This window comes from Condylostylus longicornis, unplaced genomic scaffold (genome assembly GCF_029603195.1).
Source record: "Condylostylus longicornis isolate FDR11 unplaced genomic scaffold, ASM2960319v2 ptg000001l, whole genome shotgun sequence".
Classification (NCBI taxonomy): Eukaryota; Metazoa; Arthropoda; class Insecta; order Diptera; family Dolichopodidae; genus Condylostylus; species Condylostylus longicornis.
The window spans coordinates 8,203,055-8,347,233 of record NW_026577970.1 but is presented as its reverse complement, the minus strand read 5'-3'; the positions used below and the strand labels follow the sequence as shown (position 1 = coordinate 8,347,233).

At 25.1% G+C, this 144,179-nt stretch overlaps 7 protein-coding genes across 9 annotated transcripts; 2 read left to right on the top strand and 5 right to left on the bottom strand.

The window, feature by feature from the left end:
- Positions 1 to 11,363: 11,363 nt before the first annotated feature.
- On the bottom strand, positions 11,364 to 16,443 carry LOC129618106 (shematrin-like protein 2). Of its 2 annotated transcripts, none has more exons than XM_055532991.1 (3): positions 16,297 to 16,443; positions 12,083 to 12,575; positions 11,364 to 11,841 (listed from the first exon to the last, which is right to left on the bottom strand). In XM_055532991.1, exons 1-3 carry the CDS (start codon positions 16,306 to 16,308, stop codon positions 11,717 to 11,719), a joined length of 630 nt encoding a protein of 209 aa, XP_055388966.1. In that variant the 5' UTR covers positions 16,309 to 16,443; the 3' UTR covers positions 11,364 to 11,716. The 2 variants fall into 2 exon arrangements, with proteins under 2 accessions (XP_055388966.1, XP_055389009.1); XM_055533034.1 differs by having other exon boundaries at positions 12,116 to 12,575.
- A 22,316-nt stretch (positions 16,444 to 38,759) lies between these two features.
- Positions 38,760 to 39,350, top strand: LOC129616355 (cytochrome c oxidase assembly factor 6 homolog). Its single transcript, XM_055532001.1, has 2 exons — positions 38,760 to 38,977; positions 39,070 to 39,350. Exons 1-2 carry the CDS (start codon positions 38,867 to 38,869, stop codon positions 39,214 to 39,216), a joined length of 258 nt encoding a protein of 85 aa, XP_055387976.1. The 5' UTR covers positions 38,760 to 38,866; the 3' UTR covers positions 39,217 to 39,350.
- LOC129616261 (N-alpha-acetyltransferase 38, NatC auxiliary subunit) lies at positions 39,269 to 40,101 on the bottom strand. 2 transcript variants are annotated; one of them, XM_055531857.1, is made up of 3 exons: positions 40,003 to 40,101; positions 39,755 to 39,864; positions 39,269 to 39,562 (listed from the first exon to the last, which is right to left on the bottom strand). In XM_055531857.1, exons 1-3 carry the CDS (start codon positions 40,060 to 40,062, stop codon positions 39,397 to 39,399), a joined length of 336 nt encoding a protein of 111 aa, XP_055387832.1. In that variant the 5' UTR covers positions 40,063 to 40,101; the 3' UTR covers positions 39,269 to 39,396. The 2 variants fall into 2 exon arrangements, with proteins under 2 accessions (XP_055387832.1, XP_055387903.1); XM_055531928.1 differs by having other exon boundaries at positions 39,274 to 39,562; positions 39,755 to 39,861.
- A 1,336-nt stretch (positions 40,102 to 41,437) lies between these two features.
- Positions 41,438 to 43,646, bottom strand: LOC129619232 (SET domain-containing protein DDB_G0283443-like). The gene is made up of 3 exons (XM_055534380.1): positions 43,240 to 43,646; positions 41,929 to 42,558; positions 41,438 to 41,804 (listed from the first exon to the last, which is right to left on the bottom strand). Exons 1-3 carry the CDS (start codon positions 43,401 to 43,403, stop codon positions 41,438 to 41,440), a joined length of 1,161 nt encoding a protein of 386 aa, XP_055390355.1. The 5' UTR covers positions 43,404 to 43,646.
- A 2,104-nt stretch (positions 43,647 to 45,750) lies between these two features.
- LOC129613085 (molybdenum cofactor synthesis protein cinnamon) lies at positions 45,751 to 48,188 on the bottom strand. Its single transcript, XM_055527042.1, has 5 exons — positions 48,046 to 48,188; positions 46,997 to 47,972; positions 46,494 to 46,922; positions 46,159 to 46,423; positions 45,751 to 46,092 (listed from the first exon to the last, which is right to left on the bottom strand). The coding sequence occupies exons 1-5, from the start codon at positions 48,074 to 48,076 to the stop codon at positions 45,949 to 45,951; spliced, it is 1,845 nt and encodes a 614-aa protein (XP_055383017.1). The 5' UTR covers positions 48,077 to 48,188; the 3' UTR covers positions 45,751 to 45,948.
- A 1,239-nt stretch (positions 48,189 to 49,427) lies between these two features.
- LOC129616706 (uncharacterized oxidoreductase SSP0419) lies at positions 49,428 to 112,274 on the bottom strand. The gene is made up of 3 exons (XM_055532496.1): positions 112,137 to 112,274; positions 50,440 to 51,201; positions 49,428 to 50,336 (listed from the first exon to the last, which is right to left on the bottom strand). The coding sequence occupies exons 2-3, from the start codon at positions 51,179 to 51,181 to the stop codon at positions 50,125 to 50,127; spliced, it is 954 nt and encodes a 317-aa protein (XP_055388471.1). The 5' UTR covers positions 51,182 to 51,201; positions 112,137 to 112,274; the 3' UTR covers positions 49,428 to 50,124.
- Positions 112,275 to 124,621: 12,347 nt separating this feature from the next.
- Positions 124,622 to 125,379, top strand: LOC129619214 (uncharacterized). Its single transcript, XM_055534358.1, has 4 exons — positions 124,622 to 124,744; positions 124,815 to 124,979; positions 125,067 to 125,206; positions 125,331 to 125,379. Exons 1-4 carry the CDS (start codon positions 124,622 to 124,624, stop codon positions 125,377 to 125,379), a joined length of 477 nt encoding a protein of 158 aa, XP_055390333.1.
- The last annotated feature ends 18,800 nt before the right edge of the window (positions 125,380 to 144,179 follow it).

The window sequence follows — 144,179 nt, the reverse complement described above, 5'->3', positions numbered from 1 at the left end:
AAAATTTTACTGAATTTTTTAAAATCAAAAATTTCTGAGACATTTAAGTTTATTTTTAAATTAAATTAAAACTTTTAAATTTAATAATTAATTTACAAAAATCTATTTTATAAGAAATGATTTGAAAATAAAATTTTATGTAGCCGAATAATTTTTAAACCTTCCCAATGTAGTTTTAAGTTACAGTAACAATTTTCACATTAATTAGCAACTCTAAATAGACTAAATATTTCCCAAATAAATTATTATATTAAATTTTATTGAATATAATGTCCAAGACACACCTCTAAATAACTAGACTATCCTTTTTTTTCTATATTTCAATTGCAAGTATACTTAAACTTTATAATGGTCTTCAACATTTAATGAATGTAATTATAAGCTTACAAATTGGAAAATTTATTTAAAAAATTTTCAAAAATTTTGCAAAAGTGTAAGTTTTTGTTGTATTAAATTTGTCAATTCAACAAAGTCAACAAAATATACAAAATTTATGAATGAATTCTTAAAAAAAAAGCGTTTTAAACTCTTATAAACAATTCTTTGTGGTAATGAAGCCTAGATACCTAAAACATAACTTTCATAATAATTAAAAATACTGAATATATAATATATACACACATTATAATATTTTTGATTTTATTTTATTTTAACATTTTATTTGTGAACAAAATAGTCACATTATACTCTTTTTTTGTATTTCTTATCGGTAAGAAAACCCATGAAGTTGCAGTTGAATTTGAAGGTATGGTCTTTTTTTAATTATGTAAACTAACTAACAAAAGAAAATTAAATCTCGAAATGGATATAATAACATTTTATTAGTGTAATTATTTTTCCATCTCTATGTATATAAATATATACAGTTATGCTATATGATTTGGTATATTTATATCACATAAATTCAATACCCGATATAAATTTGGATTGATTATCAATTCATCCTTTATAGGTAAATTTAGGTACACATATAGTAATTGTATGTATTGGCAAGAACTGCAAATAAACTGTTGAATTTTTTACTAAAAAATGAGATAATGAAATTCCTGAAATCCATATGAAATTTCCAACAAAGTTATTTTTTCAATTATTTTTTAAGTTTATTTGTTCTATGTTTAAATAGGGTTGAAAAAGTGAAGAAAAACTATTGCACTCAAATACATTTCTACATAAATCTACTTTGTAATCAAAAGAATTTTTTCAACAATTCAAATATAAAATAAATAAAATCCAAATAGGCAACTTTACCAGAGGTGTGCTCTCGTCATAGTGTCACAAAAATTTAAATATTTAAATATATATATTTAAAACTTATTGAAGTTATAAAATTTCGTTATACTTAAAATTACTAATGTGCATACATAATATCCACAAACTAATACACTTAGAAAGAGTTCGAATTCAACTCTTAATCTAAATTTTAATTTTCCATTATGAAAGCTACGAAATTTACTTGATTATACTTAAATTCACTTACAAATTATTATTCATTTAGTCTAAATAAAATTTTTTTTCTCTACTTTAGTTTTTAGCACTTTTCCAAAATTTTTGAAAAAAATTGCTTATTAATCCCACTCTGACTATCCACACGTCGACCCGTTTACAAAATTTTTTCGTTCATGAAGATAGAAAGCCTTTCACACCTTCACTTTAAAAATTATAGCCCTTCAAAAACCTAAAAGTGATATTTTTGGACTGCTTATTGTAACAAAACCACAAACATTTTCAAAATTCTACAAACGTAGAAAAGATGTGATGAGGTTTTTTTATCGCAACATATCATGTTTGAAATTTAAAAAAACTAAACGAATGTTGAAATTTACCGTTATCTAAAATTAATTTTTATCAAATTTTTGATATCGTTTTTCTTTTAGACCGCAGTTTGTAGAAGGCTGAAATTTTAGTAGCTTTTAGACTCTGATAAATAGTTCATTTTCTTAAAAGAAAATATTTTTCTACCTTTACTCGTTCTCAAGCTATCGCCTCTCAAAATTTTTAAAATTTGAATTTTCGGCACTATATATTTCGGAAACTAAAAGCTCCTACAAATTTCTGTAAATACAGAGAGCTAACTGTAAATGCCGTGCCAATAAAAAATATAACTATTTTTATTAACTGTTCTATTTAGAAAGATTAAAAGATTGTATACATTGATGACCCTAAAGGTATGCAATTTTTTAAATATTTTGGTACATAAATGAAAATGATCTAAAAATTTTCAACAATAAGAATTGATTTGTTTTAAAATTAGTATTTTTACCTGCTGAAGGAAAAAATGCTGCTTTTCAAACCATTGGTTTGACCCAACTTTATTTTCCCTATTATTGCAGTTAATGATAACCTTTTATGTATATTTTCAATTGACTTTTGCTATCTTATAGTTTCCTTACTATAAACTGAAAAATTCACTCATATAAATAGCTTTAATCATAATATTCTTATATAATTAAGAAAATACAAGTTTGAAAAATATACACAGCTAATAATGATTGTAAATATTTGATTGTCATACTCACCCAAAAAAAAAAAATTTAAAATTTAAATAAAATTCAAATCAAAAATTTTATTAACATTTATTTGTTATAGATATAATAACATGAATTTACCTACATACCTATATGGATCGTGAAATCTAATAAATAATTTTTCTTTCAATTTCCTTAAAAATCTATATAAATGTATATCTACATATAATTTGCAATGTATACAATAAAGAAACTTAGCAAAGTACTTTTAAAAAACGCATTCACTTCAAATGACACCATATTTATCACACGTACCTATATTTTATTATTATTTCTGTCTCTTGTGTCCATTATTATGCATGTGTATACATTTTACATGTTTTTATGGTATTACTGTCATGAGAGTTATAATATTATATAATTTGCAATTCGAGTTTTCGATACTTTCTTTGAATACATTGAATCGTAAAAAAGTTGTTTTTTTTTTTTATATAATTCAATCAACTATGAGATATTTAGAATGAAAATGAATTATTCAAATCGAAACCTTAAAAGAAAACGTTCTTTCCAGAAGTATTAAAGTTATTTACTGCCGTAGTCGTCAATTGAGTGCGGCTTTGAATACTTAACTTACCTCAAATTATACTCCGGAATGCAAAAATTGCAATTTTTTGTGAAAGACGATTACCGTCTATGAATTTTAATAGACTTCCAACTACAACTTTTTTATAGAAACAATTTTATGAAAAATATAAGAGTGCAAGTTATGACAAAGCCAAATAAAAACAAAAAAATTGCGTAAACGAAACCACAGATTTTTTCTTAACCATAGGAGACGACACTAATAAGAATGTGTACAATACAAATTGCTTTAATTCATCAAATCATAATGCTCTATAGAAAATATAATAGGTGAACCAAAAATTTGCAATCTTCCACCCATACAAATATTATAAACGAAACGCCAAATTAAATACAAGTAAATTTTAAGTATGCGTTGTGAGCACTTTAAAATCGAAAATAAAAATAAAATTATAAAAACAAAAATTTGCATAATATTTAAAACGCATTTCTATTTTTTATTTTTATTCTTTTGTTTTCTTTTCTTTTTCACTCTTATTTTAACTATAAGATCAAATATCAAAGCAATAAAAAATGTGTAAAACAATAAAGAGAAAAAGCATCTATTTCCTATTTGACGTTTATTTAAACAATTGATATTAATGGCTCTAACGATCCAAAAATAGCAAAACATGTGGAAAATGTCACAAAGTAATCGTGATTGCCTATAAAAATATTAATATTAAATATAGCTGTGTAGCGAAAAAGTGAATTACGTTAATTTGATTTTTTTAACAAATTATTGACTCGTGTTCTTATGGCCGAACGTTGTTGACTGGCCACGAGTAAACTCTTGATTTTCCTCATCGATGTTGTTTTGACTGTTTGCGACCATACTGTGCAATTGTTGGTCAGTATATAACACAAACTGTTTCTCTCGCTTATAAGACCCGCCAAATCTTTTGTTGTAAAAAATATTTAATAATTTAAAAAATTTGAAAAAACGATGACGGAACGTAATGAAATTGATTATGAATGAAATTATGGTAACTGGGAAAATGATATTGTATCAGAAGAGAATGACTTATATCAGGCCTTATATCAGTCCACTAAAATATTCAAAAAGAAGTATAATGGCATCAGATAGTGACGACAATTTGGAAGAAGAATTGATTGAACTTCATAATACAATATCAAACTTACAGAATTATTTAAATATTTCTGGTGCAACTTGGTGACGCTCCGACTATTAGTAAGGTAACAGCTTTATTTCTTAATAGTGGTTTTTTTGATTTAGTCGTTACGCAGACCAATTTGTATCAGTCTCAAATGAAAGAGTAACATAAAATTTCTGCAATTCACTTATGAAATAATAACAATGTGTTAATATAGTGACAAAGCTTGCATTTAAGACAAAGGAGTACATTTGAGTAAGAATCACAGTTTCAACACATAAAAATGAAGTAAAAAATCGTGATGCTTACTATAAACTTATTAGGTCTACATATTTTTGTGAAGTTTATAAGACATTTTTTCTCGATCTCTTGTGAAAAGGAGAATGTATATGAAGACCTGCGATGCCATTACCTAGGTATTAACACAGTAATGAAAGCTAAATTTTTTGATTTACATAAAATATTTATTTCAACATTAATATTAATTAATAAAGCATCTGAACATATACCTATTAAAAAAATGACCTATTTATGTGTAAAGGACTATACAAAAATACGCAATCAGTGCATTGATTTGTGAATTTAATATTTTGCTTTATATTGCTAGATGTGCTGATAATAATGGTGCTGATATTACGCAGGAATAATTTTCGACATAATACTATAAATTTCATCTTGAACTACTTTGAGCTTGTTGTCTCGTGGACCATACTTACTTCCCATCGTTTAGATTCTTCAATAACAAAAAGGATGAATACGCAAAATTTATTGACTAAAAAAAAATTTTGTGTTATTATTTTACCAATAAAATATACCAAATATGTAAGTATGTTTATAAAATATATTTTATACTTTCAGAAATGTTTCCAAATTCACTGGTATCCAACCTGCTGTAATTTTGATTGGATCTTGAGTTGATTGCATAAACATTAAAATGATTTTACGAAAACTTTTAGACTCATATACCCAATGGCTTGAAAATATTTTTTGTGTAATTTTAAAACTTTCTGATTCTACTTGATCCGACAAATATGAAATAATAAAATTTTCACAACACACTGCCAATAACACTGTTGTCAAAAATGAAATTAAGAACATGTTGAGTTCACCAAAAATTATTGTATATACTGTTAAAGACATTATAAAAGCAGAGAATCCATAATTAAAAAACATGTGTGGTCCAACAATTTTATTTAAATTCCTTCCCATTCTGAAATTAGAAAAAATTCAATTGGAGAATATTCGATGCTCTATAATACGCAGTATAGGTTGTTTAGTTTAACTAGCAATGTTCTGTTAGACTCGTGGTTTGCGATACCTAAATATTATTTAAAAGTACATATTTTGATTTTATTGGAAAAATTACAAATTTTTTTTAAAAATGTCCCAAAATTTCAAGTAATGCATCTAAAAGAATATGGCTCACTAGCAGTAATAAGACAATTGAGATTTTTGCCACAAAATCTAATATGTAGTCCGAATTATTTTATTTGTAATAATTAATTTTAAAATTTCTGAATATAAAATTTCTGTCCTATACTGCATTATTTTGCCATTAAAATCTTACCTTGTGATAATTTGGTAACATTTTATACAATCTTTTAAATCCAAGTAATCAATTTCATCTTGTATGGTATTTTGGTAATTTAAATTATTAAATTTTCCCAAACATTCAATATTTTTCGATAAAAGATGGATACTATCTCTTAAGAAACTTAAATTTATCACAGAAAGAAGATCTAAACCAAGATATAACATACAAAAGTAAAAAATTGTGATTCTTTGGTGGAGATTAATAAAATGTAATTTCCATGAATGTGAACTCCAATTAAAAGGATAGCATCCTAATATAAATAATTTATTTTCATTTCTTGTTAATATAAAATGATTTATTTCCTTGCTTAGCCATGCCATTAAAATGAATAGCACAAACATTTTAAAAAATTTTGTTGAATTTAATAAAGTTGTTTTTTTGTAATAAAATTTACAATGATCACTTCTTAAAATTCTTAAAATTTTGCACCGTAGTATATTAATCTTCATAATGTTCTCACGAGATATTACAACTGACCAGCTTTTAAATATAATAGTTATAAATGCTGGTGAAAAAGAAATAGTTTGATAAAATTCTTCTGTTTTACTAGATTTTAATAATGCACAAATAATTGAAATTATTAAAAATATTAGAGTTGAAATATTAAATATTAAAATTGTCATATAATAAAAAAATTTATTAAATTTGGATTTATTTTCGGACAAAAGATCAACTCCAATTGCTTTTAAAATTATTGTAACAAAACGGACTGAAATATTTGAATCGAAATCCATTGCGATTATGTTGACTCCACTTTTCCGAATATCTCAATACTAAATAGTTAAAACAGTAATTTTCATTAGTTTTTTTAACAATTCTATTTTGACAACTTTTGATTTCTTTATACTAAATATTATGCATACATATAATTAAACAAGTACTCTGCTATAAACAAAGTAACATGCATGTTAATTATTTAAGGTGAATAATTGTTGCCTTTCTTTTATGGAGCCTGAGAATTCAGCATATGGAAAACAAGATTAGTAATTAAATATAAAATGTACGTTATATGCAATTGCTTGTAAGCTTTATCTTTTTGCGTTTTATCATAGATATGAAAGGTGTAATCGAAAATGTCGGATGCAAATTGAAGAACTTTGAAAGACTTACTTATAATTTGTACCTTAAGGCTTAAAAGTTCTGCAGTTTGAATTTGCATCTGACTTTATCGATTACATTTGAATTCTTAATAATCAAAAACGTGTTTTATTATTTTTTAGAATAATTTACTTAAAAAAAATTGCAGGACATATTGTGTTCAGGAAATTTAGATAGGGTAACAAAAATTTATTGGAAATTTTTTTTTTTAAATTTTGGCTTCGAACTTTGAAAATATCTTTGAAACTAAAAAAATCTTTCACACCACATTTGATTAGAGAAATGTTAGGAAATTTCATGAGTATTAAAATACGTGTATAAAGTTCGGTTCACCTATCCTATTTCACGAGTTATCAATAAAGCAGTAAAAATTAGACAGGTTTCAGAAATTTCAGCTTTGATTCCTCATAACTCGAGAAGGACGATCTAAAAAGTAAAATTTTACTAGTTGTTTATTGTTTCTCTTAACGCATTCTAACAACCTGCTTCAGGAGTTCGATCGAGCTTCAGAAACTCTGGATAACAAGACGTTCCATTTTCATAAAAGCATTTGACAGTTAAAAAATTGAAGTAGATTTTCCACCAAAAACTCTTCAAATCAAAAAGAAAAAAGAGTGCAGTTCGAATGTAGCTGACAGATTAAAAAATTTTTCAAGTCAATCCTTTTTTCTTAAATCTTTTTCTATATTCTCGTTCAAAGTTAAGTAATATTAAGAAGACAAAATAATAAATTTAATTTATATAATATTTAGATAATATCAAACAACGCATACAGATAAAAAATCTTCATAAAACATTTTTAGTCTCTTTAATTCAAGACAACAGACATTTACAAGAGCTGTCATCTCTCGTTTTTATTTTCCCATCAACTTGGTTTGTGTGGCTTTGAAAAAACTAAAATAAAAAATTAAATTTTTCTTATAAGACTTGTTATAAACCACATTATATTTACAAAGTACTTACCTATAAACAATCGTGGTCTCAGAGTACAATTGCATCTATTTAAAGTATACCTTAATATTGTCACACACATTCAATTACAACGTTGGCTAGTCTGAGCCAAAAATATCATTGTAATACTAAACTGGCTATTGAACTTTTTCATATTTACATTAGATTTTATTGTTACGATTCTCTGCAATAAAAAATTATTTACAAATTTTATTTATTTTATTATTTAAAAAATTTGAATTAAAAATTTTATTTAAAATATTCAAATGATAAAATTTAAATATTATGAAATATAGGAAATTAATATAGATTTTTATTTTACATAATATAATTGACATTTTAAAATTTTGATTGACTTTTCATTTCCTTATGCGCAAACTATTAAGTCAAATTAAGAGAAAAATGTAAATATTGTGATGCAATTATGTATAATGTATGTGTGTCTAATGTAATTGTACGTGATTTTAATAAAATTTTAAATTTAATAGAATTTTATAATTTTTTTTTTTTCGATTTAAGCCGAATACAATTCAGTGGAATGTTAGCACTAACTAAATTAAATTAGAAGCTATTTTAAGAATATTGTATTTAAGGTCGATTAAACCTTTAAGAATTTTCAATAATTATTTTATTCACTACGATTTTCAAACAGGCAAAAACATCAAAAATCAATGAAACAAATTTTAATTAAAAATAAGATGAAAGTTTCTATTAAAGTTTCATGTTGGAATATTAGACAATAATCAGCCAAATATTTACTATGACATTAAATAAATATAGCATAAATATCTTTAAATAGCATTATTAGAATTTCGTATTAATTCTAATTATTTATTTTAATAAAAGTAAATAGGGTAATATTTAACAGCATATATACAGGGTGATTCACATAAGGTGACAAATTATTTCAGGGATGATTCTTTGATCAATTTCCAGAAAACAATTGGGGGGAGGGGGGAAGGGGAGTGGTGCAGATATACTCATTTTCGAACTACAGCCTGTTGGCAAAAAAAGGTACTGGACTTTTCCTGCATATAAATACATACTTATAACTTCGGAACCGTACAACATATATTTATCATTACAAGCTTGTTTTACAGACGATTGATTGTTCTTTATTTTTATAGTCTAACAATTAGTTTGATTTGAGTCATAGTTTTCGAGATACAGCAAAGTCAGAATTGTTGTTTTTTTTTTTTTCAAATTTTTGTACAAAGCTCGAAGTTCTTTAAAAATTTTTATTATTTTTTTTGTTTTTTTTTCGATGTGGTACGTTGAGATCTAAAAATTAACCCATATAACCTTTTTCCCTATCTGTCATAGTTTTGCAAGTAAAAAAAACGTGAAAAAAATGCATATTTCATGAAACACCTTATGTACTTGCGCACGTAGGATTAGATATATGCATGTAGGATTAGATTGAAAAAATTGTTTATGAACTAATAAAATTTTCAAATCTCAACCAGAACATAATGAAAATAATAGACCTATGAAAATAATAGACACGATTTTTTCTTTCAGCATAATTTCAATTATAAACGAGAAAAAAAATAGAGTTGACCTTGTCAACTCTGTGATACCCGTACGAATTTGTTATCCTATGTGCGAATAATTAATGGGGCATAACTAACTATGGGGCAGACTATGACTTTAAGTTGCCATATTACCATATTAATTTATGCAAAATTTCAGTACTATGTGTTATTCAAAATACTGGTTGTGCCAAACTACTATTGATGTTGTATGGCAGCTACCAGAAAGAGCCAAGAATTTTAGCGAATTTTATCAAGCACATCGGCCCTACTAATATACTCACTTGTGTCAAATCTCAATATCACAGCTTTTATAGTTTCTGAGATATAGTCAAATAACTTTTGAAGTTGTATGGCAGGTACCAGAAGGAGCCAAGTAATTTCAACGACTTTTACGAGACACATCGGCCCTACTAATATATTCACTTGTGTGAAATTTTAATACCATAGCTTTAATAGTTTCTGAAATATAGTCAAATAACTTTTAAAGTTGTATGGCAGGTACCAGAAGGAGCCAAGCAATTTCAACGACTTTTACCAGACACATCGGCCCTACTAATATATTCACTTGTGTGAAATCTCAATATCACAGCTTTTATAGTTTCTGAGATATAGCCAAATAACTTTTGAAGTTGTATGGCAGGTACCAGAAGGAGCCAAGTAATTTCAACGACTTTTATGGGGTATATTGGCCCTACTAATATATTCGTTTGTGTGAAATTTCAATACCACAGCTTTTATAGTTTCTGAGATATAGCCAAATAAATTTTGAAGTTGTATGGCAGCTACCCGAACAGGTACCCCGATCATGCCCAATTTAAATAGGGTTCTGGCACTTACTACAATAAATCATTTGTGAAAATTTGGTGAACTTAGCTCAATTAGTTTTTGAGTTATCGTTCGGACGGACGGACGGACGGACGGACGGACGGACGGACAGACAAAGCTAAATCAACTCAGAATTTGACGCTGATCAAAAACATACACTTGAGTCTATATCTAACACCGTTATTTCTTAGCGTTACAAACGGTAAGGCAAATTTAGTATACCCTTCGAACATACGTTCGTACGGGTATAAACAGTAAAACATTCGAAGAGAATCTAAGAATTGGAATTAAGTATTGTCTTCCAATTTAAGGCGCAAAAAGTTATTTATACTCTCAATCTAGATTTTATAGATCTATATTAACTAAAATGACTTAGAAATGCAAAGTATATTAATACCAAGTTATTGAAGGATTAACTATTAAAAAATAATTGTAAGACATAATTAAATGTCAAAAGCTCGTCACAAAATAATGGCACGTGAATTAAAACAGAAATAACAGACCAAATTTGGGTAAACAAATCTTCTTTTGAGATTGCATTAACTCTGTTTGATAAAAATGACAGTTACGATAGAAATGCGATAGAATAGAGTTTAACACCAATTTCAAAAATTTGAACCAATTTCAAAAATACATCTGATTTCTTTTAATGTGGACCTATAGTAATAACCGTGTAATTAGGTTTAAATGAAAGGAAAATCTTTGTAAAATCTTCTCCTATAAGAGACCATGTTTAATTTACAAATAATGACGCAATTAATTTTAATTACAATTAAATTAAAGTGAGCTATAATAATATAAATCGTGGTTAAATTCGATATTTAACACCGTTTATATTATACATACGTTTAAAATTCTTCCTGTAATTCTAAATAAACCTGTACAAACAACTCATAAGTTCATATAAGTTAAGTATAAAGCCGTTTAATATATTGAAATTCATCAATAATTAAATATTAACGAATTATACCCAAATTATATGCTTACGTATTAAATTAGAAGAGTGAAAGGTACTTTAGCAGCCAATCACTCTAAGTTTATATATAATTCAATTAGAGAACAGAACTGTGACAAACTAAGCGCTCTTCTTATCATATCTTTGAATAAAATTCGGACCTATTCAGATCATGGAATAAAAATCGACAATGTATTTTATTAGTAAATTAAAAATATATTTTATTTCCTTACAAAATTATTAAATTTACAAAAATTAAAAAAAAAATATGAAAACATTATTGAATATTTTTTGTTGTCACCAAAATAACATTTACAAATTTAGTGTAAAAATTCGAAATTTTATGCAAAAATATTGGCACTTTTTTTTTTTTTTGTATTTTTTATATTTTTATAACTAATATTAATTTTACTGCATTTTCTCTATACACAATTCTATTAAATTTTGATGACTCTTTGGGATTGTATAAAATGTTTATGAAAAATTAAAAATTAAATTATATTAAAAATATTATTAAATTGAGCTTCCATGTATGTTTGTATGTATTAATTTTTGTACTAATAATATAGTCCACCATAGCTACCATAACCTCCACCTCTCCAATATGGGCTATAATTATTTCCTATACCTGAATATGTACTATAATATGGATAACCATTATAATTGCTATATCCAGAATATCCTAAAATTATAAAATTCAAAAAAAAAAAACAAAGAAAGAAGAAAATTAAAATTTTCACCATTATACAAAAATTTAACATAAGGTCATAGTTATTAAACATTTATACTATTTTAATATGCATAATTTTACATTTATATTCTATTCAAATTATATTTCAATAATATATGAATTTTTTATATAATTTGAATTAAAATATATAATATTTATTTAATACATATACAAAATATATAAACGTATATACCTAAACCTGCAACTCTATATGGATTATAATAACCTAAACCACCATATCTTCCTCCATAGCCACCATATCCTCCACCATAACCGCCACCATATCCACCATAACCTCCATAAATTCCATCATAACCAAGACCAGTACCAAGATTATAATTTGAATAACTTATTGCTGATGGATATCCACCATAACCTCCATAACCACCATATCCACCATATCCACCATAACCACCACCATATCCTCCATATCCACCATAATATCTATTATATCCTAAATTATTATTATAGAGTGCATCATTACCATATCCTGTACCAACTCCACTATAATAACTATGAATATAACGTTTATCTTGTTTTTTATCATTAAATGATGATGATGATGACGATGGTGATAATGGTACTTGTACTGATGATGCTGGTGATTGATCAATATTATTATTTAATGAACGTTTTTCCGTTTCAGCAGTTACAAACGCAATTATTATACATAAAATATAAATTACCTAAAAATGAAAATATTGTAAATATGATTGTGCATATCTTATGTATAACATACATAGGTTTGTATGTAGATATATTATGAATATTTATTAAGTAAATAAACTAAATATTTAGTCAACATATTGTTATAGTAAATAAATTTTAATATATTACTTAAAATATATACTATTATACTATTGTATTATATAGGTTCTATATAGATACATACACGATTACATAAGAATGTTTAATTAAAATTTCTAAACTCACATCATGTAGAAAAAATTCATGAAAAGGATAACAATTCATTAAATAGGGATTTTGACTTAAAAATAATTAATAACAATGTGCATATACTATGTACATATATTCTTTTTGTATAATGTCAGAAGTTTAATTAATCTAATAAGTGAGAAGAAAATTGCGGAAAATTGAAATTCTGTTAAATTCAAGACGTGGTAACTCAAACACCCCCGAAACTTTCAAAAATTATAAAATGATTTCTTTTCTGTCAAAGATTGATGCTATTTTAATTGAAACAACTGATTCGAGTAACAACCGTATAACTCGCAATAAGATTATTTTAAATATTTCGAAAGCTGATAAAACTAGAATATGAAATTTGGCAGTCATTTCAACCCATGTTCATGTGCTCAATTATGGCTCAAATATTACTTAGAAGCTTTAAACGAATGGTTTCGAACAAGTTCCATACAAGTCTTGAAGCTAGTTTTAAGTGTATATTTTAAAAACTAATTCAAGTAAATGCATGAAGTTTGATGAGAAAGTGCCGAATTATATTGACTCCACACTATGCTATTAACCAGTCTGCTAAGGTGGACTGAATTGCTTTTAATTGTTTTTATACAGATTTTCAAAATCCTTATAGAGAAAATTGTATGAAACTTGACATATTGATGAATTTCTTTTATTTCATACATATACGTAATATGCTGTCCTAAATCTCAAATTTAGTATTTTCCTTCTGAATTTTAATATTTTCTAGAGATTTTGAATTTTCAGCTGCATGCAGAAATTTACAATTAAGCAATTATTGATATAACACTTATTCACTTTTAAGGTTCAATAATTTTGTATGATACACAAATGCATCAAACTAAACATTTGGAAGAATTTGAAATAAAGATTTTCAAAAAGCAATAATATACTAATGCTCTTATTAACTTCATTTATAAGAATATCATTGTTAAAGCATAACCATAACATTATAGAAAATGAATTTTATTGAAATTATAATCAAATTTTCCATAGGGTATGGCAATGATTTTAATCATTTCTAAAAAAATATTTGCATAATAATCTTTTATAATAATTTTACTAAAATTTTGAATTAAAAATTTACTAATTTATTCTTAAATAAACATAGACTTAATTATTATTATTATTATTATTATTATTATTATTAAATTCATTATAATTATTACAAAATTAATACAAATAATAATTAAGTTGCAGATTTAACTACTGTATTTAACGTTTTTAATTAGATAATAATAATTATAAATAATAATGTTGATTATTTGTTTTAAATATACAAAAATAATACACATAAGTATTACATAATGATAAGTAAATAATTATGTATACATTATATATATGCATTTATATGCATAGATTAACAATAATATGCTCCAAAAATTTTAATAGTAAATTTAAAATTATTTGATGAAAAAATTAAAATAAATAATTAAAATTAATTTTATGATGTTGCATATTAGGGAACATGTAGAACTATAGTACAGTGGAGAGAATTTTTTTATTTTAATAAATTAACTGCTATATAAAGTACAAATCGCACCTTCAGAATAATTTCGCAACATCTCTAAATTTATAATTTTGCGTAAATTTAATTTAAAAATACGCTATTTTTATATAGAAAAATGTAAGACCGTAAAATTTTGAATTTTTGCAGTTTAAATCTTAATTTCTTTTCATAAAATTGGTATAAATCGAAATTTTGCTGTAACTAGTTTGAAAAATTCCTGTACTATTTAACTTCCTGTACTACCTGTAAATATAATGGTATGAATTTAAATATGAAACACATTCTAAAAAAAATTCCGAAAACTGAACTCAGAAAATTTTGAATACAAGCGATTTAAGGCAAAATATCGAGAAATATTTTGCACTTTCAATTAAAAATTTTGAATTGTTGCGGTACGGTGCTAAATATTTTTAATAATTTTCGAAAACTTTAAAAAATTGGCAATAGAATTTATTAGAATCAAGAACTAATAGAATTTATTAGAATCTATATAAATAAATTTTTTATAATAGAACAAAAAATTTAATTTGATATTATTAATTTATCTTTTACTCATCATTTTAATTAACAAATGGTTTGAACAAAAATTTTGTATGATAGACAAATAAAGAGCCAATATTTTACAAAAATTTCCATTGCTATTACATATCAAAAACTTATTGACTGCAAAATACTCATTTGTAAACATATCATATTTGCATATAGCATGAAGTTTTAAATATTGTAAAAGAATTTATAAGGCATTTTATATAACTTTTGCAATCTGACTCATCGCTCATTTGGAGTTCATGGTTCAATTATATAACTAATATATTAATAATAATCAGAAATATCAAAATAATTTTGAATAATCTTAATATTTAAATCCCAAAAAAAGCAATCGCTTTAATTCAAAGTTAAAATAACTTCAACTTAAGATTGACAATAAAGTTTTAAATGTTATCCTATATCAATGTTTTCAAAAGTCATTGGGTCCTTTGGGCAATTGACTATTTCTGGCGGAGTTTTTTTTTAATTTTTATGTGATAATATCACACAATCGTAAGTTTCAATTATTTTATAATATTAATTTATCATATTAAAATTAATAAAGTTTATAGTGTATATAAAAAGGTGTACTATAGGTACAAAATTAAATATGTATGCGGGCAATTAATTTGAAAAAATGAAAAGGAAATTTCGTTTTGAGCTGTTCTACACGAATATTCTTTTAGGTATATTACACTTATTACTATATTAGAATATAATTAGAATTTAAAGTTCTTAATTTATAGCATTATTATAAAAAGTCAATAAAATATTAATTTCACTTTCTTTTCTAATTCAAATTTTAAATTTCATTTATTTCATACTCATGAAAGTTATAGAGCCCGTATAAAGCACTTAAGAATTATTTTTAAAAAACAAATTTTGTTTTGTCTTCACTTTCATGAAATTTAATTACAATTTTATTAAATTCAAATTTTTCAATTCAGAATTTATACCACTGAAATTTAATTTTATAATATTAGAGTCTTAGATTTTTGAATAATTTTTGTTTAAGAGGAACCTAATTATGTTGAGACAAGATTTTATAATATTTTTATGTACATATTAGTATTATTATATTATCAGTATACTGTCATATATACTATTATATTTTAATAAAAATACCAAAATAACAAGTGTTATATTGCTAAAAAAATTTTCAATTATTTTTTAATAAATAAAAATTCTAATGTTTCCTCACAAAATTTAAATTAAAAAAATATATCAAAAATTTTATAAATAACTGTTATACGACTTATAGTATTGTCAAGAATCCTTTGACAATCTTAGAATCCTTTTGAAATTTGAAAATTAGAATTGAATCGTGTATGATATTTTTATAACAGTGTTAATTTGTTTTATTCCTTTAACTTTTATACAAATATTTTAATATTAATAATTTTGTTATAATAAATTTTAAAAATTCTTACAAGACACTTCATTTTTCTTATTCTTTATTCACTTTTTATTCTTTAGTCTTAATGAAATTTTTATTTTTGTATTTTAATTTTTTTTTTCTATAAATCTTTTTTATTAAAAGTTCTAAGCGTTTTTCTTTTTTTAATTCTTAGATGCTTTAAGACTATTCGATAACTAATGTTAATCGGTTGTGATTTACACGTTTTTATACATTTTGAATTTTTCTATGTTGCTTCTTATTATTATTATTATTTTTTTTTTGCAGCAAATTAATATTAACCTTAAAAAGAATATAGTTGTATTATAGTTAATAAGAAAAATATAACAAAAAGCAAAAATAAAACGGGTAGCATAACTATTATATGGATTTTGTTATTGCTATACCATAGGTATACATATAGGTACTAAACATTAGAGACATATTTTGTTTATTTAATTTTTATGTTACTAAATTGTTATACTTACCTTACCACCCTAAAAAAACGTGGTAGCAATATAGTAATAGTAAAAACAGTAGGTAAAAAATAATAAGAAAATCTTAAAGAAAATACAAAAATATACAAAAATCATAAATGTAAAAAACTTGAATAACAATGAATTGTACTTAAAAAACAAAATTATAAAAAACTGATAGCAAAGCAAGTAAATAGCACTATGTGTGTCAGAGTAGGCACATATGAAATGGCATAATGTCACAATTAAAAAAAAATGTTGTATATATGGCACTGGAATGTAAGTATATAATACTATTCACATATATAAGTAAATAAACTTCACATATTATAAGTAAATAAACAATATGAAATAAATACAATTGTAATATTTACACATTTTTGGAGCGTATATACAAAAAAAAAACAAAGAATTGAAAATTCAATGATTATGTCAAAAAAATTTGTAAATAATTTGTTATGTACACATATATTACACGCATATATGTATGTAAATATACTATATATACATATACAAAATTGTGTGATATTTTGCAAAAATTTATAAAAAATTTATACCCTTCCTTTACCAAAACAAAAACGTAAAGTAAAAACCCTTCTAATAGATTTGCCAATGCTATATGCTTGTTAAAATAATGACATAATTTTTTTAAATGTTTTAGTATACAAGTATAATTATATGAGAACTCAATATACCACAATATATTACAAATGTCATTAAGAATGTTCACATATGATAGATTCGAATAACAAAACATAACAATAAAATTTTTTTTTTAAGTAAATTATTGTCTAAATTCACACATTAGTCATAATTTAAAAACTGATATAATGAATGTGAATAAGTATATATATGTATAATAATATGAGTATAACATTATATATATAATATATCTATTTTATAAAGAGTATAACACTTATCTATATCTATGCAATTTGGTACAAATTTTTTGTTTTGATTTCATTACTCTTAAAACGGCGAAAAATATACCGTTTTAATAAATCGAAGCCGCACTTCGAATCTGCAAAATTTAACAATTGCAAAAATTTAAACTTCAATTGTTAAATAAAATGCAACAAGAAAAAAATTTTTGAAAAAGAAGGTCACAAAATTAATAATGATGGTACTGTCAAGATAATAGAAGAAAGAAAGTAACAGTAACATTAATAAAAAATAAACTAATATGCCTATTATATTGTGCAGTGCAGGGCAATAGTACCTACGTATAGGGTTTCTTATTTAACCTTTGTTTATATATTTATTAATTTATTTCTGTGCATGTACAAAATGTACAATTATTTTTAATTTATTTACTATAAGCGTTTTCCATGCCTCTGTGCATAGGTAAAGACAGTCTTCTAAGCCACTAGAAGTTCTATTCTGGAGGTTACTTCATTCCAACAGTCACCATATTTCGTCATACATAATTTTATTTTCGATTCTCTTTAATTATAAATGGTAACTTTTAATTAGAAAGTTTTATAATTTAAAAGAATTTCAACAGTGCCAATATTTCGCGGTTTTCGATGCATAAAATATGTTAGCTGTTACAGTCATAATAGGTAGTATTAATACAGCTTAATTAATATGATTTTCCTCACCTATGAATAATTTTAACCTTTAATAAAGATTTCTTCATTCTCAATTTATTCGTCTGGCAATTTGCTCTTTGATAAGATCGATTTCAAAAATGAATTTAGTAAAGCCTTTAAACTTTTATTTAAACCTTTCAATAAATTATTTTTTCAATTAATAAATCAAGATTTTGTAGTAAGTATTCCATATGATGTGCCACCAGGAGCGCACGAAATATCATCAAAAAGTAATGTTGTATAAGATCCGAAAAATGTGTATGATCTTTAAATTTTTTTACATTTTTTCCTCAAATATTAAAATCAAATCAAAGCAAAATTTTTTTGAAGAACTCCGTAGAGTATACTAGCCTAGACAAGTATAGAATTATTAAGTATAGAATTTTCTTTTTTATTTCTCAAATGCATGTATCCAATTACTATAACATTAAAAAATTCATGATGAATGTGCACAATAAGAGATGAAAGCTTCATGAACAAGCATATTTCAAACCCTTAATAGCTATAACAAATATTAGTGACGAATTAATAAAATAAAATATTTTCTGAATCTATATAATAATAATAAAAGAACAAAAAGAGCATAATAAAAGAAACAATTATTTAGTGGTGTACAATAATGATTTTTTGCAAAATTATAGTTTTAACAATAGCAATTATCTACCAACACCCATTCTACTTTAACTTAAATTATTTGTCAAATACATATATTCCCTATTATTCTATTCTAGATATTTAAAATCAATTTATGAACTTATTGTTATTAATTAATAGTTAGCTTTATAATAAAATTTATTGTAATGGAATTTTGATATTATAAAATATTAAATTTTCCGGGGATAACATTAATTATTTACACAAGAGCACAGAACTTCAAACATATTGTTTTAAATTGTCTTCTATATTATAGTCGTACATAAATTTTACTATACAGGGTAACCAGTTCAATATTGCACTTGATGAGATTCATTTATTACATTAATTTACAAAAACTGAATTATGAAAAAAATTGCATACTTTTAGGAGAAAAATAAAAAAAATGAGAAAGAAACGTTAACTTAATAATTAAATACGAGGTTTAATTTCGTGAATTATGGTGATGAAAATTTTGATGAAAAATCATTAATTTCTTTTTATTATCCAAATTTAGAAGAGCTTCTAGTCTCAGAAAAATAACAAGCTGAGAGTTACAATTTTGCTAACTTTGAACAGCATATATTGCTCAATTTGAAATCCATTTCTGGTTCCCGTACAACAAATAATCAAAAATGGTATTCTTAGAGCTTTAAATGGTCATTACTTCTAGACGGGGAGAAGTAGATTGAAAATTTGTTTTAGAATCTAGATAAATTATAACTTCCACGCAAAGACATATATATTTTTATACAAAATTCCAGATTTGTAATCTTTAGATCAGATCTTTAATTATGTAAATGTTTTAAAAAAAGCTTCTAGGACTGATGGACATAGGTGGAGTGAAGCTAATAAACCTTTTTGTTCAATTTCGTTGCAAAAGTAGTAAATAAGAACAAATAATTAAGAAAAATTTACAACTCAAATATCAGCTTTTTCTGGTCTTACTGTATACAATGTAGCCATGACATTTTTTGGAATACCTATCTGTTTATCTTGTCTACATTAATTGCATTTTTTTCGATTTGGCATCCTCAATATAATAACTTGAATAGCTACTTTACAATATAATCGATCCCATTATCCAGAACTTTGCAAATCTCCAAATTTATAATTTCAAAATGATATCTTGGCTTCTTTTCTTAACAAAATTTCGATTTTAACTTTAATTTTTGGGTTAATCGAATTCCAGACTCTTACTAAAACGGCTGATTTTTTTACTTTCAAAATTATATTTGCGCATATAGCTTATCAATTCTTTGTAAAATTTCAAAATTAAAATAAAATACCCACTTTAGTACTCCTCCTTTACTTCACTAATAATATTCAATAATATTAACTGCCACACCCTACCAGCAAATTAAATATTTTTTATATAATAATTAATTTCGGATATAATAGATTTTCAAATTAATTATTTATGATTATAATTATACAATTACATTTAAGAACCTAATTATGGATTACTATTATCATTAAGCATTTATAGATAAATTTTATTTACAAAAAAAACATAACAAGAATAATAAAAATCAATGATGAAAAAAAAAATATCGTGACATTCTATCTATTCATTTCAATGAAAATTTAAAATCTTAAGTAGTTTAAGTAACAAATGTTCATACTGCTATTGCAGTCTATAAAATATATTAAAGTTACTAAAATTTCTAAGAACCATAATTATTCTTAATTTTTTAGTCAAGCTTTCAACATATTTCTTTTCAACATATTGAAACAATCATGAACCATACCTAATATATTTCAGTACTTTAGAATCTAGTCAACTACCTAGTTAAAACTCTATGACGCAATAAAACTGGGGCATGACTATTTATGATATCATGTTCTATCCCTGCGCTCCTGCTAGAAGTGAAAAAAGAAATCTAGAGTTCCAGTATCTACAATTCATTTAATTGAGTTCCTTCCTCGGGATAACAATTAGTCGTACATTGCTTAATATACAGTAATTAATTGAATGATAAATTTAATTTTTTAATATTGTTCTTGCACTGATATTATTATTAAACTTTCCTTTAAATCTTAAAGAAGCTCATGGTTCGTTATTATAAGGAAAGCGTAAAACATACAATTCAATATTCTTTTATTTTAAAATCAATTCAATATTCTTTTCATTCAAAATTTTTCAATTTCTTCATTATACAAAGTTTTCCGCAGGATATCAAATTATTGTTATAATTATATTGAATTTATTATATGAAGAAGGAGCAAAAAAATTTTCATATTGTTGTGTTCTTTATTCAATCAAATATAATTGAATATTAAACTATGAAATGATTGAAATTTTTGAGTTCAATAATCAAAAATAATTCAAAATATTTCATTAAAGAAAAATTATTTTCCTATAAATCCTTATGTAACTACCATTACATTTATTAGAAATCCAGAAATTTTTTTTTTTGTTGTAAGGGAAAATATTCTCCTTATTTAAATTTAAATTAAGTAACTGCAGTACACCACACACACAGTACCTATTAAACTAAGATTTACATAAAATAATATTGAGTATTCTATATGAAAATTAAATTTTTGTACATACATATTTGTGTTAAGTACGATCAAATGATGGAATTTCAAAAATTCTGAATTAAATTTTTCCAACTAGCTACTCTAAATAAATAGAAAGTTCAAATTATTAATTATTAAGTAATCAATTGCGTAAATCTATAATATAGACTGGATTATCAATTTAAAATCAAGCTATAAACTTGAATTAGTTGATTTTTAGTACTTTTTCAAAAATTTTTGAAAAATTATGCTTATTAGTTTAATTCTGTTTGTCCGTTTGACTATCAATGGATCCATTCACAAAATTTCCTTGAAGATAAAAAACTGAAAATGTTTCGAACACAGAACAGTAGTGGATGTCTTCTTTTGCCGCAACATAATATATTTAAACTTAAGAAAAACAAAATGGCCATTAAAATTTACCATTACCTAAAATTCGTTAAATTTTCGATATCGTTTATCTTCTAGACCGCAAGTTATAGGCATTTGAAATAGTTAATTTCGTTAGAAGAAAAGTTTTGCATTCTCTCTCAAATTATAGGCTCTTGAAATTTGAAAAATTTGTATTGTTTGGATTTTATATTTCCGAAACTGCAAACTTTTCCAAATTTCTATAAACGGTAAACGTTATACCATCAAAAAATATTATTTATTTCGCTTAACTTACTTAATTAACCCTTAAATTCGAGCATTATATTAACGCTTCTTTAAATTTTCCTTAGTTTTATTTCATAGATTGCATACATTGTTCATCCTAAATGTATGCAAATTTTTAAAATATATTCATATATGAATGAAAGCAATTTTAATAATGCATATACTTAATAGCTGATTGTTTTTAAAAACGGTATTTTCATTAGTTGAAGGGAAAACTGCTACATTACAAACCATTGGTTTAACCCAACTTTATTTAATTAAAGTAGTAAGTATTCCTTAATACCCTATAAATTACCCTACCACAAATTAATATAATTTATTGCAATGTGGAATTTATGTTTTGTATAAAATTTAAACTGTTATACAAACTCGATAAATATTGAGTTTCATTTTATATTTTTGCTATAACTCTGCTTAATATAAAAAAATAAGTTAAAAAATATTTCATGATTCAGGAATAAAAAACTTTAAAGATTTTAGTGATATATTTGATGCTATCAATAAGGAACTGATTTTGATAAAAAAAAACTGAATTTTAAGAATTCTGGTGAAATGTAATAAATTTTGAGAAAATTTTGTTCCTATTGATTTATTTTTTTGAAATTTTTTTGAAGTACGCATCTTGGAAATCGCGCAGGGTTTCACCTACACGCCTCATTCAAAAGTTTTACCTATTCGGTAGAACAAGTTTTACCCATTTCTAATTTCCAACTAATTTTTTTTAGTCTCTACCAATGTTATTTCATTATGCATATATATCCGATTCAATCTGTATATCGCTTTGTCAAACTGATGTGCTACCCAGACTAAATTCCAATGCTAAAGGGAATATTTACAATAACATTATTATATGTTTAATAATTGGAATATCATTTTTAACCTTCACTCCTATTAAACCCCTTTTAGTTTTGTATTAAATCTGTATAATAATATTGACCAAAATATTAATATTAAATATAAAACTGTACGAAACATGTAATCCACAATAAAATTGTACTTAAATTTCATGGTTATTGTTTATAATAAAAGCTTAAAAATTTCAAGGAATCTATATTGTTATTATAAGAATTTACCTAAAGAATTAAATAATTTCTAAAGAGTTTCATTATTATTAAGACCAAACTGACGAGCATTAAAAAGATTTTATTCAAAAACTATAAAAGCGCATATTTCCATTATCATTCATTTTTCGTACTTTTAAAAATTCCCTAACATTTTCTGTCTTGCGTATATCCTTTTACTCTTATATTAATTTTGGAAAACATTATGCAAAAGAAAAGCAAAAAGCTCAAATTCTTATTTACTTTTAATTTATCAAAAAATCAAATAATAAAAAGTTGAAGAAAACAAATTATAATTATTTAGAATTCCATATAACAACTTATGCATAATTTTATAACAATTAATAAGATTAAAAAAAAAAAATTATTTTGTATATAGTCAGAAAGGTACCCCCATGAGTGCGTAAATGCGCCTGCAGATATTATCTAAGAAGCGCAAAAAATAAAATAAAAGAGTAATTGAATTTTTTTTTTTTTGTTATACATGTTCATTTGTATATAAAGGTATATATTATGCATCTTTCGTCCTTTTATTCTGGAAATATCAAAAAGAACAAAATTTCTCTTACATTACATAATTATTACATTTTTTTTTTCTCTTCAGTCTCTACACATTTATTATAAAAAGCACTTTACTTTTCCTTATTATTCCACCATTATTCTTTTTTTTTTCTCTTATACATTTTTGCCATTTTTCTGCAATTTTTATACCCGCACACACACTTGAGGATTCCTATATATAGTAAAAATGAGTGTAATAAATTTAATTCTCCATTTGTAACACTCGTATAATGCATAAAACCCTTACCTAGGGGTTTAGAGAAATTTTGAAACTGAAGTGCTCTCTTGCTCTTAATTTTAAACACGAATCTCTCCATTTTTAAGTTTTTTTGTAATTGTCAGTTGCATCTTCTTCATTCACTTTCTTGCCGCTTCATTTCTCCTTCTAAGAAACTGAAAACACAAATTTAGTGCTGCATCTAGATACTGCATCTTTTTTTGACAAAAATTTTCTGTTCTTATTACGTTCGCCTAAATAAGCGACAAAAAATGTGAGAAAAAATTTTACGGACGCACACAATATAAACTTGCAACTGCATATTGCTACATAATGTAAAGGTAAAAAAAATTTTTGAAATGAGCCGTGTATATACCAGCTAAATTTTTATGAAATTTTAACAATACAACAGTGTTTCCATTAACTTGTAAATGAATATTTGCAGTAATGATACGATAGTGTAGCACGACCCACAATAATAAATGTGATTGTACCCTCTTGATTAAATATCTAACTTTACGATTAAAGTATTTAGCCACGATCTGTCTTCTTGATAAACTCGACTATTTTGCGGGGTTTAATATCTTTCCATTAATCTAATAAGACGGAATCTAAAAGAACTTTTACGAAAGCCTCTCCTTATTTCGCAAAGAAATAAAAGATGTATTTTCGGCTTCCAGACCCAAAATTCTCAGACACCCAATACGTAGTCGGTAACGTACTTTTAAGACCGCTATTGAAAGCAATTCACAAATGCCTACATTTCAGAGTTATCAATTTTTGTAACTACTCATTTTAACCATTCTTCTCTTATGATAGTGCATTTAAAACTGTGATGGATAGTTAGGGGATTTGCATGCCACAACAAAGGAACATAGCTATTTTCCATAAAACAATATCTAAAACTTTAAGCTCAATTACTTTCAACAAACCAAGGGATATCTTAATGTAAGGTCTAGTTAATTATCAATATCTTGTTTCAATACTTGATTATCTAACATTCACTTTCAGTATTATTACACAGATTTTTATTTTCTTAAAAAACAAATAAAAGAAAAAAATGAAACTCATAAGAAAAAAGATCTTACGAATGAAGTAAACATTAATTTCATCTAAAAAGTCAACAAAAGAATGAATAAAAAATTCAAGAAAAAATAAAAGTAATAATAATAAAGAAAAATAACATAAGAGAGAAAAAAAAATAAATTCATCAGAAAATAATGAAAATCATTATATTTTCGCTACTTGGATAAAAATCTTATGGGATTTACAAGAGAATAAAAACGCGAAAATTGTACACTAAAAACACAAAAACAATAACAAAAACACCAAAAATAACAACAAAAAATTCATTTCTTTATTTGTCAAAGTAAAACTTTGAAGTTTAAACAAAAGAAAATAAAGAAAAATAGCAAAACAAAAATTGAAAAAATTTGGCAACAATTCTTTGATCAAGCAAAACAAATTTTTTTTTGTTCGTTATTTGTACCTAGTGTACACAAATATGAACTTTGTAATAAAATTTTGCTCACCCCTCTCTTGTACTTCATAAGTCATAACATTCTATTGTCGCATTATGTCATAAATCTAATAAACAGACTTAGCTCTCTGAATTCAAAAAATAAAAATAAAGAAAATTGAAAATTGTTCAAAAATCTACAAACAATTTTCAATTTATTGAAAAATTATTACTGCAATGTCATATAGCTGTCATAACATAATGCAACGCAACAGTTTGCCATACAAAAATGCTTGCAATATAGTAAACAAGTATTCCATGTCATTGTATCATTTTGCAAAATGTTACTTATCGACACAGTATTTAAACATAATTATATTCCTAAATTAGACCTATACTAAAATGTGTTCAAGTATGGTTCAATAATTATTAAAAAATTTGTCTTAATTGTAACTTTATATGAAAATGGAAAAATAAAGTGCATTAAGTAAGTATTCTTATAATCTGGCAATATTTAATTATCCTCTTCGTGAGCAGTAACTCGTTTATTTCTATGACAATTTTTGTCGCACAGGAAGTCGATTGTAACTACTGCATGCTGCTTGAATTGCCTTTTATTTTTAATAACAATAGCATCCAAAATAATATCTTCATAATTTAAAATAATTGATTAAGTTAATTTGCTAATGGAATGTCTATTTCAAAATAAAAACTCCTAAATTTTAATTTCCAATTAGACAAATTTCATATCGGAACTAATATATATAAAAATATTTAATAATACCTAATCAGAGGCTTTTACTTTCACAGTGTTTTTTCTGTAGCATAAGAATTATTGAACTGAACTATAACATAAGAAATATTGAAATATTGAACGATAAGTGAAGAATTTGATGATCCTAACGAGAGTACGAATGAATGATTCTATAAATTACTCAAGCACAGCCTTCTGAATTTATGACAATATATTAACTCTGTTTTTTTTTTTGAAATAGAAACGTAAATTTGAATCAGAATTTGCCGCAGAGAAACAATGTGTTAGATACATGCCTCGTACAATTAGTTCTTAACATATTGTTACAAATGACACGGTAAATTTTATAATACTTTACAAATATTGTTCGTACGGGTAAGAAAGAATGCTCATTTTTATTACTATCTAAACATCTCCATAGTATCTAAATGGAATCTTTTTTCAATTAAATTATAATTATACTCTTCCATATAGTATTTACAATATGGCAACCCTAAAATCTTTATTGTTAATTATTATTCTTAAAAAGACTATACTTTTATTCTTTAATAAATTTTTTTTTATTAATTATTATTAATTTGGAACTGATGAATTTTCACGCCTTCATTTTGCCAAATCAATATTATATAATGCTACGCCGATAGCCTTTACTTGTAATTATTACCTTAAACAATTTAAATGATGGCGTTAGTAAAATTAACGTGCTATACTTACGGTATTAAAGTATGTATATGTTATATACGTTCTACTCACATATGCAAGATAATTATGATTATTGTCATTATCGCATGACAGTTGATCGCACATAAATCTGTTAATTTATTGTATACATGTTCAAATTAAATTTATATGGTTACTTAACTTGGGTTAAAATCATTTAAAATTGTTAATTTTAAAAGAAACAAAATCTTGTTAATTATTATTTTGCAATACTTAGATTTTGCAATATAATGTAGGTACACTGTGCTATGATTTTGTAATAAATAAAATTAAAAAAGAATAATCAAGCCGTACGCGTGCACACAAGGGCAGATTGACCGACAGACCGACATACCGCCACCGAAATCTCCCTAAGAATAGTTTATTTCCACTTCCCTGCCACAGAGAAGTGCATTCCTACCGAATTCTCGACATCTGAAATTTGGTGCCATCGCTCATTATATGCAATAGGGTCGGTAAAAAGAATTATAAATTTCGAAGCTGGATAAAAAAAAAATAATAATTTGAAATATCGAATGAACTAATTTATTAACAATTACTTTTGTATGAGTAATGAAATAGATTAAATTGTTGTACCAATTTTTTGATTGGTTGATCGTGTACGTTTACTTCTCTAAAATCTAGGTCAATTGTGTATCCCAACTTCATTAAAAATAGCTGCCTCGCAACCATTTTAATAATAGAAATCTATATATTCTCAATCCATTTCTACGTACAGGGAGAGAATAAATTGTAATAGTATAGCCTCTCCACCTTCCTTTCTTCCAATGATAATAATGAGTAATGTATACATAGGTGCATAATTTATAATTGAACATGAATACCGCACATAGAAATTTGCTAATACACTGTCCCTTTTTCTCGAAGGGTCTTTTATTTATTTGAAATATTTTAATAATTAATGACAATAAGGATCCATTCAGGTTCCATTTATACTAATTGAATTTAATTATGGAATTAAGTATAATATCAAAAATTTTATTTTAATAATTCATTAAATGAAAACATAATGTGCATTTATAGCGTTTAATGATGAAGAAAACAATTTTCTGTGAAATTTTCATTTAAATTTTGAATTTATACGGCTGATTAATTTATTGCGGTTTAAGAAAATGTCCAAGGTAAATACCAATACACTAAATAATTTTAATTTTATTACAATTGAAATTGAATTAATTTTTTGTTTTCTACTTATTATAAAACATGACGTTCAATTGTGCGGTTGAATTATTATACAAAAATTTTTGAATTCATTTGGAATTGCTCTTGTTTTCTTAAATAAAATATTAATAAAATTTTAATGAAATAAATGGTAGCGGCTTTGACACAAATTCTTGATAACAAGTACATTTTTTTTTTGTGTTTGTTATTTTGTTATAAAGGTGTTAATGTGGTATTTAACGAAGGTTTTATATTTTATTGAATAATATTGAAAACATAAAATTTGTGAAGAAATCTAGATCAAAAACATCTTTTGACTTAGAATTTTATTTTTGTTATACATAATTACGTATTTAATGCAGACAAGCATTTTGCATATTTGTGATACAATCATAAGCTCTTATTTTTTCTGCATTTGGAACCTTTAGGAGAACACATACATATATAGAATAAAAATTTATGCTAAGTTACTCTTGAGGTTTTTAAGGTTTGATAATATTTTTGCCAAATTATTTTTGATTTATCTTATGATGAGATTATTCACTATACTTAAAATTAACAATGGCTGATCGTATTTTAAATTAAAAGTTTTCAAAAAAAAAAAAAAAATCCCTTGTAACTGTGATAAATTGCATATGAAAAAGAAAATTCGCTTACATTTTTGGAACTCATTTTTATTTTTTTCTTATTCCAGTCTCTAAATATTGCTCTTTAACTTTGTTGGATACAAATTTGATGGCGCAAATCGGATTTTAGTAATGAGTTCAATATCATAGTTTGGAGAAACAAAAATGAATAAAAATTTTCAGAAGTTAGTGTCGAAGGAGCGACGATTTTCGAAACAAAGGTATTTTAACAATATTTGCTTAAATTTTTACTTGTTCATATGTTTTTGTTTATAACTTCCGTTCTAAAGCTAGTATGAGTTTCAACCAAAAAAATTTTTGAAAAAGCTTGATTTGAAATTAGCATATCATTTGATTTTAATATTTTAAGACAAAACAAATTTTTCCCTGTTTTTATTTTTATTCTGTTTAGTTTTCTTTAGTTCGGTCATTTTTTAAGAAACATTTTGAAACTTTACGCGATTTTTAATCTCTACTTTAAGCCATTAAACACAAAAATAATTAAGCCATTAATCACAATATTTCTAACGTTACAAAAAAAAAACCATTTGTATTTGAAGACTTTAAAGACCCTCAAACAATTATCGCCATTTTTAATTTTCCTTAATTCTAAAAAATTGCAAACAAATTCTAATAAGTTTCAGGCCTCAAACATTGTTTCAATTATTATTAATTTTTGATTGAAATATTCAGCCTAAAAAGTGATTGATATTTCTCAAAACCGTAATATTGATAAGAAAACTGAATTTTAAGACTATTATTGAATACAGAAAATTAATATGGTTTTAGTTATTGCCAAATTTTTATCATAAAAAAGACTGTTTAGGAATACTGCAAGTAAAATAAACTGGTCGCCATTAAATTTACAATTCATGCTGATTAAGGGACTATAGCCTCTCGAAAGGACAAAGCAACTAATAATAATTTAGTCTTTAAATGATACAGTGATCGCTGGTGAATCTGTTTTGCTTCCAAATTAAAGTACAAAACATACAACTGTATACCGTTTAATTAAAATTTTCGCAAATAAAGCTATCCGACTTCAAATGAGTAACATGTTGCTTCATAACTTTAACATTTAAAATTAAAATTAATTACATTTTAATAATTCAAACTTTTTGTTTAAATTATTATTCATTTTGTTATATCGTAAAATTTCCATTATTTTGTTTTCTTTAAATAAAATGCCTTCAAAGCTATATAATAGTTCAAATCTGATTTCAATTCAATTTGGCGACAATTAATTACAATCATATTAAATTTTAATAAATAATTTTAGTAATTTTTGATTAATATTTTTCTTCAATTGAGTCATAACCAATGACAAGTAAATAAATAAAAATTAACAATTTAAGTACACACATGGATACTGCATAAATATTTATACGGTATAATTGCATATAAAAACCAGAATATACTCGTAACTGTTATAATATTTCAGATAATGAATTCAAAAGCGCTATATATCAATATAATATTGATATATATTATTGATATAAATAAATAAAATTATTATTTAAAATCTAAATTGTTAATTGAAGCATTAAAGTGGAATGCGTGCAACTCTTGAGTGAGTGAAAATGAAAACTTTTATAAAAAATAATAAACACTTTATATAAATAATAACGTGCAAAATGATTTTTTGAATTAAATTGATAAAATCTTACTTTAAAATTCATGATTTCAAAAAAAAAAAAATTATTATCAATTCCTGATTGTCGATTTGGTATTTTAATAAATTAATTGTTTTTTATGTTTTTAATTCACAATTTCACGAACAATAATTATTATGAATTTTATAAGAGGAATTTTATCATTTTTGTTCCTATACAAATTTTCATTCAATAAAAATATTCAATAAAACAAATCGTAAGTAGTTACTAAACTTTTTTTTATAATATTTTCCTATACCAAACTATTTATTAATAATATTTTCTTTTAAATATTTTATAAGTAGTTTTATAGCTATATAACTGTTATACTGAAAATCAATATATGTAATTTCAGAAGTGGTTGAATTATTAAGTATACCGTAATAAAACTATTAATTTTATTAAATAAAGTAATTATGCTTTTAATTAAATAAACGATTCAATTGCCATCAGGAAATATTTTATAGAAAGGTAGAAAAAAAAAATTGTTACTCAAAATAAAAATGAAGCACAGAAATCACACCAAGGAAAATATGTACAGAAACGAAAAGAGAAAATATTTATAGACTATTATTGAATTGCTGAAGCGTAAATGAGGAAAACTTTTGTCAATAATAATAGAATAGTGGATTAAAAATATAGTCGATCAAGTTCATTGTCTGGTCTGTATAACTCCATTTTATAGCTCCGTCTGTATAACTCCATTTTACAAAATGGAGTGAAAATGCACCGCGACTTAAAATATCTAATATGCCCTCTACCACGAGCTTCCAGTGTCAATTGCCTAGAGCATACCTTCAAGACCCACATTTTTTCATGAATCCGAGCAACCTTTCTATACCTTCGAGTCATATAATTCCTCGGCAGGCACAACAGTGAAATCCACCTAGAGAGAATGTCTCGGTCATTTAGCCTGATGATAGCTTGCCCGTCTCCAAACCTATCACCCAACCGTAAAATGGTTACCAAAGTCGCACTCTCGGCGGCCAAATGTAGTCGAAAATGACCTCCATTGTTACCATTGTGCAAGTCTATTGTATTGTGCACGTGTAATGCACACGAATATTAATCTTTGCATTTTCTTCATATTCCTTATTGTACTTTCCAGCCTGATCCTTTTTCCGGACACTATACAGGCCCACATGTTGAAAGCGGCGCTACTATAATGATATACATCCACATCATGATAATGGGGTTACATATCCAAGTCTTGTAAAATATCTTTAAAGTTTGTATTCACAAAAATTTAGGTAAGTAATGAAAACGATCTATTTATGTATTCAGATGATTAATAAACGATCTTAAAATGGAAATTTTGTGGTGAGAGGGTTGAAAATGTGAGGAAACTACAAAGGAATCTAGTATCAGCATAATAAAATATTTATTGGTGTCTAAAAACTGTTGTAAAATTTAAACCCATCCGTTTTATAGTATATATATGAGAAAAATTGCTCTAAAAATTAGCAGAAACTTGTTAATGATAACAATTAATCTTAAAAGTCAATTCAACGGCTTGATGGCAACGGCTTGATTCAACGGCAAATATCTATTCCTGACCTTTCTGGAATTACATAGCTAGTATTTACAAATTGCTTTTTTGTAAGGGCAAGGTAGTTAAAAAAAATCATTTATTTTCACAAATGTGAAGACCCTATAATTTGAAGAAGTAGCTAAGTTGAAATTAAGAAATCTGTATTTTAGAAAAATAATGCGTCATCTTGGACTATCTGTATTTTAGAAAAATAACTATCTTGGACAGTGTAGAAGTTTTGCAAATACACATGGACAAACAAAACTAAAAAAATATATAAAAAATTTATTATTATTTACTTTATTATCTTCTTCTTCTTCCTATTACTAATGAAATTTTATGAAAATAATAATGAGTCATCATTTTACTGAAAAATAATATTAATCCTTTTCCAGTTATTTGATTTGAAATTAATTGCCCCGCATTATATGCAAAATTCAAATTTTATAAAAAATATTCATCTGCAAATTTTCAAAATTTTACAAATAAGAAAACTCTTTCCTGCCGTAGTCTCTGTATGACACAGCAAATATAGGCGAATATCATATGTTCTATCGAAATTCTCTCTTTATTTTTTCTATTATTCTTCTCTCAATCCTAGTATAATACTATATAGTGGATAATTTTTAAAATTTGAATATAAAATTAAGAAAACTAATATTGATATATGCAAGGATACAAAATTATTGAATACAAAACCAAAACTGTACCTATAGCTATTTTTAAATAATTGATTTTTTACCCCTAGACGAGTTTTCATAAATATTCAATTTTTATTCAACACTGTTATGCCATTCTTAACAACAATAATATTAACAATGAAAACAAAAAAAAAATAACAACTAAATGGGTAACCTTTAATGAATTCCTTAATATAAACGATAATTGGTGTTATACAGAATAATTTTACGATATTTTTCCACTTGAACAGTTTCACCGCATATACCTAATTGTGATGATATTATATGAAGTCTTCCTATAATTTATTCATATATACGCGAGTAAGTAATACAAGTACAAATGTACAGGAAAAAATATGGTTTAAAATTATGTAAGCACATCTACTATAACTATGTATATTTAGTATATAATATATAATATACTATATAGGTATATAGCAAAAATACAATAATTCAATTGTGCTCTAAAAGCGATTACGAATAATATGCTAGTTGCGGCGCTGCTTTATTGTTTACTTTTAATTCAATAATTTACGAAAATTTCTTTTTCTCTTAAAAAATTTAGTTGTCAACTTACTGTAACTCATACATTATAAGGTAAATCAACTGTACGTTATAAGTTAAATTTTATGTGCATAAACAGTTTGTACGTAGTGCTTTTTGCTATTTTTTAAACATAGTCACTCAATTATTAAATCGCTTAATTTATAGTCAAAAAGAAGTTGATTTTAACTATTTTGGTTTGTTTACATTTCAATTTACTGAAAATTTTGTTATAATGTTGCTCTTGCTTTTGTTATACACTGCTATTGTCAAGGTAAAATAAATGTATGTGTGTACAGTTGAGAGTGAATTTATATACAAAAAAATTTTCTTTTAATTCCTTTAATTTTATTTTTTTTTCATTTCAATTGAATTTTAGTTTCATTTTACTGTTTTTTTTTTTTTGGGGTTTTTACTGGTTTTTGGCTTTTATTTTTCTTATACGTTGTATGTGAATATTTTCACGTGAGCATTGTTTTCAATTTAATGAACTTATATTGTACACGTTCCAGTATATTTATGCAATTACCACGCATTTTATTAATATGTACATACAAACCTTATATATACAATAATAGAATATCGTTTTAAGATTATTTTTTCGCGGTCAAGGTTATGTTAAGATTATAAGGGAAAAAATGTTATGTCAAAAAATTTATACAATTTATTTATTTTAATTTTTGCGGTTTCTTTCTGAGAAATTTTTATTGGGTTAGGAAAGCTGTTGAGGTTAGTAAAATTGAAATTATTTAAATTTTTTTAAAAGTCTGTAACACTGTAAAATTTCTCTAATTTAAATCAACTTTGCAAAATATCAAAATATATTGAAAAAATTATTTAAAATCTTCAAACCAAAGAACCAAAAAGATAAATTTAGGAAACCAATTTTGTACAAACTTCTCGAACTTTCCACATATAGAAATTTCAAAAAAGAGAAATAAACTTAATTCTGCATATTATGTATGTCATCCTATTCTAAAAATTTGGCTCCCTCTTCCAAGTTAGAAAAAATAATCACTTGACCAAATATGAGGCAAAATGCCATAACAGAAACTAATTCAACCCATATGAATTTCTTTGTACTTGTTGGCTTTGGAACAATACTATAATTGATTTAATAATATTTTGTATGTCCGTGACTCCATAGCATTCCTGAATTGAACAAAAACCACCTAATGATACTTTACTTTTTCGGCCTTCAGATTACGTGAAAACCGTCTAATTTTTTTAATTTATAACTCGATAAATATGATATTTAAGACCAACTTTGTATACTCATTTTAAAGCTAATGAAATTTAACTTCTAACGGCATACCAGCGTTTGCAAAGACTTCTTTAGTTTCAAAAATATCGAAAGTCGAATATGTCAAAAATTTTACATGTTCAAATTTTGACATAAACTCGTGAAAGAAGGCCAAAAACGTAAAATTTCACTAGGTGTTTTTTGTTCTTCTGAAGACACTCATCTGCTTTGGGAATACCATTAACTCTCAGACATCCTATATATTGGAACTCTATTTAAGCAGGCTTAATTGTATATTATAATAATTATATTGTTTTTATGTAATGTGAAATGAGAGTTGAGCTATTTTGAGGAATAATACTTGAATTAACAATTATAGAATGAATTAACAAAGAAAATATTTTAGTTACTATAATTTAAAAACTAGTCTTAATTAATTAAATTACTAATTAAATTTATTTTTAGCTTTACCACCTATACAAATTAGTGTCTACATATTTATCATGTGGAAGAAATCAATTAAATCGTAACAAATTAAAATTTAATACGGAATCATTTAATTTCCAAATGCCAAAAGTTGTGATCTAACTTTATTCACAGCATTAAAAAAAAGGACTGAGTAAAAATTAATTGGAAAATTTAAACCATACCATATTCAAAGCATTTAATTTTTAATTATCAATCAAAAAAAAAAATTTACATCACTAAAGAATAAAAAAATATTAAAATAATTTTTCTATTTAAAAAAATGTTAAATGAGTCAACGACAGAACCATTTTTAATTTTTTCAATGAATTTAAATTGAAAATTAATTAATATTAAAGAATAATTTAAAAAAATATAAAAAATTTTCATTGTCCTTTAATAACACTATTTCTTTTCATAAAGATTCAAATTCGTTAATAAAACATTGTTGAAAGTTTGCTACATTTTCTTTTAGAAAAAAATAGCACTCAGGGGGTGGGGGGGCAGGAGAAGCATTTATGCTGGGCCTCACTATCTGCGGAGCGTGGAATTAACAACTCAATATTTTAAACAAAATATTTCAATTATGTCTTCAATGAAGAGAATGTTAAATATTTTTATTGTAGCGTAAGTCACAATGAAATAATTCACAATGAAAAAAGTTGAATTACTAAAACCTTTAATTGACAATGTATCTGGACAGACTAAATGGACTAGCAGCTATAAACGATAATTATGAAATAACGTTTTCTTCAGATTATTCGAACATGTATGTAGATTGCCTGTATTCTGCTGTTTTATGCATTGTATTTGAAAAATTTCAGGGCCTCTAAATATTAGTTGCTCCAGGCCTCGCATTTATTCTGAAAGCCCCTGTTTAAATACATTTGCATGTATTTCAAAGAATTTAATTCTATTAAGGAGTAAATAAACATATATCACAAATGGAGCGCCATAATAAATGATTTTAAATAGTTTTCTGAAGCTATTATGTACCACTTCAAATCCATGAGACAATTCAAATGCGAAACGATTAAAATATTCTACAAATACTTTTGCAAAACTTCAATAGAGAAAGTGGTATGAAATTACATTAGATTAAACGGAAAACACTTGGTGGCTTGACAACCAAAATGTGTGAATGTCAGATTTTTTCTTTTTTAAATTTAATTTTTCAAAAACCTTCTTTTCTTCAAAATTGTGGTAAAAATTGCTGAATAATAAAAAAAAAATTTAATGTGAAATTCTATGATTCGTAATCATCAGAAAATCACGATTTTATTTCAATGTATAAAATTTTTTTTATTACTTAAACAGTCGTAGATTTTTTTTTTGTCTTCTACCGTTTAGTCTATGTGGTTTAATTTAAAATAAACATTGTGTATACTCTGCTAAATACATACATACATACATTTTTACCCTGAATTTGTAACATTTTGTATTTAAGTATATGCGTACATACATGTAAATTTACGTGAATGCATAGAACTTAATTCTTAAAGCAAATATTGCGTGCATTTTGCTGTCTGGCCTAATCTAGATCCTCATACATTTGTGCATACATATGTACATTGTAGGTAAGTAAAGTGCTGTGAGTGAAATAAAATACAATTTTATTTTTTTTATATTTTATTCTTTTTCTATTTATTATGTTATTTTTTTGTATTTCTCATTTTAATATAGAAATCAACAATAAAACAAAATTCTTTTCAAAAACAAATTTATGTATGTTTGCATTTATTTTGATTATTTTATTGTTTTTGACATTAAATTGAAGAAAAAATTAAAACTTTAAATTTTAAATAACACAAAAATGACATTTATATTGACCATGGCTTTAGATAACAGAAATTGTGAAAAATTTGTTTGCATATTTATTTTGAAAAAATTTTAATATAATAGGCAATCTAATTTATATGGAAATGACAAGTTAATGACAATCTGTTAATATTTGGCAGCTCAAATGTCACAAAAGGTAAGAAAGTTATTTGAAAAGAAATGCCTTATTATAGAAAATTGTAGTCCAATATGGTCTAATATGCAAGTTTTTATACTACACGTAATAATACGGCAAGTTTTATGGAAATGAGCCTTTAGAAACTTCCATAACAATTGCGTATGTTGTCTATACAAACATGAGTTACAACAATCGCTTGTCTAAAGTTATAAAGCTCTGTCATCGAAAAATGAAAAAAAAATGGAGTTATTAATATCAAAAGCTGTTATCAACCTATAAGAGACAGTAAAAACGAAATCATGCACTAAGGTCTTTATAATTTTCCTAATATTGGCATCATTCCCTAATCTTAGCTGTATGAATGACAGCCAAATTGTGAATAAAAGCAATATTTTGATATATGTACGTACAAGTTATAAAATTTAAAATTAATTTTTCTGTTCTTTGAAAATCAATTTGACTAATGAACGGTAAGAAACTACAAACGTCAAAACACTTTTTCGCTTTTATAGAATTGTATTGCCTGCGCAGTAAGTCTCAATTATTTATGTAGATTTTAAAGTACGATTGAACTTTTCAATTAACAACTCAAACAAAATAAAAATTTGTACAACTGGAAAAATATGGTTTGAAATCTGTAAATTCTAATATTGCTTACCGGTAAATTTGATATACAGGTTTAAAATTAACTAGGGGTATAGCAGCCATATTACGTTTTTTTATATACTTACATTATATAAATCCATATGACCTTTGTTCTCAGTTTAAAAAATTAAACTGAAATCCTCTGACAATAAACTTTTAAACTTTTTAAAAAAAGTAAAAATTATGATTATTGTTATTAATGTCATTCGAAAATTAGAGTAAAACCTTCATACTATAACTAACACCTCATATAAATGTAGAATATGACAATATGAGCGAAAAATTTTAAGAATTTTATAATAGAAAATGGGTTAATCAGACAATGAGTTAAAAAAAATCGTTATGATAAAACTTAATTCGTTATCTTTTATTTGAACTTTGACAAATGAAATCTTCCATCATGACATTTTGTTTAAAAAACAAACGCTTTTTACCCGTGTAATAGATTTTCTAACTAATTTAAAGATCAAAAGACATGACCTATTAAATAAAATCAATACCTATATTTTTGCTGTACTTATATGATATAAAAAAGCATAATGGACAATATAACGTCTATATTGTTTACCAAAAATTTCTGTATGAGAATAACCTGATTTTTGAAAACAACACCAACATACGTACAAATTCCACGTAAACGTCGTAACCACAAGTAATCTCCGATTTTAAATTAATCGTATTATCATATTGTCAAGGGTGGTTTTTCTATATACCAACAATTTAGAAATTAAATGGAAATATTAAATATATTTAACTAAAAATTTATATAAGAATATCTTTATTTTAATTGAATATCATTAAACAAGTGAAATAATTAAATATATATATATATATATATATGTACGTAATTTGCTTAATTTTTTAGCTTTTAGTAATCTAAGATTTTGTATTCAAAAATATTGTTTACGTTAATTGTATTATCGTATTATATACGTGCCCATTATGTAGCTATAGCATATACGTAGGATGGGATTGAAATTATTTTACAATGATATAGATTGCAGTAGATTATAGTTAACTACTGCAATATTTGTGCCTGTCAGTAAAGTACGACGACATATTAGATTTTTTGACAAAATAATATTTAAAATCAGCCTCACGGACACAAACTAAAATTATATGTTTGGTTTGTGTCTTTGCTGATTACGTCTCAATTTCTCCAAATAATACTTATACATAAAACAATTACAAAATAAATAAAAGATAATATTATACTATAAATGAATTGTGAATACAGGGAATGAGGAAATTTATTAAAATTTCGTTTTCCAAAAAGTCCTTTTTACGTCAAATTAGTTCCACAAGAATTTTTACAAAAATGTCAAAAGATAAGAATTTTTTAAGGTTAAGGTCTTGTATAACTTTTTTAGTAAATATTGAGGAAATATTTTTTTTTTTTACTTAAGCTCTTCTTTCTTTAAGAAACAAACTTTCGAAAATTTAAGATGTCTTTTCCAGGTAAAGAAGAGAGACAAAAATGTTGGGACAATAGAGATGCATATTGGGCTTGTCTAGATAAAAATGCACCTGACCACAGTTCAACTAGCGGTGAAAAGGTTTGTTATTAATATTTATTATTCAAGTGTCCAAAAAAATTTAATCGATATCTTTAATCACTCAATGGAAAATAAAAACGAAATATTTTTAGATTCCAGATGCTTGCGCAAAATTGCGTAAATTATTTGAAAATTCATGTCCAAAACAATGGGTAAAACATTTTGATAGGAAAAGAAATTATGAGTTATTTAAAGAACGTATGAAACAAGGGTATGATCCATTAGAACCTAAAAGTTAATATTGAATTTCACAAAAATCTTTTTATACTTTTATTTAGAATAAATAAAACCTTATGCTATAATTTATTGTTATTTGAGAAAAAAAAATGTAAAAATTATTAGATAATAAAAATTGTGTTAGATGACTTAGCAAGATTTTTCGTTTTTATGCTTTTTTTCGCACTATACATATTTTTATTCTAACTATAATCAAAATTTAAACTTTTCCTTTCAACATCAATTGAAACAATATGTTTACCAGGAATCATAACGCTACCTAGAATTCTTGGTTCACCACCCTCTTCTAAATATTCAGCACATAAAGATAAAACTATATTGGCATCCTTATCAGTACAATTGAAATATCTAAAATTATATTGAAAAAATTTTTAATATTTCGTAGCTAGGAACCTACATAAATTTATAAAAGTGAGTTTGATAAGACTTTAGAAACATTCTTAGGAGTACCTACATTTATTGATTATTGGTAATATTTTGCCTATCAATTATACATATTGAAATATTTTAATTAAAAATTACATATTTTTATGTACTCACCCAATTAAAATTCTACCATCAGTGATAACAACCCTAAAACTTCTTCCCAACCACTTTCGTAAATTAGTTCGACCGGGTGTTAAATTTTCTGGTATTTTTTTGACTATCTGCTGCGTGAAAAATAAATATATTAATATAATGAATATATGTAGCACAAAACTTATTAATATATGTAGCACGTATTAAAATTTTTTATAATAGAATTTATTTTTTTATAGATCAAATTTGATTGTTTTATATGAACATACATCAGGTTTTCTTCTCTGCTCAGCTGATGATGGTATATCCTCATTACTAGAATAACTCATTTTTAAAAATTTAAAGTATTCTTAATTTTTTTAATATTTGCTCAAGCAATTAATTTATTATCAATTTTAATTGTGTTGTAAATAAATAAGAATAATACTTATCATAAAATTATAAACTGTCAAACTTATGTTCCACAAAACTTTTTAGCAGTTTGACAATCGATGCGTGTCAGATTTTTGATACTTTATAAAATTAACCCAGGGTTACATCCGTTTATCTATGCGGTATACAATATAATATAAAGCAATATATTTTTCAAAGTAATTCTCAACACATATTAAGTCTCTCTGATAAAAAATTTAACCTTAAAAAAGGGAATACAGTGACGTATTTTCTCGCAAAAATTTAAAAAAAATAAACCAAATGGAAGAAGTTGATAAACTTTATAAAATTTTATAAATAGCTGATAAACGTCAAATTTAAAAATATTTATTAAACATAAACAAATATTTTTTGGTTGCACGAAAAATCGAAAACTTTAATTTTGCATTTTAAAAAGTGTGAAACTTAAAAAATCATTTGTGAATCCATTTTGTTCATTTTATTTTATTCTTTAAAAAAAAAAATTAATTTTAATTTGCAAAACTTGGAAAACTTTTAATAAACGTCATCAATTTCTCTAATTTGTGTTCAAAGTAATAAACAAGATGCTTTTCATGCAAAAACTTTATAAAGTTTTGAAGAACTATCTTATACCAGACAAATTATACCATTTACAAATTATATATGTATGTACATATATAACCTTGTTTTTAAATAATATTCTTATTAAAATAATAAATATTATTTTCAATTTATTTTTCAACTGATTTTAATACAAATAAATAGCAAACCATTTGTGTTATACCAAGAATAAAATTTAAGAGAAGAAATAGTAAAAACAGACATATTTATATCCGCTTATTTTTTTTGACATTCTATATTTCTAACATGATGTGAACGACTCTAAATTTAATAAACTGAACATGAAGCAAGAACAACGCCAATAAAAACAGTTACTTAATACTTTTGTTCTAATAGATTTTTAGAATTATGTAAATTAAAAAATTTTGTATTCAAAAATTAAGACATTAATTTCATAATTTCATAACCATTAAGTTAGTTTGCGGCAGAAACATTATAATTGTAACTGGCGGACCGTTTTTTTTCTGAAAATTATTTAAATGCCTACTTACGCTCAGTTAAAAGGAGCCCACATTTACATAAACGACAACACAACGGTTAGGATTAAAAATATTTTATTATTTAACAAAGTAAGTATAACTTGATTAAATTCAACAAAATATAACATTTTTTTTTACTAGGGTTTAATTATTTGATAATTGCACTACCTGCAGTAAAAATTATTCACAATTTACATGAAACATAATTAGCCTATTTATTTTTCTTAATAACATTTTTCATTGATTCGTCACCCAATAATTTCGATATAATTTTTGTAATTAATCTTTCAATTAAAATAACTGGTTGATCAGGAAAAAATTTATAATAATATTTTTCCATAAATTTTGAACATTGTTTTAAATAAGTATATGCTTGTTTTGGGGTCATATCATTAATTTTACCCATATTTGATAAGATCGCATTAAAATCTCTTGTATATAATTTTGGTTTATGATTTTTAGCCTTTTCAATATTAAAAGTTGGATAATCTTTTAAACATGCTTCGCAACGGCAAACAAAATTTCTTGATTCCAAAAATAGTATGCGATGTTCTTTTGGAAGTGTACCGAAATCAGGACTAAAATTTATAAAAGAAAATTAAGCACAGATAAGTAAGTATTTTTGAAATTGTTTGTTTTTATTTCAATTAATTTAAATTTTAGCAAATCATTTTTTATTACATTCTAAATTTTAAAACTTACCAATAATTTAAAAGTAGTTGCAATCCTTTTTTAATCGGTTTCAATGTTAAAAAATATACTTTTTTACCAATAATCCAATGTTCAACATTTGGATTACATGAATGATTAAATAAACTTTCAAATGGACTTAAAAATTGAAATTCTGGTGAATCTTCACTAAAAATAATTTTTGAACCATATGAGCTGTCCTGTATAATCCTTGTATACAATAACATTGCTTCGCTTATAAAATCTTGGTGTTCTTTTTCAATAACCATTTCTTTTAATTTAGTTTTTCTTATTAAAAAATATTTTAATAATGCGATTATTGGTATATAGGGAAAAAATGCCATTGCATCACTTTTATCATAATATATTGAATTTATTAAATTTATACCATTACTATATTTATAATCTTTAAAATCAAATTCACTTGTTTCATCACCGTATATATTTTTAGTGACACTTTCCACGCAACTTGTATAACAATTTTTTATTGTAGAAAATTCATTGATAACATTTAATAAAGTACGTATTGTAAGTATAAAATTTGATGGTAAATAATCGTACATAAAATTAATAATTGGACATTCATATTGATGAAATTTGTTAGTTCCGTCCTCCAAACATTTCTTGCTACAAAACATTGCGCTAAAAGAAAAAAAGAAAAATTAAAGACAATAAAAATTCAAATTTTTGCTTTATAAAAAAAAAAATTCTAATTCTAATGTATTTTTTAGTATATTTTAGATGTGAGGCATCTATCTTAAACTTATAGATTGACAACTAAGTTAAACTAACAAATGAATAAATCTTCCGAAACTATAAAGGAGCTCCTAATGAATCATTCCAGTCTAAATTTAACAAAAAATTTATAAGTTTGAGAAGAAAACATATTAAAATCTTCTAAACGAAATTAATTTAAACCGGATGAAGACATATGAATCAATATTGAAGTGTTTATTTAAAAATTTGGATCTGGCAATTTAAATTTTATAATCACATTGAACATGTCACAAAATCAATAGAAGATAACGTGTAAATCAATGATTCGCAGGAACTCTACAAGATAAAATCGTAAATAAAAGATTAAACAAAATGTAACAAAAGTTTATGCAAATTACTCATTCAAACATTCATGGTTTACTACAGTTGAATTTAGAAACTGAATTTACCGAAATTTATATACTTAATGCTGATAAAGAAGCAAGCATGATAATCCTAACGAACCAAGTATGTATATAAAATTCATTTTTAAGTTATATTAATTACAATTTAGTATAAATGTAATTACAATTTTAGTAGAAGTAAATTTATTAGTAGAATACTTACCAAGTACAATTTGGACATGGTATTAACATTAAATAATTTTCTTTCATACAATTTAAACATCTTGAATATTTACATTCATCCATAATTGTCCATGAGAACATTTCTTCGATTCCAATTAAATCACCAGCTTGTAAATCACGTTTTGTAAATACACCACGTCCCATATTTTCAGTTAATTCAATATTTATGCAATCAGCTAATGGATATGGTGTTAATGGATTATTATTTGAACATAATTTTATATATGTAGTTAATTTTTCGAGCTTTTCAGGTTTATCATTATCGTTATTACTTCTATTACTGCTGTTAGAATTATCATCATTATTTAAATGCTTTAAACAATCTAATTCACGTTGATGAATTTTATTTAATATTTTTTCTGGTAAATTATTTGTTTCTTTAGCTAAATTAATATTTTCTAAACATTTTTTATATAATTTCAATTGATGAAATATTACAGAACGATTTGAATAACCGATTCCAATATTTGATGAATCTTTTGTTGAATAACAAATACTTTGATTATATGATTTTAATGCATTTAAATAATCATTTTTTGTATAATAATCATTACCAATATTACGATATTTTAATGATTCATTATCATTTTTCTCAATTATTAATTTATATTTTTTTTCAATATCATTAAATATATTTTGTTTATACATTAAATTCTCAAAAAATTGAATTTTTTCACCAAATGTTTTATCAAATAATAAAATTTTTTCACCCAATGCTGATGATATAAAACTCAATGATATTGCACGTAAATTATCAAATTTCTCTTCATTAGCATCCATATTTGTAAACGTAATAAAAAGTTTCCAACCTTCTTTTTTAACAAAAATTGTATTTAGGCACTTTGGTGATCCTTTTAGAGCTATTGTGTCCGTTTAAAATTTAGACCTAAAATTAATTTTATATTTTCTAATTTAAATAGATTTTCCTTTTTTTTAAACTAAAAATATTAATAAATAATATTTCGCGTATTAAGAAATTTCATATTTTTTTCAATATCTGCGTTAACTTTCCAATCTCTGAATAAGAACTGAAATTGAAAAGAAAAGAAATATGTGAATTTGAAAATTTGCTCAATTAAAAATCTATTTATAAATTCAAATAATTTTCAATATTCAAGCATTTTTATATTAATTTTTTTACTTAAATTTTGAAAATTTGAATGGAATAGGGCAATTAATACTCTTTTGTATTCACAAAATGCCTCTCTTTTGTTTTAATTTTAAAATTTCATAAAAAATATTAAAAGAAAAAGCTTTTATTCTACTAATCAACATATGCACATACTTACCTATTGTTTACCCAAAACATTTTAGAAAATATTGAATTAAATAGACAAAGTAAAAAGAACAACAAAAAAATTGGCAAAAACTTTTAAAAAACATGCGTGAATTAGTTACCGAACCCTTGAGAAAAAAAATTTACATTTTGTTTATTTTTCATTTGCTTCATTCTTGTGAAGCTATATTCAGAATCCTTACGCATCATAGAGTAGCGTCATCCATGAACTGAACATTTTTAAAGGAAACAAATGAAACTGCATCAACGTGCAATGTAACTAATAAATGCAAGTCAAAATGCAGTAACAATACTTTATTCAAATAATTTCTTTTAAAGTTTTGGAGGAGAATCTATAATATTATAAGATATGGTATTATTTATTTTTTCCTCTAAATTAATTTCATTCTAATATGAAAAAGATTATATTAAATTCCATAATTAATATTCTCGTCAACTAATGCACTCATCCATAGAACAAAATAAATAAATTTGAAATAACAAAATCCACAAGAAACAAATTATAATTTTTTATTACTTGACTCAACCTACACATTCCTCTATGTATACCATGTATATTGATAATGAAAATTAATTTAAAATGTATTTTTCTAATAAATTTTATTATTATTTTCGATCCAAAATATTTATTATATAATAAAAAATTAATATTTATTATGTTAGATCGAAATTTTGAAACTTTTCAATTAAAGAGAAATATAAAAATGTTTTTTTTTTAAATTGAATTGATTGGTTTATTTGGTCTCTATATTATATCAATTGTTTAATAGACAGGATAGGAAATTCATTTCCGGACACTTCAATTTCTTATATAATTTATAAGATTAAAGTGGTTTATTTCTTTATCTAATTAAGCTAATTAAGATAAAGTCGATTATAAGAACACCATAACAATGTGCGAAATTAGCGATGAATTTTGGATATTTATGAAAACTATAATTTCTTTCAAGCTTTTGCGTAATATTATTCAATTTCTGCAATGTTTTGTTAACTGATTAACTGCTTACATGCTAATAAAAAAATTTGAAAATATAACAATATATTAAAAATGAAATAGATTTCAGAAATATTAATATTTTATAGTATTTAAAAAAGAAATAGAAAAGTTTATAGCACAAATTGTTTTATTCAAGTAAAAACATTGCTTATTAACAATAAGATAAAGCCTTAAATTAAATAAGTATTTCTTGATATTTGTTATTGGAAAACCGTGTGGCATAAAAATTAACACAAACAAACTTTATAATAAATTTAACAAATTATTTTCCAAACTTAAAAGAATAACATTATTATACTGAGTATAATAAAAATCAAAAATATTATTATAAAACTATATAATTTGGATTTTATAAAAAAAAACCAAAAATTTTGTAAAATATTTGGATTAGTACATCATTCATAATTAGAAATGAAATCATAACGAAGAATTGAAGCCGTAAATATATCACCTTTCACAGCAAAAGGTTTCATTTCTGTTCTTTCAGGTAATTGTAATAGAACATCTGCACCAACAATACTTTGTAAACGGCTACTCATCTAAAATACATGTAAATACAGAAAATATGTAGTTTCACAAAAAGAAAAAAAATTATTTGAATTTACTTGATTTCCTGTAACTGTTGCATATAATCTTCCATTTCTACTTGTAATTGTAGCACGAACAAATTCTGGTCTTGGATCTAATTGAAGTTTTTCATTTTCTAATGTAACTAAAAGTTCAGATAATTCACATTTTCTGCGATCCCAACCAACCCACCAACGAATAGCTGGTAAGACAAATAAATGAAAACAAACAAATGCTGAAACAGGATTTCCTGGTAAACCAAAAAAGTATTTAGTTCCTTTACTTCCGAATGTCATTGGTTTCCTGAAATAAAAAAATAACTTGAATACCTGGTTTATTTATATCAATAATGAATTTTTTTAAAAGTACTTACCCTGGTTTCATATTAACTCTTCCAAAATGAATTTTGAATCCTAATTGCATTAAAACAGGTTTGATAAAATCTTTATCACCCATTGAAACGCCACCACTGCACACAATAAAATCACATTTATTGAACATATCATCAATTGATGCCATCACCTCCTCTTGACTATCAGATATAACAGAATCACAAAAGCATTCGAAACCAAAATATTTTAAAAGTTCTCTTAACATTGTTGTATTCGAATCATAAATTTTGCCCTCTACTTCTGGAGCTTCAGGTTTCGATAATTCATTTCCTGTTGATATTATACCAACTTTAGGTTTTGGTAATTCGTAATCTTTTCCAATTGAAGCAAAAATCGACTTTATACATATATCAGATAAATCAAGATTTGGAAATATATTTTCACCTTTTTCAAGATCAGTACCAATTGGCCTAAAATAAGAGGTAACACGTTACATTTTTGTTTACAAAAAAAAATTAAAAATTTAGCTGAGTTATATATGTACCTTACATCTAAATTAGCTTTGGGTTCCATCAATATTTGTACAAGTTTTTCATCACCATTCTCACTAGATTTTATTAGTTTTGTATCTTCGACTTGAATAATACAATCAGCAAAATGAGGTAAAGCAGCACCTGTATTTATTTTATAACATTCATCTTCCTCAAAATCACTTCTTATAATCGAATCACCTGCTGATATAACACCTAAAACTTTTTTAATACCACTTAAACTAGATGATTTTACTGCATAACCATCTTTAATTGATGCTCGAAATGGTGGTATATCAATTGGACTTTGAAAACCTAATAAAAATTCACGTTGAGTTTTAACATTATCTAAAATTAACTTCAAAGCTTCTTGAACTGGTATCATTGAATATGTTGAATTACGATCAGTATCGGTACCCTTTCCAGTTTTATGTGGACAAGTATGATGATGTTTTTCAGTACTTTTTCCAGGTTTATGTACTGAAACATAGCTATGTTCAGCTTGTATGTCATGATGTTCTTTAGTAACCAATTCAATTTTATTACACATTAAATGAATAATATGTTGTAAAACATTTTTTACTGGCTGAAAACATTCTTTAACAGCTTTAACACTTCCTGGAAAATTAATTATTAATGTTTGATCTCTTATACCACAAACAGCTCGTGATAGTGCAGCAAATGGTGTTTTCTGAAAACTTTCTAATGACATCGCTAAAGTTAATTGAGGACATTCACGTTTTATAACTGTTCTTGTAGCTTCAGGTGTAACATCTCTTGGTGAAAAACCTGTTCCACCGGTTGTAAAAATAACTTTTACTTTGTCTACATTAGTTTCACAGTGTTTTAATAGAATGGCTTCAATTTTACTTTGATCATCTGGAACTAATTCCATTACTATTGAGCAATTCCAATAAGTTTGTTCAATTAACTCTTTAAGAGCTGGTCCACTTTTATCTTGTGCAGTTCCAGCGAAACATGAATCGCTAACTAAAAAATTTTTAACATTGATGCAAAACATAATTAATATCTGTTTGGATTTCTATGACCTAATTTATTTTACCTGTTACAATGACAAAGGTAACATCCTCCATTATAATATCCAAAAGTTTTTTAATATTTCAGTTTTTTTAATTATAATTATCATGTATTTATTAAATGACTTTTTATGTAAAATAATCACATTCATAAACTTGTTGATTTCAATTTGTTTTGATAAAAATTTAATGACGTAATAAAATTTGAAACTTGACACTTATTTAAACAAAATATTATTTTGTTTATTGTGGATCATATTTTGTTTGTGGATTTAAATTAAATTTTATTTAAGACCAGAACCACATTTGAATGTTAAAATTTTGTTTCAAAGCAATATTTTGATGTTTTGACATTTTGTAGTTTTTTACTGTCAACGTGATTAAAATTGAAACCTGTCTTGCCGTTTTATAAATCAAAATTCAGTAGAAGATTTACATGACAGTACAAGCCGATTAATGATAATAAGTAGTTAAGGCTAGTTTATTTGCATGAAGTAGACTATAACTTTAATGCTAATAGATGCTAATAATAATAAGCAATATGGAAAATGTTTAAAATGTTTTTCAATGAAATTGAAATGTCAATTAATTAAAATTTTCAACACAATTTTTTAACGTCATTTCAATTGAGTACTAATACTATTTTAAACAATATTTTTCATTTTATCGATATTACGCAAGATGTTATGGAAATTGGTCTATTTTTTTGTAATTTATGATAACAGCTAGTCAAAATTGAAAGTGTGTTGACTCAATTCCGTAGGTCTATTTAATTTGAAATTATTAACATCACTTTCATAATATGTAAACTAAATATTTACAAAAAATTTTCCAGGGCCTTATTGCATTAACCACTTTTTCTTATTAAATTATTCAGAAAGTTTGCAAAGTTACTGTGGCATCAATTGTCAATACACAAATGAACTAAATACTAATAGAAGAAGCAGTTTTTTTTTAAAATAAAAAATAAAAGCGACTGGCGCAATCGGGCCCAGTAATAAATAGTGAATTTGTCAAAATTTTAGAATTTGGAAAAAATTCTTTAAATAAAATTAATAATAAAACAAAAACTCGATTATTATTTTATGTTTTTTTTTTAATTAAATATTTATTTACAAAAAAAAAAAAATAAAATACAATATTTATTTAATAAATTGTTAGCAAATAATTTTATAATCATTAATGATTATTGTAAAATTATTTTATTTTTACTCATTATTATTTTATATATAAAAAAAATTATCCAAAAATATTATAGGTACTATACAAATAATATACAAATAATTATAATTTTATTTATTTTTTTGTTTTGTTTCTCCAAAATAAGAATTTCGTACACATTTATTATTTAAATTTTTTAACTTAAAAAATAAGTTTCATATTATGTTTTATTAAATTAAAAATTTTAACTACTAAAAAATTGTAGTTAAAATTTTGAAATTTCGTTTCCATATTTTGTTTGAACATATTTTTTTTCTTAATAATTTTTACATTTTATAATTTAGGCATATATGTAATTTTTAAATCCATGTTATGTATAAGGTTTTCTATTATTTTCGACAATTTAATAAATTTAAACTAGGTAATTTTTAATGATTTCAGATTTAAAATAAGCCCGAAACGTCTAAAAGGCATCATTACTAATTTGTAGAAAAAATGATACTGTCAAGGTGAAATTGAAATTTTTGATAAGCTTCTTAAAAAGTTACGCAGGTGATAGAAAATATTATTTAGAATTGTAGTTTGCAGAACGAAAACGTTTCTACATTAAAGTTAAATTTAAAATTTAATGTTTTAAGATTGACAACGATTTATAATTTGCACTTGCATTACTTAATAATTTACAAAGCATGGAAAACGTCATACAAACATGAATGTTCATTTACTACCTTCATGACTTTAAATGAAAAACAAAAATTTTTCATCGTAATCAACTCAAATTATTAAAAAAAAACTTAAATTTATTTTTTAATTATAAGAATATAAAATAAAAATTACACATATACACAAGTATTTTTTAAAACAAACAAAAAAAAAAAATAATTGGCCGTAAAGGGTTAAATAGATTCCATTATTTTAACATTTTATTCTTATATTTTTTCTTCTTAAACTTTTTGTACACCAGCAATATCAGTTTTGAAACGGAATGATGATCGACATGGCAACGTTAAATGAAATTTGCTATTTGGTACGGCCAATTCATATCGTTCATGTGGCCTTAAATCGAATAATGCATGTTCAATAACTTGTAAAGCACTTGCTGTTAAAACTTCAGCTGAATATTGTGTTGGAGCACCATCACAATCTGGAGAAATATCTAAAAATAAATGAAAAACAAAAATATAGAAATTATTATTATTTTTAGTTCCATTATCCTAAAAATATCATTCATTTATTCGCGTGTGATTTTTATTTCTTACTATATGGTATTGGAGCTCTATATAATGATTCAGCAGGTACACCATTTGTATCTAATTTAACGACACTAACACCATATGGTTGTAATTCTTTTCTTAATTCATCAGCACAACTTTCTACAGCAACTTTTGATGCAGTAAATGCAACTAAACCATCACCACGATTACCAGCTCCCAAATAAATTAAACGACCTCGTGTCGGTTTTAATAATCCAATAAAAGCTTTAGCAACTCTTAATGAACCTAATATGTTTGTTTTTAACATTGTTTCCCATTGTTGTACATCTTGATTTTCGACACGACCCCGAAATAATGTACCAGCAGTATTAATAACAGCTGTAATACCACGTTCACTAGCATTCATATGTGCACCCATTGCATCAACAGCTTCACGTAATATATCTTCTCTGGTAACATCTAATTGCATTGGTACAATTGATCCTTGTATTGGCACTTCAGAACTTTCACGCATTTTCATCCAATTTTTCAATAATTTAGCTGGTAATGAATCAATAGCATCTTTCATACCAGCAAAAACACGGCAACCACGATTTGCTAAATGTGTTGCCAATTGTAAACCTAATGCTGTATCAACACTTGTTATTAATATTGTACCATTTTGTGGACCAGATATTCTAGTTTGTGTTGAACGTACTTTACACAATAAATAAAGTAATAATGCACCAGCTATTGAAAATAATGCAATCAATTGAATTGCTAGGACTAGAGCTGTTTGTGGATCCATTATGGCATATCAATTGTTAACTGGAATTAAAATAAAAAAATATTAATGTTTAAAATTGTTATAATTACAAATAAATCAATGTGTATGAACTTTTGTATGAAATTTAACTATAAAAGTATTGGTTCCTGAAAGTATGCTATTTTAATTGAAAATATGAGAAAAATATAAGTTTTTTAAAAAATTTAATTAACTTTAATGGAAGATTTTTCCATGTTCTTACAAGTGTAAATTATTAAATCTGCGATGATAATTTCGGAAACAAGTGAATTAACGCCAATACTGCTAAAAAATGTACACATTAGGAGTAGAAGTTCACAGTAACAAACCACTGATTCGATTATTAAATTTTTACCGACCGTATTGTGTAAACAATAGGTAGGTTATGTGATGGCAACAAATTTTGCATATCGAGTTTTCGGTGGGAACGTACTTCTCCATAGTAGGGAAGTGTAAATAAACTATTTTTAGCAACCTGTTGGTCTGTCGGTCTGTCCGTCTGTCGGTCTGTGTGTGCACGCGTGTATCTCAAGTTCGGCTGAACCGATTTTGATGAAATTTTATATGTAAGTTTGTTTCCACCATGGCACGGATCGATTAGCTTTTGGTATATATCAGGCCTCGGGAACTGCACTTTTTAGCGGGCCTGTTTTACATTTTTGAACATTTTGAAGAAAATATTCAACCGATTTACTTGAAATTTTATATATAAGCTCAGCTCGACCGTCCGCAAAAATTCGTATGTTTTGGAAGAAATCAGGCATCGGCAACTAAACGTTTACTACGGGCCAAATATACATTTTTGTGTATATAAAGAGAAATAATCAATCGATTTCATTGAGATTTAATATATGAATTCCTCATATTAAAGCAATGAACATATAACTTTTTTGGAAATATCAGGGCTCGAGAGTTGATTTGCGGGCCGATTTTACATTTTTCACCATATCCACAGAACAAATTGATAGAATTTCTTGAAATTTGATATTTGAGTTCTGGTTGTTACCGAAACTAACTGGCGAGCATTTCAGGGAATTCGGGTAGCACAAAGCGAAACTCTACTAAGAGCCAAATTTACATTTTTCTAAGTATGTTAACTACAAGCTTACTAATGTCCTAAAAATTGGAAAGAAGTATTTAACAGACATTTTTATAATATTCTGTAACACTTTCATTTAACTAGACAATACACAATGCGGTCGGTTATGTGTTGACCACATCAGATTTTTTTTAGAATTAAAGTAGCGCATGACATGAGGTATCTGAATATCATTTAGAACACAAGTCTGAATTAACTGTAAAAATCAAAACTGGAAGAACACAGCATGATTAGCTTTATTTAATATTGGCTATAGAATTTTACTAACGTCCTTTGTACCGTAATTTAACTTTTTGTATGGGAGCTATTGTCAATTTTATTTGATCACGTAGAGATATTCGCGTTACGCCAATCTGTTACATATTATTCTTCTAAACTTTTAACAATTTCGTAATTGTATTTTTGAGATTTTGTAAATGTGGGATATTAGAGGGAATTTTTATTTTTTTTTTTGTAATAAAATCTTAAGGGTATAGTTTATGAGTAATTCAGGAATCTTAATATCGTAATACTGATTGTAGCCAAGTTTCTACTTCCTACTCCCATGGTTTCTAAAACAAATGCTACCATTGTGTTTATAACAAATAAATATTGTCAATATGAAATTTATTATAAGCATAAAAGACAATATTTAACAATTAAATTGAATTGATTAAATTACAAAAAATAATAATAAAAAAAGAAATAACAATGAAATTATTTATTTTATTATAAAAAAACTGATAGCTATTTGTTGTTTGACAGAATTTAATAAAAATTAATTTAAAAATGAGGTTTCGAAACCGTAAAAACCAACACAGAGAAAAAAACCAACAAAATGCAAAAAATTAATTTTTATTTTTCTCATTTGTTTTAATTATAAGAAAACTAGCAACAACACTAAATTGTTAAACTAACAGTTATTTGAATTTACATAATTTCGTTTATTTTAAGTTCATTATAAATTTAAAAGCGTTTGTGGATGTTTTTTTTATTTTAATTATGAAATCATTTAATAGATTCAAAAATTTTGAATATGGAATTTTAATTTGAATTAAACCACTGTCGGAAGTTATGTGTATTTTATATTCATTTGTGTATAATAATTTGATAGTAGGCTAAAAGTAGCTTAAAAGTGATAATTATGTAAGTTAATTAATGTTAAAAGAAGTGTATTTATTGTATATTAAATTGTTGAATTTACAGTGAGTTTTTGTATATTAAATTTATTGTTGATTATTATAGAGTGTGCGGTTTATTTTCACATTTGACGTATTGACGCATGTATTTTTAACTCAATGTTTCCAATGAATGTTGATGAGAGACGTAATTTTAATAAGGAAATTTATTAAAGAATTATAGATTATTGATTTTTTTATTTATATTATAAGTATCTGTACACAAAGTGTTCTTTGTACAGTCGAACACGTATACTCGCAAAAATCCTTTTTACAAATAGAATTTTTTGCTTAACTGCAACTTACTAAATAACTCAAAACTTTTACAAACACAAGGATTTTAGTGAATGTGATCACTGTTTGTTTTGCTTGTATACTTACAAAAATTTTCACTTGTACACACAAAACTTTTTGACAATATTAATGACAGTTTTTGATAGGTTAATTTTTGATAAAGCAAGATACAGAAAATATTGAGTAATCATTCCTAGCACAAAGCTGATTTAAAAATTTGATTTTGCTTATAATAATATAATTGTACAATAAGAATGTATTCACAACAATATTGTTGTTCAATTGAATGTGGATATAAGTGTGTTTGACTGAACATAATGTATGTAATATATAATATACAACATACGTAAATATAATTTCTATAGAACTATTGGAATGAACTGAATTAAATTTTACCTTTCTCATTCTCATGAGAAGAGCTTTATAGATGCCAAATTTGGATGTTTATTATTTCTTCTGAAATTTATTGTACTAAAATTAAGTATGAGTGCTAAAGTACGATCTTTTTTTTGATTATCTTTCTAAAATTGGTGGAATTTATTGGTGGAAAACATTGTGAACAAAATTTGGAATTTTAACAGTTTAATTTTAGCAATAATTTTTCATATATTCAATAATATTATTCAAAAGTTTTGTTTTTGCAAAATGTTCCAAATCTGTTTTTATAATTTCAACAAAATTGTGTGGTAATAACAAAACTCACAATTCTTTTGAGTTCAATTAAGATTTTAGACGTCTCTATCGCTATTAAATAATTCCTTCGTATAATAACGCCTAAGTTTAGGTAGATTCATAAATTCAGATGTATTTTGTCTTTGCATTTTCTTTATTTTAAATGCAGTTGTCTCTCTCTCTTTCTCTCTCTCTTAAAGGGTTGAATAAAATTAAACTTGTCAAGAATTTATTATATAAAGCGTAGTAAACAGGAAACCAACTTAGTTTAAAAGCGACTTAAACCAATGAATTCACCTTCACTACTTCTAATTGTATTTGATATATGAGGGTATCAGAAGCAGAGTGGCGTAAGCTACAAATAAAAAAAATTTTTTTTTGCTGCAATCGGTTATGTTCATCTTCTAAAATCAGTGATATTAGTTTCCAGTTTCGAAATACGTTTTTTTCCTATTTATTTTTCACAAAAGTACTTTTGCTTTTGCAAAATTTTTCTGATTTACCCACATTGTGGCTTTCGCCACTCGGCTTCTGAGCCCGTCACATATTCTATTAAAAGAAAATGACTTCAGAAGCGCGTATCAATTACTATAACACATAGTTTTCATTTATCTTTTGCAAATTGTCATGTAAAATAATATTCGCTTTCAAAATATTAAACGTCAATATAATTAAGAGTTTTTAAAATGAGAGTAAAGTTATTGCTCTATTAAACCGTTTCAAATGTGATAAATGGTTTAAAATTTGTAGTCATGGCATCAAAATGAGAAAAATTCAACATTTTCTAAAAATTTGTAATTTAAATTAGATGATTAAATTTAATATTTTAAATTTATATGTTAACAAATATGTATGTCTGCCTATATATTCATATATAGAGAAAGATTTTACCTTCATCTTAAAAAAATGTTTCTTTCCCCCATTTCTTTTTCCATATATAGTTTTATAAATTTAATTTTCTTTTTCAAATGCATCGTAAAACAACTTTTTATGGTTCGTTAATTTTTTCTTATTAATTCAAAATTTTAAAAATTCAAAAAGAAATTAGTATAACTTAAAGTCATCAAGTACAACGTTAGTTACTAACATTTTCCGTTTGTGGATGTTGACGAGATCAACAATAGTTCAAATACTATAAAAAATTATTGTAAGAGAGTCTTTAAAATGCAATATGGTTTTGTGCATAAATTAAACACGGTATTTTAAGACTTTTTTGTTAAATTAACATTTACCGTTAAAGTTATCCATTAGAAAAATGATGCTTCTTTTTACCGACCGTATTGTGTAAACAATAGGTAGGTTATGTGATGGCAACAAATTTTGCATATCGAGTTTTCGGTGGGAACGTACTTCTCCATAGTAGGGAAGTGTAAATAAACTATTTTTAGCAACCTGTCGGTCTGTCGGTCTGTCGGTCTGTCGGTCTGTCGGTCTGTCGGTCTGTGTGTGCACGCGTGTATCTCAAGTTCGGCTGAACCGATTTTGATGAAATTTTATATGTAAGTTTGTTTCCACCATGGCACGGATCGATCAACTTTTGGTATATATCAGGCCTCGGGAACTGCACTTTTTAGCGGGCCTGTTTTACATTTTTGAACATTTTGAAGAAAATATTCAACCGATTTACTTGAAATTTTATATATAAGCTCAGCTCGACCGTCCGCAAAAACTCGTATGTTTTGGAAGAAATCAGGCATCGGCAACTAGACGTTTACTACGGGCCAAATATACATTTTTGTGTATATAAAGCGAAATAATCAACCGATTTCATTGAAATTTAATATATGAACTCCTCGTATTAAAACAATGAACATGTAAATTTTTTGGAAAGATCAGGGCTCGAAAACGGATTTGCGGGCCGATTTTACATTTTTCACCATTTTGAAGAAAGTATTCAGCCGATTTACTTGAAATTTCATATATAAGCTTTGCTCGATCATACACAAAAATTCCTAACTTTTGGAAGAAATCAGGCATCAGCAACTGGGCGTTTACTACGGGCCAAATATACATTTTTGTGTATATAAAGAGAAATAATCAACCGATTTCATTGAAATTTAATATATAAATTCCCCGTATTAAAACAATGAACATGTAAATTTTTTGGAAAGATCAGGCATCGGCAACTAGACGTTTACTACGGGCCAAATATACATTTTTGTGTATATAAAGAGAAATAATCAACCGATTTCATTGAAATTTAATATATGAACTCCTCGTATTAAAACAATGAACATGTAAATTTTTTGGAAAGATCAGGGCTCGAGAACTGATTTGCGGGCCGATTTTACATTTTTCACCATATCCACAGAACAAATTGATGGAATTTCTTGAAATTTGATATTTGAGTTCTGATTGTTACCCAAACTAACTGGTGAGCATTTCAGGGAATTCGGGTAGCACAAAGCGAAACTCTACTAAGAGCCAAATTTACATTTTTCTAAGTATGTTATCTATAAGCTTACTAATGTCCTAAAAATTGGAAAGAAGTATTTAACAGACATTTTTATAATATTCTGTAACACTTTCATTTAACTAGACAATACACAATGCGGTCGGTTATGTGCTGACCACATCAGATTTTTTTTTTAAGGAAAGATGTGATGCTTTCACTTCCGCTTGAAATTAATTTTAATTTTTTGTATTAGGTTGCATTTTTATATACGTATGATGTAAATAGGCGAACAATAGGCGAAGTTATAGTAAAATTTAAAAACTTCCTGTATACAGAAAATTATTGCCTAATTTTTCTAACACAGGTTTTCTTATGAAGCAAATGAAGCACTTATTTAAAATTATCATTAATGTATTTAATATTTATAAATTATTATCAATTATTGTTCTTGTTGTTAATTGAAGTTAAAGGAATCGTCTGTACAAATCTATTGACTCTCTGTGTACAAATCTAATCTCTCTGTGTAAATAATTATTATATTCGTACTCGTATATAAGATAATTTTAGAGTAAGAAAAATTTCGTATTGTGTATTAAGGTCTTTGTGATATTTATTAAGGAATTTCAGTCATCACTTTGTTTATGAAGATGACACGTTCAGTTTACATCGATTTTGAAGATGACAAACCCAATTGATAGTTTGAGAAAAAAATTCAAAAATCTGAAAAAATAATCTTATAAAAAATTGCAAGTATGAATAAAATCCGAGGTACGCGATTAGATTTTTAATTTACGTTATTTAAGTTGATTTCAACACATAAAAAGTTTCTACTTTTTCCAAAATGGATGCCAATGAAAATTATTAATGGATTAAATTGCATGATTTCAGTGATGATTTACAAAATAATTGAATAATTGAAACTCCTTTGTAAGATTCTAAAATATTACTATCATTTTACTTTACACGAGGGTATAAAATAATCTTAAAAGTTCCACATTTAATTTAGACAATAAGCTTTAAAAACGTTGCAGTTCTTGTTTTACAAATCAAATTTCTGAATTTGTAATTTTGAGAAATTATTTTAATTAAAATTACTCTACTTTAACTCCCTGCTTGCATACTGAACTAAATGCTTAATTAGATTTTCAGTTAGACAATTCAGTAGAATCAGACAATTCAGTTTAATGGTAAATGAGTCGTGAATTCATACTATTAACCCTTAACTGTTAACGCATTTTTTCATATTCATATATAACTAATATCTGGGGCCATTTTTGACCACAAATTATAAATGCTTACTTTTTTAAAATGCCTATTAGTTTTTGCTTGTATAACATTGAGAAAATAAAAAATATAAAAAGCAACGTTCAATATCTTTGGGCGGAAATTTAATTAAATTTTATTTTATGGTATTTTTTTTAGTATTTTTGTTAGGGTACATTTTTACCCTAACAAAAAGAAAAAGTTTTGATGAAAAAGAAAAAAGCTTAATTTTTCGTTAAATTGGGCGAAGCTAGATCCCTTCTAATAGTTTGTGTTGACAGAAACTACAAATTTTTACATACGCAACTGGAAATTTTTACATCGGGGAGAGTAATCTTCACGACGAGCTAATTATCATATATGTATATATACAAAATTTTTGACTTTTATTCTTAAGAAAATAAAAAACTTAACAAAATTGATTAACTTTAAATTTATCGTACAAACAATTTTTAAGGGGGTAATATTTTACACCCAGATATCAGTTAAGAGTTTAGTATTATGCAATTTTAATTATACGATTAATTAAAATTATTCAAAATCCTAACATAATATACAATTACGTGTATTTCTTAATTTTTATTAATAAAAACTTTTACTACACCGCGATGAAATAATATTTACATAATGAACATGCCTTCCATTCACAACACAATCTAGGCAAACACAATCTAGTATATAGGTTTATAAAACAAAATTTTCCCATATTGAAAGTTGTAAACAACACTGATAGCGTCATCTAACTTATTGTTAACTAATTTTAATATTTTTTTTTTTTTTGCTGTAACTTACTTTCATTTTCATTTTAAACTAATTTTCATATTATAAATAACATGAGTATTAGAGAGAAAAATATAGTTAATTTTTTTTTTCAAGTGTTACAATGAAATGAAATGGAAATTATGTATGTTTGTATATATATTTTAAAAGTGCAACGGTATCACTTCAGTTTACAAAAAAAAAATAGAATGAAAGTGAAATAACAATAAAAATAAATTAATCCCATCATTAATTTATTAAGATGGCCATACTATATTAAAGGTATATTTTGCATGCGGGACATAAGCTTGTTCTCTTTCTTGAACCTCGAACGTTTTCAAAAATTTCCCTTTAGGTGATATTTTAATATCAGCTTGACCTTTAAAACTCTCACTGCTACAACATTTTTAAGCCCTTTTTTAATTCTTTTTTGTCAGTCGACAGCGTGACAAAAATAAATTACAAATTTTTTTTTGGCAGACACTTCGACCTGGCAAAGAGTTATTCAAAAATTTCCTCGTCAGTCACTCTTAAAATATATTTTTCTTATTTGACGGTGATTGTAGATAAATAAGAATTTAGACGCTGGAATAGGACTTTTCTGATTTTTAGATACATTTTAAAATGGTGCTTATAATTTTTTTTATCGATAACTTACGATATCGGCAAGTACAAAAAACCGCCGCATTATTGAACATATTTTTATAAGGAAATTTTGGCTTATATAGAGAAATAAGAAGTTAACCAATAAATATAAATTTTTATTAAAGTGTTTTAGGGCCGAATCATAATCGGGGCGAATACAAAATAATTTGATTGTTAAATTCGCTTAAATTCGCTACTCGGTTGTTGAATTAAATCATGAATAAAAATGAAATTAATGATGATGTAAAATTATGTTTTTTGTTTTGGTAACGGCGTTTAGAATCTATGGTGAACAAAAGCATTTGCCGATCATGATTTCAAATATTGATGTATTTACCATTCGCTCTGCCAATTAGTCATATAAGGTATTCGTAGTTTTTGTTATTTATTGTACTGTTTAACGAAGGCAACTAATTTTTTTAAATAGTTTACTTTATATTTTAATTTATCAGAACTTGGACCTAAAATGGCAGTATGTTGCTCTATAAATTTTATATTTATGTCCTATGAGTAGCTCAGAATCAGAAGTGGCGCAATCCACATACAAATTTTTTTAGCTGTTTCTTAAAATTCTGTGGAGCATGCTAAATTATTACAAGCTTATAAGCAATACGAGATTTGTTATTTCAATGTTTTTTTTTTTACATAAAAATGTTAATATTTGTTAAACAAATCTGACTCTGAGCCAATGACAACATTCAATAAATCGGATATTGTGGTATTCTGGTCACTCTGACTTAAGTTACTTTTTGAATAGTATCATTAGCTAACATTAATAACCGGTATACAGCATCATTTGTTTATTTTTTTTGTTATACTAGATCACTTTCATTATATTAACGTCTTTATCCATAAAATTTTATTTTATTCACCTTTTTGTTTTGCTTGTGTTTTTCTTTCTATTTTTTTTATAATATGTAATTTATTAGTTTTCTCATAGTTTTGACTGACTTATTACAATGTTTTCTTTTTCTGTTACAATAGTTAAATTTTAATTAAAATTAACATAATAAAGAAAAACAAAGAAAAAAGAAAATAAAATATGTAAAGAATTTGAATTGTAGCTGTAAAACAGCTGTAAGGCCGATGAAAAATTTTCTAGTAAAAATTTTTTTTTAACACTATAAACTTCGAAGTATTTTGAACTCATTGTGATAAAGGGAAAAGTTAAACAACAAACATGTCGTTTTGATATTAAAATATAAGGTGAGAACAGGTTGATGATCAGGATCATGTAACAGAATATTATTAATAAATGCATTTTCTATTATAAATTTCGTAATAATTTTAAAAAAATTATAAAAAAAAAATAAAATTTCCCTTTCATTTTCATTCAATTTTCAGTGTAACTAATTGAATTAAAATGAAATTGTAAAGATTTTGTTATGAAAAACAAGCACATTTTCTTCTATAATTTTTGAAAAAAAAAAATTAATTATATTGAATTATTTAATAAAAAACCTGAAAATGTGGTGAGAAAAACTTTATGGAATTATATAATTGTTTACTAATTAATTATAATTTTAATAAAATTTTAAAGATATTCGAACAAATTAATTTATTTTGCTGATATGAGAAAAACAACTCGATTGCATTACAGTCGAGTACAAATATAAACGTACTTAGTGCTAATTGCAAAAATTCAAACAATTTTTTTCTTACTCACAACAGTTCTTCAGCTTTATAGAAAAATTTATTATTCAATAATTTATTCAATAAAAATTTTAAAATTTAGTTTTTAGTAAAAGCACTAGCATAGGGCTAGTGCAGTGGTCCTTAATATTGTTAATAATTATTAGCCAATTTCTTGCATCATTGAGTTTTACTATATGGGTAGGTTGCGAGCAAGTAAATTGGTAAATATAGCACTTAAAATTAATAAAAAGCAGAAATTACGAGAATTTATTGTAAGTTTATATTTTTTAAGTCTTTAAAATCTTATAATTGAAATGGTTGCTTTTTGTTTGCTATATCTGCTGAATTATAAAAGATTTTTTAACATTTAATGGCTTATTAAAGTTGGAGTAACGGGAAAAAATTTTGTAAAAAAAAAAACTTTTAAATTGATTAAAAAAATTTCATAGAAAGAAAATTTGGGAAAATGGAAATGCTTCTGAAGTTAAAATACTTGTATTTCCAGAAGAACATGAATAATCAAATCGTGAGGTTAACGCTACAATTAGATAACTTGAAAATTTTATATTTTTAGATAATTAACCTAGGCGCCATAAAATCGAATGCTCCTTCATCTGCGACCAATATCTAAGCTTAAAATTGTTCTTAAATATCAGAGTGTGATAATGCCAAAACTTGATATCTCCATGATAAATTATTTGTTATTGCTAAATTTTATATCTTCAATATCTCTAAACCAATAAATTGTATGTTATATAGTTGTAGCATTAACCACATTTTTTTTTTGTAAAATTATAAGCAAAAATTTTAAGAGTGTGAAAGTTTTCTCAAATTTTCTTAAAACTCTTTATAATTCGTAAGTCGTTAAGTTTTTGCACCCATTCCGAAATAAAAATTTTAACTATTTTTGATCATACCCCAAACCCAAGAGCTTTTTTGCCTGTACCTTTCCGAATCAAAGGTATATATTAAATGTAATTAAGTATAAAATAAATTATGTTTGTCACTCGCTAATATGACCGACCATATCGTTTTAACTCGTCACTGCTATATAGATTCACGATGTGATTGACAATTGTATTTACATAGTTACACACTGATCTAACTGTGTTTTGTAACTTAGATATAGATCTCGGTATATTAATTTTTTATATTCATAACGTGTATTTTACAAAATGTTATTAAGTATTAATTTTGTTCTAAAACTAGAAATTTGTTGTTAATTTAGGAAATTGCAGCGTTGCAAATTAATTTTTAATTGAACTTATAAACTTTTGGATTTAATATGTTAACCCATTTAAAATTAAATTCTCTTCTAATTAGACCAACTAGGCTATACTAACAAAAAATTGAAAAATGTTAATCTACTTATAGAATAAATTCTTTATAATTTATAAGCTCTTTTATCCCTAATTATTATCATTAATGATATGCTCAATTATAATTCAATTTAGCTTAAAAATTAATGTTTTCATAATTAAGAATTTTTATTGAATAATAAGAAAAAAAATCAACTTATTTTTATAGTTTAAATTTATTCATTTAAAAAATGTACTTTTCGGGACAAAATTTATTTTATTTTATAATTATTTTTTTAGCAATAACAACCATAAAAGCAAATAAAAAACAATCGGTAACTCTTTTACATATTTAATACAAGTGAAAAAGGATCAAAATGAAATTGTGAGAGGATTGGAAGAGTCAAGAAGAGACAGAAAACCAATTTTAAATCAGAATTTTTTCTAATCTAAGCTTCTAAAATTGCGATTCTTCATATGAAATTTTAAAACTCAAAAACGTTTATAACAATTTTTAAAAATAAATTAAATATTCGCAAACTATACGTGCCTAATTCTAAATTTCTAAAAGTTAAGTTTGATAATATTTGTTAGAAAAATTGGAAAAACCTTAAAAATGGAATATTTTTTAAAATAATTCCATTCCCAATTTCATTTCGATTTTGAAACAATTTTGAATATCTTAAAGCATTTATACATAAGTCTCTTCTTTATTATATAGGATGGAGCAACATATTCGTTAAATAAAATTTTCTGTGACAGAAATCCAGAATGGTTTTATAATATAACATGCGTTTTAAAGAAACAAAATCGTCATTCAAATCGTTTAGCAAGTTTGTATGCTGTACCAAAACAATTAATTAATAATATATTTGTAAGTATATTTTTGAATAAAGTAGAGTAGCCAGTTGAAATTAATTTAATTCGTAAGATTGCTTATCTCGCCTTTTTATTCGATGTATGAGCAAAAAGTGATTGATCATATAATGTAATGTTCATGTGCGAATATTTTCTTGGATCAAGTGCCCTGGAACTCGACTTTGACTTCAAAGAGAGTGAAAAAGCGAGGCACACAATCAGGCATTCAAGTTCAAACATCAAGCCTTATAAACAAAATTCGTGGTGGATTTTTTTTATATTGCCATAAATACATGTTATCAAAACTGTTTCACAAGACTAACATAAAATGTAAGGCTTTCCTACATAAAACGTATACTTTTCTCCAAAAGAGTATAAGGTTCATATGTGTAATACACCATGTTCAGAGAAATTATTATCAAATTATCGACTGAACGTCGATTCACTTTCAAAAAACAAAGTGAATAAATTTTGAATAATAATGCTTCTCCCTCGAAAATTACATTATACAAATATTATGATAGTTACTTACATTCTCCTCACTTAGTAAGTAAAATAGCGAGACAAATAATGAGGCCTAATTTCAACTGGCTTCTATTCGACTTACATAGGAGAGACATAAATAATAAAATATTAAAATTCGTTATACTTAGGTGAATATTAAAAGTTATAAAAAAATATCAAATAGATGGAGAAATTTTCTACTTGAAATCAAATTAGATTATTGTAAAGAAGTAAAAAGTAAAACAAAAACTATTTATGGTAGAATTATAAAGCCATTTTATGAAAAATATACAAATTTAAATCATTCATGTCCGTATGAGGTAAAACAAATTTGTGAATTTTGTAAAATATTTGAAAAATTAAATAAAATCAAATTTATTTATTTCAAATTTTAACCAAATTTATATTGTTTTTTTTAGCATCCATGGATTATATCAAATATGGATTTGGATATTGTTAATTTGGGTGGATCTGTTATACCAAGTGGAATATATAAAGCTGAAACAATTTATTCTGAAAAAAATAATACATTTCTAGCAAAACTTATTCTTGAATTTGAAGTTATAGAAAATTTTAAATAATAAAACTAATTGAAATATTCATATTGAGTTTAAAAATAAATTAATTGTAAATTTTAATTGTTCATTCTTATAATTGAAATAGATTTAATTGGGAAGGCATAATATTTAATAAATATTGACAAACAGTATTAACATGCGGGTACAGTTTTTGGCATGTTGTAAGTTATACTCAAAATTACTTATAACATTCAAATATCAGTCATTCGATCAAAAAGGAAGCCTAAACAAAACTTCCTGGTACCTTATATTTCTGACGTATTTGGATTGTTTTCGAAACTATCAGTTCTATGACTTGTAAAATAGTTATTTAAAATTGTTCGCAAAATTTTGTTGTTGAATTTGTCATTTTTCTTTATTTGTTTAGAACAATAATATGTAGAACTGACAGAGACTTCGCGGTAACATCAAAAATTTTCTTTTATTTACGAATTGAAAAATGGAATAACTAAATTCTATTTACGAACTATGCTTATTTATTTGTTAATCTTATTCATTTAGATTTTTAGAATAATAATTTGAGGCCGTTTTAGTATTGTAAAAGCAACAATAATATTCTTTATTATAGTTGTGCCTGCAATTTAGTTTTTATTGGTTATTTTAAATTTCTATCAGATAATTGTAATTATAAATTAAAAAAAAAATCAAGAAAACTAATTATTTAATTACTAATTACTTTTTAATTTAGAATAAAATGAACAAATTGTAATGAGTCAATTTTTAAATATTTTATTTGTTTTACTCATCTTGGGAATGAATTTTTCGAAACGGATTTTATTTTTTATTATAATTATTAATTTAATTATTATTGGAATACAAGGAAATAAACAGAATGCTGTAATTTATTTTTATTTTAATTTTAATTAATTAATTTTAATGAAAACTTGTTTTAGGATGGTGCCTACTATCTTCTTACAAAAGTTGGTTGCCAAAAAAATCCTGAATGGTTTTATAATATAACATGTCGTTTAAAACGACCAGATCGTTATTCAAATTATTTAGCAAATGTTTATGCCGAACCAAAAAGGATAATTAATAATATATTTGTAAGTAATTATAGTAAGAAATTGTTGAGATCTTTCTCACAAAAGGTTCTACACTCCTGACTTGATTTTTAAATTATTGGAAAACACTTTCTTGAATATTATCATAATCTCTTAAACTTGGCTTAATTATGTATATTTAAATTACCTACATAATGATTCACTTACACATTAGTAATTTAGTTTAATTTCGAAAAATGAATTAACTGTAAAATTTCATTTTTCTCTCATTATAATATGTATAAAAGATTTGAAATTCTATGCTTATATTCTACTCGATAAATGGTCACAGTGCAGATAAGTTGATTTAAAATAAAAATTATTGTTTTAATAAAAATAATTATAAGTGTTTTAATTTATTAAACTTATTTAATCTTAAGAAACATAAAAATAAATTTAATAATAATGATAATAATAATTATAAATAAATTAATAATTAAAATAAGTGAAATGTAATAATAATAAAGATTAAAGAACATTTGAAGCATTAAATAAAATATTGTGTTTTAATAAAATAAGAACATAAAATGGTCTCCTTGCCAAAAAAATATAGCAGGAAGCCATATTGGTGACCCCAGACTAAAAAACACGTGAAACAAAAAAAGACTAAAGTGAAATATTTATATGTTTTAAATATAAAAACTTTTATATATTTTAAAATAAGTTATAATATAAAATCTAATAAATAAAACGGAAATTACTAAATAATAATAATTAAAAGTTTAATGCAAAATTTATAAACATAATATTTTAATAAAAAAATGGATAACTAAACTAAATTTTAATTATAACACTTATAACAATAACCAAAAAAATAAAAATATATAGTGGTTAAATGGAAACATTTAGTTAAAAGTTTTACATGCACTCAATATTCATCATCATCCATTACAATTTTCATCATCATCACAATCATACACAATCATCCAATCATATAAATTAATCAACTTTGACACTTGCAACATACATTCATAATTTCAACTTCAATCAAACAATTGCACGTTCAACCATTCAACTATTCAATTGCGTTCAACTAATCATTCATCAACATTTTCAAGCGGAATCAACATCATCAATACTCATCACATCATCAATCCATCACTTCATCAACCAGAGAGCATCATCAATATTAAGATAAGTTCTATTAATTTCCTTATTTTTTTTACATTTCTAATTTTTAAAAAAAGAATAATTAAAATACATTTTTTTAAAAAAAAAGTTTTTGTGTTTCAAAAATTAAGATTAAAAATTAAAATTTCAAATAATTACATAGTAACATAAGTAGTTCACTAATTAACCAACCGAAATCATTACATTTTTTTTTTTCTTTTTAATTGAACTTAAACTTAAATTGATTCAAACATTTTTTTTTACTATTTTAGATACTAAACTATTATTAATAAATATTAATGATAGAATAAAAATATTTTTATCACAGCATACATACATAAATGCAGAACATAAAATATATCGTATTTAATATATTAAATTTTAATGTGATTTTAATATAATTTTAATATCAAATTATGTACATTACATATAGTATATTTCATTTAAAATTTTACAAAATTTAAAATATATTAAAAGTATATTATTTTCTTTAACATTTGTATGTATGTTTGTTTATTTAGAAAAAAAATTTTTTTCTCAAAAATACACCTGGGTCAAAAAGACGTTTACCATGATAAAGACATACAATCATAATTTTTCAATTATAATTTTCGGTTTGTTAATTAATTTTTTTAATTAGTGATACAAATATTATTTTATTTAATTAAATAAATTTTAAAATAAAATATACATTATAATTTTAAATTCTAAAAATTTTAAAATTTTTAATATTAATTTTCTAACAATATCTAAGAAAATAAAAATACATTATTAAATATAAGTAACATCTTTAAAAATTTTTTTTTTACATATTCCCATGTAAGTACATACTTACATACGCATATATAGGAATTGTATTTAATGAATTTTAATTTTTTTTAATATCGAAATTTTTTTAATATCAATTTTAACACGCATATGTGTACATTGGGGTATGCACATATATATTGTAAAATTTAAGTGCATTGTGACCTTTCATATTGATATATTTTTTTTTTTCTCTTACCTGAAGTGATCATACATTCATTTTTTTTAATTTTTGGTGAATACAGTAAAACCATTTTTATTGAACGCTAATTTAATTAATGAATTTTAAATGAAAATAATTTTAAATTAAACCAAGTTTTTCTTACCATTTTAAAAATTTTTTTTAGGTTTATGATTCGAGGATTCATATATTTTTATGAAATTATTTTGAGGAGATTCTTGAATTTGCAATAGCTATTTTTGCATCGATACTATTAAATATTTATGATTTAACTATTTTACCATTTTATACACTTACCGACTTACCGACCCTATTAATACAATTCGTTTATTTTAAGAAGTATTAAAAATATTAATTTAATATCAAAGTTCAATTGAAAATTCTTCAATTTTTTTTCTTTTTTAACATTTTTGTAGTTTAGATTACCGTTCTGAAATTTTGTTTTCATGTAAACATTTGATTTTAATTTGATACAAATTTTTCTTTATTTAAATCTTCTATTTCATAAAATCAATTTAAATATGTCGAACGACGAGAAAATTCCTATCAAACAGACCCATTCTACAAATCCTTTGATGCCTCCGGCTTCCGACCTTTTTCGGGCGAATCCTAGTGCTTTGGAGGAAGAAACAAATGCCGACTCGAACCCTTTCAGTCCTGCGACCGAGATAAAACACGAAGTAGACTCTGTGCGCGTTCGTTTACCCCCATTTTGGTCTGCCAACCCGGCGACCTGGTTCATTCAGGCGGAAGCGCAATTTTCGGTTTATAGAATAACCAGTAGTGATACCAAATACTGTCTAACTGTGTCTGCATTGCCTCCAGATGCACTAGATTCCGTGATCGATATTTTAAATGATCCACCAAGTTCGCAGCCATATGAAACTCTGAAGGGGGCTCTCATGGAAAGACATTCGCTTTCCGAAATTAAAAAATTGGAATCTCTCCTGGATCGAGAAGATATCGGTGATCGTAGGCCATCCGAAGTCTTTAGGTCCATGCAGATGCTAGCGGGTAGCTCATTTAATGAAAGTATTATCAGAAACTTGTGGCTTCGTCGTTTACCGCGCAACATTTACATCACCTTACTGGCCGTGTGTGATAAGCCTATGAATGAGCTCACTTCTTTAGCAGATAAAATATATGACGCTTCTCAATCCGCGCTTTTAAATGCAGTTTCGAAAACGAACAACGCGAATATATGCGCTAGCTCTCCAGTTTCGGGTCAACTCACCGACACTTCGTCTAATTTTGAAAATCGTTTGTCGAGGATTGAAGAAATGTTAGCAAAACTCAATACGGGATCAACTTTTCGAAGTCGTTCTAGAAGTCGGAATTCCAGTCGAAATAGGTCCGCCTCTGGACAACCCATGTGTTGGTACCACAAAAAATACGGGCGTGACGCTTTGAAATGTGTAGGACGGTGTAAATTCTCTGCCTCCTTTCATAGGGCGAACGCTACTTCCACAAAAACGAACTCCCCAAACTAAAGCGCCCCGTTATTGTTGCGGCTAATAACGGGAATTACTCTTCACGCCGCTTATTCGTAAGAGACGTTAACAACGACATTTTATTTCTTGTCGACACGGGCGCTGACGTCTCTGTTATACCAAATCGGGGAAACATTAGATGTAAAAATCGGCCTTCGGACTTCTTGCTTTCTGCTGCAAACGGCACTCCTATACAAACTTACGGTACTAAACTACTTCAACTAAACATCGGATTGCGCAGGCAATTTTCACACGCTTTTATCATCGCGTCAGTAGGTAGACCTATAATAGGGGCAGATTTTTTGGAACGTTTCGGGCTATTGGTCGATCTTAAGAACAGGAGATTGGTAGATCCAAGCACAAATATGTCGGTTGAGGTTTCGCAAGCTAAGGTTGACGTTGTTACACCTTTGCATTACGTCGTGGAAAGTGAATACGGCGAAATTCTTAAAAATTATCCAACCCTTACTCAGGATTCAGATTATTCCGTACCTGTTAAACATTCGGTCGTTCATCACATCGTAACCAAGGGACAACTTCCTTTTTCCTCTCCACGTAGACTTGATTCAGTGCGTCATAAAACGGCTAAAACAGAATTCGAATATATGGTCAGCATTGGGATATGTAGACCTTCTTCGTCATCCGTTTCGTCGCCACTCCATATGGTTAAGAAGAAAAATAATGTCGATTGGCGGCCGTGCGGCGATTACCGGCGTCTGAACGCGGTCACGGTGCCAGATCGTTACCCTATTCCTCACATTCAAAACTTTTCCATGAATTTATTTGGCAAGCGTATCTTTTCAAAAATCGATCTTGTTAGGGCATATCATTTGATCCCTGTTTCCCAAGACGACATGCATAAAACGGCAATAACTACTCCTTTCGGCATGTTCGAATTTAGTCGTATGCCTTTCGGACTTCGAAATGCCGCTCAAACCTTCCAACGATTTATGGACGAGGTCACTCGCGGCCTCGATTTCCTATTTGTATATATCGACGACATTTTGGTCGCCAGTTCTACTCCATCTGAGCATAAGCAACACCTGCAAATCCTTTTTAAGCGTCTGTCCGAATATGATATTAAGATCAACAGTTCTAAGTGTGTCTTCGGTGTTTCGGAATTGGATTTCTTGAGTCACAAGATTTCTAGTGCTGGTATATTTCCTTCACAGGATCGCGTAGAGGCGATAGTTAACTTCCCGGTACCTAATTCAGTCCGCCAAATACAACGGTTTATAGGTATGGTTAACTATTACCATCGGTTCGTACCCGATCTTGCCAAATTACTTTCTCCTATTTACACTCATCTCTCTGAGTTACTTAGGAGGCCAAAAACTGCCAAAAACTTTAGTTGGCCTGAAAATCTCCATGACGCGTTTACGGCAGTTAAGGACGCTCTTGCCAAGATCACTCTTTTGGCACACCCACTTTCGAATGGAACATTTAGTATCGCTACGGATGCTTCTGATATTGCCGTCGGCGCTGTTTTGCAGCAACAGCGTGATGACAACTGGGAACCACTCTCGTTCTTTTCGAGAAAACTCACCCCCGCCGAGCAAAAATATTCAGCTTTCGATCGCGAGCTACTTGCTATTTATTTAGCTATAAAACATTTTCGGTATTTCGTAGAAGGACGTGAATTTTCAATACTTACCGACCACAAACCTTTAGTAACGGCTCTTTTCACCAAAACCGAGCGAAGCCCGCGGCAAGCCAGGCACTTAGATTATATTTCGCAGTTCACGACTGATATACGTCACATTCGTGGAAGTGATAACGTTGTCGCTGATGGTTTATCGCGAATAGATAGTTTGGATTCTTCTTCCGACAAATTCATTGTCGATCTTGGAAAGGTTTCCAAAGCTCAGGAGACTGACGAGGAGTTAAAAACCCTTCTCTCTGACTCGTCATCGAGTTTCAAACTTCAAAAAATTTCGCTTCCTGGTTTGGACGTGTATTGCGAGGTCTCTACCTCGCGATATCGCCCTTACATTCCAAGCCCTTTGCGTCGCAGTATTTTCGAACACTTACATAGTTTTTCTCACCCGGGAATTCGTGCTTCGCGTAAGCTTGCAACGGATAAGTATTTTTGGCCGAGGATGAATGTTGACGTCGCGAAATGGACTAGAGCTTGTTTAGCTTGCCAAAGATCAAAAATTCAACAACATACGAAATCACAATTCGGGAAATTTGACCTACCTTCGGGCCGTTTCGAGCATATCCATATGGATCTAGTAGGCCCTTTACCGATTTCCGCTGGAAATTCATATATCTTAACAATTGTCGATCGTTTTTCGCGATGGCCTGAGGCTTACCCTATCAGGGACATGACCGCGTCGACAGTCGCGCGCACTTTCGCCGAAAATTATATTCCGCGATTCGGAACCCCATCTAGAATAACCACGGACCAGGGTTCACAATTTGAATCTAAGTTATTTGCAGAACTAACGAGTTTATTCGGTATTCAAAAGATCCACACGACCCCTTACCATCCTCAGTCGAACGGAATGGTAGAACGATTTCACCGACAACTTAAATCCGCATTACGGGCCCGTGGTAATACGGTCCATTGGAGTTCCGAGCTCCCAATCGTGCTTTTAGGATTTCGGGCCGCAATCAAAGAAGATTTAGGATGCTCCCCGGCAGAAATGGTATACGGACAAAATCTCCGTTTACCTGGTGAGATTTTTGTCGACGAAAAACCAAATGTTAACGACTGCGACACTGTCATAACGCGACTTCGCGAAACTATGCGTAATCTAATTCCAGCGGCACCGAGAGAAACGGAACAAAAAGTTTTCATTCCAAAGGATTTACATAATTGTCAACACGTTTTCGTTCGGGTTGATAAAGTAAAAACGGGATTAACACCTCCTTATGACGGACCATTCAAGGTCATTAGAAGATTTAGAAAACATTTTGTAATAGATATTAATGGACGAAATTCTTCTATTTCAATTGACCGTTTGAAGCCTGCATTTAGCATTTTGGCGTCAGAATCAAATAGTCACAAGGGTCCACGTCACGTTGAGTTTAAATAATTCTTTGAGATAGATAATTGTTTCTTACCTTTATCATTTTTTTTACTTTTAATTTTCATATTTCATACTACAAATTTTAATTCGAATCATATTAAATTTTTTTATATCATTTTAAATACGTTAAATCTCGGGGGAGGGTGATGTTGAGATCTTTCTCACAAAAGGTTCTACACTCCTGACTTGATTTTTAAATTATTGGAAAACACTTTCTTGAATATTATCATAATCTCTTAAACTTGGCTTAATTATGTATATTTAAATTACCTACATAATGATTCACTTACACATTAGTAATTTAGTTTAATTTCGAAAAATGAATTAACTGTAAAATTTCATTTTTCTCTCATTATAATATGTATAAAAGATTTGAAATTCTATGCTTATATTCTACTCGATAAATGGTCACAGTGCAGATAAGTTGATTTAAAATAAAAATTATTGTTTTAATAAAAATAATTATAAGTGTTTTAATTTATTAAACTTATTTAATCTTAAGAAACATAAAAATAAATTTAATAATAATGATAATAATAATTATAAATAAATTAATAATTAAAATAAGTGAAATGTAATAATAATAAAGATTAAAGAACATTTGAAGCATTAAATAAAATATTGTGTTTTAATAAAATAAGAACATAAAATGGTCTCCTTGCCAAAAAAATATAGCAGGAAGCCATAAAATTAAGTACTAAAATTAAATTAATGCACATTTCTTTTTTTTTTCGTTCTTCACTTCTAAGAGGCGCATAGGGCTAGTGCATGATAGTCATGCACTAGTTTCATTGCATCATAAAATTTCAACTAGGTAGGTGAATAGCCTGATAACCACTTTACATATAATTATTAAATATTTATGTTAAATTAATTAACAATAATACAAATTAATTAAATTAATCTATTGTGAATTGAAAATACAAAATAACAAGAGTTTTTAAAACTTCATTAGAATTATGATTTAGTTGTACCTCCTTTAGCAAGACTAAGTTCAATTGCCTTATTTTTAAAAATTTATGTCAAATTTGAGTATATTAATGTTAAATTTCAGCATGTTTTGAATTATTCCTATAAAAATTTTAGATATAATTTTAAAGAAATTAAATTTGAACTAGCATGCCAGTTACTTTAACAATCCAACTTAATCGCATGTAAATTAAATGTGTTTTTGCTCAATAGCGCGCAACTAATTATTTTATAAAAATCTGATATTTATTTTTTGAATTTTAGCTGCATAATTCTAATTATTTTTAACCCAGTAACAAATTGTTTTTGATGTTTCAAAAAATGAATTTGTTAGTCCTTTGATAATGGCCTTATTCATTAATGACATAGTATGTAATAGGTACAAAATATGCATTCAATTTTCATATATACTAAGGGCTTTGGCATTAATTTATTATATAATTTTATATTAATTTTGACAATTTTATAAACTTAAAATAATTAATTTATAACTTTCTTTTTTTTTTGGGTATATAATTCTAGATAAATGTCAGAACATTTAAGAAACTATCAAATAGATGGCGACCATTTGTATTATCAATAACACTTGATCTTTGTAAAATTATATCTGGAAAATCAAATGGTGTTTATGATAAACTTATAAAACCATTTTTCTTTAAATATTCAAATTTAAATCATTCATGTCCGATTGAGGTAAAATTCATATACAAATGCTAATTAATTAATTAATTTTGATGATTTTTTTCTAATTTTAGCATCCATGGATTATAAGTAATTTAGATTTTTCAAATATTGATCTTGGTGGTTCAATAGCACCAAGTGGAAACTATAAAGTAGAAATAATATATTATGAAAAAAATAATACATTTATGACGAAAATTTTTTATGAATTTGATGTTAAAGAATATTAAAGTTTGTATCTTGGTGTAATTAATTAAAATAAAATATTCATTTTTTTTTCTTATTGTTGTACTTATTACAATTAGGGTTAATTATTTAGAATTATGTTTTAAAAATTAATTTACAATAGATTCTTAAATAGGATTAATGAAAGGAATCGGGTAATTACAGTTGTTTTGAATTAAATTCAATTAAAAAATTTACTAAGTTTCTGTTGCAAATTTTTGAAAGATTTCTTTTTTCTAAAAGTTAAAAAGCAAAACTGAAAGTAAAATTTGATGCAATATTGCTTCACTGTTTTAATAATAATATGAATTTATAGATTTCCTTTATTTAGAGGATTAGAGATTCGAGAGATTCGGGGCTTTCAGATTTAATAATTGAGAATTTTTTAATATTGTTAGATGGTTCGTGAAATATTCGGGAAAAACTTTAATAAATGCAAAATTTCGCACTATTTCACTTTTATTTTAGGATTTTCATACTTCTACAGTTATCATTTCTATAAAAAATTCCTCATGTCTATATGCATAATTTTATTCCAAATGTAAACTTAATTATTCAATTTTTGATTACTCCATTCAAAACTTATTGACAACTTCATTAATATTGTAAATTTTCACTTATATTATTCGCTATATTTTACAAATTATCTGATTATTCTGAATTATTTACAGAAAATTAATTATGAAATAGACCTTAACATCATAATTATAAGATTACTAAATTATTATTAATCATTATCAGGCTATGTAATCTTGCAGAGGAAATCTATACTAATTATATACATAAATACATGTATTTATATTTGTGCATGTATTTATTAACTGATAAAATTAATTATTACCTTGAATAAAAATTTGAAAAAAAAAATTTATTTTTTTATTTTCAGTTGTTAATTTTTTGTTTAAAATGAATTTTAACCAGGGAAATTTTTTTTATTTTCTTATAATTTATTTATTGGTTTTTACAATAGAAGTAAATAATGAAAAGACGGTGATTATTCAATTCAGTTTTATATGTAAAATTAATTTTCATACCTGTATTTATGGATAACACTTACCAATTGCACTTTACACATTTGTTCAAAAATATTACTAGTATTTTTTTTCACCAAATAACGTTCTAGTGCCTCTTCTTGAGTAGACAAAAATATAATTAATTCTGATATGCAATGGTAATCCGCAATTCACTATTTTTCAGTAATAATGCTTTTATAGCAGAAAAGTTGACAAGATTATAGATGCTAGTTTGGCAACTAACATTTACAATCTTGCTCAGTAACACGGAAATCATATGTATCGGAACAAATGTGTGCAAATTCTTCTTAAATATTCATTTAAGGAGAATTTGCACACATAGTCTAGTTGTTATTCAAAGTAAATATAGAAGTGTTTTACGATTTTATAAACACAACCAATGTGAATTTTAAAATATAGTCACCGGAAACTTTTATGTCGCATTTTATGTATTACGAAAATTTTAGTTGAGTTGTAAAACAAGATTACTTTCTGTCTTTAAAAAACAAAATGTAGAAAAATTATTTGTTAGTTATAATAGATTCCAGTAATATTTAAATATTTGCTCCAGAATTGTTGAGTGAAACAAAACTATTCTAATGGTTGCTGTAACTTTGGCTTAATTTATTCAAAATATTATGTCCTGTAATTCAGATATTAGGGCCAATGTCCATCAGAATGTTGTCAATTTAATAGAATTTTATATATTATTTTAAATTTTTAATTTTTTCTTAACTATACTAGTTTATTGATAAATTCACTAATTTAATTTTTTTGAATACTTATTTATTTTCAGGAAAAATCTTTATACTCTCTTACTAGAATGACTTGTCAAAGTAATCCAGAATGGTTTTATAATGTAACATGTTATTTAAAGAAAGCAAATCGTAAATCAAAACGGCTAGCTAATGCGTATGCAAATCCAAGACGATTAATTAGACATATGAACGTATGTTAAAAACTTTTATATACAAACATATATACAAATATATTAATATCATTTATGTACGAAATTCAATTAATTAAATTTTATTATTTTAGTTAAATTTTAAAGCATTCAAAAAAGTTTCAAATAGATGGCGACCATTTTTATTAGCAATAACATTGAATTTATGTAAAATGTTTGATGGTACAATAAATGGTGTTTATGTTAAACTTTTTAAACCATTTTATGATAAATATACGAATTTTAATCATACTTGTCCATACAAGGTAAGTATATGCGTATATATATATATGAAAATTAATGGTATTATTAAGGGCTGTATTAATTAAGAACTATTTATTTTACTCTATATTTTAGGATCCATGGATTATAAGTGATGTTGATTTAGATATTCTTGATATTGGTGGATCAGTAATACCAGGTGGAACATATAAAGCCGAAACAACTTTTACAGAACGAAATAAAACATTGCTACTTAAGATTTCCTATGAAATTGAAGTTGAAGAATTTTAGAATATTTTAGAATATTATAAGTATGTGTTTAAGCACAAATATAATATAATGTATGTACATGTAGTTGAAATTTAAAGTAATTTGAATACTTATAATGAGTAACTTAAGAAATGAGGGCTAAAAAATTATGTAAATTCAAAATTACTACTACCACTACTACTACTATGTACTACTTAAAATCAAAAATAGCAAATTTTGAATTCATTCCCCTGATTCAAAAAATATTTAAATTTTGTAAATTTTCCAAATTTGTACGCAAATGTAGGTAAACAAAACTTATATTGGAATATGTAAGGATAGTGTCTTTGTACGGTTTAACAATACATTTTAAAATATTAACAATTAAATAAAAAATTAATATAATATTCAAATTATATAATTAATTACTATTATAAATAAATTCAAATAAATATAACATTGTTAAATATTAAAACAATTTATATTATAGGCATACAAATAGAATCATAGCTATAATAGTGTCAGAAATTTACAAGATAGAAGCAATTTTCTTAAATTTAGTTCTAATTTACATGTAAATAACAGTAATAACATAGGCTGTATAATTTATAATTGCAAAATATTGGAAAATTGGGCTCTATTGAAGAGCATTTATTCCAAAATTTAACCTATATACAATTTTGGATTTTCTAAATTATATAAAATTCAGTGCAAATTTGTAATATTATTATAAATTAGCGTAATAAGGCAGGAGAATTAATATTACTATAAATGGTTACACAATATAAGTTTTGTATAGCTAAGAACAAAAATTTATTAAACATTCGTACTTAGAAGTTAAAACAAACACTTTATATTTTTCAAAAATTTAAACAATGTTAAATTCAGTACGGCTTTATAATATCAAGCTAAATCTCTATATTGTAATTCTATTGTATGTTTAACGTATCCAAATGTATGGCTGGTTGGTGTACAACGTATACAGATATATGGTGCAGCAAGACTACCGCATTATTCTAGGAATTTATCGAAGTCCGCGCTGCTACTGTTCGATATCTACTTGAGCCGTACACACTCAAATAATACAGGTATAAATACTTAATAGTAAAAAGAAAATTGAAATAATTAAATTTTTAAAAGAACATTTCGAAAATTTAAATATTTTTTTTCATGGTATTCTAAAATTATTATGCATACACATATACACATTATGTACTTGACTACTTAAAAGTTTTCTTCTTAAAACAAACAAACATAGTAAACAATTTATTATTTTCTCAGGTTATAAAACTATTATGACCTTAACCTAATGCTATCAATCAACTAAAACAATATTATTAACATAAAAGAAAAAAAACACAAAAAAAATCATTATTTAATCATGGCTAATAATTACCTATAATTTTCTTTAAAATTTTTTTTTTCTCCACTGCAGAACTTAGCTATATGCACTACTATATTGTATACTACTAGTATGCCATTATTATTTATGAACCAAAGATTATGCATATTGTTAATATTGTGTTTTTTCTCTTGAATTAATAATGCAATTTTTTTGTTTAGTTTTCGCAAGACTTAAAATAATTGTTCTTTATATAACATAAAACAAGTGCGGCGATCATGTGGACAATGTTAAAATACACTTTAAACGTTGTTTAATTTAAATTTCAAGATTTATTGAGAAAAAACAAGTATACACACAACATTCATGTACAATGCCATTTATGGTAATTCTACAACATTGTACGAACATATATGTAGTCATTTATAATAATAATACATTCATTGATAACATCAATTATTTGAAATTATCATATTTTTTCACAATTCATAATCAAATATATAAAAATAATAATAAGAAGGTAATCAAGATTAAATAATCGATTGTATATTTTATGATAATTATTATTTCGATTATTATTGCTTTTGCAGTATGCGCGAAGATGACTTAATTTTTATTGTAATGTGAAAATATTATTAAAACGCCTGCGGATATGCAATTTTTCATGAAAATTAAATCTAATTAAAAAATATTGAAATAGCTAGAACTACGTAATGGCTTAATATTTTGAATTGAAAATTAATTATTTAAAAATTAATGCCCCCCTATACATATACTTCAATTTTTTTGATAGAGTTTTCATTCATATTGTCGTTTTGCCGCTTTCAATGATTATTTTTGTATTTATATAGCTTCGTGTCGAATTATTTTAGGTCTTCCTAACTTGAATTTCATTTGCAGATTCCACTACATTTAGTTTTTATAGCTCGTGCCCCAAAAATCATCACTTTCTTTTACTCATTTGTATTGCTATAGGCTCTTCGCCACTAAGATTTCATATTTCTAGATTAGTTATTTTAGTTGACCGGAAGATTTGGAATATTAGGATCTTAAGACATTGAATTTATTAACATTTTCTATAGTTATGTTATTGACCTTGAATGGGCTTGTATTTCGACTACTTATTCTCAGCGACATTGTCTTATATTTGCTTATTCGTTATATCTTGCATCTCTTTAAACCTTTAAATAAAACTGTATAAGTATAATTGATAATTCATAATATCAGATCAAATTGATTGGTGTGCTGCTTTTATGGAAATGTATAGGGAACAGTCCAAACTACTCCCTTGTATTGTAGGAACCTTGTAAAGGGAAGCACATTATGGGAGTATTATGTTCATATTTAATTTATCAGACATTGATAATCGAAATTCAATCTTCAATATTTGAAGTATAGAATAAAAAAAAAATCTTATAAATTAATTTTTGAAAACATCTTAGAATTCATTTTGTATATTAGTTTTTTTAACCAGTAGAACAAGATATTTAAAATACCTACTTGTTTGTATGAATATAACGTACTTCATATTATGATATACACATCTAAGACTTATACAAACGGCATTATATAGCTATTAGAGAAAAATACAAAAATTTCGGTATCTATGTATATAAGACATGGGTAAAAAAATAAAAATGAAAATTATTTTTCCCTCGAAGGCAAATAAATATCCATATATAGTTATTATGAGGTGATTTACCTCATAATAAAGTTCATTCATACACTCAACTTCTTTTTATATTATACACGTACTTGCAATTTATGAGTTCATACATGTTTTGTATATATATACCTTTATATACCTATACAAAATAATGATCATGTACCCTTATAATGTAATATTTTTTAAGTATATTTTGTCTCGCAAATTTCCATAATTGCTAATACTTTTCGCGATATTGTGTATATATTTTTTTTATTGTTCTTTTTACTTATTTTAAAGCAAGTTTTTTTACTTGCTTAATATACAATATTCATACATGTTTTTTGCTATATTCAAGCTCTATAGTATGTACTCATATCTTCCATAAGTAAAACTATAATTATATAATTATAAATGAGTTCAAGAAATTTTTTTTTTTCATAGTTGAAAAAAAAAAATATTCTCACAAAATATAGATTTTTCTTTTTATATAAACTTTTCTTATATCATTTTAACCGCGTACATATTTGGATATGAATGAATAATATTTACAATAACAAAAAAATCAGCTCAGCGGGTAATTAAATGAATGATCACATATAGAAGGCTCTTGTATGTACATATGTAGTGTTATAATGGCATATATAAATTGTATAACATTTTTTTAATTGTATTGGTTGTTAAAATAAAAAAAAAATATGTTTTTTTTTTCATTTTGTATTACTCATCATAGCTACTACGTATTTGCCTAATTCTAAAATCTTATTCGAGTCTCGAATTTATTATCCATGTGATTTTATCTATAAATACTTAATGAATTTGTTTTTTTGTATTCGACAGAGTTGAATTACATAATTGAATAATAAGCAACATTTTATTGTAGAATCTTAATGTTTATTTCAAATTTGGAAGAAGATGATTTGGAAAAATAAGAAATTAGAACAATTTTGGAAGTAATGTCGTTTCTAAAAATAGAAAATTTTGAATATATTTCAATTTTTTAATTATAATTTGGACAATAATACCTATTATTATAGCTTGTTTGTTTACAAGCAACAGCATGTCATAATTCGAAATTAATTTTTTTTAAATTTATTCGAAATTAATAGTGCCTAATCGTCGATGTTGCAATTTTACTTGACAAGTGAGAAGAAAATGAGTAACTATTATATATTTGTATAATGTAAATTTCGACTGAGACGAATTATTTGGTATTGTGTATTTTTCTAAAATGTATTTTTCTAAAAATCCAATTGAAAAAATGAGTAATCTCATTGGAAAAATGAAATTTATATTAGAAAAACAGAGAATTCTAAAAGAATTCTTGAAGAAAACGCGTTACACGGTTAGACTGTTAAGCTTTACTTTTATAATAAAGTTGGGTCAAACCAATGGTTTGTATTGTAGCACTTTTCCCTTCAACAAGTGAAAATACTGCTTTTAAAAACAGTCTATGTATATCCACCACACTATTAAAATTATTTTCATTTATAAACGAAACTATTTCTAGGATTGCATAAATTTAGGATGAACCATTTATGCAGTCTTTGAAATAAAGCAAAAATTAATATAAACAGGGGTTAACATAATGCTCGATTTTAAGGGCTAATTGTGTGAGTTAAGAAAAATAATTATATTTTTTAATGTCATGGAATTTACCGTTAACTTTTTGTGTTTATAGAAATTTGAAAAAACTTGCGGTTTCAGAAATATAAGGTGTCAAAAATGCAAATTTTACAAATTTCAAGAGGCCATAACTTGAGAGGGGGTGGAGATGGAAAAAAATTTTCTTCTAACGAAATGAACTACTTGTTAATGTCTAAAAGCTCCTAAAATTTCAAGCTTCTACAGGCTGGGGTCTAGAAGAAAAATGACATCAAAAATTTGGAAAAAAAGGACTTCAGATAACGGTAAATTTGAACGGCCATTTTGTTTTTCTAAAGTTTAACTATAGTATACCGCAATAGGGGAAGCAAGCCACTGCCTTTCTGCGCTTGCGAAATTTCAAAAATGCTTATGGTTTCATTGCAACAAATAGTTAAAATAGGCCATTTTTAGTGCTTTGGGGGGGTATAACTTCTAGAGGGGGGGAGATAGGTGAAAATTTTGTTCTACGAAAATAAGTTTCTAGTGAAGATCTATGTACGTATTAAATTTCAGCTTTCTATCATTAAGAATGTAGAAGTTTTGTAAACAGACACACGGACGGACGGACGGACGGACGGACGGACGGACGGACAGAGTGAAACTAATAAGCACTTTTTTTCAAAAAATTTTTGGAAAAGTGCTAAAAAATTGATCAACGTATTTTATTTTCTTTAGAGGTTATGGCTATAATTGTTTTCAGTCTATAGACTTTGATTGTTGTTAAATTGTCTAAGTTGACTTAGGACAATATCGAAATACTGCATTATTTGAATTTCTCTGTATTCAAATCAGAATAATTCAGAAAAATTTTGAATTAATTCAGAGGTGGTCAATTGAAAATCATTCAAACTGAAATATACCTTGCAAAGAGAATTAAACCAAATTATTCCTTAAGAAAATATAGATAGAAATAAATTAAATTTTTAAGTTGAAATTTTTAAATTTGATTTACTCAAAGCTATTAGACAATTCCGATTTGATTTTAGCCGCAGTCTTGTCTGATTTTTATAATATATTTTTAAAATCTACCTATTGTTGCTAAAACGGCATCTATAAGAATCCTATAAATAATTTTGAATAGCGTGATTACTAACTAAATTTTTTAATTTTATAACGTGTGATTTATTTTTAGATTACTAGATTTTTTTGCTTCCTTCAGTGCTTTCCTATTAACTTATTATAGGTAACATCTGGTCTTAAATATCAACCTGTTTATATCGGATTGAGAAAAATACTAATGAAATTTAATTACTTAAATGAAATATTTTTAAAATATCTTGAAAAAAATATAATCTAAATTCCTCATTTTGTAAAATATCTTATTCAAATTTATTTTATTAAATTACTCATTTGATATTTTATGGGTTTTTGGCTCCACTAAATTAATAAATGCACTAAGTTAATAAATGCACTTGTGTACATATTAAAATATTTATGTACATATTTACGTATAAGGGACTATAAAATAAAAATATTAAAGAAGTTTTTATATTTTATATTAAGAAAAACCTACACTAAATACTCAATAAAAATTTAGTTTCATATCTTAAGCATTTAAGTAAAAAGCAACAATAAAATCATAATATAGTCCAAATATTGTATGAATAAATTATAATTTTATTAGATTACTTATATATACGCAAGCATATACAAATTAATGTCTTAATTAAAAGGCAAATTTGATTAAGATTTCTGAGAGGCATGTTTTTCTAATAAAAAAAAACCTAATAAGTTCATATACCCATAACATAAGTCCAGTGGGACATACAAATGCATTTTAATGAAGTTCAAACAAAAAATTTTAAAATAAATTTTATTAATAATATAAAAATAAAACCTACTATTTTTTAATAAAAATAAATAAATCAAGCAAATAAATTATTTATTTTGATTAAAAATTATGCTTTTTCTGTACATTTTTCAGATTTTTATGATTCAATAAATCTATATCATTAATAAAATATTAATCAAAATCGATTCAAATTTTGATAAATATCGATTGACCTATATAAAATTGTAATCTGTGCAGAGTTTTTACATATTTAAAGCTAATTTAATAATTTTTACAAAAAAATTTTTTTTTTTATGGAAAAACTTAGAATTTATAATTTTAATGACCTCATATTCATGTAGGTTTTAAAATTATAGGTAATTTTTGATTTTTATTTCATCAAACTGCGGCTGTCACTTCTAAGAAGTTAACAGTAAAAAATCAGAAAAATTTTCTAAAAATATTTTATTTTGTGAAAGAAAAATGCATTTTACGGCTTTATCTTTTTAACACTAAAGCTTGTTTTTTGTGAGCTTGTCCACTATGATATTTCGTATACATAACCAAATTTAATTCAGAATTTTCTCTGCATTTCTGCATATTAAGGAGGCAATGAAACAGTAGTATTTTATAACCACGTTGAGATAATAAATATTCAAAATTCAAGAAATTAGAAAAATAATACGGGGAACATTTAGTATGGAAGTATAGGGAATATTTTAAATTCAAAAATATTTTTATGTATTTTTTCAAAAATATTTTTTGTTTAATTTTGATTATTGATTCAAAAATTAATTTTAATATAGCTGCTTGAGTATAGTATGAAACATATAACTAATTTCAATAACAATTAAAAAGGCAAATTGAATTAATTTTGAATTTCCTTAGGAGTATGAAAAATTTTGTAGAAAAGCTATAAGTTCAAGGCACCGCCAAACAGGTGAATTTTAAAATTTTAATGTCAAATGATGATCAATTGCTTCATGATTCTCTCATTTCATTTAAATCGTATGGCAACTCTATGTTTAATTTTTATAACTTAAATTTAAATTTTTGCTATGACTGATTGTCAATCGGTTTTCTTTGGAAAATTACCATAATGCCAATATTACTTCTAAAATCCCATATAACCGAATAACTGAATGAAAATATTTTTTTTAATATAACTGTTAAAAAAATAAATGTTCGTTTTCTGACACTTACAGAGAAAAGTGAAATTTTTTACTTTGAATTCAGTTCGAAACAATGAAGTTATTTCAAAAATCCTTTCGAATTTTGCAAAATCCAAAAAATTTGCTATTCTATCAGCAAAATTAATAAATAAAATATCAATAATAATTTATTAAATTTTTGTTTTTACTGTTTAGGTTAGATTTTTGTTGATAACCATATCTATATAAGCCTGTTGAATTTGTTACATGGTTAATTAAGAAATAAAAAATTAAAAAAAAAAATCTGATATTATATAATGCCATTAATTATCTTTATCCATAATTAATTAGATATGCAAATCAATAAAATCAATATTTTCTTAATGAGTTTTATTATTTCTTTTTATTGGATTTTGCCAAAAATAATCTGCATTATAAGTTTTTATACCCTGCACTTCGTGAAGGGTATATTAACTTTGGTATGGAGTTTGTAACTACTTGAAGGAGTCATCTGCGGTATGGACATATATATATATTCTTGCTCAGCGTAAAATTCTGCGTCGATTTAGACATGTCCGTCCGTCCGTCCGTCCGTCCGTCCGTCCGTCCGATCGCACGATAACTCAAAAACGAATAATGCAATCGACACCAAACTTTCACAAGTTGTTTCTTTTGTGCCAAGGACAAACCCTATTGTTATTGGACTAAGTCGGACAACGGGTTCGGGTAGCTGCCATACAACTCCAAGAGTTTATTTTAAATATTTCAAAAACTAATAAAGCTATAAATATAAAATTTTGTATACATGTGTCCAATTATATTCTACACATGCTCTAAAAATTATAATGGGATAGCTGCACCGGTTCGGGTGGCTGCCATACAACTCCAATAGCAAATTTTTTATATTCGGCAAAATAATAAAGTCAGATACATGAAACTTGGCAGTTATGTGTCCGATTATAGATCAGATATATTTGTGAAGTTTTGATGGAATTGCTTGGCAGGTTCAGGTACTTACCATACAACTCCAAAAGCTAATTTTAAATATTTGGAAAAACTATAAGGTCAGATTCATGAAACTTGGCAGTCGGATGTCCAATTATAGGTCAGACATGCCGAGAAGTTTCTATAGAATGATTTCAGAGCTTCGAGTAATTGCGGCACAATAACGAAAGGTGCAGGGTGTAATTCAATCGGTTTATACCGACTGAAACGTTTTTACTTGTTTATTTATCATGTCATTTTGGGTTGCCATATACAATATTACTGTGTTTTGAGGTACAAGTTTAACATTTAAAATATTAAAATTTATTTCGAAAATATTTTACAATTCTCATTATTTACTAACAAACCTACGTACTTTTTATAATAAGCTAAAAACTAAATCAGATTAATAAATAAGACCTACGTGAATTCTTTTAATTGTAAAATTTTTAAAATAAAGCAAAAAAGAAAAACCTGTAATTCAATTATAATTTTAATTAGCATAAAAATGTTTTCGTTTTTTAAATTCTATAAATATTTTGTATTATATTTTAATTTTTTCTTATTGTTGTGTACATAAATCATGCCATTGACTATGTCCCCACGATATTTTTTGATCTATTTACAAAATAAAATAAAGTTTTTTTTTTAACATTTTCTACTAAAAATTAATTGAATGATGTGGTATTATAAATTTGGTTTAGCGTTTGTTATAATGAAAAAAATAGCATAGTTTAATGTTTACGAGGTTTTTCTACAGAATAGAAATTATACCGAAAATAAAATTTATTAACTGGTACAAATTTTTTTTAAAATATTGGCATAAAGTTTTACAAATTATTCTATCAAATTTATATAGATTTTATAAACTGTTATACAGAAATTTCGCGTTATGTATCGTAAGCTGTTATATATAAATATGAATTTCATAACTGTTATACAGACATTTTATAAGACTTTCTTTACTTAAGTTCTACATAAATTGCATGAGTTTTGTAATCTGTTATACAGAAATTATATTGATTTCTTAAACTGTTATATAGAAATTTTGCATAAGTATTTTTAAAAAGCTGTTATTTTAAAATTGTATAAGTTTAGTTAACTGTTACACAAATATCATATTTGATTTTTTACTTTTCTATAGATGTTATATGAGCTTTGTGAACTGTTATACAAAAAATTCAATTTAAAATTATGGAAAAAGTGTAAAAATTACTGGTTTTGTTTTTAATTTAATTCTTAACACAAATAAACTTACATAATTTAAATGAAATTTTTTTTTTAAATTTAGTGAATTTTTAATTAAAACCATAGACTTTTTTTTAAAAATTTTCAATATTTTATATAATATATTCTGAGATTTTGAGGAAATTAATGAAAATTATTGCAATATTTTGTATCGCATTGTAAATTTATAGCATGTAGTAAGAAAACAAAAAATTTATAATACATCAAACATAAATTTTTAGTTCTCCCTACTAACAATTACCGCCTTTTCAAAGTAGACAACCAATACCCTATAATAATACTTGTTCTAACTTCTTGTTTCTCAATTAATTAAAATAAAATTGAACTTGACCGTCTGTGAACTTACCATTTTCCTTAGCTATATAATAAATACTACATGTACAATGTATGTATTATATATAGCTAAAGAGGGAATTTTGCAACAAAGTAACAAGTTGTTTTCATATATTTAATTATAAGAATCGTGCCATTAAGAGGTTAAAAAAATTTTACAAAAGAAAAAATAGAAGAAAAATGAACACAAAAAATGTAATTTTTAAGTGAAAAAATAAAAAATAAACGAAGAGCTAAGAAATTTCTTACGATCACGATTTATTGTGTTTATGTGAGTATTTAGGCATTTTATACATTCTTCTTAAACAATTATTCGCTATTCTATCATAATTTATTTATTTATTTAATTTAATTATAAACTTTCATTTAATATAAATTAAATTTGCATGTTTTATAAACTTTTAATTTTCATTATTGTTTTATAAGACAAGCAAAATAAGAAAAGAGAAAAATTCCCACAATTCTTTTTTAATTTGTTTTCTTTTCTTTCAGGTGATTTGTTAAACGTGATTAAGGTGAATGTAGTTCATAAAATTATAACAAAAAATTTGTATTGAATTAAGAAAGAAAAACCAAATAAAAACAAAAAATCTCATTTATTATGTAAATTTTCTTTTTTATCATAATTTTTAAATGAAAAATTTGCATAATATTTATATAAGTAATTAGTCATTGTTATACGGAGAATCTTTAAATATAAATATAGGTAATAACTTAATTTAAATATGATAAGATTAACTATTTTGGATGATTATAGATTATTTAATTTAAATATAAAATATGAACTAAACACCTGATCACCTATATTTAAAATAACTATGATTAAATATATTTGAGAGAAAATATTGTAGAAGATTTTAAAGAAGAGTTTATTCTAGATATTCGGGGATATTAGCTTAGAAATTCATGAGACCTCAGCCTTTGCCGCTGTTATGCACGTTTGTATTTTATACAATCAAATAAAATGTACACAACAGAAAAAATGTGAAAAAGATGATTAAAATTGATTTTGAGCTCACAATGTATTTCGGAAATTGCTAAGCTATTAGCACTGAGTTTATGCAAAAATTTTCTATACTTATAAAGGTAACGCTACCAAACAATGTCTTGGCTTTTTCTTTGTAACTACTTACATAATTTATGTAATGTTGGAACGAATTTGCCTTATGGTCCAATAAAATTTTGGAATTCTTTGAAATACATTCCCATTGCAATCACAACTGAATTTAAGCTCGTGGTATGTTTAAAGAAAACGCATTTAACATATGTGAGTAACAGAAATAAAATTTAATATAATTTTGATATTTTCAAAATATCTTTGAGTTCATTAATTAAGATTTTTGTTTACATTTTACATTATTAAATTAACAACTTATTTTTCCTTTTTCCCATTCAAAGTTTATTGATCTCTTTAATTAAAAATGTTGTAAACGATTGGAAGATTAAAACTTTTTTCTCTGTATCTACGTTACGATTTTATTAATAGCACCGTTTATAATCTTTTCAAAAGAAAATCCAATAGTGAACTCATTTTTGTCTTGATATTAAACAGATATCCAGGAAATTGACTTTCTTATTAAATTCCAAGACAAAAAAAAAATAAATGTTTCTTTTTCAATTCAATAATTTGAACGGAAATTATAAACATTAAATATGTGGAAATTAAAATTTGAATGTGTTTCTTGTATTAAGAAGATTAATGCGTGCTCGTGTAGCCGTGTAGTATAAAACTTTGATGAAAAATTTATGATTAAAGTTTATTTTTCAAAGTTCTTGAGAATTTTTATATGAAATGTGAAAATTGTTGAAATGTTTTTTTTTTATTTATGAATTTATTAAGAAAATAATTAACGCGATTTATTTGATTTCTTCTATTAAATTCTATGGTATGAATTGTTTCAGTTTAAATGATTAGATATGCACATAAATTGGTTGCCATGGTTTATCACAATAACGCGAATAACTTCAATTGTATCTTCCCTAAATATCGTATTAGGCGGATATTAACAAGAAGAGGCAGTTTTCCGTCAGTAAACATTCATTATTCGAACCAATATCGTAAAGAAATGATTTGTATTTCGAATTACGAATTTTTTTAAAAAATTTATTTTATGCTATTTACGGTGATAGTTATGCTTTAAGAATTAATTCTAATAATATTTAAGAATTAATAATAATTATGCTTTAAGAAGAATTTCTAAATGTTACTCAATATTATTCAAAATTTTACTTTTTTTCAGAATTTTTTATTAATGACTCCGAAGCATTACAGAATATTTTCAAAACTAGCAGTCTAGTGTGTTTTCTAATCACTAACATATTAAAATTTGGTTTTAAAATTAAGTACTCAGGGAAAAAAATGAATTATTTTTTTAAATTTTCATGAAAATTTTTTAAGTTGTTTAGTTGTAATTTTGGAAAATTCCGAAATTTCTTTAAAAGCTTAACTGCCTCTTCTCAAATTGTCATCTAATTTCTCTTAAAATCATGTTTATCTTACTACTTCTTATACTTGCACATATAAATTTTATCATGATATATTTTGTTGGAACTTCATTTTTAATCTTATCATTAATTTAAGGGCAGAAAAATTGAATTACTAAGTAATTATTTTATTGCGTCTTTTGTTAAAGTAAGCATATAAATTTTTATAAAATTAATGAAGTCAAGCTAATTTGTAAATTATTAAAGTAAATTATTTATTACAATTTGTAAACAAAATATCCCGAATTTGCCTTGAAAAATAAATTTTAGTAATGAAATGTGAGCTGCCAATCAATAGGTTAAAGAAAACCATTTAGTTGGTAAGAATTATTCTTATTTACTTTCAAATATTTTTATACAATTAATCATTCAAAAGCAATAAATTACAGAATATTATTTATATTTATATTTTAGAATAATGTAAGAATATTATAAAAACTAAATAATTTTTTAAATTATTCCTTGAGTTTAAGAAATGATACATGATATTCTATTATTGATTTTACCCCAAACATTGTTCTGACAAATCTATAGATGGAATTTTTTTTGAAAAGGTATCAATAGGAATACATCTACTGATCAATGGTAATACCGCTTAATCTCCCTATTCATTTTTATGCCGAATCATTATAAATTTCTAACAATACTCACAAACAATATTGCTATTCTAAAACAATATTTACCATAGTTTTGCATGTTACTAATAGTAAAACCTAGTAAAAATCAGAATAGTGCAAAAAAAATAATGTTTTGTTGCTAAACATTTTATATTATGCTGCTAAAAAATGCAAGTCATTTTCTTTACAATATATTATTGCAGATGCAGAATAAAATTTTATTATTTTCGCAATTATTTATTTCCTAAATTTTACAGACAGAAAAAGCTATATAAATTGACCAAAATGTCAGCATATATTTTAACAATATTATGTAGCAACGGTTAAATGTTGCAAAGTGAATATGTTCTGGAAGCAGAAGCAGTCATAATACTTAGATAAATTTTAAATGTTACGCAGTAATTTGGGAGATGTTTTGTTTGTCATGTACACATGAAGCATTTCATAAGATAAATTGAAAATGTAGTCATAAAATCTAGCTCAATTTTATATGTCACAGATCTGCTGATGACACCCCTACACAAGACTATATCGATGTATACATCACTGCAATGTAAATATGTATTCAGTATGGAAGCCAAAATATTGTTAATTTTGAAATTTTCTTTAGCAGCTTCAGATATAAAATTGTAGCTATGCTTTAAGGCTACCAAAATATAATTGTACCCATATTTTTCAGTGAAGTCAACTTAGACTCTTATATTAATTAAATTACATTTTATAAATTCACAAATCTTTGAATCATTTGAGTATATTATTCAAAATATGAAAAATATAAAAATCAATAAAAATTTTTATTCACGAATTCAATAATTCATAAAATTTATTTTAATGCTATTAAGCTTTGAAACGTGACCTATGATAATTAAAAAACAAAAACTTAAATAGCTACTTATTATGCAATGTTGCAAACTATTACAAAATTAGAAAAATAATAAAATTGTTGTCTTTTGGAGGCAAATGCGCAATAATACTGTTAAAATATAAATGAAAATTTTTGAATTTTTAAAAATTAAATTTTTCAAACTAAAAAAAAAAAATATTTAATAAAATTTTCTTATGTAAATTAAAAACATAACTATTAAATAATATAAGAGTAATAAAAAAAAAAATAAATTATTTTTTTTTTTTATTGTTTTCAATGTAAGCAGTTAAACAGGTGTGAAAGAACAGGTATAACGTTCGTATGTAAAAACAAAAAAAAAAATTTTTTAAATTATGCGTTACGTTTTTATTGTCTATCTCATATATGCAGTGATAGTTTTTCATTTCACATTTTTTTTTTGTTTGTTATGGCTTCGTGGAAGATGATGGTTTTCCATTCATGATTTTCAATATGCATGTAGGCTGAAAATTAAATATCTAACAGGCAGACTCGCGAAAAACTTCAAAAAACAAAAAAACTAAGTGAATGAACTTTTTATATGATTTTTTTTTTTAGTTTTAATTAAAAGAAAGAAAGTTGTTAAACATTACAAAAAAAAAAAGTATAACAATTTTTTTTTTCTCTTCACTTAAATACTAACAAGATTTTTGTTTTTTAATTTCTTGTTTTGTTAAATGATTTAATTTTAAATAAAAACACCTTTTCCGATTACATAATAATTAACATAAAGTATAGACTTTCGTTATATATGTAGTTATACAAGGATGTTGAACATTTTGTATAACAGCATTTTGTATTACAACATTTTATGTGAAAGTGTGTAATTAAAGTAAACTTGATTTTCAATATTAAATTGGTACTAAAGAAGTTGAGTTTTGAAATGAAAAAGAGAGATGTGTAAGGGATCTGAAATGTTATAGGCATGTAAACATATCTTAATTAAAACATTTACGTCTACATGACAGCCATGTTCGAAAACTAAAACTTCAATCGTTTAAAATTCATTCCAAGTTTACAATTACTGTAAAAGTAATAAAGGAGTCTACATAAAAGCAGTTTGAAAAACTTACAGTAACTGTGTTTTTATAAGTAGTTTAATTACCATTCAAATAACTTATTAAGTTTGAAAATTAATGTTTAGGTTTTGGGGGGATGTGAAAGCAAAATAAAGTTGGGTCAAACCAATGGTTTGTAATTTACCACTTTTCCTTACAACAAGTGAAAATACTGCTTATATGAACAATTTATACCTATATTAATAAGAGCCATATTATTAAAATTATTTTTATACGAATATATTTCAAAAATTGCATACCTTTAGGGTGATATATTATTGCAATGTGAGAATACGTTACAATAAACAAAAAAAAATGGAAAGTGTTAAAATAATTCTCGAATTCAAGGGTTAATTACGTGACCTAAGAAAAATAATTATATTTTTTAATAACATGATATTTACCGTTAGCTTCCTTAGAATGTAAGGTGCCAAAAATTTAGAAATTTCGAAAGGCGGTTACTTGAGAGGAGATAAAGGTAGAAAAAAATTTTCTTCTAAGGAAATTTACTATCTAAAATAATATCTAAAAGTTAATATCTAAAAGTTGCTAGAATTTCAGAAAAAAGTATTGTATTTAAAATATTATTATATTTTTTTTAGTTCTAGTTTTGTATGGCAAGGAAGAAGAAGAGAGCCACCATTTTTCTGCATTTGCAAAAATTTGAAAAATGTTCATTGTTTCGCTGTAGTAAATAGTTGAAGAATGGCAGTTTTAGGGGTTGAGGGGCTGTAACTCTAAGAGGGGTAGAGATAGGCAAAACTTTTCTTCTGCGGAAATACGTTTCTACTAAAGATCTATGAACATTTGAAATTTCAGTTTTCTATCTTCAAGAGTGTTTAAGTTTTGTAAACATGTCCATGGACGGATAGACGGGCAGAGTGAAACTATAATAAGAAGCAAATATTTTCGAATTTTAAATTTCAAATCCATAAATTATTAACACGAATTTTTCTCAGTGGGTAAGAATATATGCGGAAGAAGTTCCGTATTATATAATTTGAATTAAAGCCTGAAAAGTGCCTGAATTACTACAATTGTTTTTCTTCCGTAAAAGCTATTTAAAATTTCGTAAACTTTCGTGTTTGTGCATATGCTATTTATTCGGTGGTATCAGTTCAATCAATTTCAATCGATTGTATTGTTTTAGAGAATGGTTATTCAATGAATAATCTGACGACAATTAACAGAATATAGATGAAAAGCAAAGCTAGATTTTATTAATACAGTTTATGAGATAGGCACTCCAAATTTAGCCATAATTTTTTCACATCATTTCATGGACAATTGCAAGTACCTTGCGTATATACTATAATATTATATTTTCAATATTGAAAGATGAAATATTGACTCCTCCAACAAATTTATAATTAAATATCAATTTCCTAAATTAATAGCTTCATTCCTTCCTTACTATAAAACAATTTATTTTATAAATTATTTTTACATTATCATAATTATCATTTGCAAAAATGATAATCATTAAAAATATTATATTTTTTCTGTCACCTCTATACTTTCCAGGCAATTATTTTCAGATTAAACCTATTTTTTTTTTCACTCCACCACAAAAAAAATCCACTTCTTCTCTATCACTTTACATATTTTAATTTTCACTTTTAATAGTCAATATTGACCAATTGGCCTATGTAGATAACAAAAAAAAATTCTCTATAAAAACTGAACTCTGTAAAAACTTAATTAAAGTAAAAATGATTTTCAATAAATTTTCTGAATTAGATGATTAAAAATATTTAACAAAAATAGCAAAAAATAAATAAAAAAAAAAAATTATTCAAAAAAGCAAACTTTCACTTTCTGTAATCAAATGTCTGATTCATTTGGCGCTATTCGGCCACTTAAGAAACAAGTAGAGAGAGGATAAGAAACAAAAAGAAATTCATTTAAATAAAATATCATCGAAAATGCTGACGGATGTAAACACCAACAAAAATGAAAATAATATTAATAAATAAAAATTTCAAATTACAAATTCATATGCACGTATACACATGCTACCAATCCAATCCAAATGAGTACTACCGGACTACTATGAAGGGGGATAAATTTTGTAAAGAAAAGAAAATTATTTTGTTTGTTTTTGTAAATTAACATATTATTTTACGATAATGTTTAAATTTTAAATGCAATTTGCCAATCATTGACAAATGAATCAATGTACATGATGTGTACATATTAATATTTAAAAGTAAAGGGTGTCTACTTTGGAAGTTCTCAGACAACTACACAGCCAAGCTATACTGAACATTTGCTTATAGAAAATCTCATTCTCTCATATTCTTACAAAAAAAAAAATGGGATGGCTATAATATTGTGGCCTTTCCTTCTTTCATCTCACAAATATATACTCAGAAAAATGTTGTACATTTTAAAATTTTTTTTCATTTTTAATTCAATATTTTAACGAATTAATTCATTGTATGCACACAATATCAATTAAAATATAAATCGTGATTTCACTGACCACCATCATCTTATAAGATAATAAAGAATAACCAAATTTTAAATGTATCCCAGTAAAGAATTCTGTCTTTCTTTTCTGTTAATTTTTTATACCCAATTCTCTAATAGGTTATAATTACGAAATTTAAAATAATTTCAAAATGAATTTGTACTTTGACACTGAGTTTATTCCACAGTCAATGATCACCCTGTACAACAATCAATAATAATATTTGATCGCTTGATGAGGTGATAGGACAATCTTTTTTAAGTTTCTGTCTGGCGGTAATAACAATATTTTTTATTACATCTACTAGGTGTGCAGTAGGAAAAAAAACAGAGAAAAGTAGCAATGATTACAATTGTAAAATTTACAAATTATGTATGTACGTATGTGCACAATATGTTTTATATTTCAAGTTGTATACATGGTGTTAATTAAAGTATCACTGTCTTTAGGCAATTAGCGTACATATATAGAAATTAAAAAGGTAAAGAAAATTTTCATTTTAATATTATATATGTACTAATGTATGTAAATGAGTAGCGTATTTAACATTTAACATAAACACAAAAAAAAAATATTTTAAAATGAAAGTTTATTTTTAATTTTGATGTCTACATTTTTATAAATGATCTATTCACGCATTTCATGTAATGCACCACAATGTTATTTAATATACAGATTATGACAATTTCTATGTAGTGTTGCCGTTTTCAAAAAAATTGATAATATTAATTATTTTTTAATTGTTGCAAATTGTATAGATTCATAATTAAGTAGATTGATAATTATGATATAGATAGTGAGGCTATTCTGGTTCATTGACTAATTTTAATATACCCAAGTTCTATCAGATTCTTATTCTTTTAGAGAATCTGGAAATGCAATGAGTGGAAATTGCATCCAGAAGGTACATATTATGAAGAGAAGCTTTTTCCTAACCAACGAATCGTAATGATTTCATTCTTAGTATCGCAGAATCTATATAAAGTAGTATATGAATTTTCCATAGCATAAAATATTGGGTGATGCATTGGATCGTCGTTCGTGAGAAAAATTATTAACATAAACGGATCTTCTTACAACATGCATATGCATAATTCTTAGAAAGTTCTATGATTATAGGGATAAGAATCACGTGATCTGTCGTCAGTCGGTAGTGTACTTTATTTAACCAACATGGTAACACCGTCTATATAGATATTATTTTAAAAGTGCATAAACAAATTGTGATTTATCATTAAAAGTTTCCATTTACAAACACTAATTGGCTACATTTTATTAAAGTCAACTTTTTTTCATTTTTTATAAAAATGGAAATTGATGTAATTTAGGAAAAACTATTTGACAAGATAATGATTTTTCTTCATACTTGCTTTAGACATTTCAAAATAATTATTTTCGTTTTTATGGAAAATGTTGTAATTAATTGCGATTTTTCAGAAAAAAAGGAAAAATACAATAATAAAAAATTTTTTAATTAAAATTTAAACACTACTAAAACAAATCTATAAAAAGACGTCTTAAAAAACACCATTGAAATTAATTGGTAATAGAAAATTTACAATTTGGTACTTAAAACAACCGCTAATTCAATGCATTTGTGTGATTGACAAGAAAAGAGAGCCTAACGGTAGCGACAATAATTAAAAGAGAGGAAGTTTTTTTTGTAAATTTTGGACTGCACCTAAAATGTGACCTTAACCGTCTAGATTGTAGATTGTAGATTTCAAGGGAACCGAGTGGCGCAGGAGTAACCACCCAAGCCACCGCAGCCATTCTTGACTTATTGTAGCGTTTCCACGCTCCCACCTATAATATCCCCGTCCCAACCACAAAGTAGGAGATATCAATAAGGAAGTTGGACAACAGTTCCCGAACACTTAGGAACCCATGTTCAAGAAAATTGCAGCGCCGAACAGCCAGTGCCGGACAGTCGCAGAAAATGTTCATATATTATTAATATTACATATTAAAATTGCAATTTCATGTATATCATGATCTTGTATCGAATATATTAACGTAAATCTTGTAATTTCGAACACGAAGGGAAACCTAAATTATGCGTTTACTGAAAATCATGTTCATTCTCAAAAACGAGTCATAATTAAAGTAGTTAGAATATATTATTAAAAATTATTAAGGTTTTTAGTAAAGAATCTCAACATATTTTGTTTTTGTTTCACAAACTACAAACATTTTTGGAGAATATCGTATCACGTAGGGTAGGTTTATCACATAATTTATCTGTGAAAACATTATACATTATGAATTATTGGTTTTCATTGAAGTTAACCCCATGTAAGCAGCTGAATTTAAATGAATATATTTAAGTGAATGTATATATCAGCAATTCTATTGAAACATCTTATAAATAATATGATTTTTCCAATTACTTAAACTAATTTTGGAGTTCAAAAGGAGCGTAAACAATTCAGGAAGGTTTTTGTATATACATCGATTACAATATTACAACGCGCTGTAGCTAGAACTAAGAACGTTCCAACATTATAGAAAATTATATATTTGAAAAAATAAGTGAAGTATAGTTGAAATTTCTTAATTGGCTTATAGTTGAAATTTCCATTTAATTGCCTTAAAATTTACCCTATATTTTTTGCAAGATGCAAATTGCATTAGTCTTCATAAATATAGCTTATGATTTAATTAAAATACTATTGAAATTTAATTAATTCTAAATATTTGCATTTATAGATAAAATTTGCATTTATAGATAATTATTTAAATAATTTACAGAAAAAATTATAGATTTTTGTAATTATGAAAAAGTGATAAAAGTGATAATAATTTTCTAATAATAATTATTGACATATTCTAAAATTTAATATGCTAATTTTAAAGTTTACATGCCATTTGCCATTTGCACAGTACATAAAAATTTTAAAATATGACATACACACACACACACATGAATTAAAATAAATATAAAAGTTAGGGTAATGTATTGGTTTTGAGTAAGGTTGAAAAAAACTTTATTACTTTATTTATAAATTTACTGATAAAAGCTATAGTATAACTTGGTCAGTATCAAAATAATAAAAGTTTTATTGTTATTTTAAATGACAGCAATAAAATATAATAAATTTAAGTTTTGATTAACAATCGATTTTACATTGACCGAATTCGATTGTTTTTAATAATATTGACGTTGGTTACCTCCCTCTCAAATTCAAATTGTCATTTCTTTGTTTTTCAGTTTTAAATGCTTAAGGTGACTTTAAAAAATAAACATATTGCATTTTTATACATTCATACATACATACTAACGTATATATGTACATTTTATGATTTAAAGCACTATTGAAATCAATACGATTATAAATTGGCTATAATAGAAAATAATAATATTTAATTTGCATATTAAAATGGTCACCTTAAAATATTTTTTAAACAAAAAAAAAACATTTTCAAATTTTTTAATCTACAAAATATGTGTGTATGAATGTATGCATGCGCATCTATTATGAATTTCATGATATGAATGAAATTATTTTAATTAAATTAAATTTTGTATCATAAAAAATCTATAATTTTTTATTGTTTATTTGTGAAATTGATATTCCATTGTTGCCATATAGTTGATGATAAAATATGCAGTAGTGATGATTTATAAGGAAAATATTGAAAATGCAATTGGAATGATGGAATTAAATTTTATTATTATTGTGGTGTGATGATGACCAAGTCCGGTGAAATTTTTTGTATATTTTCTTTTATGAAAAATGAAAGTTTTTTCAATAGTTGTTCAATTGAATTTATATCTTAATGGTCATATTTACATGACGATGACTATGTTTTATTATTGCACCTATTTTAATTCAGTTTACAAAAAAATTATGATGATTGTATTTTTAAATTCTTGGAATAAAAATATTAAAAAAAAAAATGATAAATTAATATTTTCTTCAGGTACATCAACTTTTCGAATTATCTACATATTGAAAAACCTGAATAAAATTCAATTTATTTAACGATTAGAAAATCAGAGTTTCAACAAATAATTTTGTGTAAGTAATTAGCGACATCCTATTGGCATAAAGTGAAGAAATCAACTTTTGAATTTTATCTAGTAGGGACTCAGGAAAATATTTATTATTTTCATGTTCAAGTAATTAGTTGCAAGCAGCCAATAGCAAAAATCATGTACTCATGTATTCAAATTTCTTTACTAAATGTCTCGACAATTGGTTACTTTAACCAAAAAGAAGTGAAAGAGAATAAATTTCAATTTTAATTTTAAATTTCGGTAGGAATTGAAATTCTTGTTTTTAAAATTTTAAAATAATATTAACCTTTAATATACTTGTAAATCTATCGCTACTGACTTTTTTCAGTGGCGATGTGGTATGGCATTATTAATCTCTAACAAAACGTAGGTTTTCGATGATGATTTAGTTTCGTAGATACGCCAATGTCATTTTGATCCACCTTCACTGAAAATTCAATCTGGAATACATTTTGATCTATATCCAAAATCGTTGACCAATGAATCAAATTTTTCATATAAATTTTTAAAAAAATTTTTGAATGCTATAATGAACCGTGTCATACAAAAAAAAAATTGTATGACGTGGATGATTATGACACATCAACTCCCAACGTTTAGTTTTAAAATAAAGTGTTGTTAAACTTTAACGCGATTTTCTCGATTCAAAAATCATGGCGTATGGATCAAAATAGCACTCATTGCAAAAAAATTTATTTCAAATTCTAAAAAACAAATTTAAGATTTTCGGAAAAATATGTATACGACAACTAATTAAGTATTTAGGTTACATTTGTACTACCTAAATAATTAATAGTCTTTATTGTACAACTCTTGTTGAATATTTAATAAAAAATTTAAACTCCAAACTCTCACCCTTTACTACTCAAAAATTAAATATAATTAATACAAAATTTTATGAACCGAAAAAGAAAAAATATTTTTTATACAATGTTGTAAGTTAAAGTCTTAATTATGAACTAGTAGCATTACTAAATCATAGTTGTCATAAATATTTTAAATCTGTCTTGCTAAATTTAAATGCAAATTTTAACATTACTTTTCTGTTTACATACAATGTACAAACATTGTATTACGTCCATGTTTAATTAACGCACATCTTTGGATATTGAAATTTTTTTTATTATAAAAATGTTTGTAATATTTTGCAATTTATTGGAATTCAATCTATCGTCATAATAATAAATGTCAATTGTCATAATACATATAAATTATTTTGGATTGCAAATGTGACTACAAATTACGATGATCACAATTCAAAATTAAGTCAATTGTATTTTTAAAACAAAAAAACTATCAAATTTCATTAAATTTTCAATTTCAATAAATTTAGCAATAATGAGAAAAAAAGATCAACAAAATTTTTTATTATCGTACAAAGAAATTTTATCAAATTCCTTTTTTTTTTAAAAATTTTGAATCGGTCAGTCCAGTCCGCAAGTCTTTTTGTTCCATACTTTTTGTATCATATTTAAAAGTTCGACTTAATGTTCTCTAATAGGATATTTGAACAAAGGGAAATTATTCGAAAGAGGAGTGATTGCCTAAATTTTGTATATCAGTTACAATATGCCAAATTTATAAATTACATTCTAGATGTGGAATTTCTGACGGGTGACACACTAATTTTTCATATTAAACAATAGCGTTAATGTAATAGAGAATCGAATGTACGTTGATCAATATCAATATATTTGGTTAAAAATTTATAACTACCTTATAATTAAAGGTCTTTAAAATAATTTGCCTTGAAACGGCAAATCATTTGATTTTTGTGGCATGTCAACTTGATGCGACATCAATTGCTTCCCCTTAGTGTACGCAATATTTTAAAAAGTATGCAAATTTAATGTCATACCTGTTCTAAAATTTGCAGTAGCTTCATTTTGACATAATATGGGTACATATTTCATATAAATAGAAAATGCTTCAAATACATTTAAAATGAACGTTGGAAACCTTAAAAAATATACAAAATAATTGCAAAGAATATAAGTATTGCCCATTTTTGGTAATAATTTTAAATATGCAAAGGAAAAAAGAAAAACCAAAAAATAACACAAATATTTTTCAATTAATTGAATAAACCAAAATTTTATTATAATTTCAAAATAAAATATTATAGTGGAAAATTAAAAAAATCTCTTGTAACCACAAAAAAAAAAACTTCAGCTAAATTATTAAGATATTTTCATTTTTGTAAAATACTAAAAATATTTTAGTATTTTTTACCCATTCTATATTTAATTTAATTAAAATTGCATAAATTAATTTTAAATATGGTTAACAAGGAAATTTTTCCCCTATTTGTTTTTTCCATTTTACACGAAAAACTAAATTAATGAAGTATATGAAACTAATATAGATTTTAATTAAAAATAATAATTGAAAACAGAAACTATTTCAAAAATACTAAAATACTTAAAATTTATTGCGTATGAATTCCAATAAAAAAATGGTGAATTATGAATGCACGTTTGGTTCTACAATATTAAAAACCTCATCTACCTTACACGTACAGGGTGAACCAGTATGTAACGTTTTATTATCTCTCGGGGGCAGAAATATTGAACAGTTTCATGAAAAAAGTCATTCCTGGGCGAGAAGGAGCGGGAAATGAATATTTAAACTCCAAAATTAAACACTGCTAAAAAAATTGTTCCAGTTAAAAATCATCACTACTAGTTTGAAATTTTTTGATTTCGACAAAGAGGTGAATCGAATTAAATGGCTATAACTTCCATAATATTATTAAGCGATTTAAAAAAAATTAATATGCAATGAAAAGCTAAAAAGCAGCTCTACATAAATGGTTTTCGGACAAATTGTTTTATAATTCATATAAAGAGTTTCATATATTTATCCTATAGTTGCGCATATCATTATAAATCAGAGAATAAAATAATAATATAATATAACTATATACGTATGTAAATCGTAAGTGAGTAAATAGATCAGTTTTAAAAAAATATAATAAATTATTAATTTTATTAGAATCAAAAAGTTCTTAAAGTAATATGGCTTAATTCCGATAGAAAACAGGAGATTAATTACGAAAAAAATCTCCTTATTTTTAAAATAAGGACTGTAAGAGAGACAATAACATTAAGCCGTAATAGCTATGGCAAGATAAAATTGAAATAGGATCACATACCTAAGTATAACAGATAATACCGAAAGTAACCTATTACATAAATATTGTTTGAGTTACTGATATACTTTCGAATCCTAAAAGTTAAAATTGCTTAAAATAATGTAAAGTTTATAATTTTAATTTATTTTTAAAAAAAATATATAAAATTTTATAGATACAAACGGGTTTCAGAATATTATTGCCAGAGAATATTTACAAACATCTTTACATCTAGTACGTTTGAAAATGAAATATGTGGGCACTTCAAAAAATTAAGTTAAATAATTCGAAACCGAATAAGATCTAAAGTATATTGTATTCAAAATAGTGTAGAAGATTTCATTTTGATATTCATTTGAATTCTATTAATTGTTTGGACAATGTATATGGTTCGTATTCAGTTGTAAGGTAAGTAAATAAAACTTTTTAAACGGTAATTTTATAATTTAATTTGCGCAATAGAAATTTTTTGAAATCATTTCCAATTTACTATTTACTTAAGTATTTAATTAAATATATTGTACAGATACGGAATTAAAAATTTAATTTTTCATTTTTTAATATAAAATTTTCTAAAATTGATTGTCTTAATTAATAAATAAAATATTTTAAATTTATTATAATTTTAATTGTAATTATGTATAACAATATTCTATTTATAAAATTAACATTTAAAACTCATTATAACCTTATTTTAAATTTAACATTATATTTGTAAGCAAATAATTGATATGTTTAGTTAATATAGTTTTGGTAAAAACAAAAATTCTTTTAATACAAATATAGTAAAAATGTTAACATAACATTGTATGTACATTATAATGTTAACATAAATTCCTATACATTTTTCCCCAAAAGTATTATTAAAAGTCCCAAATGTATAAAGAACATATATAAAAATATATTTTTATATTATAATTGTGTGCATACCTGTAGTACATTATGTACGAAATATGCAGTGTGCATGTTATAATTGATTTTATAAGGTAAAGTTGTTTAATAAAATATGCGCATTGTTTAATTTATAATAGTTTTTTTTCTTCTATACATTGAAATGTAACATAATCATACAAACATACTATACATGTACAAGCTGTAATATAATTAAAATTGTACTTATTTTCGCAAACAAAAAAAAAATCGCATTTTTGCGCATTAATTGTATTATTTATGTGATTTAATTCTTATATAGGTAAAATGAACGCTAATTAAAATGAAAACCTTTAATGCGAAAATGATCGTATTAAATTTAATTAAAATTAAATTAAGTAGATATAACTGCATAATATGAATAAAATGGGAATTAGAAAAATTTATAAATAATTTTTAGCACATCGTTCAATAATATTATTTTTGTTCCAAATCGTAATTTTATAATATCAATGAGATTTTAATGACAAATTCTGTATAGGATTTTTAAGTTTCACGGTTGGTAATGGTTGCTGTTAAAAATTTAAAATTTCAAATGTTATTAATTGGCAATCAAATTATAATTAATTTGTTATACGTATTTTTAACATTTTATTTATTTTAATCAAAAACTATGTATAATTTGTGAGAAAATGGAATTAAATATACAGATCTTCGTTAATAAAAATGTCTCGAAATTAAATGTAAAATATTCTAGCCAGGAACTAGTTATTCAATAGAAATTCAAATAAGAAGAAAATGGAATTGAATTGGCCACATATTAAGGGGCCCAGTAACATCAGTAGCATTTCAAATCCTGCAATGGAACCTCTAAAGGCGACGAAATGGGGGGGGGGGAGACGATATAACAGATGAAGATGAAGTGTGTAAAAAAAATTAAAGCTAAAAAATAAAACATGGGCAGAAATATAGAGAGAAGCACAAAACAGAGAAAGTTGGAGAGGCTATGCCGAAGCCCTTTGTACCTTAAGGGAATAATAAGGAATGGAAAAAATATGTCTAGTCATTAAAAATTTAACAAAAGGAATTTTTAATTAATTATGTATCGTTTTTCCTTTAAGTGACTTAATAGCCGAAAAATTCCACTATATCTTCCTCTTCCCCAAAAAGTATGCAATTATTTCTATTTATGTAAAAGAATTTTGGTACAAAATGGATTAGAATATTTAAGGTACATTATCTGACCGGTATTGACCAAGAAAGTGTTATTTTATTGGTTTGATGCAAATTCATTTTTTTTTTTTGTGAATCGCTGACACTTTAACATGTGTTTCCAAAAAAAATTTGTTAGGAGTAATTATTTTTTAGAGAACTAATTTTAATCATATTATTTTGCACGACATATTTGTAAATAGTAGAGCTTTAAAATATATATGAAATCATTACCATCATAATTAGTTCTTCAACAGAGCCGTTAACAGAGGCATATAAATATATTCTTTGTGTTCTAAATTCATATTTCTGAATTGATTGACTTTCAATTATTTATTCATGATTCAAAAGTATTTTTTATTTTTTTTCAGATTCTCATCTTATCTATAATTATAATTTTATATGTTAAGATATAATGTTGCCTTGAATTTAATGTAAAATTATTTATGTCCACAAATTTATACACATACGTTTTATGTAAAATCAATAAAAGCAAAAATAAGAGTTCAATTTATTAAAGTAATATTTTTTTGTAATCACCTTGGGAATTCTTATTGAAATCATATTATACATAGAATGTCAAAGATTTTAAATTAAATTTTATTAAAGAAACTTGATTTTAAAACTTTTTTGTTTCGATAATAATTTTTTATCACTTAAAATTATTTATTATATAATCAAGTTTTAAGAATTTTAATACACTTCAATAATTCAAAAAAATTTTGTCACTCTGTTCGTACCTATACAAAAATGATACTATTAACCGTCAATAAAATTTCATTCAACCGCAGATATTAAGCACATTTCCTAGTTTTATTTTTTTTTTTAAATTCGTATTCCATATGCTCCTATAAGCCATTGCATTTCAACTACTTATTTGAAATTTTCGTAACGATATTCACGAATTCTTATATAGAATTGAGGATTAGAACTATAATTTCAAATATATAAACTATAAAAGAAGTTCGAAATATAATTCAAATAGGCAATTCAAGGCTCAAAGCGCATTTGATATTTTAAAATCAACAAATATCTAATTAAAATTAATTCAAAGAATATAATTGAAAATAATTTAATAATGATTTTTAGTTATACTTACAGAAAACTAATTTTGATTTTGCGAACTCAAATTTTTTGAGAATTGAATAAATCTTAAGTTTGAATGATTAAAAATAAATTTTAATTATCAAACTTAAGATTTGGTTAAGATAATAAATGGTTTTAGAATAGATTTCAAATGTGAGAAATACCTGTTTTATGCCGAGTTTTTCGTAAAGTTTTCTAGTAAAGCTCTCTAAAAATTTATTGTATTAGCGTATCACCTCTTTACTATTTAGAAATGTTAAATTATGGCATATTTCTCTCCAAATTGTTAGGCAATTATGTACCCAAATATTTTCTCTATGGAAATTCAGACATTTTGAACAGTTTTTACATAATTATAACTCCCTTGTGTCTAATATTTTGCATAAAATTTAGTTACTATTCGTATAAAAACTATTTTATTGCTACTATTATTATTTATTAATAACTATTCATAACTAACATTCTATTAATAACAATAATAATAATAATAATAATAGTAATAATAGTGGTAAACATAAATCAAGTTTATTATTAAAATTAAAATAAAAAATAACTAGCATTCAAATAAGAAATGAAAAATTATTTTATATAAAATGACAAAAGAAATAAAAAAAATTTTAACAAAATAATTTTTTAGTTTTTTTTTGAATAACCTTTATTTTATTGATAGTCAAATAACTGGCATTCATTCCTATTATATTTTATTATTATTTTTTTTCAATTTTAACTACTTCAGGAATGATAAACAAGTTTTAGAAAACTTGAATGTTATTAAAAAAATTCATTGTAAAAAATTTCTATATTCTCTTAATGCTTTGTTTTTTTTTTTGTTTTGCGTTTTCGAACTTCTTTTATATAAAATTTCCTATACATGACATTCAGTTACAAAATACGATCATAATAAACGCATTGTTAAACAATTTAAAGTTCATAATTATATTACATAATTGTAGGAGAACAATAAACTTTTTCATTAACATTTTACTTTCAATAAAAATAACAACAAACAAGAACCTTAGAATAACCATCTAGAGTAAAGTCAAATGCATAACCTTACATTGATCCTTTTTGTAAAATATAATTACTATGTTTTAATTAACATAGTTTAAAATTTATGTGATTGTTGTATTGAATAAATAATAAGCACATACAATGTAACAGTACTGTAAAAAGAATTAAAAATAATTTTGGACAAATCAATGGCTTGTATGGTAGAACTTTTCCATTGAACAACTGAAAATACAATTTTTAAACAGCAAAATTTTAATTAAATTACATAGCTAGAGCTAGCTGTTCTTATTAATAAAAAGTTAATATATAAATATTATTTTATGCAATACAAAAATATTGCATACTTTTTGGGGGAGAAAACAAATTGTTCAACCATAATGGTCAAGTTCGACGAACAATTAAGTGAATTAAGATAAATAATTATATTTTTTGATAGAAAAACATTATTAGTTAGGTTTTTCCTTTGGATTAAAATTTTGGAAAAGGTTGCAGTTTCGGAAATGTAATATGCCGAAAATTTAAATTTTGCTAATTTCGAGAATTATTAATAAACATTAATAAAAGTTTATGCAACTAAAAATGCTACTTATTATATCGTACAACAAATGTTAAATTACATTTTGGTTCGCATACCGCAGGAAAGTAGGAATAATGTTCTCTTGCGGAATCAAAAGGTAATCATTATAATATAGTTACATTGTAATTGTTGTGCATCCATATACGCCAACATTATAGAAAATGTTTATATATACTTTGAAAATAGAAAAAATATTGCAAAACCTTTAGGTTAAATTACTCAATAGGATATTAATTTTTTAATATAGTACTTATTTTTCAATTTATGCAATATTTATATTGTTCAAAAACGGAAAACAATTGGTTCCTTTATGGAAGTTTAACTTCGTTTAACTTTATAATAGGATAAAGAAACAATATTGTTTTATAGTTAAACTAAAAGTTTAGATGAACGTGTGAAGGAGATATTCAAAACACGATCTGTATATTCGGTATTTATATATTACTATTTTTCTAATTTGTAAAAAGTTCGATGACATTTTTAAACGTGATAAAATTTGACTTTCAATCGAAATTATTATGGAAAAATTTTTACTAAGTATACACATTACATACATAATTTATGCACTTAGAAAGATTACAATTGCTTATATTATACAATATGCTAGCAATTATTGTAAAATTTAATAAAATCAGCAAAATTATATTTGATATTTGAAATTTTTAAAGAACAACTTGAATTGGGACGTAATTATAACCAGTTACGGTTCCGTTTGTAAATATTTTTCAGATTCCAACATTAGGAATGAGCTATAGCATATTATGAGATAGAATAATAGGATTCATGCACGCTTAATTGCCTAAATTCCAATCATTCATTGGATTCTAAGTTCGCATTTACTCAAATTTTTAAATTCTCTTATTTTTAACACTTATACTCATCTGTAACTGTTCGTAATCACATAAATTCAGTTCTTGGTATTTATACTTAAATCAAAAATTACTACATTGTCTTTCAGACATACATAATTCTTGGTATTTTAGCTCTTAATTTCAATGTGTTAAATATCTTTTAATATTTGTACCAATTTCCAATAGCAAACACATATTTAGCATAAAAAATATTCATATTTATGTATGTAAATATGTAATATTTTTATAAATTCCATAAAAATACCTTTAGAATTACTAGAATTAAAAAAAAAGCATATATGTCCACATTTAATATGGTATAATTTAAGCATAAATCAAAACTTTAAAATATTTTTACCAGTACATGGTCTTTCGTCTATAAAGCAATTTAAAAGCTTGAATATTGAACATAAAATTTAAAAACTGAATGGTTTACTTTCAAAATGCAAATTTACTGGTATGCAAATTACTTTTATAAAAATCAAGTTTTTATTTTTTATTTTACTTTGTGTCTTCACATTATAAATTCTCTAACTGAATCTAGTAACTTATACGTCAATACCTGGCTCAAAAGCTAGTATCATAAATATGATTTATGTTTGTGATGGCATTTAGAAATAAAATAGTATGATACTAGCATACATTTGTTGCTTGGTCGTTCACATATTTTGTTAGAGAGCATATTTCGAACAATTCGGAATCATTATCATACTAAGATTAATGCTTAAGAAAATTCTCAAATTTAGATAAATTGTTTTATACTAAGTAAAATTTAAGTTTTATATTGAATTTACTATTATCAACCAGTTGTAAGGTTTTCAAAACGAACAGTATAGACATACATAGTTTGTAAGTCGCAGTTTATATTTTCGTGTTAACATTCAACAGAAATTGCGTCAGTTGTACCAACCAGTTTTATTTCAATAAAAATCTTAGATATTCACAAAATTTAATACAATATTTTTAATAACAGTTTGAAACCATACCATGTTACCATACAATACATGAGTATCATACAATTGTGTCAACTTGTAAGTATAGTAATTTCTATGATTTAAATTACAGTAATTTTGCGAAATTTCTTGATATGGCGATCCTATACAGTTGATAAAATTATATTTCAATAATCTTGTTTTTAATTAATACAACCAGTAGTATAATTAAAATTTTGTTTGACCTTCTTTTTTTTTTTTTTATCATACACATATAATTATGTATGATATACAACTTCATTTATTAGGCATTATAATATGTTAAGTAACATAAAATGTTTTATAAATAAAAAAAATTTTATTTTTCAAATATTTTTTTTTTCGAATTCTTAAAAGAATATCACAAAATATTTCTATAACTATTTCTATTATTATTTAAATTTTTAATGATTTTTAAATAAAATCATCGTTTAGCTGTTATAGGAAATTATATTGTTATACGTATATTGTTATATTTATATTATTATATGATAAGTAATTTTTATAATTTTAAGTAATTCTTATAATGATTTCAACTGCCCACCTTCAAATGTCTCATAAAGTTCATAAAACATGTCAAGAATGATAAAATACGTATATATGTAATAGGGTCTTTTATGGTGAACATTGAAATCAATAATATTGTTTAAATATCTACTTATATGCGTTATATTAAATTTTATATAATTTTGTTAGAGGACGCGAATTAGTAAGAAGACTTAAAATACAAAAAAATTTGTTGATAAATTTTAAGACAACTTGTTTGGCATTTAAAATTTTTTATATTTGAATATAATGTTAGCCATTATATTTATTGATAATTAAATTAATTTTCATATATCGCTGTTGTTACTTTTAAAATTTCGTTATATCACCATGCACCAAAAATAATTTAAATTTTTACTATAATTAATAATAATTATCATAAAATTTAAAAGGGAACTTGTATAAAAATGTTGTTATTGAAATAACTTGTTTTTCTTCGACAGTACGTACATAAGTAATAAAATTTTGTTAATTTAAATTGGTTTATTCCGACTCAGTGCATTTGTATGGAGACAATTTAAATTAAAACTTGATATAAAATTTTTTTATTATAATTAAGTTGCAACATGCTAGTTTCATACCAAAATAAAAGGGCCTTTAAAAATTAATTGAAGTAATTAAAATAAAGAAATATTTTGAAATTTCGATTTCATTGTATTATGCAAGAATAAATATTTCGAATATTGGTGTATGAGGCTGTTTAATTACAAATAAATTTGGTATGAAATAAGATTTGAGTAAAAACTATCTTAATAAAATGCACAATTTGTTTGAATAATTCCGTTCATATACATTATGTGTTGTAAAATACCAAATATTTTCCAATTAAAAGCTATTACAGTTATAATATAAAGAAATTTTTAAATAAAAATATATGACCTTTTTCTGTAAAGTGAAAGTAATTTTATGTACAAAAAAAGAAGAAAAAAATAGCCTCAAGGTACAACATAAAAATTGATGTATGAATGTTAAATTTATGTTCATATGCACAACCATATCATACTTAATATTTATACAAGTATGTTAAACTATTGCATACTATCAATATTTTGATGATGGTACACAAGTTTTCTCTATAAGTATATTTATAATATGGAAATCATATATAAGTTTCGTATATATATAAAATTATTGAAATTCATTAAAATGCATCAGATATTTAAAATGATTGAGAGCGGATTTTATTATAATGTTATACATATGATTGGAACATATTCGAACATTATTGTTTTAGTTTCAATTAGTTTATTGTTTAATATTCATTTAGTTTCTTCAGTCAGTTACTAAGTATATGTGATAAATTATAATGACATTAAAGAAAGTTGGTAAAACATGTTGCTTATAAATAAATATAAGTAAGAGTTTTTTAAAAGTTCATAATTTTTGTATGAATTAGATAGAAATGTTTAATGGAAAATTGAATATGAAGTTTGAATATTAAATACAAATATTATACATTTTAAAATACAAAGGTTATAATTTAGAAATTAAATGGTTTATTTCGGAAATTCAAATTAAGAAAGCATGTCATACAAAATCATTGGAGAAAATTAAATTTAATATAATTTTTGTATGAAGTTGATAATATAAATGTTTGATAGCAAAGTTAGAGTAATGTCAATATGAATATTTCAATATTTTTGTGTTCAATAGAGATGTTATTAACGTGATATTCAAGTGATTATTTCAAGAAACTCTGAATTGATTTTAATTTTAAAAATGTTTGATTAAATAAATATAAATAATGAAATAGTTTTAATTATCTTTTATGACCTTTACTTAATTGTACTTAAAATAATGTTCAAGTTTAAATTTTTTTTTGCACCATCGAGCTATATTGGAATCTGAACGTTAAAAATGAATACTAAAACAAAATATGGACATATAGAATAAATTATTATGTAATTCTACTATAATATTAAGAGACTAACCTCTCTTGATTAAATATCTTAGCAAATAAATTCATATATTAAACGCTTTATGACAACTTTAAGACAAAAGATAATTAATAATATTTTTTCCACGAATGAATTATAATTTATTACTGTGTTTAATGCTTCCTAAATTATACAAGTATTTATTATTATATTCATATCCATACATACATACATATATTGAATTAAACATACAACAAGAAGTCACCTTCAAGCTACTTGAGCAATTCATTAAAGAAAAGAAAAACCTATTTATTATTAATAATTTGTTGATTTCTATATTTTATCAAGTTTTACGTTTAAAAACAATAGTGAGTAACACTTCTGAAATTATACAATTTCATTACTGTGATGATAATAGCTAGTCACATCATATGTTTGATCTTATACATGTGTTTTTAGCCACATATGTGTTTGAATCAAATTTTTTATTAATTTCAAAGTTCAAAACCTTTAATAAAATTACAAAATTTTTGAATTTATTGATTAAGATTCATAGATTAATTTATTTAAGAAAAAATTAAAGAGAGGCATGGAATTTTTTTTTTGAATATTAATTGGTTTATTTTAAACCTCTACCTATATTCAGATTTTATGTATGTGCATAATATACGGGGTGTCTGAAAAGTTCACGTACTTTTGGAAATAATAATTTTTCTCGTTATAATTCTGATTTTTTTTTTTTAATTTGGTTTCATTATTTGCATTTGTAGCGCAATTTTATCCCAAGTAGTACCTGTTAACTGTGTCTTTATTTTTTGTTAGCCTAGAAATGAGTCGCGATAACAAGCGCATTACTATTATAGAATCATATAATTACACAGTTCTGGTATAAAGATAGCTGAGATTGTAAGGACGACTGGTTACAAAAAAAAATGACTGTCTATGATACCATAGAACGTCACCAGGAGTTGGGGAGCACGTCACAGTGTCCTCGTAGCGGCCGTCCTGTTAATATATAATCGAACCATATGATAAAATTATAATCGAAGGGTGCGCAACCGTCGTCTACAATTTTCTAAAGCGCCTTCGAGCATGTATTACTCTAAATGGAGCTAATTTTGAGTATTTTTTGTAAATTTTTTATTGATAATTTTTATTACTACTCTAATAAACGTCTCTAATCACTTAACAATGTTGATTTCTTAATCAATGTAGCAGTTCTAAGCTGTAAAAATATTTAAAAAAAATACGGGACCTTTTCAGGCACACTGTACATATATGCATGTATATAAATACAATATTTTAGATAAAATTCTATTAATTAAAATTTTGTTAACTTCATAAAGTCATTAAATTTTGGATTTTATATAAAATATACAAAAAAATTCAATTAATTATTAACAACAATTATCGAATTTTTAAAATATTTTAAATATAAATATTATGTTTGATTGAATGTTTGATTTAATATTAAGGGAAGGGAATTAAAGGGGGATTGTAGGGGAGGCCATGTGATTGTACTAAGTTTCGCATATTGAGTTTTCGGTGGGAACGTACTTTTCCATAGTAGGGAAGTGTAAACAAATTATTTTTTAGCATGATCGTCGGTCTGTTGGCCTGTGTGTGCACAGGTGTATCTCAAGTTCGACTGAATCGGTATCACATCAGACATTTACCATATAATTTAAATGAATATATTTATAGCGTGTTCTTTAGACCCTATTGAGCTTAAAAATGTAAAAAGTAACACACAAAAAAATAAATTTCTGGTAATTTTTGGTATAATTTTTTGGTAATTTTAATAACATAAAATAGATGATATTACAATTCGAAAATTATTTTAGATGTCCAATTTTTTGCCATTTTGTTTCAAGCACTTTTGGCTACGTATTATTTATTGCATGTGATATATAACATACGTCTATTATCCGCCTCTTCACTTAAAATTTTACACAATTCTCAATAGTTTTCATTGAAAAATATTAACTTCTTATTTCTCTTATTTACAGTATTAAAAATATATGTACATAAATACTTACATTTATTGTGACCTTTTATTCAAAATGAAAAAATTAACTTCCAGTGTTAATTTTGTTTTTGAAATAATCGAAATTATTTTTTTATTGGTTGAGCACTTCCACAAAAGAAGAAAAAGTTTTTTTTTTTTTTGATTTGTTCTGTAAATAGAAGAGAAGATGAAATAAAATCAATATTTATTTTATTAAAAGCATAAAATTTTTTATATAATTTTGTAAGATCTTAAATTCAATATTGAAGAAAAATGCAAGATAATACAATGGACATTCTTATTTAAAGTTGTCACAATGTTTAATGAAAAGACAATTGTAATATTATAATAATACTGTCGTATATATATACATTTTTCACACACACACACATGTGTAATAACTAAAATGATTATATTAATTCTGATCACACACATGGCATCGCATGTAAATTTATTGATATTATTTTATATTTCGCTTGGGAATCACCTTCAATTTATTTAGATGATAAGTTTATATAATAAAGTATTTTAACCCTTTTCTGAAGGCTAGAGCTTACAAACATAATGTACATAATATAAAATATTTTACTTCCGGATGTATTGGAGGAACGCGCCTATTTTGTGGTGGTTATGTATTTTGTGGTACAGCTACAGTAGCTTGTTAGATGGCGCTAAATTCTGATCGTGCAGCCCGTAAGTTCTTATTTAACCAATATTCTAATAACAAAATAGTACCGTATTTTTAAATGAATTTTTTCGAATGTTGGAAATGTACTCACTTCTCTGACAAACAGTCTAAGTAAGTAGTTCTAAGTAAAAACTAAATTTTCAAAAACCCGTCAAATTATGTCAAGTTGCCGTGTTAAGTTTTAGATAAAAACTTAATAAAATTACATAATTATTTGTGATTGATCGATCAAGCGACATCTGTTGGATATAAAAACTTAGCAAAACTTTAAGCAATGTTTTAGTATAAAATTCTACAATGGTTTCACATTTTATAAAATACTTTCGTTAAAGAATATTTCAATATAAGCTACTGATATATTTATTTATTATTTGAACAAAGAACCGATGTGTGAAGAATTAAACACTTTACTAAACTTTGAAAAATTTAACACGTGTGTTTTATATTTTTGATGATTTAAAATGATAAATTATTTATATGTACTCGTACTTCGCCAAAAAATGTTCTGATTTACTTATGGACAACTTTAGGATACAAATATATAAAATATGGAAAACTAGTGTTATTAAATTCAAAATAAACATAAAATTTTTAAAAATGATAGGCAACTGATCGGATTTTAATTAACTAATCGAAATAAGTAAACATGTCTGAATTGCTATGGTCAAATCAAAAAATGTAATCGAAGAGTATAACTGATTGATTAATTCCACAGGAATGCAATTTAGAGTAAGAATACATTAATATCATGGTACAGGCAGTTATTATGTAAAAAAAGCATTGAAAGTTACTAAAAATAAAGTTACCCGCATGAATCCAATTTGCGGAAGTAATTTCGCTCAACAAAGAAGAAATATTATTCATACAGGAAGTAATACTACTCATTTTATTGTAGTGTACTCCGAAATCTGGTTAGAAATATTTTTGTTACTTCTCTTTTACTCAATCAGGTAACATTTTACTCTCATACAGAAACTATTCCTTCAATTATTTTCAAGTAGTTTTACATGAAATTTATTTCACATTATACAGCTTTGTTTTCCAAAATGTTATAAACGATATATCGAAATTATAATACCTAAAGTTAAAATAGATTGTTCAATTGTAATAAAACAATAATTAATTACATAGCTAATTAAATTTTAATCGTGATACGAAAAAAAAACATTAAACGTTTTTCTTTTAATATTTTGAATATTGTGTGTTTAGAACAATTTATTCAAAATGAAAAGTTTGAATGAAAAACTCATTATTTTTACGGTTCTCTGTTTTATATTAAGTCAACTAAAGGATTTTACAACGGCGGAGGTTAAACAAATTAATTTTGAATTCTTTTACTTTATTCAATGTAAAAATTATTTAATTTCAGAAAAATAAAATTAAACCTTTTAATATAAATTGTAAAGTAAATCCAAATGTAGCGGTTAATGTGACATGTGTTTTAAAAGCTGTTAACAGGCACAGAACATTATGTGATATGTCAGGCTATGCAATAGTACCAATTAATAGCATTTTGGTAAGTACTTACTTAAAAAATTTCTGCCTAATTTACGATATTTTAAATTGTTTTCGTGAAAATTTTAGATCAATGTTAAAACCTATTCACGTTTAAACGGTTGGAAACCATGGATTATTAATGGAAAATTTAATGTATGTGAAGTTCTAGCTGGAAAATTTAATCCTTTATTTAATATTGTTAAAGAAACATTAAGAAAATATACAAATGTTAATCATACATGTCCATTTTCGGTAATAAATATTCTCATTTAAGAAAAGTTTATATATAATAAAAAAATACAAATAAATTATTCTATTTTTTAAGGGGTATATGTTTGCTAAAAATTTAGAATTGGATAATTTAAATATGGGAAGTTCAATAATACCAAAAGGAATGTACCGTCTTGTATTAATTATTTATTCAAAATCATTTAGTATATTAAATATAACTGCAGATTTGGAAGTTCTTAGTTAGTTATAATAATTATTATTGTAAAAATATTGTTAAAATTCATTAGTTTGTAAATTTACATATTGTTATACATATACGTATATGAGTTGTATTTAATAGAAATAATAGTGGTATACTGATTTAAAAAATTTTAGCTTTTATAATATTCAATTTTTTATTTGCCTTAATTTAAACTCCGTTATCATACTTTAAATTTAAATAACACAGACTCATAGTGTGAAAAGAAAAATTTGAAGTAAGTAATTTAATTATTTTATTTTGTGTCTTACCACTTCAATAAGTCTGCAACATGTTTTTTTTATACTTATTTTCTAATTATTTAGATTTTTGCCCTTATTATAAATATTCGGACGGAACATTTTCTGAAGAAATTCCGAACATTGCTATTAAAAATAGCAATCTAAATCGATCTCTGGGGGGGAATTTTTTCTGCAAAGGAAATTCTGAAAGGTTTTTTAAAAATTTTTGAATAACATAGAACCTATTTTGAATAACATAGGAGCAGAATTTGTTCGGAAATTTCTCAGAATACAAGTTATGTTCGTACTTTTAAATTGTTATAGTGCAAAAGCAAAAAATAATGTAAATATTTATTTTATTAAAAAAAAAATATTTATTTATTATATAAATATTTATAAAATATATGTACTACAATATCTATTTGGTTTTTTTAAATATTCCAAAATTATTTCTTATTTCCTATCATTTAATTAGAGGGGCTTATATGCGTCCCCCAGCCTCCTTCTCAACCCGCAACTACTCATTTTGTAAATAAATTTTTAAATTAACGTCCATTATTTATAATTTAAATCTTTTTTATATCAAAACTTTATACAACTCACATTATTATCAAAACTCGACTCAACATTTCAAATATCAATAAAATTATTATGAGAGAATCTCGTTGATATTTTTGAGAAAAACATCACAAATCGTAAATATTGCGAATTATTATCCTCTCTCAGTGCGTATTATTGCATTTTTGTCATGTTGACCTCTAAATTAGCACTTAATTCTTCCATATAATAAAAATATATGAAATTCGCCGTGTTTTTATGATGGTTTTATTGAATTTATAAAATACGAACATTTTGAAAGCAAAGTCGAATTCTCAAAGTCCTTTATAACCTTCCAGGTTTTAATATTTTACAATTGGATTATTGTTCTCCGTTTATTGTTTACAATTTCGTTAGGATTTTGAAAAATCTTTTTTAACACTTTGTAATAACGATTTTGTTCACCACTTTTTCTTCATATACACATTCCAAATTTTAAAATGAAATTAATTGAAAATCAGAAATAATTTAGTAGAACACAATATGCGTACCATATAAACTATTTCATATGTTTTATTTTCAGAGCATTTAATATTAAGTTTAAAACGCGATTATTGTATAGGACAAAATAAAATTTTGAGTTTATTTGATCGAAAAGATTAATTTCAATAAAATCTCAATTAAAATTTAAAGTAAATCAATTACATGGTCAATTAAATGGTGTAGCTATAAAAAATAAATATTAAATACAATAATTAATTTAATTTCCAAGCGATCTCAAAAAAAAAAAAAAATTCAAAATGAAATTTGATATTCAAATTAAAAATTTGAAAATGTGCACTAAAATTATCATTTTAATATTTTTATATTTAATAGTTTATATTAAAAGATTTACATCAGGAGAAGTAATAAACAATTTTAAAAGAAAGAATAATAATTTTAAAATCAAATCCTTAAATTTTAGATAAATAAAATAAAATTTTTTAATGTTAATTGTGAATGGAATCAGAAAGCTATAACAAATGTAACATGTAGTTTAAGAGCTATTAATCGACATAAAACAGTGTGCGATATGTCAGGTTATATAACTGTTACATATAATACACTTTTTGTAAGTCTTAATTTAAAAAACGTAATTTCTTATTAAATTAAAAAATATCTTAATTTAAAAAACGTAATTTGTACATGATAAAGATTTAATTTCTTTAACACGTATATGTACTCATATTCGTAATACGGTACCTACTTGTGTGGTTGTGGCAATTCAAAGATTATGGTCCTAAAAATATTTATACATAAAATCTTATTTTGTATGCTTCACAAGTTTAATAATAAGATTTTGAAACTTTTTGTATCATCCGGTCATACCCCAATTGCAATATGGCGTAATTTTTTAAGATATGTGCCGTATTTCTGAGGAGATATTCTCATTAATAAATTTCATGAAAAATATTGTGATTTTCGAAAGCTATTCCTTAAGGATTTAGGTTAATAAATTTTATTTCAATAATTTTACTTTAAAATTTTTTAATAATTATTTTTGAATTATTTTTTTTTTTAAATTTTAGTTAACTCTTAAAACATATTCACGTTTAAATGGATGGAAACCATGGATTATTAATGGAAAAATAAATATGTGTACAGTTATGGAAGGAAAATATAATCCAATATTTAATATGATTAAAGAAACTTTGCTTAAATACACAAATGTTAATCACACCTGCCCATATTCGGTACACTTTATAAAATATAAAAAATAATTTTGTTAAGTAATTTTAAATAATTTAAAATTATTTTTTTATTTGAAAGGGATTCGTTTTTGCTAAAAATTTAGAATTGGATAGTTTAAATTTGGGAAGCTCACTGTTACCAAAAGGAATGTATCGTGTTGTGTTAATATTTAAAACAAAATCTTTTGATATAGGCATCATAACTTTGGATATAGAAGTTATTGCTTGATTTTTTATTTAATTAAAGTCCTTTATTAATTTATAATTTAAAATTAAAGAAAAAATATAATATACTTATATAAAACTAATTTAATTATTATGCCAATTCATAATGTGACGTGAAATACACACAGTATATAAAAATTTTAAACGAATTGACACATTTCCCAATGGCAATTCGGAAATGGAACTAACCCGGAAAAAATGAGACTTTTTCTGGGTAATTCTATTATTTTGATTTAATAAATTGTAGACCTTCAACGACCTAGAATAAAGAATATAACAGGATCGTTCTTTTACCTCAAAAAATTGACAAATATATTAAATAAATGTCAAACTGTAATAAGAATTTTCCATTTTTAAGATTTTGGATTTAAAAGCTTTTATTTTTTAAATTAAATATTTCATTCAATTACTAGAGTTGCGTTGTAAAATTTTTCACCATATCTTCTGGACAGGTGTGCACAAAGCGAAAAAAAAGGGTTTTTTTTATAGCTTTTAAGAGAAACATTTTGTTAAACAAACCACCGGTTTCGCCTGAGTTCATTACTATATAAATTTTTAAAGAATTTCTAAAAGCAATTAATATAATTAAGAGCAAATAATTAGATTTTATTAAAATATTTATAATTGTTTTTTTTTGTGCTTCTGAAATTTAAATTATTTCGTCTAGAGGGTAGAAATATGTAAAATTAATTAATTATATGATTAAATACACGTGTAATTTAATAATATTATTTATGTAACTACGTACTTACAAGTTCTTCTTAAAATTTTGAAAAAAAATAATTCCTTTTAAAATCAAACATAAATGAGTTAGAGCGAAACTTCATTCAACTATCAAAATGACCGCTTCGTTGTATAAAAATATTATTTTAATATTTTATTTTATTACAATATTTCAATTGAAAATTTCAATGTCAGAAGAGGTATGTACCTAGAAAACAGAAATATAAAATTTCAACAAAAAATTTTAAATAAAACTTTTTTGATTTTCAGAAAAATAAAATAAAATTTTTTAATATAGAATGCAAAGAAAATGTAAATGTTATAAAAGATCTAAAATGTGTTTTAAGAGCAATCAATAGACATCAAACAGTTGGAGATTTGTCAGCTTTTGCAAAAGTAAATCTTGAAAGTATTTTGGTAAATTTTGTCTATAAATTTGTTCGGAAACTATATAAAGAAAAATAATTCTTAATTCCGAAATTTCAGGTAAATATAAAAACATACTCACGTTTAAGTGGATGGAAACCCTGGATAATTAATGGAAAATTTAATTTATGTGAAACTTTGTCCGGAAAATTTAATCCCCTTTATAATATTGTTAAACCAGCAATCATAAAATATACAAATCTTAACCATACATGCCCATATTCGGTAACAATACAAAAATATTAAATTTAAAAAGATTAAAAAAAATAATAATAGTAAATATTTTTTCAATTTAAAGGGAGCAATATTTGCTAAAGGCCTAGACGCAAATAATTTTAATTTTGGAATTTCAGTTGTACCAAAGGGAATGTATCGCGTTTTCATAGAAGCCAATTCAAAATCATTTCATATTTTAAATCTGACTTTAGATTTAAACAGTTATTAGTGACTAATTGGAAATATTTATTATTGAAAATTGGAAATAACTACATTCATACATTGCATGTATGCTTTAAAATAAAGAAAACTAAAATTGCAATTTTTGATTATAGTATCAAATATTTACAATGCTTTTGATTTTAATTAGAATAAAGTTGGGTAAAACCTATGGTTTGTTTGTAAGCACTTTTTCCTTTTACCTGGGATAATCCTGCTTTTTAAAGCAATCTGACTAGCTATGTGCTACAGTCTATATTATTAAAATTACTTTCATTCATATACAAATATATTTTTAAGATTGCATACATTTAGGATGATCACTATGCAATCTACATCACAATTTGAGATAAAAAACAAAAAGAAAATTTAAAGAGGCTAGAATTTAAGGGTTAATTGCGTGGGTTAACAAAATTAACTTTATTTTTTAATGGCATGGCATTTACCGTTAGCTTTCTGCATTTATAGAAATTTGAAAAAGCTTGAGTTTAGGTACGAATATAAGGTTCTTAAAAATTAGAATTTTACTAATTTCAAGATGCAAATATTTAAGAGAGGATTGAGTCAGAAAAAAATTTTCTTCCAGCAAAATGAACTGTTTATTAGTGTTTAAAAGCTGTTAAAATGTCAGACTCCTACAATGTGTGGTTTAGAAGAAAAACAATATTAAAATTTTAGAAAAAACTGATTTCAGATAACAGTAAATTCTAACGATCATATTGTTTTTTTAAAGTTCAAATGTGGTATAACGCGATACAAGAAGCCAGCTACTACTTTTCTGTTAAACAATGGTACTTTTAAGGGCTTTGGGGTGGGGGGAGGAGAGTTAAAATTTTAGAGGGAAGAATTTTTCTTCGACCAAAATAGGTTTTTATTAAAGCTTTCTTTATTTTAATACACGGGCGAATAGAGTAAAACTAATAAGCATTTTTTTCCAATTTTTTCCGGAAAACTATAAAAAAGCAATAAAAAAAATAAATTGAAGCTAAAATAACAGGAAAACGTTAATTTGAAATGATACGTTAGTATTCAATTAATTGGAAATTTTATTAGTTTCCGATCATAATATCTTGTTATAAAAAACACTTTATAATATGTATCTACTGTGTAGTTTGCTATGGGACGTACTGTAGAGATTGCCTCCATAATCGATTTATATTACCGATTTATAGATCCGACGGCTGTCAAGAGGCCTTTTAGAGGCTATATCACTACTATATTATATGAAGTAATACAAGGCAAAAATTAAATAATAGGGCGCTATATAGTAGAGCTATTTACCACATATATAAAAGATAAACTCTCTGTTTTGTGCTATCTAGTTGACTACCTAGTTAACCTTGAAAGTTTTAATGATTTAAGAGATGAAAACTTTTAAAGATTTTATAAAATTTAATTTCTAAAACTTTTTTAAGTACCTGTAGAGTTCAAATATTTCAACAGTTTTTATAACAAGCACACATTCTTATATAATATTAAAATCTTAAATATTCTATAATTTAATGATCAATTAAACCAAATATTAAATGGTTCTATAATTAAAAAATGTCCCAGATACAATCAAAAGAAATATTTGAATATAGTATTAATAAAATGAAATTCAAGTTAGCCCAATCATTTTAATTTAAAAAATAATGAAATATTTGTATCGGGAACATTTTATTTCACTATGGTTGTTGGTTTTCATAATTTGTGACATAGAAAATATTAAAGCACAGGTATAACAATTAAATATTTGCAATTCTATATTATTTACGAGCAAATTCATAAAAAAAAATTTTAATTTTGCAATAAAAAAAAAAACAATTTAGAAAAATGCTTTGAAAATTTTAAATTTAAAATGTGATTCGAATCCGAAATACATTACCATTACATCATGTGAATTGAAAATTGATAAAAGGCGTAAAGTAATTGCAAACATAGAAGCGAATTTAAGCGTTTTCGTTGAGAAAGCTATGGTGAGTATTTTCAATTAAATAGAAATATTCGATTGTTCTCTGCCAAGTTTTTCGCCCTTTTAATTCGATTTTTTTCTCCCAAGTTTTCAATAGTGTAAAATTTAAACAGTTTCATATCAAACTTTTTAAATTTTAGTTGCAAATAAAATCGTATTCTCGTTTAAATGGATGGAAACCATGGATTATTAATACGAAACTTAATTTATGTGATGTTTTAGATGGAAAATTTAATCCTATATTTAAAATTATCAAAGAAACTCTTTTCAAATATACAACAATAAATCATACATGTCCGTACTCTCCGGTAATATAGTACATTTTATGTATTCTATACTTGTATGAAATAAAAATAAAAACATATACTTATTATTTTTTGATTTAAGGGTGTTGTGCACGCCAAAAACCTAGAACTGGATAAAGTTAATGTCGGAAATTCAGTAATACCAAGTGGAGTTTATCGTTTCATATTACTTTTTTTTTTACCAACAATAAATTGTGTGAATATAACAATTGATTTTGAAGTTAAATAACAATAAAATGCAAATACCTATACAAACGTAATTTTGTTTTCTTACTCCTGAATTTTCTTACTTTTGAATCTCCTTAAGTATGGACTCATTAGGATTTTTATGATTAAAAAGATTTAGAACATATTTTGTGATTCATAAACCAATGTTTAGTTTTGAAAAATTTTTCTATAACGAGATTTTGAAAAGAGTTCTATAACGAGAATTTGAAAGTTACTAAAAGATTTGTGCTTTTTGCTTTCGAAAACACTTAAGAGATCCCACCACGATTAAATATTTCACTAAAATATTTCAATAGTATAAGTAAGCCATGCTCAACCTGGATTGAGGCTTCAACTGTATTAACCGGAAAGAAAAGAACACTATCGTCAGCAAGCAAGTAATACTTATTATTTAAATTTAATATATGAATACAATGAATGAATATCAGGAACAGCAACGGTCCAAAAATTGATTGAGGTGAACTCTTCAAATTGTTGATATTAACATACTGTTGCGCCCTAAGTAGCTTCCCATTACTTGAACAGAATAAGATGAAAAATTATTTAGAGAATAGGATAATTTTTATAACAGCAACTCCTGATGGAAAGTATTATTGAATGGCCTTGTTCAAGTCTATAAAAACCCTATCTACCACACTAAACGAAAATACGTAACATGTTAACGTCAATAATTTGAAAAATTGTATGATGTTGCACACTGATTCATGTTGCATAGTAGCTTTAATTAATATATTATTTTCATATTTGTGCCAAACTTTAAACTAAAATGAATGGGAAATTTGAAGATATGGCAGTCTCAATTCCAACCAATTCGTTTTTGCAAAATATCATTCGTCTATAGGTCAAATAACTTATAAAGACGTAGGGCAGCAGCCACAAGAAGTCGTGCAATTAGTAATTTTCATAAAACATATGGTATATAAGTTTGTGCAAAAATTCAATACAACAGTTTTAATAGTCTTTGTGGTATGACATCACTTCTGACGTATAGATTATGTAAGGGCAACAAATTTTGCATATCGAGCTTTTGGTGGGAACGCACTTCTCCATGATAGGGAAGTGTAAATAAACTACTTTTAGAAACCTGTCGGTCTGTCTCTCTGTGAGTGCACGCGTGTATCTCAAGTTGGTTTGAGCCGATTTTGATGAAATTTTATATGTAAGTTTATTTCGATTATGGCACGGATTGATCAACTTTTGGTATATCAGGCCTTGGGATCTGAACCATTTAACAGACCTGTTTTACATTTTTGACCATTTCAAAGAATATATTCAACCGATTTGCTTGAAATTTGATATATAAGCGTTGCTCGACCGTCCACGAAACTTCCTAGCTTATGGAAGAAATCAGGTGTCAGCAACTGGACGTTTACTACGAGCCAAATATACATTTTTGCGTATATAAAGAAAAATAATCAACCGATTTCATTGAAATTTAATATTTGAATTCTTCGTACTAGAATAATGAACATATAAATTTTTTGGAAAGATCAGGAATCATCTTGAAAACTGATCTCCTGGCCGATTTTACATTTTTCACCATTTCTACGAAACGAATTGATGGAATTTCTTGAAATTTGATATTTAAGTTCTGGTTGTTACCGAAACTAACTGGCGAGCATCTCAGGGAATTCGAGTAGCACAAAGCGCAACTCTACTAAGAACCAAATTTACATTTTTCTAGGTATGTTAACTATAAGTTTACTAACGTCCTAAAAATAGGAAAGAAGTATTTAACAGGCGTTTTTATAATATTCTGTAACACTTTCACTTGACTAGACAATACACATTGCGGTCGGTTATGTGCTGATCACATCAGATTTTTTTTTGCAATTCGAGGTAACAAGTAAGAAAACTTGTTCAGTAATGTTATTTTCGTAAATTTTGCAAAACGAACGCATGAATAATTCGCTTCTATTCTAACATACTTAGATTTGATATATCAAAACACTATACAGTATGTTTAAAAATTCAAACGAAATTACTAATATTAGAATGTACATTGTACATAATATTAGAATGTATTCAATATAATAAAGCCGTTTATGCACTTTTCCAAAAATATTTTGAAAAAAAAGTGCTTATTAGTTTTACTTTGTTCGTTAATTTGTCCGTGGACATGTTTAAAAAACTTCTACACTCTTCAGGATAGAGAGCTGAAATCTTATATGTAACGAAACCGCAATACAAACAGTTTTTAAATTCTGTGAAATATTAACGTCGATAAATAGTGATAGGCTTGAAAAAATTAGGTGGTCGTTAAATCAAACATTATCTACCATTCCTTTTTTTTAATTTTTGATATTGTTTTTCATCTAGATGGCAACTTGCAGGAGTCTGAAATTTTAGTAGCTTTTAAATAAGTACTAACAAATTTATATTGTTTTTCAATTCCATCCCCTCTCAGGTTATCGGCTCTCGAAACATGTAAAACTAAAATTTTTGGCACCTTAAGTGTTAGAAACTGAAAGCTTTTCCAAATTTGTATAAATGCAAAAAGGTAACGGTATATGCCACGCTTTAAAAAAATATAATTATTTTCCTTAAATTACGAAATTAACCCTTGAATTCGAGCATTATGTTAACGTCTTTTTCAATTTTGTTTTGCCACATCCTCAATGTTAAGAAACTTTGAAATATTTTGGTATATGAATGAAAGAAATTTTAATAATGAAGGAAAAAGTGCTATCTTACAAATCACTTTTTTGCCTCAACTTTATTTAATTAGAATATTATATGTAACCCTAACCAGGCTATTAACATTATCTTAAGATCAAACATTTTAAATTGGTTGTAGTTTTTTAAAATTTTCTATTATTATTTCTACATTTTTGTGATAAAATTAGAATTATAATTATTTTGAATCTGAATCAAAATATAAATTAGTCTAGTTAGTTAATCACGAAACATGAACCACACTTTTTTATTCTTTTTTTTAATTTTTGATTTATGTGGAAGCTCTCTCGGAGAAGTACAGAAACTTCGATTTTCTTAAGTAATTAGCATAAATAAAATATTATATTCTAATTTCAGCAAAATAGATTAAGATTTTTTAGCATGCGATGTCAAGCCAATCACGAAATATTTGTAAATGAAACATGCTATTTAAAAGCCGTAAATAAGTATAAAGTTTTTGCAAACATTCAGGCTGATATTGTTAAAGAAATAACAGAGCTTACGGTGAGAACAACGTTAAAACTTCCAATAAAACTTCAAATTTAATATAAGAGAAATTTTATTATTTTATCAGGTTACTCTAAGATCATACACAAGATTAAATGGTTGGAAACCTTGGATTATTGCTGGAACTATGGACATTTGCAGTATTTTAGCTGGTAAATTCAATCCAATTTTTAAAATGGTTAAAAATGTTCTAAACAAAACTACAAATATCAATCACACATGTCCATATTCGGTAATTTTGTATTTTTAATGCTTTTAATGTACATATAGGACGGCATACTACGAGTAAAAATTATATTTAATGTATATTTATATAAAGGGACGTATTATTGGCAAAAATATGGAATTAGAACATTTGAATTTTGGAGGTTCCATTTTACCAAGGGGCATATACCGATTTGTGTTTACTGGATATAGAGAAGTATTTTATTTTAATTTAACTTTGGATTTCGAAGTGGTGTAAATATATTATGTTTGTAAGCTTTTGCATTTAACTGTAACTAAATATTCCTATTATACTTTTCTAATTACAATTTTTACTTGTTTAACAATAAATCACTCTAAATTATAATATAAATTACAGTAAAAAATCATCATCACTATCAACTTATCGAAATAATATTTGTTTCTAAAGGCATAAAATATAGAATTAATGGTCAATAATAATTACAAAGTCTTACATTAATTACTTATATAATATTATAATATTTACAGTTTCTAGTATAAGACCACGAAGAATTATATATTAAAAGTTATATTTTTTCCCACAAAAGCCGAGACAAAGTTACTTTAAAATTTAATAAAGTTGGGTCAAACCAATGGTTTGTATTGTAGCATTTTTCCATTCAACAAGTGAAAATTCTGCTTTTAAATACAGTCTATGAATACCTATCATACTGTTAAAATTACTTTTATTCATATACAAAACTATTTCTAGGATTGCATATATTTAGGATGAACGATTTATGCAGTTTTTGAAATAAAGCAAAAATTAATATAAAGTGTGGTTAACATGATGCTCGATTTTAAGGGTTAACTGTGTGAGTTAAGAAAAATAATTAAATTTTTTAATGTCATGGAATTTACCGTTAGCTTTTTGTGTTTATAGGAATTTGAAAAAGCTTGCGGTTTTCAATCGAAGGATTTTTCAAGGGTTGATTTTACATTTTTGAGAATAGAATAAGGAAAAACCAATTTTCTTGAAATTAAATAATGTAATAAATTCAGGGTACTAAAACATTGAACTTAAAAATTTTTTGGGAATATCTTGCTCCCAAACTAAACGAATGAGATCGAATTTTACATTTTGTACATTAAATATGGAACTAATTATTAATAGAATTTTTCGAAATTTAATATTGAAGTTCCGTTTGCTACCAATATTTTCAGGCAATTCAAATGACGTAATGAGAAACTGTAAAAACGCGAAATACACAATTTCTTCCTTAAAATTTGAAAGAAATACTTACTCAACGGGCATTTTTATAAACTTATGCAACAGTTTGATACTAAATTGTCTTTCAAAAATTTAATAATTTTAAAAATCTGAAAAAAACTGAATTAGAACTGAATTTTGTATAGCTTTTACAAATATGCCATAGCTGACTATGGGACACACTATGACTTTAAGTTATCGTATAACCATATTAGTTTATGCAAAATTTCAGTACTGTGTTCTCAATATTTTCTAAGATATGGCAAAACTACTATTTAAGTTGTATGGCTGCTACCAGACAGAGGCAAGCAATTTCAACTACTTTTATCAAACACATTGGCCCTACTAATGTATTTACTTCTGGAAATTTCAATACCACAAGTTTTATAGTTTCTTAGATATAGCCAAATTAATTTTGAAGTTGTATGGTAGCTACCCGATTCAGTACCCCGATCATACCTAAATTAAATAGAGTTCTGGCATTTACTATATTAAATCATTTGTGAAAATTTGATGAACTTAGCACAATTAGTTTTTTAGTTATTGTTGGGATGGGCAGACGGACCCGATGGGGTTTTCACAAAGAATTGTATACGGGGGCTCAATGTGGATATTTTCCGCAATTACACCAAAAAAATATCTGTCACTGTCAAAAAATTTCCAAATAAATGAAAACTGTGATGCGAAGCATGCTATTTGGAAAGTACAAAGTTATAAATAATAAGTATATACATATATTGCTTTTGCTTCTATATAGAAAGTAGATAATTTGACTAATAAATTAATAAACTAAAAAGATTTAGAATTACCATTATGTTGTGATAAGTCACTTAACCAATAATAAATGATATTTTAATTGCTTGTAAATTATAAGAGCATTAAACACGAGTATACGAGTATATCTTGTTAATCATATAAAACTTTGACAGTATTTCTCATTAAGGTATCTGAAATTTGTTTCAAAATCAGCTAAATTGAAATTATTATTTTGGGATCATTATATCATTATAGAACGGAGTTTCCCGATACGAGACTTGTGTAATATGAAAATTTTTAATTTTTTAATTTTTTTAATTTTATCATTTTATGCATACAAAAATTCAACTGAAGGGGTAAAATAAATACAATTAAATAATATCTACATGTAATTAATTTAAAATGTTATTTTTTCAAAATTATTTTATTTTAGAAATCTTTTAAAAGCATCAAATTACGTAACATACAATGTGAGGCGAATCCAAAAACCATCGTTGATTTAACGTGCATTTTAAAAGCAATCAATAGGAATAGAGTTGTTGCAATAATTGATGCTGATCTAATAATAAATATCACACATGTTATGGTAGGTTATTAACAATTAATTAAATTTATAATGGTCTGTTCGTTTATTTTTTAAAAAGTCTTTGATAATATTAATAAGTAAGAAATAGGAACAAAAACAGAGAATATTTTGACATAGTCTTCTCATTTGCAAAAAAAAAACGTATATGAAAGCTTTTTTTAAAAAAATTTATATAATGTTAATAAAGGTCATTTGCAAGAAAAATCCACTTTAACACATTTCTGAACAAAACTGATTTAACTTTATAGGCTTGCCCTCTCTTCCAAGTAGCTATAACTTGATTTATAATTACATAGCACCCTACACAAACTGTCTTTTCCCTAAAAAAACTCCAACGAATTACCCTAAAGAGCTTTAACACCAACTGTCGTCTAAACTCTAAATAAACTATGTGCTAAAATTAAAATTAGATTTTCTGTTACAGATTTTTATGTTCTAAATCTAAATATTTTACTCAATTGATCTTAATCTAATAGCGTAAAAGTAGAAAATCTTGCAATTATTTAAAAATATAACAATATAATACAAATAGAATATTTTAATATTTAAGATAAACATGAATACATTCGCTCGTCTTAATGGTTGGAAACAATGGATTATTAATGGAACATTTGATTTTTGTGAAGCTGCAGCTGGAAAATACAGTCCCATCTTTAAAATTTTTAAAGCAACTTTATTTAAAAATTCAAATATGAATCATACATGTCCATATTATGCGGTATATTTTTTAAGTAATTTAATAATTTTTAGGTAATTTTATATTTTTTTGTTTGCTTATTTTATATAGGGTCATTATTTTGTCAGAGATTTACTATTTGACACACTAGATTTTGGAAATTCTATTATACCAGCCAGGGATTATCGTATCGTACTAAGAGGATTTAGTCATAAGACCGAATATTTCAACGCAAGTTTTGATGTTGAAATTAGATAAATAACTTACGATAGGTATATGCAAATGTAAATATTTGTATGAGTATATATGTACGACTATATTATTTTTGAAAATGTTTAATAAATTATGCTTCTTAATTTTTGTAACAATAGAACAATAGAACAGATTTAATGTAAATTTAATATAATTCATATACATATATATTTATATACGCTAAATGCTGCAATTATTGATTGTTTTTAAAAATAAAAAAACTAGCTTCATGAAATTTGGCATGTCCGGCTAAAGCATATCGCTGCCAAATACGTCTCGAAAATATGTTCAGCTAGGTATGATTTTATGAGCAGATTGTCTTTTGTGTGAAAACAAGTCAAAAATGTTGTAATAATTATTTTAAAATATTGTGTTGAGAGTTTTAAATCAACTGTCTATTCTATATAAAAACGAGAATAGGAAGAGTTGACCATGTCAACTCTGTGATACCCGTACGAATGAATAATTTTAAATTTTGTGTGTTAATTGCCACTATATTCCATAAGTTCTCCTTGTTTTTTATTCGTTTATGTAAAATTTCAACACTGTAATTTCAATAGCTTCCATAGTGTGCGACCAAATGACTTTCGAAGTTTTGTGGCAGCTGCCATAAGGAGTCAAGAAATTTCAAGTACTTTTATCACAAATAACAGTAAATAATATATTTGTTTTTGCGAAATTTCGATGTTTTAGCTTCAAAAACTTCTGAGGTATAGCAAAGTAAATTTGAAGTTGTACGTCAGCTACGCGAACCCCTGCTTCCATCACATCGAATTTAAATAGAATTCCATCATTTACTACTACTTATAAATTATTTGATCAAATTTGGTGAGCATATACGAGGCCATTTCTCTGGCCATTTTTTTTAGTGTTACAAACGGTAAGGCAAATTATTGATACCCTTTGAACATACGATCGTAAGGTATAAAGAGGGAAAAGGCAGCAAAAAATTTGTGATTCATGACTTTTTTTTTCTAATTAATGTTTACGCTTAAATAAAGTTCTCTTTGTAAATTATCTTTCAATCTTCACAATACCACAATTCAGATAATTATTTTAATAAAAAATCGTCGGATAAGGTATAAAAAGTCTATACAAGAACGTATAATATGTAAAGGGGAAAGAAAAAAAAAGAATGAAAATGAGATGAAAATTTTGGATGAGACTGAAAATTTTAATTTTAGAATTTTAGTACTTCACATAAAGTTCAAGTTTTTAAAATAATATTTTCGGGTAAAAAAAAATCTGTTGCCTATTTTGTTTTATTCACTGAAAAAACTAGAATTCACTAGTATACACTAGAAAAAATCAATTGCAAGTTGAAGTTGTTTTAAGATTTTGTGAATTTTTATACGAAATATTAATAAAGAAAATTTAATTATAATATAATTAATAAAAAATTTTAATTAAATTGACATAATTATCAATTAATTTAAATAGTTTAATTTTATTTTAACAATATTGTCTAAATAATTATGTGTTTTAATTTTAAATTGACTAAGAGATTGTATTCCAAATGAAAAAAAAATTCATAATATTCTACTTTGAAAACTATTACGTATATGCCATCAGAAACATGCATTCTAAATTAATAATCTCAGTAAATTATCCCTATCGAATCCTAAACATGCAGTGCAATTATAAATTTCCTTGATAAAATTGTCAGAAAATGATTGAAAAATTACTTAAATAAGGCAACCAGCTTACAATTAAATACACAAACAAAATTGATTATTTTTGATTGTCGAATAAACAGTACCTGTCTGTCAATTTGTAAATTACCAGTAGTGGCAATTTACAAACTGACAGCTATTGGCCAAACTGACAGGAGAATGGAAATTTTCAAATATTCCGAACAAAAATAGAGGCTAGACTTCTTGATTATTTTTTTTTTGCTTACTTTTGTTGCTCTATTCAAATTGAATTTTAATCACTGTCATTTGTTTCATTTTCATTTTCTTTTGTTTGTTTTTTTCCATTTTAATAATACTTATAAATTTATTTAATTAAATATTTTATCTTAGCTTTTCTTTAGTCTAGTTTTATTTAAAATAATTTTTTAATAATAGTTATTTGTTTTTTTCAATTTTATTTAAGTTATTATATATTCTCATAAAATAATAATAACTTATATTTTCCGGCGGAATAATTGATAAGTATAATCACAGATGGCGTTGTAAAAAAAAAATTGTTTTTTTGCTACTGAATTTGATTGTCAGTTTTTGCGATATTATTTATTACGATTATTATTATTTTGAACGAATAAATAAACTAGAGCTTAGTTGAAAAACTTAAATAATATTAAAATATAATAGTTACAATAGAATATAAATTTAGTTATAAAGAAATAAATGTTTGTGTTAATGAAATTTCAATAAAAATAAAAAAAACTTTTGAAATTATAGTTTTTCTTTTTTAAAATTAAATTTAATTGCGGCAGAGTTGAAGTTTCTTAATTCTTATTTTCAATGGAATTATTTGTATACCAAATTATTATAACACCACCTCAAATATTGTAAAACTTTAAGTTAAAATTTTTAAAAATAAAATTTTTCTACGGGTCACCGAAAAGTGCTAAAATCAATATATTTAACTCAATTTTCTAAGAAAAGCTCCTAAAATAATAATTTACGATCATTTTCATTTTAGGCAGTTGAAAATCTCCTTAAGAATCTGTTTTTGACTTATTCACATAGACTTTACTTTTCAACAAAAAAAACGCAAGAAAAGGTAATCCAATGGAGTTGAAGCAATCCAAGCTGATGCAAAACATTCGGAACGAGATTGTTGTATTCCATACGATAATGTATGACCGAGTCATTGCAAATTTTTGTATGAGAGTCTCTGGATGTGCACGTGGTGGAATTTAAATGATGTAATTTTTCACATATTATGGTAATGAACTATAATTTTAATAAAATTTATTTTAATAGTGAAGAATTAGAAAATCTCAATGTTTGTATGTTATATTTTAAAACAAATTTTGAAGGACCTTATATTATAAAATATGCTTGAATGTATCATTTGTATTATGTATCATTTTTGAAAACTTATGGAATTTTGTAGTAAAATTTAGTATAGATTGTCATGCTCTTTCGGAGATGCAGTGAGGCTTAGGCCAGTGATGCTCTATACTATGTTCGAATAATTGAACTAAAATGGATGATTATACATTTATTTTAATTTCTTTTGGAACTGTTGCACATATATTTTGTTGCTCATCATTTTTGGTTAAATAAAACCTAAAGTGCTAACTATAATTAACTGAAATATTTTACATTCTTTAAAATCAAATGTGCTTTTTATTTGCGCTTGGGCATGGAAAGAATTATAGGTAAAAAGAGTCTATAATGTATAAAGTTGTAATCTAAGAGCTATAATGTAGTACAGGTTGAAAATTTAGAGTAAATTTTTGTAAGTAAATAAGATATTATAGGAATTTAGTAGCACCACATTATTTTATTAATAGATTTGCTTGAGAAAAATTAACAAAATTGTGAAAATTTAATGAAAAAAATTGTAAAATTATGTTTAAAAACGTGTTAAACTTGGAAAAAAGTAACACTTAATGTAAATAATTAAAAACTCTTTAGCAATTAATCGAAATTTCAAAATAATTTCAAATTACTGAAATTTTTTATTTATTGTCATTTACTTTAAAAAAAAAATGAACTAAAATTGAGAAAATCGACAATGTTTTTTTTATCAATCAATTTGTCAACATTCCGTGATAATTTTAGGTTAAATTACATTTAGTGTGTTATATCAACTATTTTAAGTGTTTTTTTGTCTTTGTTTTAAATACAGAATTAATGAAGGTCAAGCATAGCTACTACATTTTTATTTTCATAAAGAATGCCAGTGAGAATTCAAATTTCTTTACTAAGTATACAAAGTATAATAGTAGCAAAATTTGAAGAGAAAATTCGAACATATGAACAAAATTATTTCGATAAAATAAAAAATTATTTTGAATATTGATATTTTAACTCTTTGTGTTTGATTTAGGAATCTAATTTCAATAAATCTATCTAACAGATTTATTTATAAATTTTTTTTTTGATTATGAGCACAAATTTGATTTCAAAGATTTTATTGCACTTGAATATCGTGAGAAATTCTCTAACATCTATTATAATTTAAATCAAGAGTATATTAAAATTATAAGCACATACTTACTCTCAGCCAGTTATAAAATCAATATAATTATTATTATAAAATAACCTTTATACATCAAATAATAATTATTTTCTTCTAACTGTAAATATATGAATTTACGATATTATGCGGCATTATATTTAAATATATATACATTTCAAATTTTATAACCTTAAAATATAGCCACAAATATTTTTTAGGGTCACGTTCATTCAAGTGTACCTCAAAAGACACATAATATTTATTATTATACATATAAGAATGTATTTCAGTATACAAATACACATAATCATATCATTAAAAATTAATTCCAGTTTATTGTTTGGATAAAGTTTTGTTTTTTGATGGATCACACTTAGCCATAATCGTGGTGCGCAAAGACAAAAGGAAATCAAAAGTGTTCATAATTTATATTAAATTTAATTTCAGTTATTGAAAAAATCAAAGTAATTGTTTCTTTTTTTAATAATAGAGTGTGTTATTATTACCTTTAACATTAAAATACAATTTTATTGAATTTAATGAAAAGAATTTAATGAAATTCGTAAATTACGGGCATTGCACTTGAAATTGAATTTCTTTCCGCAAAAAATCAAGATACGAGAGCAAATTAGCGATTGGTCAGGTATAGGTTTGCGCTTTTAAACTTTAACAGGTTTATAATAAATTGACCATTATTATGATTAATTTTTTAATAATTCTAGGGCATTTAAGAGAATTACAACATTTTTTATACATCACACGAAAGGGTTAACTTCAAGCGAATTATTGTATTGCTCAGACTTTTTGTCATTACCAATATTTACTCCACATCATAGATATACTCATATTTGAACAATGGTACTAAATTGTTTATATTTATTCTGAAAAGTTTAATTTTTCGTTAAGAGTGCTATCTAGACTTAAAACAACATTCTTAAGATTTTTATTTCGATAAATTATGGTCAGTAATTTCGACATTCATTGAGTTTTAGTAAAATTTAAAAAAAAGATAATCGCAATGCTGACGGATGAAAATGACATTAAGTGTATGAAATAAATTTACATTTTATAGAGAAATCTATATTTAAATACAAAAGAAATACAATTTTTTCTTTGTTTTTTACAAAATAAAAAATTGTAGTACTTATATTTTTTATTAAATTTATCATAAATTGTGATTCTGGAATTATAAATATTTAAATGTGTCGTCCATTAACATCAATACCGAATTCCTGACATTTCGATATTGGGGTATTTTAACCTTCGAAAAATTTATTAATTTAATTTTTTTTTTCTTTTAGTTCAACTACGCCTTATTTTAATGGTTCTTACTTATGAATTAAATTCATAATTTTACAGAAATGGAGGAAAATTATAAGTTTTATTTTACAGGTAAGTTACCCTTAAGTAGACAATTAAAACACTCAAATATTAATATTTCATTCATTTGATTAAAAAGAAATACATAGGTAAAATCGTAAAAAAAATTTCATAACCTTTATCATAATTTTCTAGGGCAATCTTTAATTGTTATTAAAACTGCTATACACTTAGTTCAATAACAATTACCAACTATACTTATTTTGTATTATTATAGGAAAATCTCGCAGCATGTTATCCGAGTTGAGAAAAATAGAATTAATATTAATTTCTCTTTTTTTTGTCTATATCACTATGTTGTTTGTCTTGGTCTTGAACTTCAAATACCAACACCGTTTTTCAAAGCAGAAAATCAAGTGTTCAGAAACTTTTCAAGTATAATTTAATATTTTATACCTGGATCGTTCAATGAATTTTTTTACCTGTGATACACAAAAAAATATTTGAAAAAGTAACAATAGAGAGTTGCTTTTTTTTGCAAATCTATAGGTTTTTGGAAAATATCGCAAGCTTGTATTATTTTTTTACTCATATACCTATGTAGCTATTATTTTAATAATCTTTTCACAGAATTCGGAACTTAATCGATTTCTTTAAACAGGAATAATTGTTTTTTTTCCGTAGAGAAATGGGGAAAAAGCAAATCATGTAAGTATCTATAATTAATTCAAGCGATTTTTTTATTAAATTTTCTTTCATTAACAATTTTCGGTTAAAATGAATACTCATATTGTACTTATATGGAATAAATGAAGTTAAGGAATTTAAATATAGCTAGTGATTTTTCTATAATAAACAATTTAACATTGTTAAGAATGAATTTGGTGAAAGTTTAACCTAATGTTTTTCCATATATGCTAGATTGTAAAACAGCTATAATGTAGAGTTGAATTGACTGTTGATTTTTAACAAAAATATTGACTAAAAAAATCATGTAAACTTATTAGCACAAGTAAGTATATGTTTTAATTAATAATATTTTTTTTTTTCAGAAAAAATGTAGGCAAATTGCAAGTCATGTAGTCAAATCATTCTCGTGTAAATATATATAGAAAAAATGCCGATCAAAACAATTTAATTAAAATGATTGTTGCTTAAGTGACTGAGATTGTAAATATAATTTTTTTCCTCAGATATTTTAAAATATTCCGGACAAAATTCGAAAAATCGTACGAATTACAGATTCATTCTGCTTCTTGATGAACTACGCCGAAATTCCTTTTTCAATTCAATAAAAGCAGAAATACATAGGCTGTCTTACTTAGTAACACTTAGTAAGACTTAAACTTAGAGTATTATTAATATTATGGTTTGTGTCAGTTTCCATTAAAACATAATTTTATTAAATATCAATAAAAGCTAAAAAGTAAAGGTAATTACAATTAAGCAACATTTAAAAAAATTTTTTTTTTTTTTGTACGCCTATGTGTATGCAATATTTTAAAGAACATTATGAAATAAGAAAACACGTTGCTTTAATAATTGACGTTCTTGTTTAAGGTAAATGAGCCCTTAATTGGTTTAAATGGGTTTTTATTTAAATATTCAATTATTTCTGTAAAATAAAAATTTCTCAAAAGCTATTAAAAATAAAAAAAAAAAATTTTTAATTACTTAGATATATCACAACTTTAGAAGTTATTAAAAGAAAAATCTTACTATACCAAGTAAATGTAGTTAAAATAGATAGCACTTTGAATTATCATATAACTGAGGTGGTGGCCTATGAATAACTCATTTTGTTTTACAGATTTTACCATTAAAGGACAACAATTCATACTTTTTGTAAGTATTTTTAATATTAATATCAATGTTATTTGAATATTGTTTAAGATTTTATTAAATTTGCTTTTGAAATTGCTATAAAATTCCCTATGCCATCACGAAAGTTCTAGCAATAATTTTGTGATACGTTCAATTTCTATTATCTACAATAACATGTAAGTATTACAATTTTAAAAAACAATTTCCAAATTTTGTCTTATAAATCAAATATAATTTTTGAAATAATTTTCGTATCTTACTAGAATTGCAATTTAATTTATAGCTATAGCTAGCTCAATCCAAAATTTAGATATAATTTTTAAACAGAAATTTATTATTATCGAATGTTATAATAAAAAAATAATTGAATGAATATTTCTTTTCTCACTTTAACAATAAAAATATTAATTAATATTTTTAATGGAAAAACTAATAAAAAAAAAATATTTTCCACATATTTTCCACAATATTACTAACTACAATAATCATTTAAAAACTAAAACGGTAAAATTATTGAACAATAATAAAAAAAACGTTAAATTCCAAATTTTAAAAGAGTAATAAAAGTCAATAATTGTAAAATTATTTACGATTATTTAAAAAATTTTAACTTGTAAAATTCTTTGAAAATTTCTTTTTTAATTATACAGCAATAATTTTGTTTCCTTAATTCCCTACAATAAAAAAAAATCCAAAACGGAACGGAACAAAGAAAAAATGTTTTTATTCACTTTTGTTTTGTTTTTTTCTTTTTCGTTGTTTCTCTCGCTCTTCCGTAAACAAAAAAAAAAACTGCACAAAACTTAAGACTTTCACTCATTTTCTTTAAAGCGCCCAAGTTTGCCGTACAATTTTTTTTTTCTTTCCTATAAAATTTTAGTAATTTTTTTTAAGTTAGTAAATACGCTATAAAAGTATGTAGGTATGTAGAGAGTAAGGTATTAAAAAAAATGGCATTGCCGATAAATTAAATGCGCAATTTAAAAAATTTAAAAAACGTTTTTATATTGCACTCACTTTTTTTTTTGCTGCTTTTTTTAATTGCAATTTTAATTCATGTTTTTTTTTTTCGTTTTGTTTTGATTTTCTTGTTTTTTTTGTTTTTTTCATTATAAAAATTTTCTTTTAGTTTCAATTTCCGTCGGTCAATTTTTTTTTTTGTTTATTTTTTCGATATTTTTTCTCAATACTTTTCTCCGTAATTTTCCAAAAGAAACACACCTAAGTTAAGTGTGAAGTTAAAAGCATTTCTTTTCTTGCAAAGTCTTTTGCTTTTTCGCCTATTTTTCCTTCCCACTTCCTGTCACGACAGTATAGTACTGACTACTGGCTACTGTTCCCATATATTGTAGTATTTTATGTTTGACATACAGTACTTTGAAAAAGTTTGTGTACTCAAGTAATGGAAGAATTTTTATAATTAAGACACTAAATTTTGTATATAATTCCGAGGGCCATACAATAAATGTTTATTAAGAAAGATTATAACTGTTTGCAGGAAACTATTTGCGTTGATTTAAACAAGAAATTATTAGAGGGGCGGTGTTTATTAGTACAATTATAGAATTCAATTCTAATCGTATATATTATCGTTATTTTCTTATTATAGTTTTGTGAAAGATATAAGAAATTGTTAGTACTTAATAATTATCATGAAATATTTATTTTATTTATTTACGTACTGTAAGCTTAGAACTTAAAACTGTAGGAAATTTCAACAAAAAAACCGTTATACAGTAAAATTTCATAAGCTATTATTTTAAGAATTTTTAAAAATAACAGTTTTTAATAAATAACAGTTGTTTGCTTCATCAAGAATTTCTATATGTGCATTTTATATACTCAGTTCGGGATAACTATTAGATTTAATGTTTATTGCAGCTTACGTAGATTTAGAACTTTGCATATTTTAATACTAACATAGGACAGTATAAACAATTTTTGGCAACAAGAGAAATGTGACAATTCCTGCATAATTATCGCAGTGGTACTGAAAATAAAATATTCGAATGTATATAATCCCCATAGCCTTTAATGGGTTAATTCTTATACAAGCAATCAAAACATATGTATTTATATTTTAAATTTATAATATTTTAGACCATTAAAAAGATTTAATTGCTTACATGTCTATATTAATTATAACATTCCAAACTTATCTTAATTGCATAATTTTTTTTTTAACATTTAAATTACACTTTCTTGAAATAAATGTAGGCACATGTCTATAAATAAATAATTTACTTACTTTCACTAGAAAATTAAAAAAATACTTTCATTTTCTGTTTTGACATTTTTGACATTTGTGACATTTTTACACTGAAGTGTGACATCTTAAAATTTATACATGTATTGCCATAAAGTTTAAAATTTGTTCGGTAGGTGGCTGATTAAAATCTGATTGTTTAATCAAATTTGATCACTTTAAATCCGTTCACTTATTCTAACTGAATTATAGAATTTAATATTGTTTGTCCATTAATTTTTGGATGAAAGTGTGAAAATATTTTTTTTCTCCAATTTTATAAATAATATCGGAAATTTTTCATAGAAAATATTTAATTTTTCCTTACAAATTTCATCTTTGTTTTTTTTTTGTTTTATTAACTAAATAGGTGGATAAATAACCAAGTAAGCTAGAAAAAAAATGCTAAACATAAAAGTAAATTAAAAATTTTAATTTATTAGTAAGAGTTTTTACTTTTTCTGGGAAATTAATGGAGCAAAACGTATGAAATGTGAAAAACAACACAAAAATAGCTAAAAAAAAAACGAAGATAAAAGTTTACAAATTTTCGACATGAAAACGTAAGATATTAAAAATACAACAACAAATAAGTGTGTGTTTGATTTTATTAATACTAATTTTTGTGTTTTAGATATAAAAAAAAAAATAAAAAATGAGAAGAAAATTGAAAAAATTTAGGTTAAATTGCCATTCCCAATATTAGCATTAATATAAAAGAAGAAAAAAATTGTTTATGCGGTTAGCATTGTGCTCCACTCCAGATGATGAAAAAAAATGATGAAAATAAAAAACAAACAACAGAAAATAAACGAAAGTGTTGAACTGGACTACATTTAATTGTAAAAAAATTATGAATTAAAAGAAAAAATAATTAAATAATTAAATTAATAATTAGAAATAGGAATTTGTATGAGATTCGTTGTTGATAAACAATAGTGGAGTGGCGGAAATACCTATGAATAAGAAAATCCAGTGACTAGGGGAAAAATAAATAAACAGAATAAAAGAAAGTACACAAGCTGATCCCAAGATAAAAGCCTACGTGAAGACTTTTAATTTTATCTTTTGACAATTAATTAAAATTTGGAATTTAAAATGGTTTTTTTTTTTCAGAGAAATTTGAAGTTTTTGAATTCTGTGATAACAAAACACAAAATTTTACTCTACTATTTTGCTTTAGAAGAATATGCTGTTTTCTCAAAGCACCAAGTTAACCATTATTTGAAATAATTCCAGAATGTCAGTAAAACCTAAAAATAGGAAACCATTTGATTTTTTTGGAAAAATTATGAAGAGAATATATTCATCTAATTGTCTAATAAAATATCCTCCAAAATTTTAAAAGATTTCAGATTCAAAAGAGTTGACGAAGAGTCACATGATCTTAATGAGCATTTCATAGGTAAATTTTAAAATTCATCTTAATTTGAGTTTAAATCTGAAGTAAGTTTTTCTGTGTGAGTTGTTGGTGGTTTCCCAGTATGTTGAAGATTTGAGGAGCATATTTATTCGATTATCTTAATAGAATCTGCAGTTAAGTAATTTCAACATTTGTTCAATTTTAGAATTTATTTCAAGAAAGCGCAAAAATTTAAAATTTTAAAACTAAAAAAATGTTTTATTTGTCATTCATTTAAAATAAGTTATGCATCAACCATCAAATGCAAAAAATAAATAAAATTATATCTGTCGCACGTCACGTCGCGTTGGAATTTATGACTAGCGCCAGCTGCACATATTTGATATACTGGGAAACAGCTTGTATGGGTAGTCTTTACTTAGTGTAATAGTCGACTTAGTATTGAAAGTTATACAGTAGCCAAATTAGTGCTAATAAATTTTATTAAAAATATTTCAAAAGAAATTTCATCTTATTTTTGTTTTTTAATTTCAAAGTGGGGTTGAGTCGCTATTTAATTATTTCGAACACAGATTAATTTTACTCGTGTATGCATTTGGTTCTTAATTTTTCAAAAATAGTCTGGTTCATTTCATGCACTTGTAAATAAATATTTTATAAGATTAAACAAATTTTTAAATAATTTAATTTTTATTTTACACAAAAATCATTTAAATCCCTTCAATCCGGGCAAGTAATTAATTTCTCTTTGGACTTGACGATTTGCTATCACATTTTTAATTAATATAATTAAAAATATACCGTTAGTTGGATATCTCATTTTGAAGCAGTAATGTATTCGATGTCTGGATCCTTACATATCAATCTAATCATATATTTTACTACATGGCACTTTTTCTATTACTGCTTCATAACCACTTATTTTATCACATTTTTTGTGATAGCTATCATCCGATGTAGAATCATCATATAACTTGTGGTATTTATGGTTTTTTGTTTTACCATAATGTCCAGATGAACGTTGATTTTTTGAGTTAGCCATATCTATACTGTCACAGAAACAGCTACTCGCCTGATCTAGTTCAAAATAAACAGATTTTGTTGCTCTACTTAGTATTAAAATAATTGCAAATATTATAAAAATTTTATTATTTAACATTTTTATAGTGTTTATAGTTACAATATTCTAGACTAAAATAATCTTTTAAACTAACTATTTCTTTAGTAAGTCTTTTGACTTTTATATAATTGTGAAATATATTTTAATAAATTTTGCAACAATAACATTAATTATAAATGCATAATTGCAAAAAAAATAGGTTTTTTTTTTGTAGTTAATTGTCAGTTTTTAAGTTGAATGGCATTGGAGTAAATATTTTTTGCTTTGTTTCTCTTATATCAGTAAAGGTGAATATGAGTAAGGTAATCGGAATCAAAGAAAAGCTTTCATATTATATACAGTATATATAAAAAGTAATTGTGTAAGACATTTTTATAATGTCAGCATTAATTTAATTTTAAAAATAAAATTTCAAATCATAAGACAACACAGTATAGGGTTAATAAAAACTGTTTAACACTAAAATTTCTGACGGTTTGCAATCATTTAACCTAATTTAACCAAAAAAAATAATAAAACTAGAATGTTTAAAAAAAAAATGAGCAATAGTAGAAATTTTATGAGACTGTGTTAGTATTATGAATTACAACAAAATCATTTATTCTTTGCTTAGATTCAGGTTTTAAACCATTTGGTTTTTATGTTACAAAACAGATTTGACTACAGCCATCTTCCTTTCCTTTCTTCAATTTAAGATCGGTCTAACAAGTGACCTTCTGACTCACAAATAAAAATAAAATCCAAAATTTTTTTATTCAAATCTGCGGAATTTTTCAATATAAGAGTGTTCGAATTTCTTGTAAATCAAATTATGTGTGAATGTGAAAAATTGTTAATTTCATTGGCAATATATGTAGGTATTCAATGCGATAAGGTTTTAAATAATCCGGCTGAACTTACGAGAGCGAACTACATGAATATAACGTTCACTTTACCTACTGCTTACTGCACATGCCGCTTCGTATATTTATATGGAGTATGAACTAACGAGAAATTTTATATCCCTACCCTTATTTATAGAAAAAACATTTACATTTTTTTATTGCAATATTTCTGTGACGGTTCCTCGTGGCACTCTATGACTAATAGCTGCTACGTTGATGGCGTAAGAGTTGTAAGCATAGGTGTGTAAAGAAGGGAAAAATAATTTGTAATACTTTTCACAAAAAATTTTTGAAAAAAAGTGCTTATTATATTCACTCTGTTCCTCCGCCCGTCCTTTCGTCGACATCTTTATAAAACTTCTACACCCTTCAAGATAGAAAGCTGAAATTTTATACGATCTTTACTAGAAAATTTTTACCTACACCCCCCCCCCCCCCCCCCCAAAACCCTACTCACCCTTCTAAAAGTTATACCCCCCCCCCCCCTCCAAACCATAAAAAATGACTTTTTTTTAACTATTTTTGTTGCAATGAAACCATAAGCATTTTTCAAATTTTGCAAACGCAGAAAGGCAGTAGGTTGTTCTCCTATGACGGAATACTGTAGTTAAATTTTAAAAAAAACTTTTTTCCATCTCCACCCCTTCTCAACTTATCATTTGTAAAATTTGAATTTTTGACGCTTTATATTTAAGCTTTTTTAAATTTCTATAAACGCAGAAAGCTAACGGTAAATCCCATTACATTAAAAAATATATTTAATTTTCTTAACTCACATAATTAAACCTTAAAATCGAGCATTATGTTAACCCCTCTTTAAACTAATTTTTGCTTTGTTTGAAAGACAGCATAAATCGTTCATCCTAAATATATGCAATCCTAGAAATATTTTCGTTTATGACTGAAAATAATTATAATAGTGTTGTAGGTATACATAGACTGTATATAAAAGCAGTATTTTCATTTGTTGAAAATGAAAGCGACGTTCTCGCTTCCTCACACAGTTCTCGCAAACTATTTCAATTGTACAACTACTTATTATTCGGCTAGCTTAAGGTAATTTGTTTTTGTTTCATTTTTTAATTTTACTAGAATTCTTACATTTATGCCTTTAATTACAGTTAAACCAGAGGAAACCTAGTAGCAATTTATAAGCATTATAAACAGTTTACCTGTACTTAAGTGAAAAAAAAGTTTACAAGCATAACCAATAAAGGTAAAAACAATTTTTTTCAATTTTATTTTTCTAATTATGCGTGTTTTTTTATAAATTGGCACTCACTTTATTTTATTTAATTATTTATTATTACAGAATGACACAATTTATACTGTTGGGTGAATATTGAGGATATTTTGGTTACGCTTTTATAAATCTTAACAATCTAAGCACAAACAAATTTGTAGCATTGCAATTGTTCTATACTTAGTTATTTAAAACTAATGTGATTGTTAATATTGCGATGCAATATGTTGCATTTGTTTTCGCTTGCATTTTTCCTTTAATTTTTATTTCTTTTATTTTAAAATAAAAGAAATATTAATTTAGTTATAGTAAATAATAATTCATTGGAAGAGATTTCAAAATGGATTGATTTGAATTACAAAATATATTTTTGTTTAAAAATATGAGCTTTATTGTGGAACATGATTAAGAAATGGTAAAAATTAATGATGAACTATAAATATGATGAACTATAATTAAAAATGTACCCATTGGTATGAAATTTAAAGTTATTATTTAAGTAATTTAGAAAACAATTGCTTTAGAGAAGTTATATTTAGATAACAATTTATGTCTCAAATACTGACAAAGGTGGTAATACTGATAATAAACAATAAATATATATTTTATTATTTTAAAACATGAAATTAAATATTTTGATTATTTCTTTGCTTATTTTATAAGTCATTCGGAAAGTAACCACGTTAAATAAACAAGAATTTTTAAAAATTATTTCTGTCAGTGTAAGGAACCTTTAAAATTCGACTCTTCTTCTATTACAGATATATATACGTCAGTAATAGATACAAACATTTGCGCATAGGTCAATATTAAGAACAATTTTCCTTTTCATCTTTAATCGAAAAATCATGAATTAAAATATATTTTGATTAAATAATTTTATAAAAAAACATTATTCTTAATTATCTAAATTATTTAAAAAATCAAGATCACGATCGCTTATTTTGCCCACATATAAAATATCTCACGTCAAACTGGCTGCAAAGTGTGTCAGTATTACAAATACATAGCTTATGCAGTTATTGTGAATCGAATAAATGTATCGACATATAAAAGTGTATTGCATTAAATCATGAGGCAAGAAGTCGAAAAAGTCCTTAAGTTAAATAACATACAAGTAGATTACAGTAAGTAATTGATCCATTTTCAATTACTTTTGCAACCTACTTTTTCAATAATTTATCACAATTATGTAAGTAATGATTAGTAATAATTTTATAATGAATAATTAAGTAGCTTAAAATAATTAAATACAAGTTTGATGTAGCACTCCATTATAAACTCGTACATATTAAGTACTTACATCAATTTTCTTATTATAGTGCATCGTACATATTAAGTACTTACATTATTTTCTTATTACTTTTATTGTCTAGTTTCTGGTGAAACGAAAACATTTGCATTCTTTAAGAGATCCCATGGATTTGAATTTTAAGAGTTTTTTCTTAAAATTCAAAATTTTTCACATAGAAACATTTTTCGTTAGAAACACTGCCTTCATTTAACTGACAGTCTATATTATTTAAATAATAGAAATTTAATTAACGCTAGTATTATCGATAAATAATATGATTAAAAACATTTCTAA

Coding starts and splice junctions, on each gene's coding strand:
- LOC129618106 (XM_055532991.1), bottom strand. Junction 11,842..12,082: donor ATATAGAGTTGCAGGTTTAG/GTATATACGTTT, acceptor TTATAATTTTAG/GATATTCTGGATATAGCAAT.
- LOC129616355 (XM_055532001.1), top strand. CDS start 38,867: ATGTCTTTTCCAGGTAAAGAAGAGAGACAAAAATGTTGGGACAATAGA. Junction 38,978..39,069: donor GTTCAACTAGCGGTGAAAAG/GTTTGTTATTAA, acceptor AAATATTTTTAG/ATTCCAGATGCTTGCGCAAA.
- LOC129616261 (XM_055531857.1), bottom strand. CDS start 40,062: ATGAGTTATTCTAGTAATGAGGATATACCATCATCAGCTGAGCAGAGA. Junction 39,865..40,002: donor AGCAGAGAAGAAAACCTGAT/GTATGTTCATAT, acceptor TTTTTCACGCAG/CAGATAGTCAAAAAAATACC. Junction 39,563..39,754: donor GATGGTAGAATTTTAATTGG/GTGAGTACATAA, acceptor ATATAATTTTAG/ATATTTCAATTGTACTGATA.
- LOC129619232 (XM_055534380.1), bottom strand. CDS start 43,403: ATGGGACGTGGTGTATTTACAAAACGTGATTTACAAGCTGGTGATTTA. Junction 42,559..43,239: donor CCATGTCCAAATTGTACTTG/GTAAGTATTCTA, acceptor TTTTTCTTTTAG/CGCAATGTTTTGTAGCAAGA. Junction 41,805..41,928: donor CAACTACTTTTAAATTATTG/GTAAGTTTTAAA, acceptor TATAAATTTTAG/TCCTGATTTCGGTACACTTC.
- LOC129613085 (XM_055527042.1), bottom strand. CDS start 48,076: ATGGAGGATGTTACCTTTGTCATTGTAACAG. Junction 47,973..48,045: donor TACCTTTGTCATTGTAACAG/GTAAAATAAATT, acceptor AAAATTTTTTAG/TTAGCGATTCATGTTTCGCT. Junction 46,923..46,996: donor AAAGCTAATTTAGATGTAAG/GTACATATATAA, acceptor CTCTTATTTTAG/GCCAATTGGTACTGATCTTG.
- LOC129616706 (XM_055532496.1), bottom strand. CDS start 51,181: ATGGATCCACAAACAGCTCTAGTCCTAGCAATTCAATTGATTGCATTA. Junction 50,337..50,439: donor TAGAGCTCCAATACCATATA/GTAAGAAATAAA, acceptor ATTTATTTTTAG/ATATTTCTCCAGATTGTGAT.
- LOC129619214 (XM_055534358.1), top strand. CDS start 124,622: ATGCGATGTCAAGCCAATCACGAAATATTTGTAAATGAAACATGCTAT. Junction 124,745..124,814: donor AAGAAATAACAGAGCTTACG/GTGAGAACAACG, acceptor TTATTTTATCAG/GTTACTCTAAGATCATACAC. Junction 124,980..125,066: donor ATCACACATGTCCATATTCG/GTAATTTTGTAT, acceptor ATTTATATAAAG/GGACGTATTATTGGCAAAAA.